At 46.4% G+C, this 142,260-nt stretch overlaps 3 protein-coding genes across 3 annotated transcripts; 2 read left to right on the forward strand and 1 right to left on the reverse strand.

The window, feature by feature from the left end:
- Nucleotides 1-2,855: 2,855 nt before the first annotated feature.
- LOC144108300 (uncharacterized) lies at nt 2,856-109,839 on the reverse strand. The gene is made up of 21 exons (XM_077641565.1): nt 109,740-109,839; nt 76,423-76,633; nt 71,501-71,756; nt 70,582-70,717; nt 70,169-70,336; nt 67,698-67,850; nt 65,395-65,674; nt 62,497-62,657; nt 59,551-59,897; nt 56,025-56,370; nt 53,489-53,812; nt 43,154-43,280; nt 34,246-34,501; nt 31,159-31,294; nt 30,823-30,993; nt 26,837-26,989; nt 23,711-23,972; nt 20,745-20,905; nt 10,099-10,445; nt 6,719-7,064; nt 2,856-3,439 (listed from the first exon to the last, which is right to left on the reverse strand). The coding sequence occupies exons 2-21, from the start codon at nt 76,628-76,630 to the stop codon at nt 3,113-3,115; spliced, it is 4,665 nt and encodes a 1,554-aa protein (XP_077497691.1). The 5' UTR covers nt 76,631-76,633; nt 109,740-109,839; the 3' UTR covers nt 2,856-3,112.
- LOC144107677 (XK-related protein 6-like) lies at nt 90,525-112,846 on the forward strand. Its single transcript, XM_077640791.1, has 7 exons — nt 90,525-90,798; nt 96,001-96,184; nt 99,528-99,718; nt 103,982-104,191; nt 105,875-106,195; nt 109,745-109,845; nt 112,622-112,846. Exons 1-7 carry the CDS (start codon nt 90,525-90,527, stop codon nt 112,739-112,741), a joined length of 1,401 nt encoding a protein of 466 aa, XP_077496917.1. The 3' UTR covers nt 112,742-112,846.
- Nucleotides 112,847-120,677: 7,831 nt separating this feature from the next.
- Nucleotides 120,678-139,156, forward strand: LOC144106392 (XK-related protein 4-like). The gene is made up of 9 exons (XM_077639190.1): nt 120,678-120,863; nt 121,392-121,575; nt 123,799-123,989; nt 125,857-126,066; nt 128,401-128,685; nt 129,566-129,675; nt 132,267-134,388; nt 135,001-135,197; nt 136,975-139,156. Exons 1-7 carry the CDS (start codon nt 120,707-120,709, stop codon nt 133,125-133,127), a joined length of 1,998 nt encoding a protein of 665 aa, XP_077495316.1. The 5' UTR covers nt 120,678-120,706; the 3' UTR covers nt 133,128-134,388; nt 135,001-135,197; nt 136,975-139,156.
- Nucleotides 139,157-142,260: the final 3,104 nt, after the last annotated feature.

Consider the following 142,260-nt stretch of genomic DNA (forward strand, 5'->3'; position numbering starts at 1 on the left):
ACCACATCCTTCCATTCCGTAGCCGAGCGTGCCAACGACTACGCTACTTCCTACCAACGCGTATGTAGTTCTCCTTGTCTAGGACGCTGGAGAGTGTTTGCAGAAAGTCGTCGAATCAGACGGATGCCTCCCAAACGCCCTCCAGTGTGTGTAGAATTTAAAATTCACAAAAATTGCGGACTTAATCAACATCTTAACCACACATCAGAGACACAAGCAGCAACACCGTGCTAAAGGCTTTCGCCTCACCACACTTTAAGTAAAAAAAGTGTCCCTCTGAATTTTTTTTTTTTTTTGCGGCGATGTTCATCAGTAACGTAAAAAAATCCTTTTTCTTTACCATGGCGGCGGAGTCTCCGAGCAGTTTAGCAGTTAGTGAAATCGGAAGGCCTCACTTTGTAAGTTACATGTACTCAAAAACTGGTTCACTGTGTGAGTTGAGTGGCAGCTTGTTTCGAAATAACATATGAATCGCCTGTTTTCTAACATTGCAGCTGTTATACCGGCCAATAGTAATGAAAACGCCAAGGCGACTCACGCTGTAACCTACAATATAGAGGTCATCACTGCTTTGTAACTTTTATAGAGGCAGCCTTGTAGGTTACAAGTATGCGAGTAGCTAGAGCCAGACGTTCCGACATCTCAGATTCTTCCTGGTCCTCGAGCACACGCCACAATTTCCCAAGGTCAATTGACGACATTGAACAGACTCGAACTTGCACTCAAGGATTACACTCCTCCGGCGGTGACATCGACGGGCTTCAGAGAAGCAGCCATTTGTTGTGCCCCTGCTATCTTCCCTTTCCTCAGCTTCGCCGGGACCCAAAATATGGAAGTATTTTCCGTGCCCATCGCTACTTAATATATCCTACAGCGGTGATTAAATATTTTTCCTGGCGCACTTGCTCTGCGCGTGCCTTCTGTGGCTGCTAACATGTACGCTGCCAAGGGAGACCCGGCATGGTAAGCGCACACTCAAAAGGCGCTGCCTGATACTAACTGCACCACTGATCGGGTAACACCGCAGTTTGCCACAGACGAGCTACATATTGCCCCCTTGCGATGCTGGCACTTCTTGTACGCGCTACGCGGTGCAGGCGCGTGGCCAGGAAAGGATGCAGCCTATTAAGCATATTTATGCTCGGCTTGCATGTTTTCTTTTGGCTAGGTCACTGGTTTCGTCCAGCGCGCTGCGAGTAATGTGATTTAGCGTGCCGTGTTCATCCGCACTGTGATCGCTAGCCCGAATCAAAAACGGTACCACGCTAGCAGAGCAAGGCGGAAACTTGGGCGAATTGGTAAGTATTTGTCAATTTGCTCACTGCACAACAAGAACGGAACAGGAGACGAAAGACTAACAAAAACAAATGCTGACTATCAGCTTGTTTTTATTGAAGAACGAAAGGCGTATATAGATATATAGACAATGAAAGACATATCAAGACGACAAAAGTTATCGGGAAGGTACGCGGGAGGTCAGATAACTCAATTCCCTCTCGGATAATGCAATGAAAGGGCTGCTGATACAATCATAGCCTTGTGGTTGTACCCTTGTGGTGGCGTGGTTAGTTTATCGCTGTGTCCGAACAAGATGCGCGTGTTCCTGTAATCAGGAACGCATTTGCACTCCTTGCATCAAAAAGTCGTCCGGGCTAGAGGGTAACCTTTTGCTCTCCTTTCTGCGCAATCTTTCTCATACTTTCATTGGCATTTCCTGCAGTGGGCGCCTGTGTGTAAAAAGAAAAGGGATCATTTTTTCTTGTGTTCTCATGCTCCATTAGACGTTTGTTGAGACACCTGCCAGTCTGGCCAATGCTCGCCAATAAAAAACCAGTTGATAGCCAGCACTTGCTTGTGCTAGTCTTTCGCCTCGTGTCCCGTTTTTGTAGCGCTGTGGGCAAAATGATGAGGAGAGCAATCACAGCCATTTGCCTTCAAAGCTGAAATTGCAAAATGCAAAGAGTGATTTCGTCGTTTCTGGGCCTCTTACAGCTGTTTCCGTGGAGCTTCGTGCTCTTGGATGCGCCGTAATAGCGCAAGTCACAAAACTGAATTCTGATGTGTGATGTGGATACTAAAATATTGTGAGATTAAGTACAAGGCAAGCACAAGCAACAGGATGGAATTTATTTACCCAAAGAAGCTACATACCATAAAGCCTGCATAAGTGTTCGCCGAGCCACATACACATGTCAGAGGTTAATACTGGTCTCGTGGCAACGTAACAAATGCAGCTATGAGATGGCTGCAGCTTGACAATTTGACGCGTTTGTTCAAATGTACACATGACGCTAACCGTGCACTATAATATACAGATAAAATGCTCGCCTCCGGTCACCACTGTCAGTTGAGTTAGGGCCGTGGAAATTCATTTCGTTGCAAGAGCAGTGATAGGAATTATGCAATTAAAAACAACCATGCCCCAAACTACACAATACGCTGCGTCACATCACAACGTTAGCTTTAAAAAGTAAAATAGAGATATCTAGAAATGTATGGTACAAATGATCATGAGGAACGCAATTCAGAAAATTTAATGTACTGCAGATATCAGTAAAATCTAAAATGACGAGGTATTTACAATACCAGTGTATCCAAGCTTATGAGCTGCAAAAAATAGCTACACATTGAGGATACCAACAATCCAGTGAATACAATTGTTGACAAATGCATTTCGACCATGCATGCGAAGTGTGAAAAACAACCTTATGTACATATCTACCAGACAGCATTTATTCTTCCTGAAATTGGTTTTTTTTTAGTTTATACCTAAAATCTTATCAAAAAAAAATTGGCGACTAATGAACGCAGCGATGTACAAGTTAAAAAAACATGAGAAGTGAAGTGGTCCCTAATACAAAAGCCGGTAAGACTGACGGTAATTTTATGATGTGTTAAAAGCTTCTAGAATACTCACAGATAATGAAGTAGCATGAAAATAAACGAGATGCAAAAATCGTGTTCATGGGGTGATGGTGTTTCCAGGTGGTCAATTATGACAAGATGGCTTGACATTAGCCCTTGTGGAGGTGGAAGTTTGCATCAGGTTCTACAGCTGTTAAGCTGTACTATCTGTCGCGAAGAGCATGTCTCCGTGGAAGATGCCGGCACTTTAAATGTCCAGAACATCTGTCAGGCTGAGGTAAGAACAAATTAGAGCCAGCAGATTTTTGCCCAGCTCGTCGAGCCTTGGCTTTCCTTTCGGGTGCCGGCGGCAGACTATCTTGGCTTTGACGATGCCTGTGAAAATGAAGTAGTTGACAGCAAGCCTCCTGCGAGCCTCATTGATGTTCTCATTGGCAGAAGCCTCGTCACATTCCGCGCCACCCTCGATCAGATCCTTCACAACAGCACGAGAGTACTGCAAGGTCTCGAAAGCCAGAACGTCTTGTCTATTGTGGGATCCCAGGACGAAGTGTACAGCTTGATTGACCAGAGCCTGCGTTTTGAAGAAAGTGGAGTTAGTCAAGTTACGTCTTCAAGGGACTAGGAACATCCGTGCGCAAAAGCCGAAAATCATTGACTTGCTTCAAGTAGTCTAATCAAAAATTGCATAATCAACTTAACCGACAACCCAAAGACTTTTCTGGCAGGCGACCCGACAGCCCATCACTTAACAGAATTTCATCGACACGTCCGCTAGCATGCGTGTATGCAGTGAATAATAAACTCTGAAATGTTTAGTTCTCCTTCCGTATGAAGACTTGACAGCCAAAAAAGCGCCCCTATATCATCCCATTCACTAAGTTAATCTCATCATTTAATATAAACAGCACATATTATATTCCTGAAACTGCATGTGCCGAAACTGCATGTCGACAATGATGCATGTCTTATCCTACCAGTTATGAAATGAATGTTCAGAATTGAGCGATAATCTATGGCTCGTTTCTGCAGGTTAGCTACTCACGGTGCAGCTTCCGAGCTTATCAAGCACTTGTTGACGGTATATTCCAACTTTTGTTTCCTTACCACAACGATTTAAAGTTTGAGGTCTTACGCTTAAATCTAGGGTCTTCACAGGTCTTACGGGGTTTTAAGACTTTAAAATCAAAGGTCAGCTCTGTCCTGCCTGATAGGCACAATTGACTGCAGAACATCTGAGATTGCAGGTATCAAACACGCAGCCCGTATTGTTCCTTCCTTCATCGCGAAGCGCAAGCAGTGACTTGGTTTCTTTTCCATTCCTACTGGATCTCCTCATCCTAGTTCAGCTCGACACCGAGAGGCTCCTTGCCGAGTCTTTACTAGTAAATCAAAGAAGAAAACCGAGAGAAGTAATCATCCCAGTCATTGTTTGACTTCGGCTGCAACCTTGATGGCGGGAAAATTAATCGTGTTTCACATGATGGCTTCGCTATTTTTTGTCCCTCGCTTTCCTCACCTACATTTCCTAGATACTGGCCATGGAAGAGAAACGTTTCCCCATGCAGCCTGCCTGGCGAGCTCAGTAAAACAGCTATCCTAGGCGATATGACTAAATGTGGTAGATTCTTAACAGCTTCCGTTCCTAGGTTCCCATTGCCCTTGAGGATCAGGTTGGCCCACAAAGCACAGCACCCATGTCTTATTTCGATGATAGATAAAAAATAAGTCTCGTTATAGGCTGAACAAATAACCAGAGGCTCTAGGTTAGCCATGCAATCCAGACGTGCAAAGAAGAAGAGTAAAAAGGAAGATAGCCGTGAAAAAATATTAGCAGGCGAGCTTAAAATGTGATGCGGGATTTCGGCACCACAAGTATGATTCTTATTTCGTCATTCCTATTTCCCGCCTCCATATACGGACACTATTCCGACGGACCTCCTCCTTTCGTTCTCGCACTCCTTAGCCTACTAGTTCTCTACGACGGTGGCGGGTTCGATGTGAGAGCTAGGTCCTCTCGTTAACGTTGCTAGGGGCGCTGTTGCACTGCACTCCCTTCACTCCCTTTCTTCTCCCTCTCGCCTCCATAGCGAGGCCGTGATCCCTGCCTCGGGGTAGAGCACCAGCCTCGGCTTTAGAAGCGTATAGATTCCACTCCCGTGGCCGACCGTTTAGGCACCGGTTTTCTCCTAAGTGTACAAACCGTGGCCTGGCCTGGTGCTCGGCTTTCAAGTGTGATAGACTTGGAATTTGAGGCCGCGCCTTCTAATCTCGCTACTGTCGACACGTTTCCTAGCTTTATCCTCTTGCCCTCTTTCATTCCGCCCTCTTCTCAGAGAACCCAATGGTCGCAAATCTCACAACGAGTTTTGAGGAAACGGAACCCATAGTGCTAACTCGTCATCGAATGCATGAGCCTTTGTACCAGCTCCCGTGAGTAGAATAATAGAGGGAAGTCGGGGTAATCCGACGTGTCTGCCATCTTCTAGGGGTGCAAGAAAAGCATAAGCCGCGTTCAGTCTGGGCTGCTGGGAAAGATGAATATTGAATTCGGTGGCATCCAGGAACATTTGAAAAACAAATGACGAAGAACTGCAGGATAGCCTTATAAAGTGCACGGGGAGAGACGTACGGGAAGTAGTGTTAAGTGCAGGTGTTTAAAGAAGAGAGGAAAGGAGCACAAGAGAAATTAGGAAAAGAAAGGAGGCAGGCTGATACGGGAGGCACAAAGGAGCGACCCAAATTAATCCTCACCACCTCGGTATGTTTTAAATTTCGCCTCCATCGAAATTCAACCGCCGCGGCCGGGATCGAACCAGCGTCTTTCGGACCAGCAGCCGAGAGCCATAACCACTCAGCCACCGCGGCTGCTTTGAGGCCATATAAAGTGTTAGGCTCAAAGACGAATGCTTGTGCAATGTACAAAACAGACTACGAACGGTCATAGTGGTGTAAAAATACAAATCTACAAAAAAATTAATAAATTCTCCTGTTTTTCAAGTGAGACACGCCTTTAGACCTTTATCTGTACTACAGGACATAAGTCTACGCAACGCCCCGGCATTCCTCCAGGAGCGCTCTAACGTCCCCCTCGTCTGTTCAGAAGTTTAGCATTGTCCCCGTCTTCAGACAGTTGCGGCTTTTGAAATGAATGATCCTCACATTAAAACTACGGAGCGCGATGACGGTGCTCATGTGGTGGTTAAGTGTAACAGTAACTGACTGCAGCCTTCAGACCTGCCGCATGGTGACTCGCGTCGAAAGGAACCATGAAAAACTGGCCTATTGAGGAGGGGTCTCTAATTAAGCGCTGGCGCATGCGGCGACACGAGATAGCCGGCGGCCTGATTTCGTCGGACATGAGTGGCACCTCAAATATTCTAAGACAACAAAGCACTGCAATACGTTCGCTGTTTGCTTTTTGTTGCGTGTAGTGCCCCTACCCCCGCAGTGGCCAACCCTGTAGCTCTCCTTCCACTGAAAATTTATCCTCTACTCTGTTTCTCTGTTTCTCCTCGAGAATATTTTAGTTCCGAAGAACAAAATGATACAGCTTTCGAGGACTGCTTAATTTAGTTTATGCGGGTTTAATGTCCCAAAGCGACTCAGGCTATGAGGGACGCTGTAGTGAAGGCCTCCGGAAATTTCGACCAACGGCGGTTCTTTAACGTGCACTGACATCTCACGGTACACGGGCCTCTAATTTCGCCTCCATCGAAATGAGACCGCCGTGGCAGGAATCAAAGCCGCGTCGTTCGGGCCAGCAGCCGAATACCATAGCCACTCGTCCACCACGGCGGCAGCTCTAGAGGGCAGCGTTCCATCATTTTCTGTAGCATTACTATGCACCCACCTTGTTTCTTCTGAGGGCGGCTTTGACGACTAAATCTGATGCACGGTTGCTGTCTTCCCAAATTACTTCCAGGCTGGTCAGGAAGTGGTTACGAGGTATGGCCTCCTTGAGTTCTCGGCAGACGACGCGAACATCCGGCAGTTCGCAGCAATCGTCCTCGTCCAGATCCACGCAAATCTTGTTAAGCATGCGGTTCTGCGCCACCAGCCGAGCCAGAGCCTTAGCCGACTTCCTTCTGAACGTGGTCCTGCTAATCTCGAGTTCCGAGACGCTACAGTTCTGTTCCAGTGACCGCAGTACGCTGACGATGTAGTTTTCAGGCCAGTCGAGTAGCAGGTTCAAATCCCTGCATGTACAAAATGCGAGCTGCTTCAACACGAACACGGCAAGCTAAGACCAGTAACTGCATGGAGCAGCGTAGCTTCCTCTAGAGAATAATGGCAGACAGCAGAACATTGACGAGATCAGGACGAAAAGAAGCAACCGTTCACATTACCTGTCATCCACTCAAGAAGAAAAGCTCTTTACTTCCTCCGTCGTGGGGCATGAGGTAAATTTTACCTAAAGTGACGCTTCAAAGTGCAGAAAAGATCCCGTGCTTGTCTCATTTCCCAATTATCACTTCATTCAGAGCCAACATCGCCGTACACGCGATGAATCTTCTCTCGTGCATCAGTCCGCGATCCTTGCAGGACCAAAGGTGCACAGTCTTTACCAAGAGTTACCAGCGTTCATTGTTTGCTTCTCGCTTGTACAATGAAGCCCCTTATGGCTTCCCTAAAGATCAAAAGGTCTCCAAAGACAAAAGAAAAGGGTCTCTTTAATTTACTGGAACTTAAAGCTTGGATCGGCATTAGTCCTCCACTATATGACTAACAAGGAGATCATGAAGCCTGGTTACATTTGGCAAAGACAGTGCGCACCAACGAGCTCACCTTCAAGCGCTAACTAATCATACTAGAGCTCGAAAGAGAAATTTCAAGTACTGTTCAGTTAATATGACGCGAGCTCCAGCGTCAGGTGTTAATAGAGTCACATTGTTCAAGGCTCCCATGGACGCCAAGTAAGCATAACAGCACAGCACGCGACGCTGACCAGCGACTGGCGACGGTTGGTCTGGCCACTACGGTGTTCGATGAAACCGTCTATTATCTCAACGGTGGCACAGTGTCCTTCACATTCGGTTCCTGACGCCAATGTCGCAAAACCAAACCGCTGCCGCGAAGACCGTATTCGATAGATACGAAGTTAAATAACAACCATATGCTAGCAAAGCTATTACCGGGGCCAGTTGGTTGATCATTATGTGAAGGAATGCGCTAAAAGCAGCACAAGAAGACACACACACAAACGACACAAGCGCTTGTGTCGTGTTTGTGTGTGTGTGTCTTCTTGTGCCGCTTTTAGCGCATTCCTTCGCATAATGACCATATACTGTGCGACGTCAGTGCCTGGTAAAGAGCGGCAGGTGCTGAAAATTATACCGGAGCCCTCAGTTAGGGCGTACCTAACTCATATCCCGAGTGCATTTTCGGAGCATTGAACCTAGCATACAAGACGACATTTCTCTGGTAGGTGACGGTGACGGAGTCTGAGGGAGTCCGGCGTTTGCTTTGGCGATGGTTTTCAGGAATGTCTCGTGCGTAATTACGAACTCCCAGACTGCATGTCGTCACAATACCAGAAGAAGGACTGGTAAATAAGCAAACAGGATGCTCAGAACTGAGGAAGATAGACATTAAATCCACAGTCGTGTGTACGTACTCCGAACAACTCTGCGGATTTTGGAAACAAAGGCGCTCACGCCCCGCTGCCCGCGTGCTATCACCCCGGGTCCCCCAACGCTCGCAGGAGCATAATTATTCTGAGCCACTATTAAGCTATACGGATTTACTCCAACATTTGAGATTAACGAGGACAGTACACGCCGAACCGCACAAAAATCTAAACAGGGAGCAAGGGGTTATTTTAGAGAAATTGCAATCGAATACATATATACATCCTGTCAAATTCAACTATATGCTTCCAAATTCGTATGATCCGCCCTGCGCCTTCTGCGGTGAAGTGGCTGACATACTATATGGTATGGGCATGCCAGAAAAACTCAGCTATACCAAGAATTAATAATTAATAATAATAATAATAATAATAATAATAATAATAATAATAATAATTGGTTTGGGGGGAAAGGAAATGACGCAGTATCTGTCTCATATAACGTTGGACACCTGAACCGCGCCATAAGGGAAGGGATAAAGGAGGGAGTGAAAGAAGAAAGGAAGAAAGAGGTGCCGTAGTGGAGGGCTCCGGAATAATTTCGACCACCTGGGGACCTTTAACGTGCACTGACATCGCACAGCACAAGGGCGCCTTAGCGTTTTTCCTCCATAAAAACGCAGCCGCCGCGGTTGGGTTCGAGCCCGGGAACTCCGGATCAGTAGCCGAGCGCCCTAACCACTGAGCCACCGCGGCGGGTAAGAATCAATAACCCAATAACTGAGTACTGGGCGGCGGCGCTTTCCAGCTCACATTTGTACGACCAGCTGTGGCTGGTGAGCCGGGAAAAAGCGGCGGCAAAAGTCAATGGGCTCCTGGAATGAGGGCCCACCGAAACATTCTATGCGTTAAACGTTTCTCTCTCTCTCTCTCTCTCTCTGACTCTGGGTGACAAAGAGCTGACGCTCCAAAAACTCACCCCCCCCCCCCCACCCAACGACGACCAACGGGAGCTGCAGCCCTGTCGTCTCTTCCAATCCCCATCATAGCGCACCCACTCTAATGCGTATCTGAATGACGCGATCAAATCTCCCACATATTCCTTAATCAGCTGGTTCCTTGACCAAATTAACCTCGCAGTCCAGGTTCACCTGGTGAACACTGAACGCTATTTAAAACGCGTTTCCCGCCAAGACATACGACGGTGGTGCCACTGCTAGCATCCAGCTTCAAGACTCCCACTGCTAAATCCGCCAATCAAAATGCCAACCGCTTTAGCCGCAGCCACCCGATAGCCATAATTAGGAGCCAGTCTTTACCTTTTAGCCATTTTTCCTACGAGCAGGAACCTTTTAGAACGCCCTTCCAAATGACACCTTACTTTTATGCAACGACTGCAAATCATTACGCACCCAACCCTGCCTCATTTATGAAACATCGCTAAAAGAGAACAGCACCAACACAACTGCGAGAGCTCCAATGTGGATAACGCTCGAGCATAACTCATCTGTTCCAGTTACCCACACTGCCGAGTCCGAGTGATGCAAGTCCAATGCGGCTCGGGCTAATAGACATCCGAGAGACGTGTTGCCGCGCTGGTGTCGTGTCAAAGCCTATGGGGTTGAAAGGGTCTGAAAAAAAAAAGAAATGCATGGGGTGCCCACCTGATGGCCTTTGCCTTGCCGAGTACATCGACCAGTGTTTGAACGACCGTGTGTTCCACGTGGTCGCCGCACTGAATGCCCGCTGAAATCCCGTTGGTGGCGGAGGTCAGCGCTTCGAAGAGGCTCTTCGCATCTTCTGCCCTGCAGATGTCCAGGTCTAGGGAGAGGGTAGAGACTCTGCACAACGCCCTGGATTGCGCGACGTGCGATGGGTGCGGGTTCCACCAGTCTACGTCAATGCGCGACGAGGCGTCGACCTCTCGAATGGTGTTGAACAATGTCAGCAGCTCGAGGTCTTCCATAAACCCGCACAGGGTGCAGGCCATCGTCTTCAGGGTAGAATTCACCTGTTGTTGTAAAGCATTTATCACTGGACGGCACGGTATAAAGGGTGTCAACTGGTGCACTCATTGTGTCGCGGTAGAATAATTATTATTTTGCCCCGGTTGATGATTATGATGAGTTTTTGTGGCGCAAGGCAACTTTGGCAAAAGAACGTCATGGCACAAAGTATATTTCTGCTACTCAAGGTGGGGTCAAAGACCCATTTCCCAAGCATTTCACCCTAAATAAGCCTAGCACCAGACCAGGGGAATGCTTGTACTCATTGTATCCCGGGTGGGTGCCCGGTGGCTATGGGGACCGAACCCCGCTCCTACCGCATACGAGGCGAATGGCAAAACACCTAGGTCACCACTGCGGTGCTTTTTTTTTTGCCCCGGTTGCTCACAGACGCATAGGAAGCATAACTCATCAATATGGCAAGTCCAGGAGAGATTGTTATGGTACGGGTATGCAATAAACGAATGAAATATGGATGAAATAGTTATGCAATGCAAACTAAAAGAGAAATAAAAAAGGCTGAGGTTCAACCTGGCTGAACCTAGTAGACGAGCGAAAGCAAAGCCGGCTGTATTTATTGCGAAGAATGGTGTGACGTCATTGATACGTCATCACATGATGTCACATCATCCGATGCGAATCTCAGCTTTTAAAGTCATGGTCAAGGTCCAAAGTAAAGTGACCACTGGTCACCAGTCACGTGGTTGCTGGCCAATAGCTATTATCATGCCATTAGGCATATCACGGCTATGCGCAGCAAGGCATACACTATTAATCATGATGATGCGTATTTAGTTTGGCCTTTGTCGGGATTCAAAGTCAAACTCGCAAAGACAGGCGAAACTGAGTTGTACCTCGAGCAGCTGAGCTTGCTGTGAAAAAGATTCTAAATGATCACACAGTGTGGCATGCCAAGTCTGCGTTAGCAACTGCCGACGTCATCCTCGTCGATGCTAATGGCGCTAAGACGCTGTTGTGCCAGGCGCCGAGAGCGGAGGACTAACGCCACGTCTTCCGCATTCGCTTATACGGTAGGAGAACACGTCGATGTATGTGCACGTGTTTGGAACGCAGTAACATAGGTGACCGACCACTGGCTAGCAGCGCTTCAGGGGCGCTTGTCGGCGCGCAGTGCGCAATTCTCGTGCGCTCTCTGCGGGAAGAGCATCCGCCAGCGGGGAATTTTCCCTCGAGCCTTGAACACTAGTTCCTCTCCCTTCCAGTAAGGACGGTTATCGCACTGGCAGCAGTGATGATTGACTGACAGTGGCTACCCCGCGACCTTCAAAACTGATCGTACACCTCCCAATGCTGTACGCCTTCCCTGTGCGTCTCACTGATCTCACTGTCTGGCGCGTTGAGGTTTCCGGAGGGAGGTGCAGATGGATGGGATGTGTTACCGGGTTGTGGTTGGAAGTTTTAATGAGTGGACGGAAAATAATGATGGTCGGAGGGCCGCTAATACAAAGTGCATCCAACTCATAGTGGGAGAATCTTTGGACACCGGACTGTCCGTTGTGTTGAGAAATATTCGCCGTAATACTGCTAACGTGGTAATAATAAAGTCAGATTCATGCGTTATAAGTAAACGTGAGAATGCTACGTTTTTTTAGAAGGCCACAGCTGATGTAAGATATATTTTGTCTTTGCAGCTAGTTGTCGCACATGGAGAGGCTCATGTGTGTTATCAAGTAAAGAGCACTTGTAACAGCCACCGCTATAACGAACTCTGGCTCATTACGAACGAGAGCGGTGCAATCGTCAAACTATGCATTAGGGCGACGGAACTCTGCCTCAGATAAAACGAACAACCATTGCGGTGTAACTCGGTTAGAACGAACGAGAGGGCAAAGTCGAAAAACTCGCGCAGAGATGGAAGGGCTTTTCCGAGCGCGCGTGACACTCTCCGACGAAAATAACATGGAAATAACATGGGTACCCAGAAACGCAATAAGAAGCGAAACACTGTCGACAAAATGGCACAGTTTTACAAAATGCTGCCGCAGGAAATGCATGCCTTGAAAGGCGGCACCTGCACTGGTGAAAAACTCGGCAGCCACCTGCGACGGCCCGTTGTCATCGGCAAGTCATGCGCACTGCGGTACTTTTTGGGAGCTACGTTTTCGCAAGCTGCAGGCCCAATCAAAAAGCTTAGATAAGTTTTTTTTTCGTGCAACTAGCATACAAACAGGCGGAAGTTCTAATGACGTATTGGGCATTGCGCACGATTTTCTCGCCGAGTGTATTGTTGAGTTCCACCACGACACAGCGAAAAAATTACGAGCGCCAACTCGTGCTTGATAACTCTACAACGCACCATGTGTTGCCTTCTCTTCCTGTAGAGAGAACGTCCTTCTCGCCACTAATTGCCAAATGCAATATTCAGCCTGCAGACATGGTCGCTGAAGGTGCGGACATGGACTCTCTACCGACTTGTTTGTGAACTTCTGTTTAAGTTGGTTCGTCGCAGTCAGCCCTTATGTTCGTACATTTTTCGTTATTTGTAGCCACGTACCGACTAGCTCGAATCACCACTCTGCACCAGATATGGATGCACAGTTCCGCAGTCTCTCCATTTTCGCATTTGCCGTGTACTATAGCACTCCCAACGTATTTTGCTGCTTTTGAGTCATCTGTGTAAAATCTAATTTTCATATTTTCCTTTAGGAGCCAGGTATCCTCTTAGTATGCGATCATGCGGTGTTTTCTTTTTACGATAGTGCGTTAATGTGAAGTGCCTTAATGTGGATCGAGCATGTAATCATGGTCAATTTCTTTCTGCGTAGAGGCAATTTACAGGATAGGTTCATAATACACCAGCTGAGAGATTTTAACTTAGGGTATGCACTGGGTCCAATTGTAGATTGATGGTCTTCCAGACCCATACGCTCTGCACCCATAATCAAGGCAATAGCGTACAACTGAGAGGTAAATGTGTAAGAGATTGGTTTATAGCTTATGGGGGTTTAACGTCCCAAAGTGACTCAGGCTATGAGGGACGCCATAGTGAAGGCCTCCGGAAGTTTCGACCACCTGGGCTTCTTTAACGTGCACTGACATCGCACAGCACACGGGCCTCTAGAATTTCACCTCCATCGAAATTGAACCACCGCGCCGGGGTCGAACCCACGTCTTTCGGGTCAGCAGCCAAGCGCCATAACCACTGAGTCACCGTGGAGGCGGAAAATGCATAAAAGATATCCTATCAGACCTTAAGCGCTTCCGCGAAACGACTGAGTATGTTCAGAGATTTGAAGTTTTTTGTCAAAAGTTATCGCTAAAAATTTTTGCTCGCCTTTCACTGGTAGTGTGAATTCATTCAGATAAAGGACGGGATCAATGTGCAGTCCTCTTCTAAACGACAGCAGAACAGACCCTGTCTTAAGTGCGGAAAACTTGAACCCATTTCTATCTGCCCATGTCATTCGTTTATTTAATTTGTATTGTAATTGTATGTTGCATCATGACACGTTAGAGGACGTGCAGGCAATCTGGAGGTCGTCGACATAGAGTAAATACATGATGGAGTTCGGAATTATTTTCGCTACGGAATTAATTTTTACTATGAATAGTGCAATACTTAAAACGCGTCCCTAATGCACATGTTGTCTTCAGGGAAATTCTTGGAAAGGGTGGCACCGAGAGGCACTTTAAATGAATGCTTTGAGAAAAAACCGCTGAACACTTCAGCATCCTGCCGCGAATGCCAAATTTACCACAAGACAGTGTTGTCTCTGTATAAATGCTTCACGGACTGTGCTTTCAATGCGGACAAGACGTTCAATTGTTTAGCACTCTTTTTTAGAATCGACACTGATGGATGACGAGTTCACAGGATCCAAGTACAAACATTAACCTAAAGTTCAGGACGCTTTCAAAAGAAATAGCAAAGAAGGTTGTTAGGGCTATGAACCTGTAACTGACAAGCGAGATAAGCACTTTTCCCCGCTTCAACAGTGGTCCAGTAAAGGCTTTTTTCTAAGTTATATTTAGTTCAAAAATTTCATAAGTGCCTTTACCGGAGTTTGAAAGGGCGGACAGGCATTTAGAAATGAATTTAATCTGGGCCTGGTGCTGTCCGTTTACCGGAAAAAATACTATTGTAATGCAAATTCTTGTAATGCAATTAAAGTATTGTATAGTTTGTGAGCACTGCCCGCTGTCCGCAGTTTTAGTTTTTCGGTTGTGCTATTTAAACTGAATCTCTAAAGCGAGAAAAGCTAGATACAGTGAGAAAATGTTCGCCCAATATGTCTGCTTGTTATTCTATATTTGTCTGTATGCCAGGAATTGTCAGAAGGACCGTGAGCAAGAAATATCGGCCTTTTAGTATGTGAACCTCTTGCCGCTTTTGTAGCGATAGCTACATTAAGGTAGAATTTCGAGCCTTCAGCGTGGCGGTGGCACGTGACCATGGCGGCGCAGCCACGGCGTGGCGGCGCCGCCACCGCCACGTGGTTGGTCATGGGACCAGCTACGTGGTGCGGAGCAGCTGCTGCTGCCGGCGGCGCGGCGCTCCGGCGAAACCGAGCTGCAAAAGCTGTGCGCATGCGCCGTGTCAAGTGGGACGAAGATGAACAAGGTACGCTCAACGAAACAGAGCGGCGAAAGACTGACTCATTTCGCTGTTTCTTTTTGTTTTCTTCCTTCCTCAGCATTCATTTCATTTTCGTCAAGGAAATATTTATCTGAAAAACTCTTTGTGCCCCTCTATTCCCGACCAAACCCCCTGTGTGGGCATGTGCCATTGTATGAGGGTAACAACGACAACAAAGACTGACTCTGCATTTCAACTGAGCAAGTTCCACTCGGCCAGCTGTAGCTATCGCGTCACTCCAGGTTTAAGCAGAACTAAACCACCGCCAATTTTTTTTGATGCGATTTTGCTGTTTATGGATGAAACGTAACTCTGCCATAAAGCTTCACCACTTGCTTTTTTTTAGTTTACGAGTCTGCATGTAGTATATGCGAAGTAGACCCCAAGCATTATTTTCTTGCTTTTTCGCTCCTTTGCAATCTCTTGCCCACCACATTTTATGGTTCTGTTCTGTCGTACCACTCCTGAAGTCTCAGGGATAGCTAAGTGCGCGGTAGCAAGAATACTGTTTGTGAACTGTTCGTTTATTTCATCGACATTAAGGTTTTCTAAAACTAGTTGTTATAAAACGACTTCTGCTCAAAACAATGAAGGTTGCAGCGGCGTCATTTTTTCTAGGTGACTGATGGTTGGAATACCAGGCTGATTACGACAGAAGGATATTTGCATCCATAGGGGTTGTCTATAACATCCCATTTAAAATGGGACGGAGGACTAAAAGAGAAATCTAAAACGTTCGTTTTTCTTGAGCTCTAAGAGCAGTAAGTAGGTTTACCGGTGGTCATTATTGCATAAAATAAAATCCATAATGATCTGACCTCTGCTATCTGTTTTTCCAATCCCTCAAGAAGAGGAACGTCCGTTAAATCGCCAACTATCATAAGGCTCTGGTTGCTGCTCTAAACGGCCCTGTAAATCATGGAGGGTTATATTTTGGTTAGCTTCAAGATATACTCAATATACTGCAATTGTTTTCAACTCAACCACAGTGGCTGCTACGGCTTCGAATCTAGTTCTTAGTTTCAGCTCACAAGCTGTTAGACTAGGTTTCATTATGATGGCAATGCCTCCCGAGAACCTCCTCGCCCCATCTCGGTCATGGCCGAAAGCTGTGTATTTCTTAAGCACATTCGTGTGTTGAGGGCCTAGATTTGTCACTTGTAGACATAAACCAGCAGGAACGATTGAGTTTAAGATGTCTTTTATGTCACTATAGTTATTTAAAAGTCCTCTGAAGTTCCACTATGCTACGAAAGTCATCGTAATGTCATGTACCTATAAAAAAAATTGGCTGTGTTTAGCTCTGGTTAAACCTGGTTGAATTGCGAAAGCTCGCTTAGCTGCTTCGGCTTCTTATCGTTTTCGCAATCGTTCTTCTCGTTGTTCCTCTGTTTCCTGGGCACGTTGCAACCTCTTTCTCTCATTCTTCCTAGCTTGCTTAGCTTTCGCCTTAGAATTTAACTGTTCCGAAGCAGTAGAGCAACTGGATTCAGATATAGACTCTTCGTCCGTAACTTCCATGGGGAGACTGATCAACCAACGAGTAGCGCACCGCTACATATATCAGTGAAGCCGCCGCGGAGCGAGCGCAAGGCGAGGAGGTCGTCATATCAACGGAGAGACCACATGTTAGGCGCAGCGCCGGCTCAGGGGCCACGGCACACGCGATAAGCGGCTCCCTTCTAGGTTCGGCGGGGAGAAAAGTTGTAGATAAGGACAGTTGGAAAACTTGCCTATAACTTGCACCCACGAATCGGCGCCACTTCCGTTGCCGTTTTCATCTCAAAGAGACGCGCGCCGTCTCTAGGGTTTTGACAGTGCCACGTTAGTTCTTTTTGTTTTATCCAACGTTATCGAAAAACATTGCTCCACTTTTTTATATAAGGGAAACAGGGCGCAGAGCGGGCCTAAAACGGGTTCCGCCTCGGTTGTGGCGCTGCAGTCGCTTTGGGATGGGCGCGTCGTCTGCTACCTCCAGCTTGAGGAGCGTCAGCAGACGGTGACTCGCGTGCGTACAGAAACGTATTGATAATGAATACAAACGTAGGTTGCGCCTTCGTCTTTTTTGTATTAATGAAACAAGACGGCTTAGTAGCTTTTATAACTATAACCTTAGCCGGGCACGTTGAAAACGCGTTGGCAAACAGCTTATCATATGCGTATTAGATGCGCATTCAAAAAGTAAAGCTACCGTGCTTCCAGTATCGATCAGTTTACTTATAGAAAATGCCTCAACCTCCAGGACGATCATATTTTCATCACGACTCACTAAAACAGGGAAAGTGGCTGAAGAAAAAATTAAAAGTGTGTATGCCGCCAGAAAAAGGAAAGAAAAAGCATGTAGTGTCTCTTTAAGCTTTTGTCAAGTTTCGTTTACAGACACTCAACTTTTAGTGATCTAATCAATAGAGGGATAGTTACAGTCCACTTTGCACAACCGCATATTACGCACGGGAGAAACCCAAACTACGAGGGGGTCAGCGGCACGTCGGTTTCTCTGATTTTGCCGCGTGGAACCGCGGAAAGAAGAGCTTTAAGTTTCAGCCGAGATCTACAGCCAAAAGCTCAACCTCGAGCACCCATTGCCTCTCGTACCGCAGACGTAGAGCGCACGTGAACTTTGTAGTACGTGAAGGAGCGCGGCTTGAAACAGCCGCACCCGGCGCACAGGATGCGAAGCGCGAGCCAGCGTACACCAGTTATGGAGCAAACTCTCCACGTGATCAAGCGCAGCCAATGGGCGTAGCGGTGGCGAAGATAAAACAAGGAAAACTAACGTGGTACTGCCAAGGCCCTAAAGATGGCGCTGGCGTCTCTTTGAGATGAAAGCGGCAACGGAAGTCAGGCCGATTCCCGGAGGCATGTTTTCCAACTGTCCTTACTAAAAACGTTGGCGTGGAGCAAGCTGACGTCACGCGTCGTCATAGCAGCGGAGAGAGCTGACGTCACACCACCTGCTAAGCGCAGCGCCGGCCGGGGGGGGGGGGGGGGGGGGGGGCACGGCATACGCGACGAGCGGTTAGACCTGGCGTACTATTGATTTCGCAATAAAAAGGGAACATGATTAAGTTTGTTTTGACCCCGCGACTCGGAGCCTCTTTTTTTGACCGATCGAAAGAATCCCGCCATCCGTCCGACGTGGACGGCACAGGGATGCCTTGGGTCGTGTCGATCTTCTCTGTAGAGCTGCTGGACACAGTGTAGCAGGCACGTGGACATTCGATTAAGACCTCGGCCTGTGGGAAGAGGCCTTGAGGCCCACCATTCCGGGAGGGTCTGCTCAGCCTAGAGTGTGGTTGGCGTAGTAGTGGTAGCTACTTCACCCGGGGGTGCGAATGGCCTGGCCGCAGGCTCACTGTGTGTGGCCTGGACAGGTGTCGAAGCCTGGTGTGGTGTGCCTCGCACACTCACCGCATCGGCGAAGTTGTATTTTGACGTGAGGGAGAATGTCTGTCAGATCAAATCGCCTTCTCGGTTTTTAAATGCGTTGTTTTCTTTCGCCTTTAGAGTGATTATTTGTTAGAGGGATTATTTGTTTTTCATTCTTCTAGGACGTGCCTACCCTGGAGTATGCACCGTGGTCTCCTTAACAGTTTGCGCAGCGTGGTGAAGCGTTGCATTCCTCTGAAGGGTGATCTTTTTAAGCGCATTTCGTGGACGTTTTTCCATCGCGGCAACTCTAAGCCGTGGACACACCTCTGGTGATTGAAACACCTGCCAGGGTTGGGTATGTATGGTCCTACATTTATTTTCAAATAACACACTTCTATTGCGTCGGGCAATGTGCAGGTGTTCAACGTTAGGATCAGATGTTTTGTGTATTTTCCTGCTATTCTTCCGGATCAAGATCCGTTGAACTTCTATGACATCTTGGCCGGCGTGCCCTTCAAGCATTTCTTATTCTGAGATGTGGACAAAGTAAGTTTCTGAGTTTACGCCTCGTACAGTGTTCAGAGATCGGTGGGAAGTAACGAAGACAGGACTTCCCCTGTGGACACTATGTTTGCGACGTTTGAATACACTGTCACGCGGTTAAAGCATTAAGTCACCGTTGGCCATTTTTGATGTCTTGCACCCAAGGCACAAGGCATATGTCAAGCACTTTGATAATTAGAACGCGGATATGATTCTTGCTTGTTTTTCTTCTACTTCGCCATGGATTACGTGCAGTTTAGGAAATGCTTCCTTGCTTTTGTGAAAACAGGCCATGGTGCCAGCCGTCCGCCATGGAGCCTAACTAGGGGACGGGACAGGAACTTGCAAGCAACTCATGACCACACCAGGTGTGGACCCTAACTATGGTCACATGTGGCGCAACTCAGGGTAGTGACTCCACGCCAGGTTGAGCCTAGCCACCAGGAAAAAAATAGCAATCAAGGAGGAGGAGACAGGAAAGCATTGGGATAGAAGATATGAAGTGAAAGACGAGGAGGACAGGAAAATAGATTGCCGATTTTCGCCGGTAGGGTGAGGCTGGAGATGCCTTCTGCAGGAAGCTGAGGCTAAAGTGGTGTGTTGCCTCCACCGAGGAGTCTTAGAGGACCAAGCACTCCGCATTGGCTCAACCCCCAGGATGCCCGGACACGGCACTGCCACACATGGCTATGTGTGGGGGCTCGGGGTCCGTGGTGCCACACAGTACACACGAACATCTGCTCTAACAGATGGCCCCGCTTGGCATTTTTATATGACTGTTTACTTCGATTCTCTACCTGGGTCGCTGTCTACAAATTAATCTGCTCATAACCAGGTGGGCAGGTTATGATGACATCACAAGATCACGTGACCTCCCACTGCCAATGATTACTTTACTTGTCACCCGCCACGAAGAGCAAGGTGTTCCTAATCCCGTGTCCAGGTCGACGCCGGTCATCATGTGCAGTTCTTGATCGCGTCGCAAGTTCACGTGACTTTTCTCAAGCAAGTGCAGCTTCCGGTTGCAAAGTTTATCACGGCGCCTTGAAATGCTAGAGGCTCAGGAGGGTACGGGAAAATTTTAACCGCCCGGGGGTTTCAGAAACTGTCCATAACCACGGAGTTTGTTGTCAGGACGGCCAACACTGCGACGTAGCAGAGCGAGGTGCGTCTGCTAGTCGCATACCCCAGTTCTTACGTCACGAGTGTCACGGCAAATCGCAGGCAGCAGCCGGTGCGGTTGGGCGGCTTACGTTCCAGCGAAAATTAGCCAATATTAAAACTTTTTTTGCGTGTTGTTTTGCTTAGTTCGTGTTTGATAATCGTTTCCTAGGCAAAAGTTACAGCAAACAGTAGTTTTAATTCGATTGTCCTGAAAATCAGTTTAGCACGACTCTAAGCGATGCCAAAGACAATTATTTGAGAAAAGGAAAATATGAAGCGCAAAGAAAGCGCATGGACGACAGAAGAAAGACAAACACAGCTCTGACGTACCTGTAGCGAACTCATGAAGGGTGGTAATTTGGGCCTGTTGGTTCATCACAGAAAAGGAAAATATACAGCGCAAAAAAACGCCTGGAGATGAAAATTATTAGAGGCTCTGAGGCTCTTTTCACGCTTTACGCGTGTCTTAAATGGACGTCATTCAACAGTCCAATCAATTATCGTTCTTTCCACACTTCATTTACTCTGCTATATTTCTTCACCGCACAACCCACTGACACAAAGAAAGTGCTAAGCGTAGTGGCTCTAAATACTATGCATTTAAATAACAATTGTGTAGCGAACTCACTTCGAGGGCCCGGACCAGGGAACAGATGGAGGAGGCGGCGAGGTCGTTATCCCTTACGTCGAGCACGCGTAGTCGAGAGTCCACACGCAGTCGGGAGGCGGCGTTGAACGTGAACACATGGTCCAGGTTGCACGCTTTGATCTTCAGCTCCAGCAGGACGCCTGCACGGGGGCAGAGACGCACGCACAATGATGTCACGCACATAGAAGTCCAGATATTGAATGCAAAAAAGGAGAATATAAATGCATGAAAAAAAATGATGGATATACAAATGAGTGCACTTCTACGACGACTAAGGCTTTTAATTGGGCTAGTTGGTTGTCGTAATCACGCATGTTACTAGCGCATATAAACATGCACGGATATAGAGAGGGAACAGGACGCAGGAAGGCTACGACCGAGTAACATCTAATATAAATAGGTACAGGTAAAAGATAGGTTTATGGGGGTTGACGTCCCAATGCGACTCAGGCTATGAGGGACGCTGTAGTGAAGGGCTCCGGAAATTTCACCAACTGGGGTTCTTTAACGTGCACTGAAGTCGCATAGTACACAGGCCTCCAGTACCTCGCCTCCTCCGAAATTCGACCACCACGGCCGGGGTCGAGTCCGCGTCTTTCGGGCCAGCAGCCGAGCGCCATAACAACTGGGCCACCTCGGTGGCGCAGGAAAAAGATAGCCAGACTATATTCTAGGCACTATAACGAGACATAAAAAACGAACTGTAAGTGAAGACAAGCAAGTATGCTAAATGAAAAAAAAATTAATACAAAGCAGGGTTTGAGATACAGCTGGAATCAGGTAAGAAAACATTTTAGAGGTATCAGAACAACAGGTTCAGGAATGTCACCTCGAACCTATATTCACGCTGTTAAGTTCAACTCGACACGCGATTCGAATTTTTCTCTTCGATGCGGCTCCTTTCATTGCATTAGAGGACGCTACACTGCTTCTGGACGTCGATGGAACGAGGTGTTTGGCCACTGCTGCCGGATTACTATCAAGTGCATGTAGCGACTGCTTCTTAAGTGCTACTGGAGGGTACCTTATTAATCTGCGATTCGCTGATGACATTGCCTCGCTGAGTCAATCAGGATATGAACTGCAAATCATGATCAATGATTTAGATAGGCAGAGCAAAACGGTGGGTCCGAAAATTAACATGCAGAAAACCAAAGTTATGTTCAACAGTCTATCAAGAGAACAGCAGTTCACGATTGTCAGCGAGGTGCTGGAAGTGGTAAAGGAATACTTAGGGCAGGTAGTGACAGCTGATCCGGATCATGAGAGGGAAATAACTAGAAGGATAATAATGAGGTGGAGCGCATATGGCAGGTTCTCTCAGATCGTGAATAGTAGGTTATCAATATCCCTCAAGAGAAAAGCATACAACCGCTGTATCTTACCGGTACTCACCTACGGAGCAGGAATGTGGCGGCTAACGAAAAGGGTTCAGCTTAAGTTAAGCACAGCACAGCGAGTCATGGAAAGGGAAATGATAGGCGTATCGTTAAGAGACCGGAAGCGGGCAGAATGGGTGAGGAAAAAAAACGCATGTTAACGACATCCTTGTCGAAATCAAGAGGAAGAGATGGGCTTGGGCAGGGCATGTGATGCGAAGGAGGCAAGACAACCGCTGGTCCTTAAGGGTAACGGAGTGGATCCCAAGAAAAGGCAAGCGTAGCAGCGGGTGGCAGAAAGTTAGGTGGGCGGAAGAGATTAAGAAGTTTGCAGTCAAATGGTGGATGCAGCTGGCAAAGGACAGGGTTAATTGGAGAGACATGGGAGAGGCCTTTGCCCTGCAGTGGGCGTAGTCGGGCTGATGATGATGATGATGGCTTTCTTTACACTCAAGTTTATGACATACTGGGAAAGGCGTAAAGAGACGTACAGTCTTGGTAAAAAGTTTTAAAGTCAAAGGCTTTTCGCACCGGCCCCATAGCACAGCCGTTATGGCACTATTAAAGATCGAAAGAGCTTGAAATGCTAGCAGAAGGTTTCTTCTGCATGTAGCGAAGCTTCATGCTTGACTTGTGTTTTGGATGATCCGCTGCACGGAGCATAAATGTTTAGGCATTCTATATGTATGTTGCGGTGCCAAAAGGTACAAATAACAACAAGTAGAGAACATTATTCGTGTTTGTCCCCTATTTGTTCCTTTTACCCTATTCGCTTTGTTCTTTGTCCTTTTTATTTATTCATTGCTGCAGGCCTTGCGGCCCTAGCCTGAGGGGCATAGCAGTTATACAAATAAAATTGACAAATAAAAATTGCAAATACAAATGGCAAATACAATTGTTACGGGGACAGAATGAAGAGAAAACAGCAACACAATTCTGGTCGTATCTGAGCAAACGACGTGGAGAATGCTTGAAAAACCAATTGCAAACGTACGCAACAGCCACACCTAGAGTATTACCACAAAAAAACATAGAAAATGAGAAGTAATAAAATGCAAAAGGTGCGTGATGTTATCATTTTAAACCTTTAATTGCATCAATGCTGCTTAGTAGTGATTGGGGTAGGTTTTTCCATACGCTTATTGTGCGCGGTAAAAAAGAATATTTAAAAACGATTGTTCTGGTGTTATATGGAGTGAGAGAGTCATGGTGCTGATTACGCATTCTGCGTGCAGTAAGTGGTGTTATATACGGTCGAGGAGTTAGAGCGAGAACGTTAGTCTTACGAAGGAAGATAAAATTTGGACGCTGTATTTTTCTTCTCATTTCAAGTGTCTGGATTCTAAGTTGCCTCATTAGAGCTGTTGGCGAGTCAATTGCACGGTAATTCTAAAAATAAACCTAACTGCCCCACGCTGTATTTTTTTCAAGGGCGTCGATGTTAGCTTTAGTGTAGGGGTCCCATACAATGGATGCATGTTTGAGCATTGGCCTAATTATTGGTGTACAAGCTTAAGTTTTGCCACCTGTTCTTGAACCATGCGACAATGAAAACGCAGTTCTTACCTCCGATTAGGGTGGCATAAGCCCGCTGCAGACGCGGAGTGTCCGTGGCACAGCCCAAGAATGTCAGGCTTTCCAGGCGACTTGTGGATGTCGGTGTCGGCCTTGAAGCGCACGCAGACGGGGGCCGCGTCAAGGCGGCGGCCATGGCCTCTACTTCCTCGGCGAGGATGGTGAAGGACCGCACCGTGAAGGATTTGAGGCTCGAGCTCTGCACCGCCGCCCGAAGCACGGTCGATGGAGTGAGCACGTCCATGCCGTTGATCTGCAGCCGGAAGGAAGAAATGAGTGCACTAAATTTTCCGGAAGGTGTTCGACGATATTTAATGTTAGCAAGAATAAAACCCGCGGAAAGCTAGACGCACAGAAGCGTATAATGTTCTTCCAAATATGTACAAACTCGTACAGCTCTCTACTCTACCGAATATTTATTGCGTCGATGCAGCACATGAAAATTTATCAGCGAGGCACCTAACAGCGACCAGAAAAATCTCTGAGGTCTAGTAGACACCACAAAGAAAACTAACACTGAGCCTAACATTCACTCTTACAGCAAACGATTTAAAGAAACAAAGAAAGGAATTCAGGGGCGAACAATTAATTTGACGCGGAGAAAATGCGGGAGCAATTCTCTTTCTCTCGGCAATCTATTGCAATTAACTTTCTATTTCAATTTCGATTTTATTGTCTTTCATGTGCCGGTGCACACCTATAGGGCAGAAATTTGGAGACTGACGAAAAAGGTGCTGCTTAAATTGGGCGCACACAACGAGCTACGGAAAAGAAAACGTTAAAAAACTGCAACAAACGAGAGTGGGTTGGGGAACGCATGCGAGTTAACTACATCCAAAAAACAGCAATAACTTACGCCCCAACCCGCGACAAAGAGACCGCGATAGCGGCATCGCATCGTTTACGCGGTCACCGAACGTTTAAACCATGGCAAAGAATGTCTCATGCAAAAGCAGCTATTCCCGGGAATAGCTGCCCATGACAATGGGCCGTGTGCGCGAACCCATGTACGACCAGCTGGATAACGTCTTCAGTGGAGAGGGTTGTGATTTTAGCTGTGTTCTTTTACGACATATTACGAGAGCAAAGCGATTGCTATGTCTCGGAAAGACACACACTAACCTTCAGCTTATGATGAATTATTACAACAAATTGGTGGTGGTTTAGCTCTGGCTAAACAGGAGTGACGCAATAGCTACAGCTGGCCGGGTGGAACTCGCTCACTCGAATTTCAAAGTCAGACTTTCGCCACTGTGTTTCGCTGGGCGTTCCTTCTTCATCTTCGTCCATGGAAGTGATTCACTTTCTCCCCCTTTCCACTCTTCACTCCCCTCCTACTCAGTTTCGCCGGCGCGCCACGCCGCCGTCAGCTGCCCCACACCACGTGACCAACCGCGTGACCACGTGGCGGCGCTACCACGCTGAAGGCTTGAAATGCTAGCGTAGTGTAGCTATCGCTACAAAAGAAGCAACGGTTTGTAACCTGCACAGGGAAGACAGCACACAAAAGATATTGAAGCACTGGATGTTATGACATGATAGAACTGTTTAAGTAAAGAAGTGACCACAATTCAGGACCACGTGAAGAAGTTTGTTAATAGGACTCAACTGAAGTGCATTTGGGAATTCATTCCATCTCGTGTACCTACGATGAAGCTCAGAATAGCCGCATATAACCCTCCGAAAGACAAAAACCACAGAGGCTAAGTGACGTACTTCGTAACACAAACAATTCAGTGAAAACGTCTTCCCGCGCCACAGTTTCCGCCTGTCCATCATTTTGCCAAGAGTCATCCGTATGCGCACGTTTACGAGGCGGCGGCTCAACTGATTGCACGGGCGCGGCCAAGGGGGCAGCTGGGACGGATGCTTCCCTCTTACGCTTGCGATGCTCCCAAACATACGCTGCGTTCCTCTAGTAATGATGTTGGGATAGCCCGCGAAGCTTAGGGGCTTTGTGTTTTGCCCAACCTATACGGCTGGATTTTGGCACTGCAGTCGCTCCTCGATCTCACGAGTTCACCGAATCCGGGTTGGTGACTGTGGCTGATGCGACGGCACCGCGTCTGCCATGGCGAATGAGCTGCCACCCCGCACGATTTAATATCTGAGCAGCAAAGAGGACGAAGCAATCACGAGTGCGTGAGCAGCGATATTGCCGCATGCTTTGCTGTGACTGATAACGTCATGGTCGCCGCGGGTAATCCGCCTATAACAGCTCTTCGCATTAATGAAGCATGCGACATTCCCATCCTGGCCGCCCTCACGTGTCTATGGTGCCAGATCTTTAATAAAACTTCTTATTTGGCTAATTGCTGCATTTTAAACCTAATAATTAAGGCTTTATTTCAATACGAGCACACCTAACTATCAAAACCTAATTATCAATGAGTCACGTGAGCTGAAAGGGAAGGAAGCACCGTGCATTAGAGGCCAGACTGATTAATGATACAACTCAAATTCAGAGGAGAAAAGAAATGCCATTTTAAGGTTCGTAAAATACTAGAGTAACCGAGTGGACACTGTGGTAGAAAACATAATCGGAGTGCAGATAGTAAGATGGGATTAGCAAATGTGCTGGAATGGGTCGGCAGCGCCAGGCCGCGGACAAAGCTAAAGGGACAGCAATGAGCAAGGCATTGGTTCAGTAGTGCAGTTAACCAGGCTCATCAATACTCCAATGGGTGATCGGCCCATGGTTAACCTTTTCTAGATTTCCTTTCGCGCTTCAGAAAAGCTAGATGCGCTTTGACAGCTTCATATGACGATAACCCTCCATGCGCTTATTATTCATGCGCCCATGATTACCAACCGATACTTTTGTAAACGCCTTGATAAGTGATCATGCCAAGTTTCAACATGACTCTTCAAATTAATTTCCTAGTAGCGACGCTAAAACACGTGGAATGGTAGATAAAACAATGCCGGAAAAGAATGCGTCATTGATATACTACTAAAAATATACATGCAATGTTTCTGCGCCACTTGTATGTCAAACCTGGACCACAGCATTGCATACTGAACGCCGGTGCAGTGCTGTATATCGAGGGCCTATTAGTGCCACATGAAAGGAACAAATACTCACGAAACAAAATCAAATTCTGCCGTGCTCCTTACCTCTAGGCTTTCAAGACAGGGGTGGCTTCGCATGATACGTGCAAGAAGTCGGCCTCCCAGTGCAGTCACGAGCAATTCTGACAGTATGAGGCTCGTAACTGTCTTGTTGTAAGCCAGGTACTCCAGGAAAGTTATAGCGTCTGCAGTTGCGGGCTGCGCAAACATAAATTCCAGTCAGCTGGCCATTAGGCCTACATTTTCCAAGGTAGAGGATGCGGAATTGGGACAGAAAAACTTTTGCTTCTTAACGTGCCAAGAGGTTGCATGCATCACCCGTCCCTGCAAACAGGACTGCAAGTGGTCCAGGGTGCAGCTCTATCGCCCGCTTTCTTCAGAGGATCGCACCCGTAAAACAGATTCTCATGTCCACGTCTTTCTGTTGGCAGAGCCCTTCCTCCCCTCCATAGTAGGGTGGAACATCTCTATGGATGTTCCACTCTACTAGAGTAGAAACTTATTCCTCACATATGCAGAAAGCTTCAGCGTTCTGCTCCATACTGCTGCTTTTCTTAGAACGTAGCATTATCGACACAATTAGAGTTTTCAACAAATGCTTCAGCGAGAACATAGTGACCTGCGTTGCACATTCCAACGCTGTAGTTCGGACTGCTTTATCTGAATGCGCTCTGAGAATAGAAAAGTTCGGCATACAAAAAATACGCCTATTTGGTTTTTATTTGAACTAATGTAGAGCAAAATGAGGCGCTCACAGTTTTCAACATAGGTTGAAGTGCTTATGATTATATATTTTCTTGCCGCAAGGGCATCTGCGGCCAAAAAGCGGCAAACAAGGTCACTGGCCAACTCGGGACAATAAGATATTCTGTGGGTCAAGTTTTTTGAAGACGCGGACAACAGAACGATGTTGTATGGGGCCTGAGTATAATCCGCAGTGTATATTGATAGTAAATGCGATGAAATTAATAAAATTGCATGGTATACGCTTTAAATCAGCCAGACACCCTCGACGCCAGTCCTACTCTGGGGAAAAGCGGCAGCCGTCTAAAAGGCAAGATAAAAATTTAGGAGCGATCATTAGGATTGATACGGAAGAAATGCGATAGCATACTTCATTCACCCGCCAACCTATTCAAGCTGTGATTCTATTCCAATTCCAGCTATACAATAACAGAAAATGTGCCACATTCGCAGATCGCGGTGAAGCCTCACACCACCACTGGCGCCGAGACGCATCGTTTAAGCGATGCACGAGTGCACTGGCAGGCGACTGATTCCAGCTCAGCCAACGGTTGGGGTTTCTGAGACCAAGGTTCCAGAGCAATGCGAGAGGAACCAAGGCCCCACAAACCTCGTTTTTGCATAGATAGTTCTTTCGGAGTCTATATTTTGCACCTTCGCCGCAGCCGGAGTCGTTTTTTTTATAGCCATTTTCATTTTTGCTGTGTCATTCTTCGTTCGGTCTCTTCCTTCTCTCCACTGCAAATGGACGGGGAGAGGGGGATGGTTGACGGGTGGCAGGTGGAGAGAGGCGAACCCTTCTAACCACCACCTAGCATGTGGAGGCTTCACACACAGACGATGACCCCTTAGGGACAGTTCCCGCCTTCCTTGCCGTCCTAGTGCTATCGCATTAAAAAAAAGTTGCAGGATGGATATATGAGAGCGACTTCATATTTGTATAGTTGGAGAACATCATTTTCAGTCTTCTACGCGCTCGTTTTTTTTTACTACCACTCCACTCCAGTCGGCCGCTTTAGGAGCGTGGCCCCAGCGATGACCCTCTTCAAAGGCGGCGCGTTTCTCAGCACCCATCGCATATGGTCCGTGCTACATTCCCCTGCTCTCGCCGTACAATTTCGCTCCTTCTCCGACGCCGTTAACCGCCCTCTGGTCAGGGTTTCCTATGCTTTCTCAATACCTCCTCCTTCCCCGGTTACTACATTCCGGGTGGCCCCCTTGGAAAGCTCCCACCGGTTGCGCCTTCTTACGATCTCGCCATACCCTTCTTCTACATTAACCATACTCACAATAACCTCTTTATTTCACTCTAACCATCCTACGGATGGGTTCTGGCGGTAACCAGGACCCCTGTTACGCATTTTGCCGCCCTCGTCATACCCTGCTTCCAAGGTAACCACTACACTACTAGGAGCACTACTAGGAGTACTACGACTGCTAAGGAACACTTGGACGCATTCGTACGGAACTTCACGCACCAACAATTTGCCTGCAAATACATGAAGTGCGGCTTTATATAAATCGGTAACCCGTATTTACCCCCCCCCCCCTGAAAGGAACGACGCGTCGCAATAATAAGACGCATTTTCCCAAACGCAGTGACATCTTTAAACGAGATAGCTGAAAATTGGAAAGCGGTATGTTCGGGTTTTGAATATGGTTTATAGGGGCTCAAGGTCCCTGTTGACGCCAGGCACCATCACCCTGTACATCAAGGTACCTCTGCGGGAGGTCAAGCCGAGTTGCTTAAAGCCCAGAGAAGTTCCGTTTTTTCATATTTTTCAGCCTAAAAGTGATATGAATTTCAAATCGTAAGATATCAAAATGTGACAAAGCTCCACACCATACATACAATCCTATTTATAAAGAAATACTACATTATAAAACGGGTGGTCGAGAGGAACGGAGCAAGGGTCAATCCTTTGCAACTTGGCAAACTGTCAGCAGATATACAAGGACTCCTGAGCAACGTGAAAAAACTGTCAGTGTAGTGAAATCTGCCGTAGCTGACATGAAATTGACAGCGGTTTATTTCTTTTGTAGCCAATGCTGGAGCGACAGCTATTCTTGCTTCCACTATGATTCTGCTGTTTCTTATGTCTTGGCTTAACTTGCATCCGAAATCAAATTCTTGGGGTAAGGAGGGCCAAACTTTGGGATCGACCCGGGTCAAATTTGGAGGTCACCATAGTATTGGCACATTCAAACTATGTTAGATATTCGTTTTGTTCCAAATCCAAGATCAAATTTCAGTGGGTTGGGGTGGTCAATATTTATTGGGGTGGGCGAAATGATCTTAGCCACGACCAACCCCATGTTTTGAGACACCATTGGATTGGCCCTAGTTAAAGTAAACTTCGGCATCTGACTTAGAGCTGTTGCTATGGTATCGCCAAGTCCGAAGGTAAAGTCAAATCTACATGCTGAGTGAAACTCGAGTTTCTGCACTGAATAGAGCTCTCGCTCTAAAACGTCAAGCCTGGGAGCGTGAGGCACACTTTATCATCATCGCTTCATTTATGAACCACCGATTCATCTAGATTTCCCGACCATAGCATCGTACAACGATATTTCAGAGCAAAATAATGAAGGCAGAGAGGCAAGAATCATGACTACGACAGGGCTGCTCGCATCGCACACAAAACTACAAGTGTCTTGCCGTATTCGCGATGAATAAATAATAAGGATCATTTTAACGGGTACGCGTTTCATAAAAATCCGCAACATCAAACGAGTCTGAAAAGTATCCTCTCCTCCTCAGCTATGAGGCACCTGAATTGTAGGGAGAAGTAAGTAAGCTGCTTAACGTTCAGAACGATTTCCGAGCACAACAGCGGGCAACAAAGTGGTACAGAACCAGGTGGTGCTGTGGAAGGAACAAGGACAGCGCTGTCGTTCCTCGACAGTATCGGGTGGTCCTGTCTTCTCTAGTCGTGCTCCGTAAATTTGAAGTTAATTTCTAGCGCCGAGGACTCTCCAGCTAGAGCACGGCCTTTCCATCTCCGCGCTAACGCAGTTGATGTTACCACGCAAGAGATGTTCTTAAGGCAGACCACTTCACATCCACCTACAACACTATGAATGAGCGAAGCGAGCGGCGGACATTTAGACCGCATGTGCAACGCCAAACTTTTGTTCCAAAGAACGTCATGTGCGCGTCTATCTTTGTGAAAAAAACACAAAAGTGAGCGAAACAGACGTGCTGGTTCCTTGCTTGAACTTGTGGACTGTGGGAAACAAGACCGTTGATCGTAGAGAACGGAAATGATTAGGAGTTGGGTGCTTACCGATACGTCGTTCAAGGCGATGCCCTTGAGAGTGGTGGTGCGTGCCACGTAGCTGCCCAGCGTATGCGCCACGTCATCGTCGAAGGTGACACCGCTTACGTTCAGGGAGTGGAGGGCAGGGAGGCGGACTGCCGAGTGGGACCACATCCGCATGTCGAAGCCCCTCCGGTGCTAGAAGCGGAGACATCAAGGCAGGGTGGGAAAAACGCCCTCTGTCCTTGCTAAGGATAGGGTTTAAGCATAGCGTTATAATATGGCAAATTCCCTGATGGTATAAGCAGCATACTGCAACGCTATGCTAGTAACCCTGTTGACAGCGACCGCAATAGAGCTCACCGCGGGGTATTGGTTGCTCATTGAGCTAGTGAACTCGAGGTAGCGAACTTCAGCGCACCCATTCTGCAAGCCATGCCAGAACATATTCATCTCGACGAACGGGACATTTTGGTCCACCTGAACCCGGGTCACGCACCTGCATCATTACGAAAAATCATAAAAAACATTACACCTCAAAGAAGGCTGGTTGTTCGGCTAGCTGATTGGAATTCGCGTTAGTCAACAGGTGCGAGACAGAGAAAAAGACACAGAAAGGAGGACACATCCACACCGTTCGTCCTATACGTCAGTGGCGCAGGCAGGGGTTTATTATTTTTCAATCTTTTTTAGGTTGCCCCAACCTAATATATGTTCTCCGCCCAATGTTTCCCCTAATCCTGGCTCCCTTCAACGGACGTTATACCCCTATTTCCCGATTTATCGAAGGTACTTTTCATTTACAAAGCCATAACGTAAAATTTCTGCTGACAAGTGTTTTAGAGCATTGAGGAAACTCACATCGTATTTATTTTCTTATCTCATAACATTGAAATTATCTGCGTTTGAGGCTGCAGAATACACGGCCACCCCTAAGCTCCCGCCCCCTAGCAGATTCACTCGAGTTAATTTTAGCATACGCATTGTGCATGTCCTCAAACGTCGTGGTGTGCTGTTTGAACAGAAGCTGTCATGTAATGCTCATCTCGATAAACCAAGAACTTGTTTGCGTTAAATCGTTATTGTTTCATTAAACCAGCGTTGTCAGTGAAGGTTGTCCACAATATGTAAGATTACTCATTCTGAGATGTCAAGGTGGACTCTTCGGCGTTTTATTACCAGTCTTGGCGGCCATCAGAAAACAGGTGACTCTCGTTAACTGTTAAGCTGGTCAGCTGATATCTAATAGTTAACTGTTTACCTCTTGCAGTTAGGCGCCTGTTTGTAATTGGAAGTTTGTAGCCTGGCATTAGTGATAGCTGCATCACTCTAGAATTTCTGAAACGCTACTGCCTGAGTGCCATGGCACAACAAACTTTCGCCACTGCATATCACTACACGTCACTCCTGACAGAGAAGATCACGTGGCCTATGCGGGACAAGGTGACGCGTACTGACGGCCGGCGCTTCGCGGTGCACTCTTCTAAAATGGCGCGCGGCAGCCGAATATTGTTGAACCACAGCGCCGAGAGAAGTCACCTGATCGAGATCCTAAAAGGTAACGTGGTCATTGCGAACGGCCGGCTTCAAGTGCCCAGATGAAATCAAGCACTAAACTGGAATAGTTGGCATGCTGATTATTAAAAATTAGTTAAGCGGTGTACTAGCTATTATGTAGAGAGTGTTTTCCGATGTTCGCCAATACGCGTTTTAGAATGCCACTAAAGTCGTATCAGTACCTCAAAAAGCCTTTTTTTTAGATATTTTGGTTGACTATCGCTTACGCATCCAGTATAATTCCTTTTTTTCTATCATGTACTATAGGGCACAGAATTGCCTGGGAGGCGCGTCTGGCGATTTTAGCCTATAGGCGCACCGTGCACCAACAATAATCTGATTTCTCTAGCACACTACTGGGAATTAAGAAAGATATGTGCTTTTCTTGCAGTTCTGGTTACCTATGAACTTTTCTTCTCGATGCTACTTCCATCTCGTGTGGGGCACAATTACTAACAAAAATCTTGCCAAGCTTTGCACCGTGTAAAAGAGAGGCACTTCGGATAATAATAAATCCTTCTTATGACCGCCACACTGCCGCTTTCTAAGACATAAATGTAACACGTACCCCTCAAAGTTCTAATAACGGTGCTGGTCGTACGGTATCGGAGGGGTAGGTAAGAAGAAGCAACAATGCTTTTAGCACAACCACAAAATCATTTCCAGAAATATACGCACCGAACTTTCCCGAATTTAAACAACGGGTAATTCAACGACTGCGAATAAGTTATAGGAAAGAAAGTCTTAAGCACCTGAAATAAAAGAATTCCCAGAGAAAACACCGTGGTAAATAGTGCCTTTATGAATCTCCACGTTTCTGCATTGCTTTTGAAAATGATGAGCATTAAATCGGAATGTTCAAGTGCTAGCCAATACAGGCACAAAGTGGGGGGACAAAGCGTTGCCCCCCCCCCCCCGTTTATGTATTTGTGTGCTAGCGCTTGAATATTCTACAATGAACGTGTACCAGCTGGCTCAATTTTCTGCCCTGATGAAATAGGGATATAATGGCCTTCACAAAAATTAGTGCTAACGCCGAAGTATTCTCGATTGAAAAAATAACACGAAAAAACATCAATTAAGGTAATATTTTCCTGAACTCACTTTGGATTATAGTGTTTAACGCTCCAAAGCGACTCAGGCTATGAGGGACGCCGTAGTGAAGGGCTCCAGAAATTTCGGCCATCTGAAATTCTTTAGCGTGCACTGGCTTTGCACAGTACACGGGTCTTTGGAATTTCGCCGTCATCGTAATTGGACTGCCGCGGCCGGAATCGTACCCACGTCTTTCGGGTCAGCAGCTGAGAGCCATAACCACTGAGCCACCACAGCAGCTCTTGAACTCAGTTTTTACCACAATGAGAAATCGCACCCGATTTTTACCCACTCACAGAGAGGCCGTTATTACGCATTTCCATTCCGCAAAACCTCCTCCCCCTGATCGATTCACATGATCACGCGTTCGCTACAACTCTGGTAGTAACAGTGCGAGCACAGCTGAACAAAATCATCCCATCTATTTCGCATTAAAAGCGGCTGTCATTAACTACTAAACCAGGAAAGTGTGATTAGTTTCGGTGGAGGTGAAACGTAAAGACGCCCGTGTGCTGCGAGATGTCAGTGCAAGTTAAAGATTCCCAGGTGGCCGAAATCATTTCGGAGCCCTCCACTACGGCACCTCTTTGTTCATTTCTTCTCCCAGTACCTCCTTTTTCCCTTCCCTTACGGGCGCGGTTCAGGTGTCCGCTGACATGTGAGACAGATACAGCGCCATTTCGCTTCCCTAAAAACCAACCAACCAAGAGTAAATTCACCAAATAACACTCTATGCTAGTCTAATATACAGCGAACCGCAATACACGACTTCCCAAGTCGACCGCGTTCACCACTCGCCTGTGCTGCCGAAAAAGCACGTTAATGAGCAGGGAAGTCCGGAGGCCGTCGCGGACTTGCGGGTTGTTGCTCAAAGGCCAGTAGAGCCCCAACAACGTCAGTTCACCCCACGAGTGTTCCTGCAGCTCGATGCAGTTGCGAGACAGCACCTCGTTCCACGGTTCGAGCTCGGACACGAGCCAACACTGCTTTTCTCCGGGCTCCCACGTGCAGGGCCGGTCGTAGTTCTCGCGGTAGCCGCTGCCATCTTGAAGCACTGTAGTAGAGTTAGGGAAAAAAAAGCGAAAGGGATTACATTCATTTTGTCAGCTTTTCTTGCCAATACGACATCGACTTGACTTTCGCGTTGACTGTCTCATAAATTACACCATACACATGATTCTTTTTCGTATTGATTGTCTCATAGATTCATCACTCAGCAATAGGCTTAAGTACCCATGATTATAGTGTACAGATGCTGCGTTTGACACTTATACGATTTAATGTTCGTGTCGTAAAGAGCTAGTATTGAATCGACCACCCCCGAAATTTGACGTAGGCCGATTTTGAACAAAACCCATTCCGAACCATGATTGAGCATGGCGACCATTAAATTATGCACCGGTCGTTGTCAGAAAGCTATAGCTCGACCTTTGGGTATAACCATGGTTAGTAATAGCCGTATCAGTTTTTAGAATTTTGAAAACGCGTTTACCCTTGCCGCTGCGGCTCGACAAAATTTGGCTGCATCGTGCAAAAATACATGCGCCTTCGAAAGCATGCAGGCAGACCAACCCCTCCAGCGCACATAACTAATCGAAAAATCCAAATTTTATCGAGCCACAGCGCCAAGGGAAATCGTGTTTTCGAAATTCTAAACAGTAATATCGTTGTTACTAACGCCACACTACAAATCTCTAATTGCAGCTAGGCGCCTAACTCTACCAGTTAAAAAGTTAGTTATTAAATATTAATCAACCAGCTTACTTCTTGAGACGACTCACCGGTTTTCTTGTGCGCGCCAACGCTGCGAACACTATGCCAAAAAAAAAGTTTTATCTCAAATAAGCCTATTTTGGAAAATTTTTGAAAGTTTTTGCAGAGGCATCCGGTATACAATCTTTGTCCGTAAAGTTTTGAGACTGATTTTTTCTTCTCTAAAAAGGATTCCCCAAAGCAAATGTTGGTGCGTATGTGTAGCGCCATCTTTTCAGGCTAACCAGAGCTATTTATGGAGCCTTCTCCACGATAACGCAAGGCCACACACTGCTCTCAGCGTGACAAAATTTCTCGCCAAGCACAGCATTACTGTACTTCCCCATCCGCCACAGTTGCCTGACCTCTCCCTGTGCGATTTTACCTGTTTCCTCGTGTGAAGAAAACCCTAAAAGCTATCTGGAGGGGGAGCGTGGAGGCCATTCAAGACGCCACGACAAAGGATCTGACAGCCTTGCCAAAAGAAGCGTTTTCCAACTGTTTCCAAGCCCTCAAGAAGCGTTGGAAGCTGTGTACAGGCTGCAAGGAAGATTATTTCGAAGGCGTGAGGCACAAATGATTTCAATGTTAAAGGCATTTTTTGATGGAATCAGTCTCGGCACTTTGCGTACAAAGGTTGTATGCACATATATAAATATGCATACACATACACGTGGCAAGATGCCTACCGTTCCAGGCGGCAGTTTAATTATTGATTGGTAGCGAAAGGTCGCCCGGGAACAGCGGTACGGGTCTCACAAGCCCCGCCGATATCACCGCCTGTCATCACAGAACAGTGGCGCATCGCTTAGCAGCTACACCACTACGCCAGGCATTGTATACGGACTCCCAGGGATCTATGAGTATGATGATGATTATTATGGATTCTTATGGCGCAAGGGCATCTATGGCCAAAGAGCGCCATGACACAAGGTATTTTCGAGCGCCATGACACAAAGTATGAAAGTGAAGTAGAGATAACCAACTGCCATCGCTAAACAATGCATCCAAACAATGGAACCGAAGTGAAACACCGAAGTGTTAGAGCGCCTATTGCTACGAAAATCGACTGTGATTTTTTTTTCGTAGTTTGTTCTCTGCCAAGTAAGCCGGATAGCGTTGAGAGTGGGAACGCAGTCTCGAAAATCAGGTAGCACTGCATTAAAATTGTTTTAAAATTTTATTGCTTTCAGACAAAAGATTTAAGCGCGTTTCATTTCTATTTCGCATTAGAATGCTTCCTGAGTCAGAGAGTAGAAGGCCTGCATCTCGCTTCAGGAATCGGTTGGCAGTCGAGAAGCATCGGGCTCAATGGCGATTGCATTGCACACATAGAAACGATGGTTCTGCATTGATCCTGATTGTCTGGTTTGATTACGTTCAAAAGTTCCCTGGTGACAGTGGTATTGCATGTCCGCAGTGCATACGTGTCCTCCACGTAAACACATTCTGAAGACACGTTCAGTGAGTTTAGCGTAGAGGTTACTTTAGCTCAAGAGCACGTAACTCCGCATTGTTCGGAAAGAGCCAACTGGGTCTCACAAGCCCCACCGGTGGCTCTGTTTGAAGCCGCCACCATCCGTAGAGGGGCGCAGCGCTTAACCGCTACTGTACTGCGCTGGTAGTGGTATTAGAGTCGCCACGATTTTTCACTGCGACACATTTATGCGTAGTTACCACAGCCGAGGTTAAACAACCGAATGTGACTAAAAGGGGGGATTAAAAAGTTACCACAAGAGGAGAAGATGATTTTCTAGGACAACAGCAGGTCTGCGTGACATATATACATCGTCTCGAAAACCTGTCTCTGCGATTTCCTTATTGGCCTGTTTCCCTTTAAAATAAGTAAATCTCCTTCATAGAATCTTTTTCATAATCACCAGGCCTTCATAGTGCATATGGTGTTCAACGAAAGAAAAAATTCCGTTCATACTTGGCCGCTGAAAGCGTTCCAATTTTTTTCTTCTTTCCTGTTTTGTCCTTTTATTGGGTACAACCGTTTATTGCAATGATTATCAGATGCTGCCTTAGCAAAGATGTTTTTTGGACAGCAACACCTTCAGCGAAAAGCGGAAGCACAGCTCAAGACGCAGAAGTTCAGACTGTGAACGTCAGCCGCCGGCCGAGCACTCCTAAAGAGGTTAGGTTACGACATGGAAGGGCATTTTGATCGATCCGCCGATATACCCGATAACATCCGTAAAACCCTGCAAGTCTGTCCTATACCAAAAAACATGGACCCGAATCTCCACGCGGCTAGAAGACAGGCGCGGGCAGATTATGTGGAACGTCATTTGGCTAAACTAGAGAACACAGTGTACACGGACGCAGCGCTTTATCCGTGGGATAAACGCACAAGAATAATCAATGCCGCCGCAGCAGTCGTGGATTACGCCGGCAAACCGATCACATACGCAACCCTACGGGGCCACACGGTAGCAGAGGTGGAGGAAGTCGCCGTTGCACTAGCGGCGGCCGAAGGCTATCGGAGAAACAAATCACTGATCATATTAACAGACTCGAAATCCACATGCAGGATCTACGCGCAAGGTAGGGTCTGAAAGGCGGCCCTAAGAATCCTCCTCGAAACAGGGCCTCCAAGCCAAAAAGTAACCCACAAGATACTCAATGGATACCGGCACACACGGGGATAGAGGGCAACTCAAGGGTGGACAGATTAGTTCGCGAGATCACGTTCCGAGCTGAGCTGTTGGAGACCCTAGAGAACCCTACCATAATGGAGCCAGTATTTGCGGAGCTGCTAAATTGCTACAGAGGACAAAGGTTCAAGTGCCCTCCACCACACAACTCATTAACACAACAAGAAGCAGTGAACTGGCGGAGACTGCAAACAGGAACATTGTTCAACGTATACATTCTACACAAAATGTACCCTACATAATTCAGGGACACATGCCCGTGGTGCGGGGCAACCCCCACGCTATACCACATTACATGGGAGTGCAAACGCAATTATGCATTCCACAAACTCAAAACCCCGAGTGCGGAGCAATGGGAGGGTCTGCTCACCAGCAGCGAGCGCACAGCCCAAAGGGCCCTTGTGCAGCACGCATGCGAAGCAGCAAGACTCAGCGGAGCCCTGGAATAGGGGCCCGACCTTGCGAAGAGGCCAGACGTCAACGATGAAGACGACGGCCCACCACTAATCTCATTGAGATTTCAATAAATGTTTTTCTCTCTCTCTCTGGACTAGAGGCAACTGTAACTGGTATACCAATTGTAAGACAGATGGTACTGCGGTCATTGTAAATTTTGTTTCCGCGACGGAAGGTTGCTGTAATAGCGATTGTGAGAGGATCATGTGACTGAGTGCCCTGTGTATATTTTAGCCCCGAACTTTCAAATAAACAATTGGTAGTCCAGCCTCCTTCCTATATTCCCCTTCTGAATTTTCCTGTGTGCCTCTTTTTGGCTAGTATAATTTCTTAATTACATCAACTGCAGGCCAAAAGCCTGCATGAATGTAACCAGAATGCAATTGATGTAACTGACTGCGTAACATTTAGAGGAAGACAACTTTAACCTGTCTGTTCCGCACACTAGGCACATATTGATTGTTTTACGTTCTCTCTATCATTTTCGTTTGAACAGCGGGTTGCGCAGTTCTTCATACGTCTTGATGATGATCATTGGGGGTTTTAATTATGCGAAAGCCTTTAACGGCTCATACTCGCGGCCACGAGCCTGTCCGTCCGTCCGTTACGCTCTTCAGCAACTCGATAAGAATAAAAGTCATTCTGCACGATGGGATTCGAACCACCATCCTTCCGTTCTGCATACCCGAGTGTGTTAACGACTACGCTACTTCCTGCCAAGGCATGTGTTGTTCTCCTTGTCTAGGACGCTGGAGAGTGTTTGCAGAAGGGCGTCGAAACAGGCGGATGCCTGCCAAACGCCCTCCAGTGTCTCCAGCATTTATTATTCACAAGCAATTGTGTAATTAATCAACATCTTAACCACACATAAGTGACAGAAGCAGCAACACCATCAAAGGCTTTCGCCTCACCGCACTTTATGTCAACAAAGTGCCCCTTGAATTTTTTTTTATGGCGCAAGGGCATCTATGGGCAAACAGCGCCAAGGCACAAGGTATTTTCAACTTCCCAACGTGGGTTCGAAGACACATTTGCCAAGCATTTGACCCTAAATAAGCCGAGAACCAGGCCAAGGGAAAGCTTGTACCCGTTGCATCACCGGTGGGTACCCGGCGGCACTGGGGATCGAACCCCGCACCTCCCGCATGCGACGTGGATGCTCAACCACTTCACCACCGCTGCGGTGCCTTCATACGTCTCAAAGATTACAGCCGTAGCAACCACTTTGAGTGCCACTCGTACCTACGCTGCAGCTTTCTGGATGGCGCTTTGCACTTTGAAAAGAACTGTCCTTACCGGTGTCACTGCGACGGCTCCTGAGACGACGGGATGACGACGACTTTGAGGCTGAAGCTGTTGAAGCCCCTCTACTGAGGGAGCAGCGTAACTGGTTTAAAGTGTCGATGATGTCATTAACGGTAGCGCCAGTGAACGTGCATAACCCCTGGAGCATGTTGATATCCTTAGCAGTGATGGCATCGATGCGCTGGTCCTTCCTCGGTTCCGTTGCCATGCTCTGCATATCAAGTGGAGAAAGGACGCGCATGGCGAAGGTCATAAGTCGAAAAACGCACATTACAGCTACGGATATCTCCCAGCTACTCACGGAACCGAAGTACTGTACAGTCCGCGTCACCATTGAGTAGAGCGTTCGAGCAGTGCGTATACTTGGTAACAGGAACTGAAATTAGAGAGCAGCCTTTAATTTATGGGCAAAGTGCTCGTGTCTACTTTATTTTGGGGTCTATCTGGCACTATTCCAGTGAAAGTGTTGCCGCTGGACCCTAGAGGCTGCGACAAGTTCTGGATTTGTTTGCAGGAAAGTGGACCGCCCAAGCGCTCTACACAATGGTGACGCAGAGTGTACACACACACATACACATTATATTACACACACACACACACACACACACACACACACACACATATTACACGCACACACACACATATTATATATATATATATATATATATATATATATATATATATATATATATATATATATATATATATATATATATTAACGACAGAAATTTATTAAACAGAGATTTATTAACGTCGTTTCGGCCGGGGTCCGGCCTTCGTCAGGTAATGCACAAAGCATCTGTGCTTGGTCCTTAAATACCTGTTCTATGATAAGACATGTGACCAGCCACTAATAGCTGATGACAATGTAATAAAATGCGCATGACGTCCTAAGTGACGCACAGTGATGAGGCTTACAGGCTTTCGGAGTTGGCACGTGCTCCTCGCAAGTAAAGATAGCATAAAAAAGCATTAAAAAAAGTTTCTCTGGGGCATGCAGAAAACAATAATAAATAACAGGCGTTGCGGCGTTGAAGGCATGGCACAGAAACACGCGGCCAGTCACTTCATCATTGATAAACAATGAGATTAAACACAAAAAAGTACACGGGGCTTAGACGATACAGTACACATGTATTGACACGTGTTGGGCTCGAGTCCTGCGCATTCGAGATTTAAAAAAAAGCAATGGAGGAAGCTTGTACAAACATGCTAAAAAGTACTGCATGGATAGCACTGAAAACAAAAGGCAATCATCAGCACGTGTTGCATTACTCGCTACTTTGAGAGGAAAGATATTTTGCCAGGGTTTTCATTCAAACAAGACGTAAGTGCTCTGAATTTGAAAATTAGGAAAGATTCTCGAACTCCTCTGTCATGGTGAGATTTGAAGCCAGGTTCAAGTATTGTGGCATTAATGTTATTAAATGAGTAGCCGGGAGTCGCGACATGTCTTGAGAGCGGAAGATTTGGAAGGGTATTGGCATGTGATCGGTGATTATTCAATCGCAACCTGAGGGGTAGTTCAGTCTGTCCGATGAACTGAAGCTTACACACACCGCATTCGAGCAGATAGATAACAATGCTGCTGTCGCAAGTGAAATTGCCTTTTATTTTACAGTAAAAGAATTACGCAGTGCTTCCTGCCAATGTGATAGTGGACATATGCGTGCACACCCTACAACGCGGTTTTTTGCAAGGGCGGCAGCCTGTTCGAGAGGGGTTAGTTGTTTTTGATGAAGTTAGCATGTCGCGCAGGTTCCGTGACCTGCGGTATGCTACGCGGGGTGGCTGTGGAAATATTCGTGTCAGGCGGCTGCTCTGCATAAGAATTATGATACATCGTTCTGGCGCACGAAAAACACGGACGAAGGAAGAACAGACACACAATCGCCGGACATCTGTTCTTCCTTCGTCCGTGTTTTTCGTGCGCCAGAACGATGTATCATAATGCGACTGTGAACCAACTAGCCCAGCTGTCTACGCTTAACTGCATAAGAAGATTGCGATGTTTCTTGAGGATGCCCTTAACATTTGGCATTGATGCACAATGGGTTAGCACTAGAGTGGGGTTTGATGGTCGTTCCGCGTGTTTATCTGAACGAAGGATTTCCTTGTGATCCATTGCATCTGCGCGTTTTATTGCTTCGTGAATACCAAAAGAACGCGCAAGGTACCGCAGTGGCCGACCATTAGAAAAATAAAAGGATCGAGATAGGCAAATTACAGGCACACCTTAATTGTGTAGGAAAAGCAATGGCATTAGTACCTGCTGATCCCTTTACCAAAAGTAACATAACTCAGTCTCGTGACGTCAATTTCCTCTAGCTAATGGAAGTGCTCGATACTCGTAGCATAACTTCTCTCTAACCAATGGTATAACTATGACCTACGTCATTTTGGCATCGTGGGGGCTCTAATGCTGTCGCATTCAGAAAGGAAGATATGCTGTGCGCAAAGCAGCGAGCTTTTAAGGCGGGCCACATGAAACCGATTAGCATGTCAGCCACGTCAACCGTCCGAAGGGCTGCTGTGTGGCTGGCTTCGGAAACCTGATCTCCGGCTCTATGAATTCAACAGCATGGCTGACAGCAGCGAGCATGTCTACATTATGCATGGGCCACTGCAGGTTCTGGTGTCTTGCGAACCGGAGCCAGGTGCCATAGCAAATCATTACGGCACGCGTTTTCCGGCTATGCAAAAAAAATCCTCGTTGATCACTGCGGCGAGTTGCCGCCATCTGGTTTTTCAGCGTCACGCTAAACCCCGACAACGTAGGAACATTAGGTAATGATTGCAGCACACATAGGTTCACTCCCATAGATAGCCCATTCGGCAAGGTGCCAAGTCTCCGTGATCCATCTCGTCCTGGAAATATGCTCCATTGGAAGAGGCCGCTCTTTTTTCGACCCGGTGGCCTTGTGGTAGAGCATCCGCCTCTCATTTTGGAAGTGCTTAGTTCGATCTGCACTGTAACCGGCACCCACCTGTTTTCTAATCAGCACACGATTTGTCCAGGCCTGCTTTCCGGCTCTTGTGGGATGATATGCTTAGAAAAAAGGCCTTTGACCAACCTAATCCCCTCAACTAATCATCTATCCTCGAAGGGCCCAAATCAGCCTTGTAGAGTAAATCCTATTGTGGTCCTATCGTAAACCGATAGCTTTAAGGCTACCTTTCAGCGAAAAACTCAACGTCGTCCTGTCGGCGTTGTTCGTTGTTGAGCCGCGAAACTTCCTATTGGTCATTAAGGTTTGACTTCGCACGTGGAGCGGCGGAATGAAAACGTGAATAAAACACGTCACATATTTTGATTACAAGAACGCAGCACGACTCGAACATCATTATTCATGTGCGTATGTAAACTTATTGAATTATGCTGAAATAAAAATTTGAATAATTAGTGGAGAATCGAACGTCTGGCCTTCGTACTGCGAGTCAGACACGCTACTCATAAGCCAGGCAGGCAGTTTTTTTTTCTTTATCGCATGGAAGTAGTGGCGAAAAGAAAAATCTAAGCATGCTTACATCACCAAACACAAGGCCATCATGCATGGTGAACCATGCCACCATGCACCATGCACCAGGCACCAGGCACCAGGCACCAGGCACCAGGCACCAGGCACCAGGCACCAGGCACCAGGCACCAGGCACCAGGCCCTACCACACATTCAGGTTTGTTCGTACGTTTTGGTTACAACAAATTTTTACAAGCACGTCATGTGGTCTTTCACATAGCGTGTTAACTTACTACTTTAGGCTAATTAGCATGTGTGTGTGATTACAGGGCCACTAAAGAGAATAGTGATTAAGCGATGGCAAAGTGCATGTCGGTGAGGTGTGCTTATATACGCGAACGACTGTATACTTGTGTCTAGTTACACAGGTGTCTAATGGAATCCGGTAACATTAGTGGAGCACGTGATCGAGTAATATGCCACTGAGATCAAGTGGTGTCGCTAAGGGGACCTATTGACGCTAACGCTACCGCCTCATATCAATAAGATGTCCACCAAATTCTTGTTTTGCACAAGATGGGGTAAAAGGCACATTTTCCAAGGATTTCACCAGTCCCAGGTGAAACTTGCCCCTACTGTATCAACGCTGGATACCCAACGGCTCTGGGGATCGAACCCTGCATCTCCCGCACGCATGGCGTATGCTCCGGCATCTCAATAATGAAACGCGGAGAATTTTCTGCGTTAAAACAGCACTCAAGCGCTACTTTGTGGGGGATTCGGGTAGATGCGAATAGAGAGCAGCGCAAGAAATATATACTAAAAAATTAAAAGGAGTAAAAATATCCGGTCATTAAATTGGGGTGAAAGTGCAACAAACGAGAATGCGGTAAAGTTTCAAAGTACGTTCACAAGCCCACTACCTTGCAGAACAACCAAAACGATAGCAGAAAAGTTGGTTACACGCTCTCACGTCCATCCTGCGAACGCTCTCCTTGGATAAAAAAAAAACAGTCTAAAAAGTTGTTTCGCTGTTGCCGCCTACGCGTTCACAAAAAAGTGATGCAACTCAAGTATAATTTGGTTTCGCAATGGCAACAATCAATCCACACTGGCTAGGAGAATGTTCCTCAATATGTCTAAGTTTCTGCCTGCGTTTCATCCAATTAGTAATTGTCATTTGGTCCATTAGATATCTATAGTTACATTGCTTTTGACGCTCACAATGCTGGAGCTGATCTAAGCACGTTATTTGGTTTCATTTAAGCAAAGGGTTGTGTAAAGAATGTTTACATTCATTTAAAGCCGCGTAAGTACGATTCGCCATGAATAAATATTACCCCTTCACGCAGGAACAGTTCAAGACGTCAGTGTTAAGAAAGCTGCCAAGTGTGCATTATGGCCCACACCCTGCTCAATCAATCTGTACCTAAGCGTGGAACATGCGGTATCTACCCACGCACTACTTGCAAACAAGTAGGCATTGTTTCGAACTCAGCTAGCTGGTATTACGACCAGTGCAGCAGGCAATTGTGGCATTTTTGGGGCAAGGAAAATGGGCTTCATCGCATTTGCATATTCATCTAAATCCGGGACTTTGAAACGAAATTAAGTCGTGAAACTTAGTTTAGAGGCTGCAACAATTTCCACTGACACACTTTGCGCGCAAAGCACAATCGAAGTTTATTTCTGTAAGTGAGGGAGAGGGGATGGACGGAAGCAATGTGCTCACATAACAAGAGCTCTTGAAATGATCTGCTGATTCCTACAGAAATGGCTGGAACTTGTACGAACGCCTTTGATGGCGAAAGAGCCGCTGATTAACATTGAATACACCTAAAGCCTGGAATTATACAGCAAAATGGCAACGCGCGAGAACCTGTCTTCTGCCTTGTTCCCTTCCCTCAGCTGTCTTCGATTGCAGATCGAACTGCACCAACAGAATCTGGAGAGCTTTAGTTATCATGCTAACCGCTTGCACTGCAACTAGGAGATTCATAGAGAATGTAAAAAAATATTCGCAGAATAAGGCTTACCTCTGCTCTCCTGTGGTGCTCAAACACGCTGCTACGGAGCCCTTTGCCAACGAATGTCTGCCTTATGTATGCATCTAGCGAAAACTCGTTGCTGCCTGCACCGGCAAGCAAAACATCGTCGAATGTGCAGATGGTGACGGTCTTTCAGTGGGCGTGTCCTTTCATAAAGCGGCACTTCGTGCTGTTATGCACACAGATGTGGGAGATTACTCGAGGAAATGTGCATCTTTCGAAGGTGCGACTCATTTGCGCATGCGTATAACAAACGTCGGGGTTCTTTAATGCTTTGTCATCAATATGCAGAGCTTGACGAAACTGAAGATATAGCCAGTACAACTGTTGCGAAACTAGGCAACCTGCAATGTGAAAGCTGAAAAGAACAAAACAGCATAGCATATCTTTCAACGTTGTTTGCTCCTTGTTTGTATGATAAATAGGGTTGGGGAAACGCAAACAGCAAATTGGCAATAGTTAAACTCTGTTCAACCTATTTAGTAAAGCGTTAGTACTGTGGTTATGATTGCTGTTCGTCTTAAATTGAGTTAGCTATTTAACGCTAATTCGGGTCGCTAACAAGCACAGTGCATTCACACTTGACGTTAGCTTTCCAACGGTATATGACTGGATGCTATAGTGCAAAGTTTGGTTTTAATTGCAATTAACTCATTAACGCTAACTCGAGTTGCTAACTAGCACAGAGCACTTTCACTCATCCTAAGGTTTTCAACCGTACATATGACTCAATGCTATAGCGCAAAGTTTAGTTTTGATTGCAATTAACGATATAACGCCAGTTAGTTCGGTCCAGTAATTATTCGACAGAACTGCATACTTAACCAATGGCCCAAAATCACGGTTGAAATCGACGAAGTCCCGCTTTAACCTTGGCTGATCTTGGTCAAAGTACCGGCATGAGGCGTTCTCCGAAATTTTATTCAAGTGAATAGAGCTGCGCACTAAACATTACGTCCCGAAAACCTGAGCGGTACATGATCGATATTCTGGCACGTTGCCTGTTACGGAGTTTAGCCGAAAAAATATTGGGAACACATTCTAACGCAACATTAAATTCGGTGGTCCCGGGTTCGAACCCCTGACCGGCTCGAATTTTTCTTTAACTACAAACTTTCTGAGAAAGCTGATTAGACTTCCTTCGCAGCCATATGGCTGCGTTTGGGTGGATGGCAATGAGTAACTACTCCCTTATTACAAATCTACTCCACTTGGTGGGATTCCCCTAAACGTTTGACCAACGTTATTTCGTAGCTATTGCCCAAAGGCAGTCAGCCAATTGTGCTGGAATCGCGTAACTTCGTTTCACCTAACAGTAACACTTCGGCCGGGCTTGAGCAGTGAGCAGACGCGAGGATCACAGCCCAGGCGGGACTGCGATAGAAACAGGACATATGTACTACGGAGAGACGCGTTTTAGTGCGCGTTGCTCTGCGACTCCCTGGGTGCTTCTCGCGAATGACGACGAGATTTAAACTATCTCTGCTTTTCGACCACAGGTTTCTGTACACATAATGGAATGTATACTATCGCGAAGGAAAGAAACGTGAACAACGCGGTACCTGCGCGCTCCGCTGGTCGATTTGTTTTTATCGCGCTTTTTTCCTGGGTGGTAAAGAAAAACGTTGGAGTCGTCCTAGCATCGCGGGCGACTTAGCGTCTTTTTGCTACCGCCGAAGTAAAGGCTTGATGAAAAGAAATGCCAAGAGTGGAGAGTCTAGGCACCGCTCTGTTCGCGTTTCATTCCATCGCTCCTGTTCGTCTAACCCTAGCCTTTATCCGACTTAGTTGGCACGCTAATTTGGCTAGCTGTGGGTCACACTTTGGCAATTAGTGCTAAGGAACGTCTTGGCGAGCTAAATTTGGGCTTATCCGTGTTGACCTAACATGGGTCCCATATCAAGTTCATCAAGGGGTTCCCCGTCGTTCCGAACCAAAATCTTATCAATACTCTACAGAAAGTATTGATCTCAATACTCTACAGAAATACCCGCCGCGGTGGCTCAGTGGTTAGGGTGCTCGACTACTGATCCGGAGTTCCCGGGTTCGAACCCGACCGCGACGGCTGCGTTTGTATGGAGGAAAAACGCTAAGGCACCCGTGTGCTGTGCGATGTCAGTGCACGTTAAAGATCCCCAGGTGGTCGAAACTATTCCGGAGCCTTCCACTACGGGCACCGCTTTCTTCCTTTCTTCTTTCACTCCCTCCTTTATCCCTTCTCTTACGGCGCGGTTCAGGTGTCCAACGGTATATGAGACAGATACTGCACCATTTCCTTTCTCCAAAAACCAATTATTATTATTATTATTATTATTATTATTATTATTATTATTATTATTATTATTAATATTATTATTATTATTATTATTATTATTATTATTATTATTATTATTATTATTATTATTATTATTATTATTATTATTATTATTATTATTATTATTATTATTATTATTATTATTATTATACAGAAAGAGGCTATTTGTCTGTAAGTGAGACTTTCCGAAACCGGTGTTGTTATAGAGCATAAAGAAAAGCCAAGTGTCGTGGTCAAGTTCGCTGCTAGATCAGACTGGGATATGATGTTGAATGGTGCTAAAGTAACTGAGCTGAACGCGGGGCTTTTGGTTCTCGGAGGAAACGAAACACCATTTTATTTCAGTAAATGAAGCTCTGTTGAAAATAGAATGCTCCTAGCTTAGGCAAAGCAAGTGATTCATGAGCCTAAGCGAAATTTCTTCCCTGGACAAAGGGAATTTTTTTAATGTGCATAACAAAAAAAGCTCTTTGCTGCACGCCACAAGTGAGCAGGATTTGGTGAATGCTGTGTGGTTCTCGTTTTCCCTGTGTTTAGTTGCCTTTGCGTCAACTGTGTGATTATTTTGTCATGACTTTTACATTACGCAACATTTCATCAAGTTGACGAATTGAAGCGCGATACAAACTTGTCTTCAATTTTTCATTCCAATGCGAGAAGTATTCAATACACCTGAACAACCTCTTTGCACACATGTAAACGAACGAATAATCTTTTATGTTTTAAAGCTTCCTTTAGTTTCAAAACCTTCTTCCCTTCCCTCATGGCGCGGTTGAGGTGTCCACCGAGAAGTGACAGTTACCGCGCCTTTCATTTCCTGATATTTTATTAGTACACTATTCCGAAGGTTCAGAGCCTGGCAAAATAATATCTTGTACGCGCACCTCGGGAGCATAAAAGCAAAGAGGAAAAAAATACATCAATATCCGTGACTGGGAGTCGAACCAGCGGCGGCGCGAACAAATCAGCTTCAAATGACGCTGCGCGAGACAACTTGGCCATCCCGCTTTTTTTTAGCAAAGTATTTATTTCAGCGATGCAATGTTCTGTATAAATGAACTATGTACAAACTATGAAGAAAACAATCGCAAATCAAAATAATGCATAATACGCCATACCATAACAGTCAAGGACGAGAAAAGGCAACATTCAAGACACATCACTACTACAACACACCTAAGCAACGATTCACAAAAAAGGGGCAATGAAGAGCCCAGCACTAAATGTGGTGTTCACACACTAAACAATTTCTCACCCTTTAGGGTGTATATCAGCTGTCCCCAGATGAACACCCTTTTCCAATTGTTCGGTGCTATAAAAGGGTGCAGAGATCAGCACCCTTAAAGAAGGGTGCACTTAATGATACCTTAGAGGATCTAATGGTTGCACCCTCATTAAAGGGTACTATTTTTTCATAACTCTACGAAAGCATTTTGTAAGGGTGCTCCACATTGATCCACCCATGAAGCAAAATCCTTGGACTGATGCGCGCCCTCTAAGCTTTCATGCTATGCACCCTTCCTAAAGGGTGCTGATCTCTGCACCCTTTTTAGCACCCAAAAGGGTGTTCGTCTGGGGGCAGCTGATTTGCACCCTTAAGGGTGTGAATTTTTTTTTTAGTGTTTACTGCAGTTCAAACTTGGTCTGGGCATACATTTCCTTTTGAAGACAATCATTCGCTGAAGTGTTCTTTTGCAGAAACAACAGAGTCACAATGTCTGCCCATCATGCGTGTTTTCCACGGGCTGTGCACTCAAAAAGAGCATGTTTAAAGGTTCACCAACTGATGTCAGCGCGGCGATATATCGAACAGCATGCGGTGTCAAATTATTTCTTTTTAATGACCTTTTAAAGATATCCCAAATGAGTATTGCATCTTTGCAATCGATGAAAGAGTGCGTAATCTTTCCTGGAACATCACAAGGCCGTAGCCACACATGCCTCGTGTTATTGTTGCTGTTGTTGGCCTCATACAATGGTGCATACCCGCAAGCGGAATTGGCCATGACCAGGCGGGGACTTGTGCATTGCAGAGCGTCTTCTTCATCAACTTCCATCTGCTCCGTCCCGCGGCACTACCCGCTCATCGTCATCTTTGAAGCAGCACAAATCCGCGCTGATTCTAACGTAGCAAACGTTCTCTGTAATTTTTCTATGTATTTTTGTTTGCCCATCGGGGAAGTATGCTGAGTCGACGGCAATAAATCTTTATTCTCCTACTAATTGATTTAATTCTTATCGACTTTCACTATTAGGTTGCAACAGATGGACTCATTGGTTGTTTCTGAATATATTACTACGTGTTTTTTAAACGGGTCAACAATCCAGGCAAACGAATTCTAGAATGTGCAGTTAGGCATAGATACCCCTCGTATATTCCGTCCATCTTGTGGCACGGAATACGTCTGGCAGAAAGGGCGATGCATCACCAAAAGACTGCAGGAGCACAACGACAAATCTAGTAACTCAGCTGTCCGCTGCCATGAACGCTGACCCTGCATTCGCTGACCTACGGACATCGCGGGCCCAATGGCAAGAAGAAAGAAAAGCAGCTGGTTCATGAAATAATTGGGGCATCCATTATTTGCAACCTAAAATATGGCTTCGTTAGAACGCCATCATTAGCCCTTTTGTGAAAAGAAAAGTCATACCTTTCTGGATCAATACAACTTTTTGGTCTCCTGACCTTGGCCTGGTTTCAGCGCAGTTGTGTGTGCCGTTTTTCCTTCACTGTCCTCTGCAAGCGCTGCTAATATCACGATGTCTGAAAAACGGCTGTCCCAGGCACTTACCCTTTTTAAAAAATTATCCTTGTTTTGAGGCCGGGCTTTTCGGTAAGGTGGCAGTCTGGACATGTTGGTGATTCATGATAAAAATGTAAAGCTCAAATAAAGACGAGGACACAAGGAAGACACATGGAACACACGAACGCTGATACAGTTTATTTCGAAACTCGGACCAGTATATATAGCTGAAAAACCAGGCAATTATCACACATGCGCAGTAGGTGACCCATTCATATGTTTGCGCAAATGTAACAGCTCCTTGCTAGTAAGAGCAATAGATGGCTTGGCCACGCAGGACCCACCCAACCGGTTTATCATTACAGCCTCTATTATCTATCGAGTGAGTTGGCAACGGTTTTTAACGATAACAAAGCATTCTTGGTAAGCAGGATGACACACAAACTCTTCATCTGAATCGCTATCATTTTCATCTACACCGTTTTTCTTACATTTCCTGCAGTGTGCGTCCAAAAACCCTCCTCGCCGTTCAGACACATTATTGTAATGTTCTCGGAGGCGGTAGTTCAATCATCTACCGCTTTGTCCGATATAGCTTTTCCCACATTTCAGCCCTAGTGTGCTCTATGTATCTTCCTTGTGTCCTCGTCTTTATTTGCGCTGTACATTTCCATCAGGGCTTTTCGGGTCCATTTTGTCACCACAAGCGTAGCCCTCTCCGCCCCATATCGTCGCCTGACGCCATCCTCATGCAACTGTTGCACAATGTAGCATCCTATATAGACCTAACAAATTGAAATCGTTGAGTTTGGTAATTCTAACATTAAATGCAAGCAGCGCAGCATTCATTGTTATTTTCGCCTAGTGGAGACTAAGAAGTACATCCACCACAGCGTGGCCCCTCTTAAAATAAAACTCATTTGCGTTTGGATTGTTCCCGTGGAGGCATTCCTTTTTCTTTATCAACAAGTGAACAGCCACGGTCAGTAACAGTAATCTTTACTCAGCCGTGTGCGCTGCTGATTGGAAGAGTTTTGAACAATAATAACTTGCTAAGACGCTCTGCCCGGCGTCTGGCTTCGTTGCCAGGATACAAAGCATCATGGGTAAATATAAGTCAATTTAATTTACACATGAACGCTTCTACGACCACTTTTCTACGCTTAGTTTATTCATCGTAATTATAGAAACAGCGCGAAAAACACGGAAAAGCAAGTGAAATGGACGAGCCCTGACAATGAACTCAGGGAGTTATTCGAGCAATCACAAATACAGAATGTTGCCGCAACCAAATGTAAATGTTTCCAGGTAAGAAACTGAACACAGAAATCAGCTCAGGCTCGTCAAGATCTACATTTCGTGATCAGGAATAAGAAAAGACAGGGCGCCTGCGCACGTGTCACATTTTTTGTGGCCGAGGAATGCTTCCCTTAATTCCTTTAATTGATCTTTCTGCTTGTACAACACAGATGCCTCATTAAACAGGGGGGTGCAGAGGGATTTGTGGAGGCATTTTCATGGTATAGTGCCGAGTTTTAGAATGGGGATGTGCCACAAGAATGATGTTCACTCAGTGTATGTACAATACAGGCTTATTGCTGTTTGTCCTGTGCATTTTCTTGCGCACGTGAAAGGCAATCAGTCTAAGCTTGAAAAAAAACATTCAGCTTGTTTTGTTTACTTGCAGCTTAACATAGATGCACGTCCCGCATAGGTATAAAAGGTGCGCGAGCGGTCATCGCTTAAGTTTCAATACAGGTCATTCTTGGCGCCAAAATACCGTTACCTGCAAATGACCATGACCTCGTTCAGAAAAAGTAAATTTCAAATCACAGAAAGAAAAACTTTTTTTCTGAATTTTCACCGTGCACCCCTCTTCCTCTGAACATTTCGTATAAGCACGAAACGTCAGAGTTTTTGCTTGAAAGAATAGTGGAGCGCTTTGTATCTATTAGAAGAGGTCTCTTACAATATTCAGCCGCCGTCACAGTTTGAAACCAAATGACGTAACTGCATTCGCCCTAAACAAAGGAACTGAATATCTAAACAATCTTGGCCAGAGATGGTGCGGACATGTGGTCTTCCCGCATTACGCACATTCGCCCGAAACCAAGAAAGGGGGCGCTAAGGGCAGAGCAGTCACCGGCAGCTTACTGACAATCCAAACTTTCCGCTCCTAAGAGCGGCCTTCTCTTCACCCGGCCTTATGCAGCTGTTTTCCCTTATAACACTATTCGCATTGAAGACTGCTGTTTAGCGCCGACATTGAAAAGAGGCCCAAAAATTTGCACGCGAAAGCCACAATAGTACACAATTTATTTTCGAAGAAAACAGCGCAATTTCCAACAACAAAGTGCGGCCAAATCGAACACGCATCCTGGAGCTAAACTCTGGCATGTTGGCAGTGCAACGAATACAACTGTGAGATGGCTGTACCCAGAAATTCGGCGCCTGCTTTAAGCTTGACAAGAAAAATGGCTTAGAGATTTAATGACGAAACATTGCACACGGTAACGACGGCCGATATAGAATTCGGGCCAGCGCAGTACATTTCACTGAAATACATGCTATACGAATTATGTCACAAACTACGCAATCAGCTGCGTCAATTACCAAAGTAAAATGATCCTCGAAAATTATTGGAATGTAGAAGCCTGGTACTTAAATGGAATTCTCTAAGGGTGCATTAGGAAAAGGGATTCAGAAAAAATACAGTAGTGAGCGCTTAGGCTCACGGTTGTCAATTAAAAATGTAAAATGATAAGCTAAGATGTTGGCATGTAAAAGCGTGGTACATAAAAATAATTCAAACAGGTATGTGAGAAAAACGAACGCAGGAAATAGCGCAGTGAACGCTTAGGCTCACAGTTCAAAAATGAAGTACTGTAATATAGTACACGCGAAGTAACCCTACAATAGTCAGCAATAAAATATTTGTGCATTCCTCGGTCATAAAATGGAGTCAAGAAATTTCAAGACAAACACGGCTTAGGACCCCGCCGAGAATGCGCGCCAGTCTCGTGAGGCAATATGATTGTAGGGTGTCAAAAAATGAATGCGCCTAAAACCATCCAAATCCTTAAAGCGTACTAAAATTATCGCAGGATGAGTACATCATCAAAGAACCCAGTGAGATGATGATACGCGTATAGGGTATACCTACGGAGTCATGTGGGGCTGTCTTCAATATAGATGAAATAGTTTTTCAAAACTTTTTGGGACGCTTGCAGGTACGCTTCCAGTAGTAGAACGGTTACGAGTTGTTGCGTACTGCAGGGTCTCCCTGAGAAATGCTGGTGCTTTAAATGTCCATGACGTCACTCAGGCTTAAGTAAGAGCAGATATGAGCCTGCACACCTTTGCTGAGCTTGTCAAACGTGGGCTGTCGCTTCGGATGAGGGTGGCAGACAATCTTGGCCTTGACGACGCCAGTGAAAATGAAGTAATTAAGAGCCAGTCTCTTGCAGGCCTCGTCGATCTGCTTTTTGGCAGGAGCCTCGTCGAGATCCTCGTTGTCCGAGCACAGCTCCTCCCGAAAATCCCCAAAGTACTGCAGGGTTTCGAATGCTTGAGCGTGCTTTTTGTCGTTGGAGCCCTTTACGAAGTTCCCCGCTTGATTGCGTAGCACCTGCATTTAGAACAGATTAAGTTGGCAAGTCACGTTGGCAAGTCATATTGGCAAGCAACGCGTCTCGCCTTTGCTGAGAAGGCACTGCAACACTCCTTCAACAAAAAAGTGGCGATCGCTGCTTTGTAAACATTCTGTGCGCACACACGTGTACGCACGATCACGCCCATACTTGCGACCCACCACGGTGGCTCAGTGGTTAGGGCGCTCGGCTACTGATCTGGAGCTCCTGGGTTCGAACCCGACCGCGGCGGCTGCGTTTTCATGGAGGCAAAACACTAAGGCGCCTGTGTGCTGTGTGATGTCAGTGCACGTTAAAGATCCCCAGGTGATCGAAATTATTCCGGAGCCCTCCACTACGGCACCTCTTTCTTCCATTCTTCTTTCATACCCTCCTTTATCCCATCCATTACGGCGCGGTCCAGGTGTCCGCCGAGATGCGAGACAGATACTGCGCCATTTTCTTTCCCTAAAAAACGAATTTTCAGTTTCCTTTTTTCCATACTTGCAAAAAGGAGAAGGCTATAGACCATTAGGTCTTTTTTATAAGTGGATGAGATTTCATTTTATGGGGCTTAACGTCACATATCGACGCAGGCTATAAGGGAAGCCGTAGTGGAGGGTCCCGGGTAATTTCGACTAGCCGGGGTTCTTTAACGTGCACTGACATCGCACAGTACACGGGCCTCTGACATTTCGGCTACATCGAAATGCGACAACCGAGGCCGGGATCGAACCCACGTCTTAAGGGTAAGCAGCCGAGCACCAAACCGCTAAGACACCGTGGCGGCGCCAGCTAATAAAGTAAGTATGAAAGCCAACTGGGGAACTAGCCTTGAAACAGAAAAGTCGGCAGTCGTTGACAGTGGCGCCACCGGAAGGAATGATAAAATATTTTAGAGGAATGTACATACGAGGCCCCCGCGCAGCAACAATGCCGGATGCCGCCATATTGTTGGGGAGGTCGAAACTGACCAGCCCAAGAATGAAGGACCTGTCGTAACTGTACGTAGCTGCGGGTGTTCAGCTTTTGCTGGAGACTGCCACAGTATGCTGTCGGCGAAAGAGGCGCTGGGCCTTCTAATCTTTAAGACATGCACCGCTTTCCCGTATAAAAAAAACACTGAATAAGGTAGTGCACGTGCACGAAAGACACAGGCCACAGCAGACTAATACTGGCAAATTATGATGGTCTGCAGTCGCCACTCTATTTCCCCCTGACCATTCTGCTTCCGTCACTGATCATTCCTATATTGGGGTACTGTTCTGCAGAGAGCCATCCTCCACTCCCGCGCCGCGCCTTCTCCGCAGCTCCGACCATCTGCTGGTCCCGCGCATGTGGGAAAGCAGCGGAATAACTACACCCACTCCTCTCTCTTCCACGGCGCTGTGCGTCCACGTACAAGGTAATTTCCGGCATTCTGACTGGCTCCGCCCTCTTCCGCGGCGGATAACGGGCTACATTTCTCAGCGCAGCAGCACGCAAGGCAAACTTAAGGTATATTACGTGGTAAAGCTGCTGCAGTTCGCCCTGCAAAAGACAAATAGGTGCAGTAGGGGAGGACGCCGGAATAATTTCGACCACCAGGGGATCTTTAAAGGGCTCTGACATCGCACAGTAATCGGGCGCCTTTTGCGTATCGTTTCCATCGAAACGCCGCCGCCAGGACCGGGATTGAGCCCGGTTCCTCGACAAAGGAAATCAGGGGAGAGGGAGCTGCGCACACATGCAGTCGCAAGTGTAATATTAAATATGCCATTCCTCTTATAATGCTGATAGCGTTGGAGCGCGGTAAGGACGCTCATTTTAGTTTGTATGGCAGTGGCATTCAGTGTTGTCTTCAGCTGGATGGCTTATAAAGACACCATAAAAAACTGACCTCCAAGATATCAGTGTACAATGAGTCGTCGTTACCCGCAGTGTCTATCGCTTTGACATAAGTGGCATCCTGCAGATGCTACATCGTTAACAGCGCTTCACGCCACCAACTTCATTCGTTGCTGCGATCTCTCTTTTCTCTTGTTTGGTCTAAATTCGGTTTTTGGGGAAAGGAAGTTGCAGAAACAGGCTCACGTCTAAGTGCGCACCTCACCGGTGCCTTGAGAACAGGGATGAGAAGGGAGGGAAGGAAACATTCCAACCATTTCAATAAAATATTTGTCACGAGGGGACGAACTGAGAGCGCTTACGGCGAGCGAAGCCGGTCCTTACCGAGTTGCGCCTGAAGGCCTCCATGATGTCGAAGTCTGAGGCGTGGTTCACACCTCCCACATTCACGACCACTTTGGTCAGGAAGCGGTTGCGAGGCACGGCCTCTTTCAGCGCTCTGCAGACGGCTCGATGTTGCAAGAACTCGACGGAGTCTTTCTCTTTGAGGCACACAATGAGGGCATCTAACGTGCGGTTCACCTCCACCAGTCTGGCCAGTGCCTTGGATGACCTCTTCGTGAAGGTTGCCTCGATTATACGGAGGGCCCGGACGCTGCGGTTCAGTTCTAATGAGCGCAGCACGTCGACGATGCTGTTTTCAGGCCACTCGAGCCTCAGGCTCAACCTTCTGCAAGAAAAATGTAATGCCATCTGGTCACAGCGTGTGGACGGCGAACTATTAGTAGCCGCGTAGTACATTAATATTTGCTGAGCCAATTTATGACAGGAAAAAAAACAGCAAAGGAGGTCAAGATGCAACGCATGAACTTGTTACCACTGGAAGAAAATAGTCACCAAGGTTGTTTTTCTAATCGAAAACTTCTCGTGTGGCGTATTTCGGAGCTTCTAAGCATATGCTGATCATTCTTCACACCTTTCGTCTTATGGGCGAAGTCAGTTTTTCATAGACAAGTGAAGGAGCCCGAATGCGAACAGAAGATGAGACTGGAAAGCGTGCAGAACTGAAAACTGATTTTTATTGAGCGAGACGTGCGCGATATATAAGAAGGCAGTGGCAGTGGTAATCAAATGCAGTAAACGTCACTTGGTGTAAAGTGCCATAAAGCCGATAAGAGAGAAAGACGAACGGAAAGGCAGAGGGGTTAACTAGGCGATGCCAAGTATGCTGCCCTACACATGGGAAAGATAACAGAGGGAGATATAGAAAGGAAAGAGAGAGAGTATAGGGAGAACTTTTCCATGCGTCCGTAGGCCATTACTATCAGGGCATACAGTGCACACACTGAAAGTTTATAGCCTTGAACTCAATCCTGTGGCCTTCAATAACATGAAAAGCGCCTTCATAGTTTTACTCTGCGATGAAGGTTTAGTCCAGGAACCCAGAATCTTGGCTTCTGTAAGCGGAAGAGGATCTGAGCGGTGGAGAGCTGCAGCCAGGAGGACAAGGTCTGGCTCAAACGGAGGGCAGTCACAAAGTTGGTGCTCAATTCTCTCGTCGCACCCGCAGTTCTCACACGCAGGAGAGTCTGCCGTTGCGATTATATTGGAGTATGCATTTGTAGACGCCACTCCCAGCCCCAGGCGACACAACAGCGTAGCTTCGCAGCGGGAAAGGCCTAACGGAGGATTCAGTTGAAGGAAGGGGTCGAGGCGACGCAGTCGACATGCGGGGTTTCCACGCGAAGACCGTAACGCTAGAATCGCATTTGGGCCAAGCGTTCGCAGATGTCTTACTGCGCCGCCTCTTGTCAGTGGTATCTGGACAATGTTAGTACTGCCGTGGGTCGATCGAGCTGCGGCGTAAGCTGCGCCGTTTCCAACAATGCTACAGTGTCCTCGTAACCACTGGAAGACGAAGTCATGACCTCATGACCTCCTGTGCCAGGTGTTGAAGACGTCTTAATTTAGCTACGAGCTGCTCGTGATCGCCATAGCGTAAAGCAGAATTTATACATTGTAGGGCAGCTTTTAAATCGCCGAACACAGCCCCTGTATGGGGTATTTATGCACCGATGTACAGCAGATCCGCGCGATGAGCAGCCAATTCTGATCCGGTGGAGGCCCTCCGATGTGAAGTTAGCTGGTCAATACTCTCGCAGGAATGACCACAGCGCAAGCTTAACTTGTAGTTCAGACCGAGCAATCGGTATACGCATGAGCACGGTCACTATATTCAGCGTGGAGTAGTTACAATGTCAGCTGTTTAAGGGCCGGCGTCAGTAAGTTCGATTTTTTCGCTATCCCCGGAATTGCAAGGCGCACACATGGCTCCCACAGACAACACAGCACAGAGGATGCCCGTGCCGCTGGTGTGAATTGTGATGGGATGGACGACTGGTGGGCTGCTACTACATTTGAAAACGCTGCGTGTGGTCTTTTTACCGCCACTGACACAAGGTGATGCTGGGGAATCCTTGTTAGCCGGCGTATGTGGATCCGCGGGATATCAAGGGTTGTATATATCGAAAGTGGGTTGTCCTAGTCAATAGAAATGGTTTCGATTGTTGATGCACTGCTAGGGATACCTAGGACTATGCGAAGAGCCTGATTTTTTAGTCTGGAGGACACGCAGATTCGTCTTGCATGCGTTCGAAAGTACGGGTGTACTATACCGCACGACAAGGTGATAGGGATAAAAGACTACGTAATCTCAAAAGGGATGGTACAGGTAAAATTAATGTACACTGGATGACTAAGAGGTAATGCCACGTCACAGAAAGAAGGCTTCCTTCAACGGCACCTGAAGGCAGCGGGTCTTTCTCTGAGTAACCCTGCTTCATATATTGCCTGGACGCAGGGCCATACCATCGCTACTGGACTTGATAAAATCAGTTAACCTTTTTCTATCATTTTAATCGTTACTGAATCCCTTATCATAATTTGGCCCATTGATGCCCCGATGAAATAAATCTCGTTAAAAAATTATTTGCACCTCGGCCACAGATGCATTGCGTACACATATAGCTAGAAATTTACATGCCGCCGATGCTACATATGTGCATACATAGAGAAGAGGCATATAAGCTCTTGGAGTCTTCATGCGATGGATCCTGCCTTTTGGAACATGACAGAAGCAGATGCATATACAGCACGTGGGACAACTAGACTCACCGCGCTGATCTGCCCCGTCGTTCCGATATGCGTAGCCGCCTTCGCGAAGTTTCTGCCATCTTCAAGCGCGAACTTCCTGAAGCTTCCCCTCCACCCCCCCCCCCCCCCCCCGGGCATGTTCCGCCTCGCGTAGTGCATTCTTTTTCAGTGGAAATTAGCCTGAGGCTACTGGGCTAGGATTCATTGCCCGTTTGAGCCACAATCCTAAATATTGAGCGCAATGTCTCAAATGCTATATCCTAGGCTTTGTACGTATCTTGGCTTTTCGGCTAGCTGTGGTTTCATCTGAGTGATGAATGATGGATGATGATTACATAACAGAGAACAGCGCCTGTTGCTACCAGTTCTGAAGATTCGGTGGAGAGAGAAGAAACTATATTCGCAATGGATGACTGCCCTTACCGCGAATGAGTGCGCCCTCGTGTACAGCGCATTTCTCGAAGGCTTATTCTTTGGAAGACACTGATTTTGAAGCGTGTGACCGGCTCTATGATCGGCTGTACGGTCGGCTTTTTCGCTAGAAAACAGTTCATTTTTTTTTTCCAAAGACAGCTAAAGGAATGCTGTGCGCAAGTAGACCGCAATTTCTAATTCCCATCGCAGTGGGAGTTGCCACAGACACACCCGTGCCATCTCCCGCCGCACTGTAAGTGCACATCCAGCTCTCCATTGCCACACACTACAAGCGGAACGGCTCAACGAGGGCAACGAAATAGCGAACGCGAACTTTACATACCTCAAAGATTTGGTCTTGCCGAGTGCATCGACCAGCTGCTGAACGATGACGTCTTCCACAGGGCTGGTGCACCTGATGCAAGCTGAAATCACATTGTTACCGGAGGCCAGCGGTTCCAGAATGGTGGCCACGTCTTCTGCGCTGAACGTCTTCAGTTCCACGAAAAAGCCAGAGATACTGCATAACTGTCCACCTTTCGAGACGTCTGACGGGCGGGGCTCGTACCAGTCGACTTCGATGCGCGAACGGACGCCGATCTCTCGAATGGTGTCGAACATTGTGCCTAGATCAGGTTCTGGCATCAAGCCACTCAAGTTGAAGGCCACCTTCTTCAGCGTAGAGTTCACCTGTTCATACAAAGCGTTCATTACTGGCTTCCACAAACAAAGCGGTAGCGTGCACACCCACCTGTGTGCCTAATTAGAATAATTAATTCCCCAAGGCTGCTCATAGACACATGACTAAGGATAACTCCAGCGTAGCCGGCGAAAGATATATCATATTTTGACAAAAATAAATACATGATAGAATGCTGGTTTATGGCGAGCAACGGCTTCAAAATTTCTTTGCTGCGCCTCTGTCGATAAAACTAACATTGTACAAAACATTAGTGCAGCCAAAACTAGAATATGCATGCGCAGTATGGGATCTCATTCAAATCACACTAATAAACACACTTGAATCCATTGAAAATCACGCAGCACGTTTTATCTTATCTAACTATTCCCGTCACGCTAGCATTACTTCTATGAAAAGCACCCTTGCCCTGCCGGACCTTTCTTCGCGCCGTAAATGCTTTCGACCTTGTCTTTTTCAAAGAATGTATCATCATAACCCTGTGTTAAAGGATCATCTTTTTGCTCGCCCTTCATACATATCCTCCCGTTCTGACTACATGTTTAAAGTTGCTGTCCCATTTTTCAGAACAAATGCGTGTCATAATTCATTTATTCCAAAAACCAGCGCAAACTGGATCGACCTTCCTCCCTCCATCGCTGCCATTTCTGACATTAACAAATTCAAGACCACTGTATTTTCTGCCGCTTTGTAAAATAATATTGTATAATATGCACTGTTTATGTTAAGTACCAATACCACTCCATTCTGTAATGCCTTCAGGCCTGGAAAGTATTCGAAATAAAATAAACAAATAAAAATACGGCTGTCGTCACATATACTCCACACTTGCAGCGAGCTGTCGCAAATCACATAAATAACCTGAAATTTCTTGCGCAAACTTATTAAGGCGTTTCAGGAGTTAAACACGGGGCGCGGAAATCCGAACACAAGCAGGAAATCTTCGCGAAAGTTTTCCGATATGCCACAACAGTCACATGCAGCTTTGTGTGCATCACAACAATGAAGTATGAAAACGCATTTCGAAGCCATTATCTGGCTGCTTTTCGTTGCGGCGTGGTCTCCAAGCCGAAACCAGGATTCTGACTGAATACTGATCGCGAGCTTTAATCTCACCGTTCCTTTTAATACTGCAATCCTAATCATTTCGTCTTGAGATCTTATTTTTTCGCTGCATTCACAGATATGCTGCGGTCGGTGCGTAAAATTCTACACTGAACAAAATCAATTTTATAAATTCGAGTGGGTTCTATTTTGAGTACCTTCCTCAGCATGTGTTTGGAGGGATAGACGGTCCGTTGAAGGTCATACTTGGCAAGAACGTGCCATACGTCGCCTATGTTGGGTGCAACTGATACCACGATGCAACTGGTAAAACATTGGACGCCTTCTGACATACGATGCGATATACGACATACGACAGTGCGATTCACTCTGGAGTCAAAAAGTTAGTAGGCCAGCTCTTAGCGTTGTGCTTTCGGCTCACTCTTCACGTCTCAGTCAACTGTCCTTAGTATCGAAGAATACGCGTGTGATTTGAGTTTCCAGTGAAAGTATGGCCAATTATTAGCGAACGATTGAAGTACACGATAAAAATCCCAGGTAGCGCCTTGTGGGTGGGTATATATGTGCACCGAAAACGAGAGCTTACTCTCGGAATTACTTGCATCAGCAAAGAGCAACTAATTTTAATTTTTCTTGAGCAGCTCAAAAATGTTCAGTGCGTATAAAAGCCGCGGCCCGGCTATTTTTGACCGGACGGAGGGACAGTTGCCCACAGCGAGAAAACATTAAGTGTGAATGTTTCGGGTGTTCCCGTTGTTTGTGGCAGGCCAGATGCTTGACAAAGTTTGCGGTTCAAGTGGCACACTGTCCAAAGATCGCGAACACTGTTGTATGTGTATAAAGGCTCGCGACGAACAGATTGACACAGAGGAGCGCACCTCGGCTTCATCTTGGCCAGGTTTGCAGAGGTTATTTGATATTGCGAAGGTGATTGCTGTGCGTCGGATCTGCCCTGAAATCGAGGCTCCAGACGGTTTTGCAATTCATTGTTCTAATGTTGACAAAAAATCGACGACTAACAATACATGTTGTTTCTTTCACTGTCTATCATTTTGCTCTAGATCATCCTTCCAGGTACGCTTACTGACTGCGAAATTCAGCGCCACTAAAGTTTGAAATCCACAGGTACTGCCATTGACAATGACATCGCAGTTGTATAACCCTATTGTCATTTCGCTTGTTTTACTGAAGAGACGCCCGCACAACGGCGCTTTGCAAAATTGTTAAGATATTTTTGATCATAATTCCTGCCAGAAAAATGTGACATAGCTGTCTCTTCAGCTACAACTATGGCGACTACAAGCCTTCAAAGCGATAAGGCGCAGCAATACCTTCTGAAATAAAAAAAAACGATTTTCTTCTAAACTTCACTCCTGTGTCACGTTTAATAGACAAATACTAATTAGTTTGAAGTTGCAGCCATTATCAAAACAAGACAGCTCTTAAATCTCTCTGCTTGCTGCCAAGGATATAGAAGGGTTTGTCCTGTATGTGAGAAAACCTTCAAGCAACAATTTCCCTCACCTCTAGCGCTTGAACCAGGGCGTGGGTGGCGGAGACGGGGAGCACGTTTTCCTTCACGTCGAGGACGCGTAGCCGAGAGTCAGTGCGCAATTGGCAGGCAGCAACTAGAGCGAACACCTCACCCAAGAAGCACCTTTTAATCTTGAGCTGCACCAGGACGCCTGAGCGGGGACAGACGCGCGCACATAAGGGGGCATGTGAAAATGGCTTCTCTTTATTGCGTTCTGTGCAGAACACGCATCCGAAGAAAAAAATGGCAGTGGCTTAACTTGGCTGACTCTGAAATACAGCGAAATGCAAGCACGCTTGCTAAGCGCCTGAGGCTCATCCATGGCAGCTCCGCTACACGCTCGTGACAGCCGTTCTTATGTACTCACATGACCACGCGGCTATGATGTAGTATCTCATGGTCTTACGACATCCCCATCGGATGTCATCACGTGGCTTCACATCACCCCATCGGATGTTCTTAAGGTCAAAGGTCAGTCCAAAGGTCGCCCAATGTCAAAGGTCAGAGGTCAACTTGAGGTCAAAGGTCAACTAAAGTTCACGAGTCAAGGTCAGGTATCAAAGGTTCGACACCTTAACTGCACCACATATGGTAATACAGGCTAACGTGGTTGGGCTGAAGGTAGTTCAAGGTGATTCTCCGGCTTAACGCGACGACGCCTTTACCAAGCGTGGTGAAGCTTTTCGCTTCAAGATCTCATGCCACAACAATTAAATTTTGTCTAAAAAAACTCCAGGGCTCCCACTGCGTCCGCAGAAAATTCTATCGTCCCTAGTTTTCACCATAAGGGCCACATAAGGGACAAAGTGGTTGCTGTTAATAATGCGGAACATGTGGTCCTCCAATTTGAGTTGCGATATTTTCTGGACATCCAAATCGACGCTTCGCCAGACAACACAGTTTCACTAGGGAAATGAATGAATGAATGAATTAATTAATTAATTAATTAATTAATTAATTAATTAATGGGCTAACGAAGAAAAGTGGCTCACAATGACGGCTCGACCCGTCTATGTCGGCGACGTCAGGAGCGACAGTTGACGCGTTATGAAAGGAGGCAGCCAATTAAAGGAGCGAGAATTTTAATACAGAGGTTGCATAATTATAATATTTAGGAACCCCGTTTAAGGCGGAAGCATTATCATACATAGCTCCAATAATTATAATTAGGTCATATAGAGGTCCAATAATTAGGGACCCCGCAACAGTACGGCTCAGGGGTACCTCAAGGATCTGCTTCAGCCCCCTTCTTTTATTAAGATATGCCAATAGCATTCGTAATCATATCTCAACTTTCAAACTGGCGCGGTCGTTCAGTGCTTATGGTGCTCGGCTGCTGGCGCTAAAGACGCGGGTTCGATTCCGTATCTGAGGAAAAAATTCGTCCTCGTCCGGAAAGCGTATCAGGCGGACGCTGTACCACCTATGCTAACCAGGTCATCGAACATGTAGGCGGTAGGGCGAGACCGAACTGATCAAGCCGAATTGGGAAATATCCGTCTAATGTTTTTAGGAAAATCCCCTAAGCTGGGATATATTTGTTATAAGAGTATTTACTCATTAGCATCCACCCAATTGCCGCCACACGGCTGAAGTAGAAACTTTGTATCGGAAGAAAAATTCGTTTTAGTCCGGGGTACCCGGGACCACTGTCAAACTGGGGAAGTCGCCCTACCAACAAGGCGAACAAAGACTGCTAACTTGGAATAATTTGGTTTCACCCTACCATGTACATGCTTTCCTTCCCGGTTAACTTAGTTTCTACGAGCCGCAGCGGTGGTCACGTAGTTGAGCATCCGCTTCGCATGTGGGAAGTGCGGGGTTCGATCCGCAGTGCCGCCGGGTAACCACCGGCGATACAGTGAGTACAAGTTTTCCCCTGGTCTGGTGCTCGGCTTATTTAGGCCGAAATGCTTGGGAAACAAGTCTTTGACCACACCTTGAGAAGTCGAAAATACCTCATATTTGGTGGTTTGGTTTACGGTGTTTAACGTCCCGAATCGATTCGTGCTATGGGGGACGTCATAGTGGAGGACACCGGATAATTTCGACCACCTCGAGATTTTTTAATGTGCACTGGCATCGCTGAGTGCATGAGCCTTTATCATTTTGCCTCCGTCTAAATGCGATCGCTGCGGCCGGGATCGAACCCACGTCTTTCGGGTCAGCAGGCGAGCACAATAACCTCCCTCGTATTTCGAAACTTTCTTCCCTCGACATTTCTGCTACGCTGGCAACTACAAGAGCGCGCCCGGTGTAACACATCGGAATCAACATGATAATTTCAATCGAAACCAAGGCTGAACGAACGATTGATTCGTTAACCAAATTTGGTTTATGGGGTTTAACGTCCCAAAGCGACTCAGGCTATGAGAGACGCCGTAGTGAAGGGCTCCGGAAATTTCGACCACCCGGGGTTCTTTAACGTGCACTGACATCGCACAGCACACGGGCCTCTAGAATTTCGCCTCCATCCAAATTCGACCACCACAGCCGGGATCGAATCCACGCCCTTCGAACCAGCAGCCGAGCGCCATGACCACTGAGCCACCGCGGTGGTACCAGTCGGGAAAGTGTTTATCCCCATAAATTGCAAGGTTTTGTTAGCGTAGGCTTAACCTACCACCTGCGCGCACGAGCTTCAACGTATGGTCGATCGTTACGCAAGATCTTTAACTCTTTCAGGAGGATCATAGTTTAGGCCTGGTGGTGGTCCAGTAAGGAAGTTTTTTTTAAGCGCTGAACTAAACCACAATTGAAGGCTGTACAGAAGAAGCTGGTACAGCGCAGAACACCTGCTCTGCTTGCGCCCTCTCTGTTTCGTCCCAGGCTCCTTTCGAACTACAACTTTCAATGAAACCATGTCAAGAGGGAAACTCAGTCCTTGCCTCCAATGAGTGTTCCGTAGGCCGCCTGCACATGCGGTTTGCACTCAATGCAGTCGAAGAATGCGAGTCTTTCGAGGCGGCTTGTCTGTGTCCTTGGTGACTTCTCCGCTGCGCCGGGCAAGATCGCGTATGAAGGTGGGCGTCGCGTCAGGGCGGCGGCCATGGCCTCTATGTCCTCGGCACGGATGGCGAACCAATGCACGGAGAGGGACTTTAAAGAGGAGCTCTGCACAGCAGCACGAAGCACAGCCGAGGGAGAGTGGTCCTGTCTGCCGTGGATCTGCCGCCGTAACAGAAAAAAAAACGATATACACTCTCTCACTCTGTGCATTGCACGTCGTCTTCTTCATTAACTAAAGCTACTATCAAAATATCGTCATCGGATGTGCCAATAACCGAGAAAAGTAAAACAATGAGACAACCAGGATAGGCACGTGCTTTCGCACATCTACTCGGTTTAAGTTCTGCTTCAAATAAAAGATATTGCTACCACCTCCACAAACTGACGACGAGGGCTGTAGCACATAATTTACAAGACCTCCCACCCTTCAGCTGTCGTATAGAATGGCTCACGCTCGAAAACTGATATTCCGCAGATAACATGTAACTTGTTATCATTGAACAACTGAAAAGCATCCGCATAGCAGAGGACTTGAACGTGGCTGGGTTCATCTAAGGTATTTTACGATGGCAAAACGACTCGCCAGTAGATAGCCACACACGAACGATCATTGTGAAATAGGTATAAAAATTTAAGCGGCGTTTCCCACACACAAAGAAAAAAACAACATGCAAAAGATGGTGAGTTGCCGGAAGTAGCAGAAAGGTGTATCTATCTAGATGGGGCAGTAACAGCAACGTCTGACCATGAAGAAGAGTAAGTGAATAGGAATGGCGAGGTGTACGTTTGGCAGCTATACCTCCAACCTATATAGACCGTCTATAGGTATCCCGGAGAACGAAAGCGCATACTAGCCATATCCTAGCGGTTCTCATGTGTCTATGCAGCAAGAGCTTTGAGGCTATTGAGAAAGCCGTGTTACAAACGAGAGCGCGCCTAGAGTGGAAAGGTAACTTGTGGCGGCAACGTGAACTAAAATTACGCAGGCTGGCGTAGATTTGATAACAGACGCTGCTGAAATGCAGCCTGAAACGAAAATGAGAGAAATTGACGTTTGTAGCGTTAGTGTACTGTGGACAAAGTGGGTACCAAAGGAAACGAATCGCAGCCCCCAGTGCAAACACTCATGCTTTGGGGTGACATTCCAAAATCTGCTGGCATAGCTTCAACTATTATGGTATACGACAATGGAATGCAGTGTGCGAGGCATTTCTCCTGCACTCAACTAATTTTTCTGATGAATGCAGATGGGATCACGAGTCGCCTCCTCAAGATTCTGTCCCGTGCTTCAGCAAGACTGGTCGCGTTTGGAGAGCTCCGTATGATGATTTCTTCGCCCTCTGTACATTACGCATGTGATTATGAATAATTCCCAACAATGTCCCTAGAATGTTGATCATGGCATAATGGGTCATAGTAACTTGAAAAAAACAGTCACAAACGACAACCAGGCCATGATTGCATTAGCACCACCTCGGTCCGCTTACTCGAGAAAGAATTCGCTTTTTTAGGTCGGTCACGGTGGAGGTGATATCTGGTGTGTCCTACGCGCTGTGATTTGTGATGATGCTGTTGCACATGCTCTGCTGGCCTTGCTGGGACTATGTTATTTCTAAGAAATCTCAGTTGATAGTCCAGCCGTTGTGGCGTGAACACTCCTTCTCTTGTCCTTTGTCTTTTGTGACTGTTTTTTTTTAATTTACAATGTACCAACTGGCCCGCATTTCAACCCTTCTGCATAATGAGTCATGTTTTTGCTTGCAGCCACTGTCAACTAGCGATCTTCAAGCTCGAGGGGTGCTGTATAAGACAAGGTTGGTTTATGGTTTATGGGGGTTTAACGTCCCAAAGCGACTCAGGCTATGAGAGACGCCGTAGTGGAGGGCTCCGGAAATTTCGACCACCTGGGGTTCTTTAACGTGCACTGACATCGCACAGCACACGGGCCTCTAGAATTTCGCCTCCTTAGAAATTCGACTGAATAAAACAAGACAGGAAAGCTAATCAATTGCAAATAGTATTGCAACGCTGAAGTTCCGCCAGTCTGTCTCACTTAGGGTCGGAACATTCGAACGCCTCTCCTATGCGCCAGCAGCGAAGAAACTTGTGGCGTATAGACTGTTTTTGTGTGCGAAATGAGATACACAAACAATCACTCTACAGAAACTAACTTACGCCTTACCTCGAGGTTCTCAAGGGCGGCGTGGTTTTTCAGGACACTAGCAAGTGCTTGGCCCCCTTGCGCCATCACGAAGTGTTCTTGCAGCAAGAGGCTTGTGACTGTCCTGTTTCGAGCCAGGTGGTCGAGGAACACAGTAGCGTTTTTACATTCAGCCTGCGCAAGCAACAAATGGCAGTGAGCACGTCACAAGGACTTTATATTGTAGCGAAATCTACACTACGCTAGCCGGACCGGTTTCGACCGTCTTGACCATCTGCTTTTACTGCGCAAGCATGAGTTTCGCCACAGGTGCGCCACGCGTGACGTCAAAGCGGCGCCGCCGCCTTGACCGCCACCCACTCCGCTGCCCCGTCCCCTCCACCGCTGCGCGTACGTTGCTGCGCATGCGCGCGAGGGTGAACGAATACGGGAGGCGATGCGCTCGGCCGTCAGTTGCCAGCCACGGCAGCAACGTAGGCTTCGAGAAATGAACTCGACGAAGCCCGAAGTCGTTGCCCGGGCTGTTAGGCACTACTAACAGACTCACAGGCTGACATCAGTTCGGCTCCATCAGCTAATGGCTCCCTTCGCTACGTAAACTAGGCGTAGCAGAGCTAAGCCACCGATAATTCTTTTTTCTTGGCGGGCAGTGGATACGGAAGAAATGCACAAAACTTTAGCACTTAAGCACCACTTTACCACCACTTAGCAGCATGGAGATATTACATACACCTCGGCTAGCCTGCAAACGAGACCGCAAACGGCCAGCGGCCTGCACACTTTTAACCTCAGTAGTTGCCTATTGACATTGCTCATAAAGTTACTCAAATTTTATTTCATCATATTTTTTTCATATATCTTTGTTATTCTGAGAACATATTAACACAAAAAAAATGAATGTTGTTTCCACTAAATGCAAGGAAAAGTTGTGAGAACATAAGTTCCGAAATCCAGAGTGTTTGAACAGACGCACCGCAGTCCAATACCAGATGACCGGAAGTCGTTCTGTAATAGCGCAAACAACGTTGCCGCGTAAGCAAACTACCATTTAGGATTACAAAACAATATAAGCCACACTCTCTGGGAAAATTTTATGTTTTCAGCACTTGCACTCTCCGAAATGCTGCAATAAACAGCACGTTTTTAAGCAACATCGCCGCAAGTGCATTGCGAAAATGTGCCGCCATTTTAATGCAGGAATGCATTCTTGGCTTCCACATCAGACTCCTTGCGTTCATGTCCAAATTATGAGCTCCGCCATGAGTCCCTTCCTACTAGGATGAGTTGACGGCTGCGTCGTTTCTAAATATTTCTTTGAGATAAGATTTCAATACCTGGCAGCCGCATCGGAGAGTTTCATGCATGGTAGATGAGAAAACTGCTTCCCTCAAATATGTTTTGCGGTGCTAACTTGAGCCCGTGCCTTAGAATGGCGCTGAATTTAAAACCTTGTTTCCTCTAGATTTTCAGTTGCTTAGGGTTTGAACATAACTTCTTAAAACTGATCACTTTGAAAGGCTCCCAATGTGTTTTAGAGAAGGAACTTGCGCTAATTGGCCTCCTTCTGAGAGATGTTTGCGCTATCAGCGAAGAAACGAATCCTTGGACTGCCTCGTACTTTCTGAGCTGCGGTTACGGATTGATTGAAAACCATTATTGGAAATGCCAAACCTATTGATCGGAGAGCAGGGTTCGGTCCTTTGTCTAGGACTCCACTGTCTTCAGCAGCCTTTTCGACCGTTTCGATCAGCTTAAGCCGTTCGTTGAGGTCAAAGCTGGCCACCAGGTACTGCCACTGCTCTGGACAAGTAGATATGCGTTTTCCTAGACCCGACTTGCCCTCACATTCCCCCGTAGTGTGGGCTGGGGAGGGATGAGAGTCTTCACACTGGGGACAATCGTTCCCATGAGCACCCTGCGCATCTAAGTCCGCTGCGAGTGACGCGCACGTCGCAGCGGAGTTAGATGTGCAGGGTGCCCGCAGGAACTCACATTCCCCCCGTGAATGTGAGGGCAGAAGGGCCAGCCCTCAAGCTTGCCCCGTCTGCCCACGGAAGTCATCGGAGTAGGGGACGCACGCTGAGGTGTGCCGCCCAAATCGGTTGTGAGCTGCTGTGAGCAGCGATTCTTAAGAACAATTTCTAAAATATAAGCTCCACGTAGAGCATTCAAATCTGATTCCAATACCCACAAAGACCACCTCTACACTACTGTTGCACTAGAATACGTCCATTAGCAATTATGTAAGGGCCCTTTAATTTACGCACCCACCAATTACTCAAATTTTACAGCAGCCATTGTAGCTGACCCTCTATCCGCAACTCTGTGCAATTGATAAGGCGTCATATTTTAAAGATGCATCGATATAAATGCACAACTAAATATAAACACAGTTAAGCCGACAAGATGCTTCCTTATTTGACCTTGCGGACTGCAGAATAGCAGACCATCGCATCAACAAAATACAAGCGATTACAACATGCATGCGTTACCTCCACGGTGTGAAAGGCGATGGACTTGAGAGTAGTGGTGCGCTCTAAGTAGCCGCCCAGGGTGCGAGCCACGCCTTCATCGAAAAGGATTCGCGATATGAGCAGAGAGTGGAGTGCCGGGAGGCAGACCGTCGATTGCGCCCAGTATTCCATGCCCAAGTACTCTAGCTATAATGGAAGCAGAGACAAAAGAGAAAGAAGGAAAAAAATCATTACGATTGGTCATTCTCCACCGGAAATCACAGCGTGATCGAGTACTGCCAGCGGCCAAGAGAGCATACTCAGAGGCCACCGAGGGGCCAGGGGTGGTGCACCTGGCGTATCTAAGCTATCTGCGCATGCGCTGTTGGCGGTTGGCTGCCGCCGTATATAGTGACGCTCTGATATATCTATACTGGCACTTCTCGGCTCACCAGGCTGAGTTGAAAGTTCACTGAAGAAGTGAACTCGAAGTAGCGCACCCCCGCACCACCGTTCTGCACGGAATGCCAGAAGATGGGCATCTCGATGTTCGTAAAAGCTGTGTTCATCACGACCTTGGTCACACATCTGAAACATTGGCAAAAAAAAAAGAAACAAACTTGAATGCTTGCTGTTGGGCTGGTTATTAAGCCCAGCTTTTTAAAGATGTCAGTACGAGAAAGAGCAGGAAAGAATGAAGTGTCGACGCGCATTGTTCCGTCGTCGTCTTTTGTCTTATTATGGGTCCCAGTAACCAAACTTAACTTCACTGGTGCGCTACTCATGGGTACGAACAACACTGGACGCTATGTTGCTTGGCGCTATTTTTGCTTTCCCGTCCACTTACTTTATACCCGTCCAACCTATTCAACCGTCCAATGACCTTTGCTTCTAATTAATGAACTAATTACTTCATAACAATGAAATTATTTAATCGTTTACATTTCATTCATGGAACACTTTCTTTTCAATCCATTGCAAACATTATTTTCACTCTTTTGCACGATTTTCACTCTTTTGCACGATTTTCTACTATTTTGCCGTCCACGGCTGTTTTCCAGCCCACTCACTATATCGACTTCCGGGCTATTTGGACGTTTTTTCCCCATTTTTGACTAATAGGTAACTAATCATCCTATTGACATAATTTTTTTGCGCAGCATCCTCACATCATCCCCTATCGATTACAACTATTCGCTTGGTCCTAACTTTTCTGAGAACGTCACCACTGCTGCCTACACGTTTTGATGACACCAATCCGCCGGCATAGCCTAGTAATGCTTTCGCATCAATATCCTCCAGTATGCAACACTGGAAAGCACAGCACGCGAAAGGGATGCCCTCCCCAGGTCGGCCGCATGCGCCACTCGCCTGTGCTGCTGCAGAAGCACGCTCACGAGCAGGGAGGTCCGGAGGACATCACGGAATCCCGGGACATCGCTCTGGAGACATTTGAACCCCTGGAGGACAAGTTCGCCCCACGAGTGTTCGCGCAGCTCCATGAAGCTCTGAGACAGCACCCGGTTCCACGGCTCCAGCTCGGACGCGAGCCAGCACTGCTTCTCGCCTGGCTTACAAGTGCAGGGCCGGTCGAAGTTCTCGCGGTAGCCGCTGCTGCCTTGAATCGCTGCGACGGCATTCGAAGGGAAACCGAAAAGAATTAGGCTGGTTTCAGGAGCCGCTCTCATCAAAGTGATACGTCGGTTCGCATTATTACGCGATAGCGTTTACAGCTCGTTCGGTCGAAAAGCCGTGGGCGTAGTAGTCGCAGTCGGCACCGCGTGTAGGAAATAATCGGTTGCTGCGTAAAAAAAAAATGTATCATAGTAATTCCTGGTTCTAGTGATTGATGATCGATTGGTGTTTGATAAGCGATAACGAGTTCATGAAATCATTGTAATTGAATAATTAATGTATAATTGGTTTTGGGGGGAAAGAAAATGGCGCAGTATCTGTCTCATATATCGTTGGACACCTGAACCGCGCCGTAACGGAAGGGATAAGGAGGAGTGAAAGAAGAAAGGAAGAGAGAGGTGCAGTAGTGGAGGGCCCCGGAATAATTTCGACCACCTGGGGGATCTTTAACGTGCACTGACATCGCACAGCACACGGGCGCCTTAGCGTTTTTCCTCCATAAAAACGCAGCAGCCGCGGTCGGGTTCGAGCCCGGGAACTCCGGATCAGTAGTCGAGCGCCCTAACCACTGAGCCACCGCGGCGGGGAAATTGAATAATTAAAGAAATGAAAAATAAAATTTAGAGAAAGGGGGTTCAAGGGTGTCAAAATGCTCAGAATGAAAAGCCAATGCTTGATGATGGTAATTAAGAAACTCTAGAGTGTGTAATTGATCAATTAATTAAAGCGATTGAAAAAATTTTCATGCGTTCCAAGGTAACAAAACTGATCAGAATGGGAAAGCCTAGCCCACTACGCTATTGCGTCATACCCTTAAGGCGGAGCTTAAGTGTCCGCTCCATTTTTTTTACCCCTATTTGCAAGTCACCACATAATGCTGGAGAGATCGATTCTGCTACACAGAGTGAACGGCCAAGAGGCTGCATTCAGTGCTTGAAAGGTTGAGCAGAGTTCTCGCTCATATAAATTAGTAACGTATCGTGTAAATCCTAGTGTTTGAAACACTACATCAAGATAACAGCGTGACTCTCTGCGTGGGTTGGAAATGGGATAATAGGTGATGGACTAAAACATCAGCCGGCCTCATACATCCGCCTCGCCAACTGACTTTGAATAAGTGTGCCATGCATTCAGCGCAAACCATTGCATTTTCGAAAAGCCATGAACGCTGGGCGTTTAGGGTTACTGCGAGCTTAAACGAGCTGGGTGAATCGCATCGCATACACGTTGAAGTATAGGAGAAGTGGGCGTCTGTCGGCACTGCACCCCTAGCACGATGATTTAAGGGCGCCATAAAGTGTTTTCTAACAACTGCACAGCCAGAGTTCCTCAATAAGCGCCAACACAGGTGACCATAAATGTTTCCGAGCCACTTAAGCACGTAATCTGGGCGTCCTAAACAAGGAATACCTTCCTTCTAGACCCCATCTCTGAAATGCCATAGTAGACGCGGCGCTCATGATCATCCCAAGCGGCATCACTGGAATCTATATCCTGTGATATTCCCGGTGACAACCCAAGATATCGGAGATATCGCCTCGGTGCTATATGGTGATGCGGTTGAGTGAAAGAACCGTCGTCACCAGTAGTTTACTGAGAGAGGTACAGAACCGATCACAAAAAAGGAGAACTCGCAAGCAAATACGCCTAAAACTGGCACGGCTACTTGCTAAACAGCTACTGAACACCAAACAGAAGTTTCAGTCTATCTTGTTTCTGGCAAGGAATTGAAGGAAATTTGTTTTTGGACGCTGACCTTGGATATCCCAAATGGTATTTTTGTTTCATTTGGCGCGTTATGAGAAATACAATAGAAGAAAGCAAGCTGGACATTTTTTTTCATCTTTACCAGCATAGAGATGCAAACCTACCGGAACTATGATGGTGCTCACCTGTGCAGTAGGCATTGGAGAGCTGTATTTTACGAAAGGAGCAAAAATATTGGTTTAGGAAAAAATATCACAAAAGCGTACATATTAAATGCAAATTCAACATTCTATTTCATTTAAACGAAGGGATAATACGGAATAGGATAAAAACGACCCGGAGGAGCCAGCTAGTATAGTGGCTGAGAAAATCGCTCTTATATATTTCTCAAAATGAATAGAAAGTGTAGCGCCTAACCTGTGAACTTAAGCAGTTTCTGCATATCAGCTCTTTCTACCCTGGGTATTTGTCCTGCGCTGGAATCTACAAAGGTCCGCCCAGTGTGGCATGTCGAAATCAATCGCACGTTGATGGGCGAACTCTAATCCCAGCAAGAACTAACTGCTGGACGCTGTCTAATTTTTTCAAGAAGGCTGAAAGAAATACAGGGCACAGCTGGTCCATGGTTCCGTCATCCTTCAGCGTCATATCGCATGGGACCCTCATACCAGAAGAGATTTCTTGGTCTTTTTCGGCCACTTTGAGAGCTATGGCTTCCATATGTCAATCGAATTCAGTGTTACCGGCCCTTAGGTATACGTCATTACTTCGAATATAACCGCGCCTGTTATTTGTAAAATACAGTTAGTCTCTGCAAACCGCGGATTGCGCGAAGTGAAGCGGAATCTTGAAACCTTGGCATAGTGCATTTGGCTGACCGACATTGAAAGCTGCGCCTGACATAGACTATATGTCCTAAGCTACCAACCATTCTGTACTCCCAGCATTGTGTGTATGAATCATGTTGGGTATTTAGCACCTGTCCAACTTGCCTCATCCATGACAAATTCATGCAAACCAATTTCACGCTAGATGGGCAAGTGCCTCTGTATATTACGGAACTTAAGAGTCCTGTGAAGCCACTAAGGTTCTCGAAAGGGAGACTGATAATTCTCCCCCTTCTCCTAAAGGTTTTTAAGTTAGGAGAGGTGCCGTAGGTGCCCCACTATGAAGCTGAACAGCAGACCCTGCGGCCTGAATTCTTTTGACGCACCGTTTGCCGATTGTGGCGTGTATATACAGTGTGCATACTCATTCGCGCTTTATGCTTGTGTCTACTTGTGCATCGCGGTACAGTTCTGTCCAGGCATAACGGCTGTTCGGAGCCACCTCGAGTGTGAATTAAATAACGATAACTCAAATAGTGACTAGAACTGTTTTTATAATCATTTCGTTAGTCAACAAATATAAAATGAAAAAATGACATCGTCAGAGTGGACTGTTCTATACTATTATGCACATGATGTGCTGCATTTCTTTCCCTCCCCTTTTTCCCTCTCATCACTTCTGTAACAGCGCGTTTTTTTTTTTTTAGTCTAGTGCGAGTAATGCATTTACCGCGTCACTCTTTTCTTCATAAATTGCGCCACTTTATTCCACTAGGCGACTCAGTGTGACTTCCAGTGTGACCGACAGGACAAGAACAGACACAAAAACGCGGCGCTACAAACGAAACCTAACGAATACCAACTCAACGGGAAAAAATTGATTCCGCTATCATCTGACGTTTTGCCAGAGTTAAGGCAGAGACTTCGAAGAGTATCTCTTTGACAGCAAGAAGCCAGCACTAAACACAGGAGCAGATAGAAGTGTACGGCACACCACCTGATTGGTTGGCGGCATAAAACAATCAGGCTATCACGGGGTGTGTTCTCCACTAATTCCTGGTCCTGTGTTTTGTGCCGTTTTTTTCTTGTTCTCTGTGACCCGCTACGTACCCTGCAGCTCAAAGACCTCACCCAGAGATTTCCAATTAGCTGCGTGCTGTAGAAGCTGAGATTACTATCCACGCTTGTTCCCTAATCTCGACTTCTGGGCCTCTGTTACTGCTGTCCCGGTTACATTATATCTCGGTTCATAACCATTGCTCTCACCCAGCTGATTACCTGCCATCTCTTCACATAACATGTGCCGCCCAAGTCCATTTCGTCGTTTTCTACGTAGATAGGAAAACATTAACAGTTTTGCTGGAATCCACGTTGTGTTCCGTTTCTTCCCACTCCTTTCATCAATTTCCTCTTCCCCCATTTTGTTACCAAGTCCTTTATATAGTTTAAAGCCATTTGATGGTTTTTGGTTTTGGTTTATGGGTGTTTAAGGTCCCAAAGTGCCTCAGGCTATGAGGGACGCCGTAGTAGAGGGCTCCGGACATTTGGACCACCTGGGGTTCTTTAACGTGCACTGACATCGCACAGTACACGGGCCTCTAGAATTTCGCCTCGATCGAAATTAGACCGCCGCGCCCGAGATCGAACCCACGTCTTTCGGGTCAGCAGCAGAGCGCCATAACCACTGAGTCACCGCGGCGGCTAATAATAATAATAATTGGTTTTTTGGGGAAAGGAAATGGCGCAGTAACTGTCTCATATATCTTTGGACACCTGAACCGCGCCGTAAGGGAAGGGATAAAGGAGGGAGTGAAAGAAGAAAGGAAGAAGAGGAAGAAGAGGTGCCGTAGTGGAGGGCTCCGGAATAATTTCGACCACCTGGGGATCTTTAACGTGCACTGACATCGCACAGCACACGGGCGCCTTAGCGTTTTTCCTCCATAAAAACGCAGCCGCCGCGGTCGGGTTCGAACCCGGGAACTCCGGATCAGTAGTCGAGCGCCCTAACCACTGAGCCACCGCGGCGGCTAAAAAACTGCCATTTGAGGTGACCGGTTGGACGGGAGCTGAAGCCTACTTCTTTTGGTACACAGTCAGGACAAGACCAGAGCGAGCTGTCATTACCGGAGTCACGGGTGCGGCGCTTGCCACCACGAGATGACGATGAAGAAGGCGTCAATGCTCCCTTGCTCAGAAAGCCGTGCAACTCCTTGAAGATGTCGATGATGTCCTTGGCGGTAGGTTGGCCGTATGTGCAGAAGCCTCGAATCGTGTCTATGTACTTTGCAGTCATGAGAGTTGAGCGCTGGTCCTTCTTCGATGAGCTTGCCATGTTCTGCAAAACCAAGCGGAAAAAAAATGGGAGGGGGAGGGAGGGGGAGGTCACAAGTCGTTTAAACGAGCACGGGCGTTTCGGATAGGCACCAGTTATGTCCTTAACTAAAATAACGTGCGCTAAATCTGAGGCAAGGAAGCAGACTGATTGATGTCAAATCCTGAATAGGCACTTGCATACAATACCGACGCGACAATTACGCCTGTGGTGAAAAGTGCTGCGTAGGACATAACTCGCCAAAAACTGTTCACAGGGTGTGAGAGCCAAGAAAACGAGGATATACCCAGGTGTCCATAACACAGCGGAACCGCAGAGTGTCGATGGTTGGTTGTCTTAAGTGATGGCTGAAGTGAAACTAATGCTTGGCTCAGATATCAAAGGTGGAAATGACTCAACGGACGGCCTTGCATTAGTCATGCATTAGGCATGCATTAGTCAGTTAACAAATTTCGAGACACGTGAGCTCCGCCATTAAGGGTATGACGTGATAGCGTTAACGGGTGCCGTAATCTGCTGCACTGGGTCTCATTAGCATATTACCCTATCACGCGCTCTACAAATAAAACCAAATCACATGACACACCACTGTCACGTGACACAGGCACGCAGTCCTTCGCGTACACTCTCCCCTCCCCGATACATTTTGCTACTCGCTTAATCACTACTCCCTCAATTTGTGCCTCCATGATCACAAACATTCATTTGCATACAGTCGTGCGCTAATACATTATGTAAAAGACCAAACAACAGGCATATAAATTCCGCTTTAACCAATCCGTACGAACGTGCCTGTGTGGCCTACAGCAAGCGGTATTAAGATCATCCCAAAACCAAACACTTCGTGGCCACAAAGCGCTAGAAGGCAAGCAAGGCTAAGTATGCCATGAAGGGGAAACGCCACTCTAGTTAGAATTCCGGCCGGTCATACAGTTCTCAAGGCATTTCAAATAGGTCCTGTAAATAGAACATTGTATCACTCCATTGAACGCCATGTTTAAAAAATTGCCTGCATGTAATAGGGTTACGACGTCTGACTCGCAATCCAAGGGATAGGTGTTCGAATATTCGCTAATTACCCGAATTTATTTAATAACTATGACTTTATATTACATAATTTTAAATGATGCAGGAGGCCTGCAGAAAAAGCTGCCGAAAAGCCAGCTTGACAGGGCCGCAGGCCCTCTTAATTGGCAGTTTGCAAAGCTATTCATTCACTTTAGATATTTACATGTTGTAATGCCGTTTGATGTTGCGACCTTGTAATCACAATTTGTGCAATATTTTATTCACTTTCAATGCAACCACTACACGAGTGACGCCAATCTTTTTCGGCCAATGCACAGTTTCGCGATACAGCAACGCCGGACGGGACAACGCCGCATTTTCCGCTGAACGGCACGCTTAACGCTCTCGCGTTAGAACGAAGTATTTGGCGCGATACCTGCATCGGATATAAGCGAGATTCGCAGCACCCTAACACAAAGTTTAGTGACGTCATCGCAGACTGACATCACGCCCCCTAGCCCTGGGGTATTACATGAGGCCAGAAATTACTTAACTACGTCCCTAACATCAATCCAAGAGTACCAGAACCAAAAGCTACAAGCTGTAAAGCCTAGTTGGCTTGGTTGGTCAAGTGAACGGTATCTCCACCATTAAATTTTCTTGCGCCGCGGTTGAGACGCTGCTAAGTCTCCACTCCCTCTATTCCTTCATTGTAAAACGAAAACAAGGATCTTAGTTCCAATTCCATTTCAGTTTTTGTGAGTTTGCTGGGTTTATAGCACATAAAGCACCTGAGGCAACCAGGCACCAAACATAGGGCCAAGACTGTTGTGTTAAAGATTCCAAAATATTGTTTACACATCAGTTTGTTCAGAAATTTAGGTTCTCTTAAAAATAGCTGAAGAAAATTTAACGAGGGCACGTTCTAGCAGCAAGCTGGAGTGGAAGGAATCTGTTCATTATAAAATTGTCTGAAATAATGTTTCATTGTTTCTCTCATTTTGTCTAAGATGCTAGAATGTAGGTAATTGTCAGCTCATCTTCACGTGCTTGACATACAAGCTTTTTTTTATTTCATTAGTACGAAATTTTGTGCCAGGTGTGCCTCGAGGAAAAACATTCATGAAGGTGCGCTAGGTTTTGGACGACCACTACAAATTAGTTAAAGCACCTCGACTCAGGTGGGTTCATCACAGCCCGGGCTCAAAAAAAAGAGCCTTCAGCTGTTTACAGAAAGGGTAAATGAGATAAGTTGACAGCAGACTGGTGTGCGAGGTGTTACACAGCGTTGGGTCTAAGCTTAGCCAAACAAAACCAAGTATTGGTAGGAGTACTAAGGTTGTGTAATTGGCCTCTTGAAGAGCTCCGGAAGCATTATGGTTTTCGACTGTTCTATTTCGCTAGTGTGCGCTTCACAAACTACAGCTACCTCATGCCAGCCCTAGTCAGATGCAGTGTGCGCAATGGTGCGTTTCAATGTATAATGCAAACATTACCTTGCATATCTCGGCGTGTAAACAAGATGCGAAAGCCACATGTGAACATAGATTACCGAAAAGCTGATTTCCTAAATGATTAACAGATGCGCGCAGACTGCAGGGCCTTCACACTTACGGTGAGTAGATATCTCCGGTTGAGTGTGTCATGTTTTGTTATGTCAAACATTAAAATATGGCATACGGTTCTTCTGTAAAATTAATCGCACAGAACCAGACCGGGCAAAGATCGACGCAGTGCACAAAGCGCCATACACCGTCAGGAGAAACGCAACACGGTCTATGCACAGGCCGGGCAGACCAGGGACATACGCTTCGAGAAGCTAATTTACATGCTTACGAGTGATTTTCGGGCCACTTACGATAATCCTAGAAGCGGAAAGGGCATGCGAAAGGACTGCAAGAGGTGCTCTCAAGGGACCAGAGCGTTACGCGCAACGCTGGCACAGTGGCCTTGGCTGTTAAGATGCAGCGCAGGATAGCACGGGTCTGATTCTCACGACTGCAGCGGCCGCATTTAGATAGACGAAGTGCACAGAGACGAAGAGCACAGAGACGAAGAGCAGGAAACAATAGTTCCCCCCGCCCAAGAGGCAAACTCGGGGCCGCCGTTAAACGTCCACTCCAAGTCAACGCAAGGTCCAAGTCAAGGCAAGGCAAGAACAGCACTCGTATATAATATTGTGACGAAGAAGACGAAGTTGGCAATGGCCCGAGACGGAGCGCTCGCGCTAGGCCAGAGGCCAATAAAACCACCTCATTGCCATCAGTCATCTCGTCTCATACTTCGGCTGGCCGTCACGTAACATTTGGTGGAGGTACGGAGTTCATCCCATCCTGGTCCGGGAGCTTCGGCACATGCGGGAGCCGTGGTCGTCGGCCGTGAGTTCTTGGTCTGCGTCGCCCGGCCGTGCCCCAGCCTTTCAGACCCGAACCGATCTCGCCGTTCTTACCCCGCCCCGTCCACCGCCCAGACCACTCGACACGATGAACTGAACCTGACTCAAGCATCCGACCCCATCGACCCGAGACGCTGCCCACACGTGACGACACCGTTCCCCTGCCCATGCCGTTCGGCGCGTCCTGGGGCCCCTGCCGTCGGCTCCTGGTGACCTACGGCCAGGAAGCTTCGCGGGCCAGGTATCATTCAGCCATGTCCTTCATCGTGGCGGCCAGCACCTCACCGCTTTCTGCTTCCTGTCCAACCATCCTCTTAAGCCCGTAACCACTTCGCGCGTCTCTTTGGCACCGATCGGGAAGATCGCTCGGTGGCCCCGGGTGGTGTGGCGAAGACGACGAAGTTGGCAGTTACCCGAGATGGAGCGTTCGCGCTAGGCCAGCGGCCATTAAACCATCTCATTGCTATCAGTCATCTCGTCTAATACTTCGGCTGGCCGTCACGTAACAATATGGAGAGGCCTGTAAATCGGGGACGTTAAACAAAACGACAATTTGCTTTTGCACAGTGTAGAGGTTTGATGCCGTGTGGTCATCCGCTTGCATGCACCGCTACTGCGCGACAGCGCCATGCGATCGACTACTGGCGATGCGCGCTCTTTGGTGCGACCTCAACAAGAGAGTAGCCGAACGGTGCGCTGGAAATATATCAAACGTGAGAAGCACTGCGCGAGAGCGAAGGCAAAGTGCGTCGTCACTCGGGGCACTCCGGCCGTAGATGCTGTGGCCGTGAGCGAGCGGCGTGCGATACCAACGCCTCGGTGCGGTCCCGCAGATGCTCCTGCCTGTGGATCTGAGCTCCATTCACCTTTCCGGTCGACTGTATAGTACGGAATAGGCACTGCATAGTCTGCCATGAAGATCAACGCGACGTGCCCTGGGGCATTTTGTTTTTAATGTTGCGCCAGAGGGAGGCTTGTAAGCGAGGTTCGGAAAAGAACAAGTATGTTCATAAATGGAGTGTTGCTGCCTGCAACGACAATGAAGTTTCGCGGAAACGCTTGTGGTGACGCTACAACAGGTTAGTTATAGCAGATTGGCTTCGGAGAACCACGGTATTCAATTCTGATGCTTCAGGTCTCATATCGAGTAACGAAAGAAAAAAACACTGAGGAGCTTCTTTACTCTCGAAGGTACCCATTTACCCCGGTCGCAAAACAATTGTTTACCATTGCACATTTCGAGGAGTGTTTTTAACAATCAACCTGTAGTAATCATTAATTTTAGTGATAATTTTCTACACTGTTGTGTCTTCTCGTTGTGACAGAAGTACTATCTCGATGAAAAGAAACGCGAACAGCGGAAAGCCTGGCTTCCCCAACAATCAGGGCAGCCTAGCGTCGGCCGGCTCAGTCCGAGGATCAGTGTCCAACTCCGATATGCCTTGGTGTCCCTAGGTAAATAGGCGCTTTCAGTTGGTACCGCCGTAGTGCTATAGAACCTTGTTCCGGCCGGCGCCATCGCACCGCGTGCGTTTTCCGAGTATCGGACTTTACCAGGGGACGAAAAGCTTTCTTTGTCATTATGCCCGGCAAGTAAAATGCGTCATGCTTGCATGCGGTCACGATGATTGCGTGCGTAAGAGAACTGAAGCGTGATGTACGAGCCCGATCGTCGCTGGTTTCTAGGTTTGCATCTAAAATCTAAAAAAATTCAAGAAATAAAAACGATGATTGGAAGTGGTGCTGCACATTCGCATTCTATTCGCCTATGGCGCAGGAGCTAAGCTACCGGCTTGAGTCTCTTCAGCTTGAAAAGAAAGTCATGCCGGGGGTGTCCAAGAAATCAATTTTCCCAGTGAAATTCCCCAGATAACTGCGGAGATTACCGGAAGACCGCTTTCAACAGTCAACAGAGCTTTCAAATTCAGCAAAACTGAAAATATAGACTCCGTGACCTTCCTCACGGTTTGCGGCCACATTCCACGACCGCGGAAGAATACCTACTGATAACTGCAACCGCCGTAGACAACCCCTTTTTTTAACAGCAGAGCAGATCAATAACCAGCTTGGGCTAAACGTTGATATTCAAGTGGTTCGACTGCGTCTGCACGAAGCGGGCCTTCAAAGCAGGACAGCCGCAAGAAAGGCGGATCGCCATGACGCTGCCGTCTGCAACTCGCACAATCGCATAAGGACTGCACTGTGGACTATGGGGCCAAGTGATGTTCCCGGATGATAGCACATTTCCAACGTAGGGACAAGCCAGGCTGAAAGTGTGACGCCAAGACAACCATCGGTAAGCCTTTGCACCACAATGTTCTTGAATTGCGATAGTCTTTATAAAGATGCGGTCCTGAGTCCGTTCAGTTACGGCTTCTGTGGGAGGAGTAGTATCAAAATTTAACTAAAATAACCCGACGATGATTGTTACACGAGAGCGCGACTTCCATGTGATATAATATGTCATTTCATCGTTTTAAAGTCAGAAACTTGTTCTCCAGTTAGCTTGGATACTTTTCGGTTGCTGCATGCCATGAACTAATGGTTCGACGTGCATTCTAAGCGACCGAATAAAGGCCATGCTATAGTAACAGCGCGGTACCTGTTTTATGCCAGGACACTACTGGGTTCAGGCACATCAGCGATTGGGCTGAGAGTATTATACGAATTCGAAGTGAGTAAAGGCGCTCTTAACTAACTTTTCCTTTTACTTTATGCAGCTTTGATCCCACCCGCTTCAAGCGACCAGGCCTCAGCGGGAGCTTCTCCGTGAATGTGTGGAGAGCCATCACAGCCGATGACTTGGGTCCCCTTATACGGCTATATGAACCATTCACAGCAGCCGAATACTGTAATGAAATCGAGTAGGATGTCCTGCCCTGTGCTTTTGATGGACCACTCAAGGATAGGCTGTTTTATTATAAGTGCGACCTTCCTTCAATCCATACTTCACGTTCCGTGGAAACCTTACTAGAGAACCTTGCCATCCGTAAACTTTCGTGCCCAACAAAAGGAGCAGACATAAATCGAATTGAAAATGTCTGGGGGATTATGAAATCACGCTTGTCAGGACTGCAGCTCCACAAAATGAACAAGGACTCCCTCTGGGCTGCTGTTCACGCCGAGTGGGACTGGCTTCGCGGCACTGAGCTAACCACAAATCTGTCCGCCTCTATGGTAAAGCGCATGGAATCCGTCATTCTTGTCGAAGAATAATTTACCAAATAATAATTAATGCAAAGTGTGTTTTGTTGATTAGTTCTTCCTTGTGATAAGATCAAATTTTGTGCCCGCTTCAGCTTTTGTTTGAACTGCTCTTCATATTTTTCTTAGACCAATAAATCTGCAGGACATTCACGCTTCAGTTCTCTTCAGCACACAATCATCGTGACAGCATGAAAGCGTGTCGTATTTTACTCGCCGGGCATGATGACAAGTAAAGCTTCTAGTCATGCCTGACACCCAGAACACACAATCGGGTGAGATAGCGCCGGCCGGAACAAGATTCTAGCTCTACGGCGCTGCCGACTTAAAGCGCCGATTTGCCTAGCGACACCAAGGCATATAGGAGTTCGACACGGATCCTCGGACTAAGCGGGCCGACGCTAGGCGGCGCTGATTGCGCGGAAATCGGCACTAGAAACATACCGGACCTTTAAACAGGAAATTGTCAAAGAAAATATCTATGATAATTGTAGGGGAAGTTCCTTGTTGTTTGAGGCCAGGACTGGAGTTTTGCGGACTAAGAAGTATAGAGTCAGGTACCAGGAGATAGACACTTTGTGCATTGCGTGCGGAGAGGAGGAGGAAACGGCTGAACACTTGATACTTTTCTGTAAAGGGCTTCACCCTACAGTGGAAGGCAGCGGAGCTGACTTACCCAAGGCATTGGGGTTTAGGGATAGTGAAGGGAAAGTGGATTTTAAGAGGTTAGAAGTAACCAAGCGAAGGTTATCTGATTGGTGGCTAAAAGCAAGACAGGAGTAAAATTTCACAAGACATGGCTAGGTGGCTTGAGCCACCGCCCGATGTAAAGGGTTCAGCCGTATCCATCCATCCATCCATCCATCGAGGTTAGAAGTAACCAAGCGAAGGTTATCTGATTGGTGGCTAAAAGCAAGACAGGAGTAAAATTTCACAAGACATGGCTAGGTGGCTTGAGCCACCGCCCGATGTAAAGGGTTCAGCCGTATCCATCCATCCATCCATCCATCCATCCATCCATCCATCCAGCCACGCTTTCCGCTGTTCGCGTTCCTTTTCATCGCGGCGGTACAGTAACATACCGCAGTACTACAGGTAATTACACTGCTACCGAAAAATCTCTTGCCACGAGAAAACGTTCTGTGGAATTTTGGGCACAATTTTGTGTCTTTTTTTTTTCGATTAGGCGGAGGCTTGAGCTACCACGTCTGTCATAAGTAACCAGGCAACGGGTATTGCTGCTCTGCCGTATAATGCAGCCCTTACAACCTCCCCCCTTCCCGCCTTAAATGATCCAAAGGATTCATTAGTGAGAACATGGTTAAGGGGTGCTATAAGTGCTGCTCTGTACGACTAAGAATCAATCCCCGTTGTCTGGTTACTTCTGGTAAAGACGGTGCCTGCACAATATAAAGAATATATTGCGGGAAAGTTTACCTTTGCTGTTTCAGAAGTGCCGTAACCAAGCCCTTTGTACGATGAATGTGCCCCTGATGTAGACGTCTAGCAAAGACGCGCTGCCGAGGTTACGAGAGTGGGTAGCTGCGTCGCCTCAGTTGATGCTGGCTGTCGTTCGGTAGGCTTATCCACTGACGTGAAGGCATGCTGGGGCTTAGTGGACTAAAATTCATATGGGTCACTTCTCGCAGCTTCATGCATCTTTCGAGGGCGTGACTCGCTTGCGCATGTGCAACAAATGTCGTGATAAAGTTTTGCGCTTTCACTGTGACACCACGCCTGTAGGAAGCGAAAAACATCGAGAGCACACGTCGAGTGTGTCAGGCGATGCGCAGGGTGGAAAGGGAGAAACGAGATACTGCTAACTGAAGGCACAGCGCACGAAGGACGGGACTAAGAAAGAGACAAACACAGCACTGACTTAAGAAAAAAAGGTTTTATTGCTCGCACGCCTATTTATTCGCCTATTTATTGCGTGCGAGCAATAAAGCCTTTCAGCCGTAAGTCAGTGCTGTGTTTGTCTCTTTCTTTGTCCCGTCCTTCGTGCGCTGTGTCTTCAGTTAGTATCATGTACCGACTAGCCCAGACAAACACCTTATTGCAGTACAGAGATAGTGTTTTTACTGAAGGTTCGCGCTGTAAAGCATAAATGTAGTAAAGGCTCGAAAAGTCGAGCGCCACGGACGAACGTGGCTAGAATGTGGAAACAAGTCTAATTAGTTCGTGAAAATGCCAGGAATCTTTTCATGTCTAGCGCTAAATTGTTCTTTATTAGTCGAACTTTATCGTGCATTTATGTTGACGTTAGCATTCGCGTAGTGTCAGAATAAATACTGACCTCCAGTGTTATGTGGAGTCATGATATCTTGTCTAAATCAGCAAGACAGACACAATACGGAGGTTCCACAGAAGTGAAGCAAAGTATACCTTAGAGCAAAATCACATGAAACCGCTAATTTAATCCTTTGCAGACATGGAAGCCATCCTCTGAGAGGCCTCATATAGCATGTGATGATGTGCTTCGAAAAAATTACTTGCGCCAAGCGAGCTAATGAAAGTAAAGTTAAAGGATTCAACTTAAATTGAGGACCACGCAGCGAACCATGGAAAGGAAAAGGATAGGTGTAACGTTAAGAGACAGAAAGAGGAGAGAGTGGGTAAGGGAACAAACGCTGGTTAATGTCACCCTAGTCGAAATCAAGAGGCAGAAATGGGCTTGGGCAGGGCACGTAATGCGAAGGCAAGATAACCGCTGGTCCTTGAGGATAACGGAGTGGGTTCCAAGAGAAGGTAAGCGTAGCAGGGGGCGGCAGAAGGTTAGGAGGGCGGATGAGATTAAGAAGTTCGCAGGCATAGGATGGGCGCAGCTGGCAAAGGATAGGGTTAATTGGAGAGAAGTGGAAGAGGCCTTTGCCCTGCAGTGGCTGTAGTCAGGCTGATGACGATTATTATTATTATAATAGAATGCTGGACAAAATACAGTCACGCTACCCGCACACGTCACTGCCGACGGCTGCTGAAGTCGTCGCCAAAATTCAAAGCAGTTTTAGATCGTGCAGCATCGCTTCGCATCCCAAGCTACGGCAATCTTGTCATCGACGCAGAGTAAATATACTGCTTTTGCCAAAAGTGAAAAGCCCAAGCAGCCTGCTTCTAAGCAATGTAGTGGGGCTCTAGTATCATCCGTGAAAGTCCTAACCATCGCACGAGTTAGCATGAGTGCTTCTACGGCCATCAAAAGATTTGGAACGCAGTTGATGCTTAATGAGAAACGCACCACCGCCCAGAAGCGGATTCCTTTGCTTGTGTCCCCTTGACAAAGCCTGTACTAGCTGCTAATAGCCCGACCAAAAATGTTTTGTCGGTCACAACTGTTTTCACTCTACAGTTTCTGTGCAACTTTCCCTCAAGGTGGAGTGTTTTTCTCGTTCTTTCTTGCATTTTTTTCGAACTTAGTTGGAACTCTTTACGACATCATGGCTAGAGGTTTGAGCCTCAGTATATCCCGTGAATTCGTCCCCTCACCTAACACCAAACTTTGGTTCAGTATAGTTTAAGAATGGTTAAAGAGGGCACAGCTTCCTTGCGAGCAAAGTTCTAAGTTTTGCAGCGTAGGATTGGCACCCTTGACTGACAGCGTTTTCTAATAAAAGAGAGCAACTTCAAGAGTAACAAAAATGTGCTAATGCAGGAAATCACATATTGCCACATAGCAACAAGTGGAAATCTATAAGCTGAGAATAGTTTCGATATATTGCGAGACATTAATTTCTATTTCTGAAGCATTTATCTCCGGTCAGAAATCGGGTGAATCAGCTAGTTCCCAGCGATTTTTGAAGGATGTAAACTGTTAACACCAATTACAAGTTTGTGCCAAGTTTGGGATTTTTAACGTGCACTGACATCGCACAGCACATAGTGGAGGTCTCCGGAATAATTTCGACCACCTGGGGATCTTCAACGCGCACTGACATCGCACAGCACACGGGCGCCTTTGCTCTTCGCCCGTGTGCTGTACTATGTCAGTGCGCGTTAGTGATCCCCAGTTGGTCGAAATTATTCCGGAGACCACTACTATATGGTACCTCTTTCTTCATTTCTTCTCTTAGTCCCTCCTTTATCCCTTCCCTTACGGTGCGGTTCAGGTGTCCGCCAAAATATGAGACAGATTCTGCGCATTTCCTTTCCCCAACAACCAATTTACATTTATATATATTACTTTTTGTAACTTAATAACCATCGTAATAGTGGCGGTGTCTCTGACTATTCGTAAAATGCAGTTATTTGTGGCGAAATAATTCTTTCTCGGCGTTCCAGCTTTAATACGTAAAATCAAACACTTACCTTCTTATTCCCTTTTTGCTTAGTGAATTAAAATCACCACCTCGATGCGGGGTCAAAAAAAAATATGCTTAGTTGATTGTTTGATTTAAGCGATGAATTATTTTTCATGCGCAAAAGAAACGCTGTGGGCTATAATAACTGCAGTGGCGAAGGGCACTGGGTTCATTCTGGTCAGTTGAGCATTTTTGACTCGCACTAAAGTCACACTGACCGATGTTTTTCTCTCCAGCCTACTGAAATTAGACTCAGGTGGATTAGTGGGCACATTAAGGTGCGTCGGATTAGCATAATTCCATAAGACAATCCAACAGAAGTAACTCGAACATTGTAGAGGGCGATGACTTATGCATACCATATAAGGTAAATGGGCCCTGTTCCAACCAGAGTTATTGTGGGAAAATCTCAAGAACACCATTAGACACAGATGGTAAACACCACAGAAGGCACCCCAAATGTTATCGTATTTTGTTCTATAATAATGAGGTTAAGAAGGCTCCCAAAGTATTCCTTACATTTACGGGGTACACATGATGGCGTGTAGGTTACTAGTCGAAGGTTTTTTGTCGTTTTTTGGCTTTGTTAATCTGCCCTTAACAGGCATGCTTTTAAAGCGCCCTCAGTTCCCGCCTCTTTCCTAGGTTTCACGGCGTTTTTACCCTCCGCGACAGACCGCCTACCGAATGCGAGCGTACAGCCGAGCTGTGTGATCTCCCCCACTGGCTACTGTCTACAATACATAGCGCCTCAAAGGGGTTATGTCTACTAATACCCAGAAATAAACCCATAGAGCAACTGGTTTCAACGAAGACTGTAAGTAGCTGAATAACAGTATGACAGTAAGTTTTTCTTTTACAGCGATAGCTGTTAGGCCTTGGGCGACCGCCGTCGGCGTTACAGGTAACGTACCCACCGGTCATTAACACATTCACCTTACATCATGGTCAACTTGGTTCGTATAAGCCTAGGGGTGGCTCTGTTCGGAACAGCCGCCTGCCAGCGCAGGGGTGCATCACTTGACCACTGCGACAGTGCGATATGAGGACACTGTATCTCTTCTAGCTTAAAGTATCCCCAAAACTAAACGCCTAAGCAGCTATCACTGGATCTCGCGGTACATAGCCGTAACCGTCATGTGGGTTTTGTCGTGGGATATCTGTCTTCTATCTATGGTAAAACAGCGCGGGAAAACACGAGGACGGAACAAACACGACGACACGAGCGCTGTTTTATTTTCAACTGGTGATTTATTACGCACATGTGTACATATACTATTCCCGCCAAACACTAAACAGAACAAAAATATTGAAGAAGCACTGCGTCATCACTGATCATCTTAAATCTACATTTCTACAAATGCATGCTCCAAAAAGGTGATTTCGCGGTTAGCCAGTGATAATGAGGGCTTGCTAATGCATGCTGCACCCCCCTTCTCAATGTGACACGCCTCTACTAGTTCCCTTACTATCTGATCGTTAAGTTTGAAGATGACGGATGTCTGATGAAGCAATGGGGCGCACGTGTGCTTAAGTTGCCTGCAGTGCAGCGCCAAATTAGAACCGGCTGCCCTGTCCAAAGAATTGTGATGCTCTCTCAGGCTGTCATCCCTTACGTCCACGCATTATCACACCTTCTGAAGAAAGTGGGGCGAAAATTTCAAATTGATATTGTATTTTCGTCTCGCAGAAAATTAAGCAACATTTGCCGAGCTGTGCAGCGGAAGCGAGAGTCCGTACTAGGAAGGAGGATTGGTGGTGCGTGTACCACCGCTCACGTAGAGAGGAGGGTTGAGTGCGTCGAAGGTGTAGTACACAATATCCCCTTTTCATGCGGTGGATGGTATGTCAGCCAAACTGGGCGATGTCTCAACGAACGCCTGAGATGAGCATCACAATTCTTCGGACGGGGCAGCCGGTTCGAATTTGGCGCTGCACTGCAGGCAACCTAAGCACACGTGCGCCCCATTGCTTCATCAGACATCCGTCATCTTCAAACATAAAGATCAGATAGTAAGGGAACTAGTAGAGGCGTATCACATTGACAAGGGGGATGCAGCATGCATTAGCAAGCCCTCATTATCACTGGCTAACAGCGAAATCACCTTTTTGGAGCATGCATTTGTAGAAATGTAGATTTAAGATGTTCAGTGATGAAGCAGTGCCTCTTCAATATTTTTGTTCTGTTTAGTGTTTGGTGGGAATAGTATATGTACCCATGTGCGCAATAAATCACTAGTTGAAAGTCAGCGCTCGTGTCGTCGTGTTTGTTCCGTCCTCGTGTTTTTCCGCGCTATTTTACCATGGATAGTAGTAACCAACTTGCCCAGCTTTCCGTACTCTCTTATATTTATAGTATGAGTTGATTTTGTCATAAATTTTGGAATAAGATACTCCTGAGTAGCTGCGACCTCCATTTTCTTTCCTGTGCTCATGTTCTTCATTGGTCATACAATTCAAGCCTGCAGTTAGAATTCTTCCTTTTCATACTGCAATGCATACATGCGTTTTCACTGTCCCCGCATCTTGTAAAAAAACTGAGCACAAATAACCATTTTCGTGAATAGATAATAAATAAACACACGACTCTAGAGAAGAGGGAAGTTTGTTCACATATCTCCTGCATATGTAAAAGCGTGAGGTCAACTAGCGCAACCCTCTGTAAACGTGACTCATGTGGGGCACCCTGGCTGGCGTATTTTCCGCCTCCGGAGTCTGTCTACCCGGCATTCAAATATGAAGGAGTGTTACATCCGCACACGCAACGATGCGGAACTGCTTTCCCCGTCTTCGAAGTGTAAAAAAAAATGCAACCACTCAGCAAGAGCGGAATTCTTGAGAGGAACGTAAATTACGAAAAGTTAATTTCTTTCAACGCTGCCTTATATGTCCCTGGTTTAAGCAACCAGGACAGGGTTGTGCAGCAAAAGTTGCACAACCGCATAATGTAGTTGTACATCCAGCCGTCACAAGTTAGATTCGAAGCGAGCGGATGCTCCGAGCTTCCGGACGTCGATACCGGTTTCGCTCGTCGCGAGGGTTGTTTTTTCCTTGCATTCGTCAAACTGAGGTTCTCGTACTTCGTCTGGCACTTGCGCCCAGTGGTTCAGGGTGTGCCCGCCCGTCCTCTGTGCTCTTCTTCGTGTGTCTCGCCGCGTACTGCGCAAACAGTTCGATGACGGAAGGCAGGGGGTACCAGTTCACGTGGTGCGACGGCGCCTTCTGCCTGATTTCGATGCTGCTGTCTTTTATCGGCATACTCAGCGGTATGTAGACTCTCCGCTTTATGTTCTATTTATATGGTACAGAATTTTTTCGGTTCCCTGTTGTCAGCTTCGCTTACAGTGGCTTTCGATTTTTACAGTTTGCACTCAGTTTTCTCGCTCACGTATAAACTGATTCTATTTGTGGAGAGGGATGAAAAGATGTGTTTGAAGGCGATTAAACTTGATTCACAATATGACATTTGCAGTAAAAGTTAGATAAATTGGGAGCCTTTTGGCATAATCTCGGCGCCGTTGGACCATGGACCTCGTTTGAATTGTTTTAAAAGCAAATTGGCTGTTATCAACGTTACCGTGGATTACGCTGCAATTTGCAACAATTTGCTTAATTTTAGAGTATTCTTCCGTACTTTATCGCACTTGCATTTCGTCTTCGTCCCGTAGCATGACCGCCATCAAATTCTGGCCAAGAAAGTGGTATTTAATTTATTCATCTACTTGTATATTCATTCATTCATTGTTTTCTTAATGTATTCAAACCTCCATTTATTTGTTCCCTCATTCAATTACAGTCTCGAAGCCCCTTAACTGAGGCATTACATGCAGAGTGGGTATTATTTGCCGAAAAAAAATCATTTACAAAGCGACAGGATGGTCACCACTATGTAACGCGAGATTCAGAGACGCCTGTTTAAGTATTTACATTTTACGATATGTTGAGATAGAGAATAAGAGATCAAAAGCTTCATAATTCCGGAGCACTATTTTCGCTTTTCCACGCGTACTCTATTTTCGACTAGATATCTTCTCTCAAGCTCTCGACACGGTAACCCTTCATCTCCTTCCCGGGTAACCACCCTCCGGATGGTTCCCGGTGGTAACCACCCACCGGCTACGCATTCATCCGCTCACGTCATACTCTCCTCCTCCCACGGTAACCAACCACCGAGTGGTTACCCACCGGTCACGCCGACTAATACTACCACTACTGCTGCTACTGCTCCTACAACTAATACTGCTGGTGCTACTACGACGCGTAACAAGGAACGGCCAGTTAACAGCTGTCGCTGTAAGAGATATCGGTGCACATGCCATTACGGTTAATGCTTAGCTAACTCAGACTTGTTAGTGAGCATTCAATGTGCTACTTTGAAGGCTCTTGCTGAAATGAGAATAGTGCAACTTGTCCCGCTGAATAGCTAACTCAGTTGGCGCATGACTAAAGAAGTGAGCTGTTCCGGAGGTACTTGTCAATTCTCCGCTAGTCTCAGTGCTTACTCCAAAACTGTGTGCACAGAAACTGGTGAAAAAGAGGTGCTGGCACAATTAATACTTTCATTACGCCGAAACTATCGAAAGTCAAGGTGAAAGCAAATTGAGCAGTCGAGCTCAGGAGACATTTACTTTCGATCCCACAATAAAAAAGATGGCCGCTTTTAGTCATAACTGTGATTGCCGTTTAGGTAGCGGGACACCACGCTCAATTGTGAAGAATGTGACAGGGAACAACCTTACCAGCAAAACTTAGTAGGAAGCACTACCTTTTGGCTAATGGCTGATAGGCTACTAATCTGTATTCGAAAACCGTATTTAGAGTTCAACCATTGCGAAGTATGCAATACTATACACTCGCCTAGCGACGGCTTCTTCCTATAAGTAAAGATATAAAAGCAATTAGCACATGACAGTCCATATCCGCGTAGTACTCTCTTAAATAAAAATCGTGCTTTTAACTGCGAAAAATTCTGCATCTTCTTTTCGCATAAGTTATCAGGTTCAACCAATAGCGTTCTTGCGTGGCGTGCTAATTCTGGTATATTCATGAAATGAATAGCCATAAATTTAATGCTATCAGTTTCCCCCCTCCCCAATAATATCTAAAAGCAGTGCGCTTTCTAGAGCACATATAATTAAAACTGAGGCAGGCTGCGAGGCAACAACATTAAGCAAGCAACCCTACACATGACACAAAAAGCTGAAAAAACATGCAAGCGATAAACAGTGTAATCATGCGAAAAACTTACACTGCAAGAGCTATTAGTCCTTTAATCGTCTTACGTACTGGGTTAATCTGGACGTTTGTTAGGGTCAGTTGATCTATGATACTGCTTTTAGTTATGGACCAGCATTATAACTCACTATAAATGCAACTAAGTACAGGACGTTGAAAGTAAATTTGTATACAAGACCGTGTTCAATATTACTTTCTGCGCTATTTCTTTTTATGCCTTTCTCTTTCGGGATTCAAAAAAAGGTTATTGAAGGGTAGGTTACGTAGTATTCCTTAAAACACAGGGAAAGTACGTCTTTTTAAGCATAAACAAAAGTTACCTAACAGAAATGAGACTTGCCTCGGCAAGCTTGCATCACAATTCAGGTACAAATTTCAAAAGTTCAACAGGCATTTGTGAATACCTACGTGGTAACGAAGAGTACCTTGTAATTTAGGAAACAGATACAGAACACCGGAACATCGGACAAACTTCGGCCTTCAACACCTAAGACGCCAAATACTTAAACTTTGAAAACCATTATAAAGGTACAGAAGTATATAAAGTATTTACCTCAGCTGCCACTAAAAGGAAAGCTTTTGCAGCTTTCGTGCCTCTAACGTGATTGTTATTTATAGCTTTTTTTTTCATGCATTCAATCTCTCCCGTTGAATTCGATTTCTTGCAACTCAATATTGATTATAAGCATTGTGATTTCTGTTGATTTTCTTTTTATCATTCTCTGACTCAGCATTTTTCAAGTGTGCGTTTTTTTGTTTGTATTCATGTAAAATAACTGGCAATGTGGTTGGCAATGCGTCTCCCTTCTCTTTTAGTATGCAGCTCATAGTATTACAGCTGGAGAGGGATTTTCAGCGTCTCCTTTTCTATCCGTGTAATTTTTGCGGATAAATGTAAGTAAATAAATGAAAAGTAAAAAGGCAGCAACGAGCAACCACAGTTTGTAAACCTGGCACCTGAATGTCAGAGTACATAGACAGATGCGCTCACTAACTTCGTACTACGTTTTCCCTTTTGACGCGATAGCGTATGCAGCTCGTACGGTCGAAAAGCCGTCGCCGTAGTAGTAGTCGGCACCGCGTTGCGAAAATAATCGGGGGCTGCGTAAAAAGAGATCCTATCATGGTAATTTGTGATTCTAGTGATTGATTATTGATTGGTGTATGATAGGCGATGATGAATTAATGAAACCGATGAAATTGATTATTTAAAGAAGTGAAAAATGGAAAAAAAAATGAGAAAAGAGGAGTTCAAAGGTGTCAAATTAAATGCTCGGAATTAAACGCCAATACTTGATGATAGTAATTAGGAAAATTTAGAGTGTACAATAGATGAAATAATTAATTGATAGAATTTAAAAAAATGCAAAATGTGCTGAAAGCTGTCAAACTGTTCAGAACGGAAAGCCTAACCCAGTACGCTATCGCGCCATACCTTTAAGGCGGAGCTTAAGTGTCCTTTCCAATTTTTTTAGAGCGTAGCTGGCGCTGTCTCGCTCTTTTTGACATCTGCAAAAGAGAACTTCCCAGAACGTGTAATGAATCTGCAAAGTAAGCTCTGAAGAACAAACGAAGCGTTACGCGCAGTCCCTACTACAGAAACATTCTCGTCCAGTCCGCCACTCTACGCGGAGTATTTCAACGGTCAAACGAGCGTCCAGCATTGCTAGTTAAAGCCAATCTGCTTACCAAAAGTACGCAATGACAGATACCCAATATAAGCCGCCTGACAAGCCGCTGTATATCCGTGGTTGGCGAGGTCGGCTTCTCAACCAAAAGTCGCGGGTCCCGCTCAAAACGCGGCGGCCGCGTTCTGATGGAAGTAAAATGCGAGATGTGTGCGTGCTATGCTACGACATTCCAGGTGGTTCAAATTAGTCTGGACCGCCTACTACGGACTCTCTCGAAACCTGTATGTTTCTCATAGCGACGACGTTTTGGGGCGTTATACCCTGTATACCAATACCAATAAGAGCCGCCGATCTGGCATGCGCATATGAATGCTCTTTAGGCATCTACGTTTACTGGGAGAACTATGTTCGGCCATGGCTGCTGTATCTAGACGAAGGGGGTCATGTTATTGTGCGACGACTGCACCACGAACAAGACACTTTCCTTCATGCTGTCCACGTCAGGCTTCGTACTCACAGCCGTCTTCTTTCCTTTAGCGGACAGACAGTAAAAGCGACCGAAATCCGAGGTGTTCACAAAGAAAGCACTGAGTTCAGCCGCATATTTTGATAAATGGTTTACTGGTTAATTTTGTGCTTGTCTGAGACTACGAGTACACTTTCAGGTCTTTGAAGCGAACAGCTTCACTACGCTAGGTAAAGCAGTCGTCGCGTAGGCCGGACAGTGACCTTGAACGAACTTCAGCCCAACCACGTTAGCCGTGTATCATCATATGTGGTACAGTTGGGGTGTCGAACCCTTGACCCATGACCTTTAGTTGACCTTTGACCTGTGACCTTGAGTCGACCTCTGACCTTTGACATTAGGTGACCTTTGGGTTTACCTTTGACCTTAAGAACAACCGATGGGGTGATGTGAAGCCACGTGATGACATCCGATGGGGGTGTCGTAAGACCATGTGATACCACGTCATGGCCACGTGGTCATGTGGGGCTATATAGAACGGCCGTCGCGAGCGTGTAACGGAGCTGCCATGGGCGAGTCTCAGACGCTTAGCAAGCGTGCTTGCTTTTCGCTGAATTCCAGGGTTTTATCTTTCGTTAAAATTTAAGCAGCGCTAACCTTTAGGACGAATACACAGAAGACATGACAGGACGGGCGCTGTCCTGTCATGTCTTCTGTGTATTCGTCCTAAAAGTTAGAATATGCATAACCAACTAGCCCCGCAACGTGTTTTCCAGGGTTTTAAGCCACGGCCAATTTTTTCCCCTGAATATCAATTGCCGACATATTTCGTTTATTCACAAAACTTACTAAAGGCGCATCCTTTGTCAAAAGTTCACAGCCCTTAGGGTTTTGCTTCAAAGTCATGGTGGGTGCGTTTGTAGCCTCCGCGGAAGTCTGAACTTTTTGAGTAGGTCGGACGAGAGCGCCTCTCACCCTCAAAAAATTTGGAACGCTGGCGATGCAAAACAAACCGCACAACATGACCCAGAAGGAAACCCGTTGGGCTCTAAACTTTTGACAAAGGCTGTACGCACAGATAAATAATGACTCACGACGGCACTTTGATTTGGTGGTGTCATTGTCCCCTTCCACAGATGGGTGGCTGGTCTACACCTACGCCCGTAACGAGCTGTGGGTGTACTTCTTCATTACGCTGTTCCTTGCTTTGGTACCTCCAGTCGTGATCAACGCATTTAGCATCAGCTGGCACATTGAAGACAACAGCGCCTCGATATGGAAATGGTTTTTCAGCATAGTTCTGTTCGGCACCATTCAGAGGTGAGTTAACGAACTTCATTACAGCTTACGCCACTGCACAGCCGTTAGGTCCCAGCAGGACAACTACATTAGTTAGCCCACTTTTAAGCAGCCCCACGCCACCAAAAATTTTACTCGTAGTGCATTCTAATGTCAAGCATTGCCCGAAATTAGCCACTACCTGAGTTCCTAGTACAACGAGTTCTAACCGTTCTGAGCCACTAAGCGACCTGCCGTAGTAGCTTAGTGGCTTTAGCCTTTGGTTGCTGATTCACAGGTCGTGAGATCGAATCTCGGCCACAACTGCAGCATTTAGATGCAGGTATACAATGTAAAATCGGCGATGTCAGTACACGTTAGCCCATCAGCCGTGTTGCAAATGGGTCGCAAGCCCCAAGGGTGGCGTTGGCCTGGCGGCCTGGGGCACAGCTGGAAACATCCGAAGGTCCTGGCAAAGGATGAGTCGACTGCCAACAGAACAACTTGTTTATTCTGGCATCGCAAAAGAGCAGCCGGTCAGGGCGACCACGTTACTCGAAGGAAGAAATCGAAGTCTCTTTTTAGCGTCCGGGGCAGCTGCCTTTTATACCCTCGGAGTCGAGGGCAAGAAGGAACGGCTCGGGAAGAGTCGCACGAGACGGCGACGCACGGACATGTTGAGACGTGAAGTGACGCGTCCGCCGGGCCGGCGCCGGTCAGACCTCCTCGCCTCCCAGTTGGGGAGCTCCTCTCCCCGGCTTCCGCGCTTTGACAAGCGTGGGCACCAACATGCACACACACACACACGCACACACGAAGACACGTGGCATTGAAACCTGCCTGGACGCGCTTGGCGGGAGGCGATGCGGCGGCTCTGAACGGGCCAAAATGACCGCCACTTTGAACGAAGCCCCGGCGTCCGTTGCATCCGCGCCGGCTCTACCGCGCGTCGTAGGCGAAACGTAACAGACCGCCCCGCCGGGAGGAGGAGATCCCGATGGTCAGGGGACTGCATCCGCTGTCCGGAGGGATGTCACTCGATGATGCTCGTAATCGAAATCCGTCGTCCCACGGCGTTGCTTGAGCGCAGCGCACAGAGAAGGCCTCGTTCTCAGGTTCAGGTTCACACAGGACACTGCAAAGTGACTTCGGGAGAGTTTCCACTTTTGTTCTCGTTCCCAGCAAGCGTTAGAACTACGCCGAAACGCAACCGCTCAGTCAGCAAGCACGAGACAACCCTCACTGAGCTCTGCCAGGCTCTTTTCCCGTTTTATACTACTGCCTTGTTCAATACAGTAGACAAGCAGCACTCAGAATGCGTCTACAAATTGGAAAATTGCACTAGAAAGCACATCATCACTTTGAAACACTAACAAAAGCAATATGTTAAAAATCCTGCCTCAGGAAGAAAACATCAGTAACAAACAACTTTGAGGCGGATTCCTACGTTAGGGGCCTCGACTTAAGCCATCGGCGTTACCGTTGAGACTCCCCTTTTTGTAACGCACCTCAAAGGAATATTGTTGCAAAGCGAGGCTCCAGCGCAGGAGGCGGCCATTTTTGGGAGAGATGGTCTGCAGCCATTGGAGAGGGCAGTGATCCGTCTCAATGATAAACCTCGAGCCGGCTTGGTAGCATGACCATTTCTGAACGGCCCACACGAGACATGCACACTCTTTCTCGGTGGCGCTGTACGCCTGCTCACGACAGGTCAGCTTACGACTAGCATACAGGACGGGGTGTTCCACTTCTCCATTTTCCCTTTGGCACAGTACAACGCCCATGCCTCGCTCACTAGCATCGCACTGAACAGCGAACCCTTTGGTGTAATCTGGCGATCGTAGCACAGGCTGGCTTGTTAGGGCGCTCTTTAGGTCGCTGAAAGCTCTTTCCTTTGTCTCGCCCCAGACGACTGTTTGGGGCTCTGTTTTTCTTAGAGCATCCGTCAGGGGAGCCGCGATATCGGAGTACCTGGGGATGTACCTCTGATAGTAGCCGGCGACACCTAAGAACGACCGAATATCGGTCTTCGTGCGCGGTTGCGGGAAGTCTCGCACAGCGGCCACCTTTATTTCAGAGGGGCGGCGACGACCCTGTCCAATCACGTGACCGAGGTAGACAACCTCGGCCTGTGCTAATTGGCACTTGGGAGCCTTGACTGTCAAGCCCGCTTCGCGCAGGCGGGTTAGCACTGCCCGCAAGTGTGCCATATGCTCAGACCAGGATGCGGAGAATATCGCTACGTCGTCTAAATACGGTAAAGCAAATTCTTCCTGTCCCCGCAACACTTTGTCCATGAGGCTCGAAAAGCAGTATGGCGCGTTCTTCAAACCAAAACTCAATACTCAACGCGGGAAATATTCAAATATCAATGCGGGTTCGATTCCGGGCGCGGCGGTCGAATTTCGATGGAGGCGAAATTCTAGAGGTCCGTGTACTGTCTGATGTCAGTGCACGTTAAAGAACCCCAGGTGGTCGAAATTCCCGGAGCCCTTCACTACGGCGTCCCTCATAGCCTGAGTCGCTTTGGGACGTTAAACCCCATAAACCCGAAGTTGAGGTTTCGTTAAGCCCGATCTACGACTGAGAGGATGTTCCTAACTGGAAGAGTAATTAATCTCGTATTTAAGAGCAGATTAGACTAAATGTGGCGTTTTATGTCTCCTGAAATCAGAAAAAGCGCAACGTGAATACCAAAGCTTCAAATCCACGGTGTACCTTGCTCTTGATTTCTCAGCATTGCACTGCAGGTTATGTTCGCGAAATTCTCAAGATAGCTACGCCTGAAATTAAGAACGTCGTTATTAGAAAACGAGCATTAATCGACTTTCAGTCCAAATCTATGAACCATTAACTATGGTCAAGGATGCATGTGGTACTGGACGCATGTGGACAACCCTGAAGTAAGAAGAAATAGATTCTCAAAGCTTCGTCAGGTCTGAGATAATAATAATAATAATAATAATAATAATAATAATAATAATAATTGGTTTTTGGGGAAAGGAAATGGCGCAGTATCTGTCTCATATATCGTTGGACACCCGAACCGCGCCGTAAGGGAAGGGATAAAGGAGGGAGTGAAAGAAGAAAGGAAGAAATAGATGCCGTAGTGGAGGGCTCCGGAATAATTTCGACCACCTGGGGATCTTTAACCTACACTGACATCGCACAGCACACGGACGCCTTAGCGTTTCGCGTCCATCGAATCGCTGCCGCCGCGGTCGGATTCGAACCCGGGAACTCCGGATCAGTAACCGAGCGCCCTAACCACTGAGCCACCGCGGCGAATTGAGATATACAGCCAGCTCGTAAATTGAGGAGGTCAGATGCTCACTTTTTCATCGCACCATTAGTCGTGTTGTTCAAGTTCTTTTCTTCCCGCCAGGAACTGGGCGATCTTTCTGGCCGGTTGCAAGGCGCAGAAGACCAAGGACCAGAAAGACTTCCGCGTGCTCTACCGCCACAAGAGGGACCTGTGTGTGCTGGACCTGTACAAATCGTTCCTGAAGTCGGCACCACAGCTGGTGCTACAGCTCTACATCATGCTTGACACCCAAGACTGGCGTGTTCCTACATGTAGGCACTGTAACGTATGCGCAGCATGCACAGCGCCTCGACATCCTCAAACGCCCCGTCATCAGTTTTCAATAGACATCACCACTTGCCAGCCTCTGCGAGGCACGAACGAGTTAGCGCGCTTCCGACCCACCCTGAATTTCACCGGTCGTTTCTTTTCTCACTATCGTGAATTTCCTTCCTGCGGTCGTCCAAGTAAAAACGTGGTGCTGTGAGAAAAGAGTTTGAAGAAGCTGTACGGCACTGGCCCCCACAGTAAACCTCTAGGAAGATATATATCTTAGACGAAGGCGTACCGTAATTAATTTCAGTGCGCAAGCACAAAGACTCCGCCCCCCCCCCCCCTATCTCGCTGATTTCGCCACTGTCTGCCCGGCCACCGGATTGCGAGTAAACTGCCCCCCGTAGCAGGTACAAGAGCTCAGTTAATGATTGGCAGCGAGAGGTTTCTCAGGAAGAGCAACCTGAGTCTAACAAACACCACCGGTGGCTGCAGCTGCAATAGCAGAGCAGCAGCGCATCGCGTAAGCGCTGCACCACTGCGCAGAGTGGTACGAAAACTCCCAGCGATCGATGAATGTAAAGAATGGCCATTTCCGCATATATCAGTATGAACCCAACAAAGGTATCGTGTTTTCGCCGATTTTCCTCTCAAGCCTGCCTGACCTCGAAAACTGATACTGAAACCGAAGTGAAAATCGATGTCCTATAGGGTGGTGGTAGTGGTTTTATTAAAAATAATAGTAAAAAGGAAGGAAAAGATTTTTGCTAGCCCCGGCATCTGCCATCGATACTGAAGCACCTGAGCTGGGGCAGTGGAAATGAAGGATAGCAGGCAGAATGGAGAAGTGAAATGAAAGAGGTGAGGGGACAGGAATAGAGGACAGGGGGAGAAGTAATATGTACAAACTATTTACACAATAAGAAATGTGTCCAGGTTGTGCGTGTGATTAGTTCATTTTAGAGGAATTAAATCACACACGCGCACAGCACTGTGTAGGTTTCCTCCAGGGCGCAAAATTCGCATTTGGCCTAACGACGCTAAATCGTTCTTTTTTTTATTTCTCGTTTGAGACATACACTTGCATAAGGTGCTGCCGCTGTAGCCAGCACATCTGTAGTCATCATCGTCAATTATAATCGCCATCGGCCGGGCTACTTCCACACCCCAATAAACGCACCTCCTGCAAGGACGCCTTTCAGGCAGACCCTACGCGAGCTACGGCAGCCTTTGTCACGAAGTGGGAGCACGCCGCTAATGGGCTCCACAATCTGAGTTACCAATTCTCGGTGAGGAGAGACAAACACCTCCACCCAGGTGCCAGATCTTAAGCAGGGCCAAGTGGTCAACCGGCCATAGGTCCACGCCTGACAAGCCGCTGACCGGAGGCGCGACACAGGAGTCGAGAATAAGAGTTCGCAGAATTTAATTAACAAAGAGAAACAACACACTTACCATGTCATCAAGAATAACAGATCATAGGCACAGGACCGACGGAACGGATTCTAGATTTGACACACAGCGTCTAATACGACAGCCGAGAGGAATTACAGCAACCTTCTGTTGGGCCTACTTGGTGCATGATGAAAATACAGATGATTGATGTGCGCAAAACATAAGACTGAACGACGTAGACGGGAGAAACACAAGGACAAATGCCAAGCACTTTTGAAGGGCAGAATTGAGGATAGAGTTCATAAATGTGGGAGTGGCGGGGGCTTAGCTGTTCGGGTGGTCGAGGTCTTGACCGAGATGGGCGTCGGGCTGTCGATGTCGGGCCCCCGGAGTCGCTGCTCGCTGGACCGGCACTTCGCGACGAGCCGACCACCACTCGGATGACACTTCGCACACACGCGCGGTTAGTCAGCACACCACCACCTCCAAGATCTCCAGCTCGACTACTCTCCGCCGCATTCCACAGTCGCCCCGTAGCGTCCCCCCCCCTCTCTCTCTCACCGTCCTGGACAGCCCGGGACCGACGAATCAGAGGCTGCGACGAATCGTAAACTATCACGCCGAAACGTCCCGCGCCGAGCCCCTGGCTGGCCCCGCTGAAGCCCGAGACGGAATTCCGCGTACAAGAGGTCACTGGCCAGGCAACTGCTTTCTCGCGGTCTGAGACCAGAAAGCAAAAACTGTGTGTGTGTGTGGGGGGGGGGGTGAGGGAGGAGGGGAGGGGTCTCTGTCGCCCGGCTCAACCGCCGCGGGTGAAAATCGCAACCAGCTCGAATTCTGTTTCAGCCTTGCCCCATAAAATGTCGTAATCCTCTGTTCCTATCTAATTCTATGCCAACCCTCGGTATCCAATCCATTGTCCTAGCAGGACATCGCTCATCTGTTCGCCGAAGTACTTGTCCTGCCTAAGTCTATTTTCCTCTCTCCATCTTTCTTAGGATACCATGAACTCGTGTTATTTTCTAATTCTCGCTTCCTACCAAAATTATTCCTTTCGTTTTCGTTTCCATAACTGGCTGCGCTGTTGTTAATCCGTATTTAAGCCGCTGCACACAGTGCTTTATAGCATTATGAAGCCGAGCACCAGGTCTCGGGTCGATTCGCGGCAGCAGCAGCCGCGTTTCGATTAATGCGAGCGGCATAAGACACTCGTGTGCTGTGCGCTGTAAGAGAGTGTTGAAAAAAAAAATCCAACTCCTCCAAACTAATTCAGAGCCCTCCACGACGGTCACACTTGTAATCTCACCGCCTCCTTCATCGTTTCCATCACGGCGTGATTCGAGACCCCACTTTCATCGGGGCAGTTAAAGCACGTTTCCTTTCTCCATATCTAGTTTTCCATTACCATGCAGCAGTAATGCAGATTTATGCTGGCGGAGGATCAGTGGTTAGAGCGTTCGTCTACTGAGCCGGAGTACCTGGTTCGAACCGGGCCGCTGCGGCCGTGTTTAGGGGCGGGGGGGGGGGGGGCAAAACGTTAAAATTATTGGTTGTGATCGGTTACCGGGAAATGGAAGGAGCGGTAACTGTCTCTTCTTGGTGGAGGCCTCAACCGCTCTGTGAGGGAAGAGATGAGGGTGGGAGTGAAAGAAGGGGGGAGAGAGATGAATAAGTGTCGTAGTGGAGGACTCCTGAAAGAATAATCTCGACCATCTGAGGATCTTTGACATACCCGCCGCGGTGGCTCGGTGGACTCCTGAAAGAATAATCTCGACCATCTGAGGATCTTTGACATACCCGCCGCGGTGGCTCGGTGGGTAGAGCGTTCGGCTACTGATCCGGAGTTCCCGGGCTCGAACCTGACCGCGGCGGCTTCGATGAGCCAAAACGCTAAGGCGCCCGTGTGCTGTGCGATGTCAGTGTACGTTAAAGCTCCTCAGGTGGTCGAAACTATTCCGGAGCCCTCCACACTACGGCACCTCTTTCTTCCTTCTTTCACTCCCTCCTTTATTCCTTCCCTTATGGCGCGGTTCAGGTGTCCAACGATATATGAGACAGATACTGCGCCATTTCCGTCCCAAAAAACCAATTATTATTATTATTATTGTTATTATTATTATTATTCACTCCCACCTTCGTCCCTGTCCTCACAGCGTGGTTGGGGTGTCCACAGAGAAGTAAGACAGTTTCTGCGCCTTTCGTTCCCACAAAACCAGTTTTCATTTTCTTTTCTTTAGAAATTGGGGCGCATCTATGTAACACAACCAGACAGCGCACCTCGTTCCTCCCTACATTGCCTGCACGTATGAGGTGTCCATGAAGAGAGAGACAATTTACTGCATCCTTCCTTCGCCCGTAACCAGTTAATTTTATTCTATGGAATTTCAAGGCCCCGCTCCACCTGGATAATCACTGAAAATTGAAAATTTATTGTTTGGGAAAGGATATGGCACATGTAGTATCTGTCCCACATCTGGGCGGACGCCTGAACCACGCCATAAGGGTAGGAACAAAGGTCGGACTGAGAGAAGAAAATAAGAAAGAGGTGCCGTAGTGGAGGGCTCCGGAATAATTTCCACCACCTGGGGATCTTCAACGTGCACTGACATCGCCCAGCACACGGGCGCCTTTGCGTTTCGCCTCCATCGAAACGCGGTCGCCGCGGTCGGGTTCGAACCCGGGTACTACAGATCAGTAGCCGAGCACTCTATCCACTGAGCCACCACGGGGGGTGATAATCATTCCATTGGCAAGATTGTTGAGGATATGGATGAAAGCATAGAAGTTCTTTGTTACGACATCCTGTTCTGACAACGTTAGCCAACCGATAGTGCACTGTAGAGCTGCCTCCGTAACACTCTGCGCAGTGATCTCCTCCTTACGAGCCATAACTGTGCTGCCGTGGTGCATGGCAGCCTACGACAGAACCGAGCGGCGCTGCCGTCCAGAGGAGCCGGAGATTCCGTTGACCGGCACGATCCTGCAGTTTCTGTGGAGATTTGGAACCGTCGGATCTCGGATCGGCGCCATGGTACTTCGCGGAATAGTGGACGACGCGTGGGCAATTTTTATTTTTGGTGAGTATTACGGTGTGTCGGAAACATTTAGTGCAGCAGCGCTTAGAAGGACACTCGGAACCTTGTGTGCCAATCGGCTGTTTCCGAAGAACTCACTCCCATGCTTTCAAGCGCTCTGTTTGCCTTGAGTCCCCATTCTGGCGCCCTTGCGCCCGCTCTCACCGCCGCTGTAGCTCCTGTTGAATGGCGTAATTTACAGGTAACTTTATTCCTCCGGCGCTAAGCACGCACATCCTTTGTCAACTCCGTACCTGAGCCCTGAGCCGCAGGCGGTAGCAGGATGGTAAATACTGAAACAATGTAAATTACGCGAAGGTTGAAGTAATCCAGGGTTTGACGGAACGCCATCTTTTCAGGTAGTAGCATGGTTGAACAAATCTTGGGTCACTGACCAATTGTCAAGAAACAGTTGACGTTCCGGAACCCCTACGGGTTCCTTGTTCACAATGAAGAACCGACCTAGTTAGTTGACGTTTCGGAACCCCTACAAGTTCCTTGTTCTCAATGAAGAACCGGCCTAGTTAGCTGACGTTTCGGAACCCCTACGGGTTCCTTGTTCACAATGAAGAACCGACCTAGTTGGTTGACGTTTCGGAACCCCTACAAGTTCCTTGTTCACAATGATGAACCGGCCTAGTTAGCTGACGTTTCAGAACCCCTACGGGTTCCTTGTTCACAATGAAGAACCGACCTAGTTAGTTGACGTTTCGGAACCCCTACAAGTTCCTTGTTCACAATGAAGAACCGGCCTAGTTAGTTGACGTTTCGGAACCCCTACGGGTTCCTTGTTCACAATGAAGAACCGACCTAGTTAGTTGACGTTTCGGAACCCCTACAAGTTCCTTGTTCACAATGAAGAACCGGCCTAGTTAGCTGACGTTTCGGAACCCCTACGGGTTCCTTGTTCACAATGAAGAACCGGCCAAGTTAGTTGACGTTTCGGAACCCCTACGGGTTCTTAACTGTAAACAAGTAACCCGTAGGGGTTCCAAAACGTCAGCTGTTTCTTGACAATTGGTCAGTGACCCGACTTGTTTAACAATGTAAACTACATTCATGTGGCCAAAGAGAGTTGCTTGAAATCTCATGACCACCTTCTATCATGACCACCCTGGTCTACCATGGTAGCATGGTCTTTGACCTTCACCTTTGATTTTGACATCGAGCCACCCCCAAAATCTTGCCCCCACCCATTCCCGAAATTTGACCTTCGCTTATTTTGGTCAGAATCGATGTCTAACCATAACTGACAACGCCCAACACGTTGGTGACCTCCAAGTTTGGCCCGGGCCACTCCCGGAATTTTACCTTGGCCGATATGGACCAAAATCTGTGTCCAACCATAATTCAGCGTCCCGACACTATGGCCACCTCCAAATTTGGGCTAGGCCATTGACAAAACTTGACGTTGGTGGTTTGGGAATGCTTTCGTACTCTAACAGGTTTAAACAAAGTTCAAACCTTGACAGTGTTTTTGCTGTCCAAATTCCTGTGACATATTTTTGCACACTTTTCCTCTCTCACGCATACCGAGTGCTGCTAAGAGTTTCTCGTTGGGCGGTCACAGTTTCCTGCAGCGCACGCGTGCTGAATTTGGTCTCATAAAAAAGTAAGCTTGAATGTATGCGGCCACACTCGCTGCCACGTTGACCACTGGTCATTCTTATTCAATTTTTTTAAAAGGTACCCACTTCCTCGTGACAACCTTCTTCGCGATGGTGGTCACTCAACTCATGGTCAAGAAGAAGGTGGCAGCAGACGCGCCGTTTTGGCAGAAACTGGCGCATGGGATTGCCATGGGCGCCGGCTTCACATTCTGCTTCATCAACATCGGTGATTCCCTCAGCAACAACGTGGCGTTGGCTGGTCTCATCCTCATGTACACGTACGCCGGCGAGGAAAACCTGGAGTCAATCCTGACCTACCACAGGGAGTGGACGAACGGCGGCTACCACCTGCACGGAAAGATAGCCATGGCTGCAGTGGGCATAAGCTTCCTCATTGGTGAGTTATGCCATTCGAAGACCCCAAAAAATTAGCTGCGGTTTAACTACTCCTGAACATGGTTAGAGATCGAAAGCTGCGGTGTATCGGGCAAGTAAACGTGGCTTGGCGTCTGTAACGTTGAGCGCGTTGCGCACACTGGATATAGGCAGCGCGCCCACCCTGCCACCCTGGCAGGTGGCAGTTCCATTCATGGTTGATCGCGAGAGGTTGGGCACCCAATGAACGCAGCGGCCTGTTATACCGCCCTGTACCGGCGAATCGAGAGGTCAAATGTCAAGTGGTGCGACACCAAGGTGGACAACATACGGTATAAGGCCTATAGCCACACTTGACCTCTGGCTCACTTGATGGTCAACCGACAACGCATGGTGAAATCGGCTTCACCTAGCGTAGTGAAGCTTTCGCTTGAATAAATACAGTTGATTCGAACCATTGGCTCACTTTCTTGGGACGACTAGGTCGGTCAGTGTTTTCTGGACGAAGTCTTCGAGACGACTGCAGCCGGAGTTTTCAATGCTCGTAATTTTTTCCGCTAAATAAGAAAGAAATCGCATTAATAATCGTTCAGCCTCTGCGACTTTTGATAAGGAGCCTGTTCATCCGTGATATTAGGGAACAGTTATTTTTCTGTGATGAAAAAAATTGAGTATATGTGACAACACCCGGATTGTAGACTAATAAAGGTAGAACTATAGTGGAGATAAAGACAACTAAGCGCACTGACTGCTGCGTATGCTCAAAGGTCTTTGTCCCAAAAAAACTCATTTTAAGTTACGACTACTTCCACTATATATCCGTCGCTATTAAACACCCTGTTCTAATTCGACCTGGAAGCCCTCCGAATCAATTTACTATATTGCCCCATTGTCAATCCTCCTCGTGCTCCTTCATGGGCTGTCCGACAACTTTTGTAAGAAAAACGAATTAGTATTTTTCAACAAATAAGTACGTCAGTGTTAATGTCTCAAAACGTATTCGAATACAGAATAATTCTCTTCGTTTGGCGTAACATTCTACTCGTACGTAGCTATTTTCTTAGTGACTCCGTGATAAAAGCAGTTAATACGTAAAAATACTATAGGGGCTCTTATTACTGAAACATGATCTTGCGCTCCCTGTATTGTCACATCATTTCCGGCGCGAGCCCGTCTCTTGAACGCCACAAACTATGCCAAAACTCTCTCCCGCAAAGATCAAATAATTCCCGTAACCATTACCAAAAAAATGGCGTTCGCGGATCCCGACACGAGCGTGTTTGACCTGTGTGCGTCGTGATGGCAATCGGTTACCAAAGACAACACACCACATCTGCCGACGAGAATGTCCCCACTCAGCTCCGCTTTCCTTTTCAAGAAACCAAAAATCTTTACCGTAAAACTTTTTGTTCACAAAAATGAGGAAGCAGAGTTTCCACAAAAGGCTGAAGTGACTGATTTTTCTTTCACCTTAGCCTTCAGCTCTTCTGGATATTCTTATTTGCTATGTACTCACATACTGCGTATGTGTCACAATATGTCGACGTCTGCGCTGTCGTATATAGTGAGGAGCGTTCGTAAGGACCGTAGCCACTTTCCCTATTGAACACGGCAATAATATCAAGTATGGTGGACACGAATTCAGACGAAAGAAAAGAGCGAAAAGTGCAGTCGATGTATTTTTGCCCAATGTCAATCAAAAAGTGCAAACTACTAACGCAAAAAGGCTTAAGCCGTATCTTGTGATCGCAATGAAGCTGTGTCTGTTCTCTATTTCTGCCGTTAGAATGCCGTTATCACTTAAAACCGGCAGCAGAGAAAAACCAGGCACAAGGAAGAAACACGCAGACGTGGACGAGGCTGCACTGACAAGTGAAGTTCTATTAGGAACGCCGCATAATATACACTGAAGAGTCAACACATGATTATCTGTTTGAACCACTGCGCAGGTTGCGCAGGAAATCCACTTCATGCGTCAGCTCGCCTTCAGAGTGCATATCGAAGTAAGAAGTGGATTTCCTGCGCAGTGATGCAAACAGGTAATGATAATAACTCATGTGTTGACTCTTCCAGTGTATATTATGCGGCGTTCCTAATAGATCTTCAGCATGCAGCCTCGTCCACGTTTGATGGTTTATGGTTTATGGGGGATTTAACGTGCCAAAGCGACTCAGGCTATGAGGGGCGCCGTAGTGAAGGGCTCTGGAAGTTTCGACCACCTGGGGTTCTTTTACGTGCACTGACATCGCACAGCACACGGGCCTCTAGAATTTCGCCTCCATCGAAATTCGACCGCCGCGGCCGGGATCAAACCCGCGTCTTTCGGGCCGGCAGCCGAGCGCCATAACCACTCAGCCACCGCGGCGGCTCGTCCACGTTTGAGTGTTTCTTCCTAATTGTGTCTGGTTTGTTCTCTGCTGCCGGTTTTAAGCGATCATGCACCAACTAGCTCAACAATCCACCATATTAACGTTTAAATGCCGTTATGGCGCTAAAAATTTTAAACAGAATATATGTTTTATGATGCGGCATTTACGATGCCCGACTTAAAATTTTGAAAGCAACAGAACTGTTCAATTCGGTTTACCTGCACAGACTATACTGATCCTTCAGAAGTGCTACTTAATTTGAAAAAAAAAGATACTACTTTCTCGATTTTTCTTAATCACAGTGAAACTGCCATGCCCAATTTCACGGAACTTTTTTACATATTAGCCTAGAGCACATAGACACCATGCAGCATTCTCGTTTTTCTTGCGGCAGTAAACGCAACTGAGAATTTCATACCCTCGCCGAAATACTGAGACATCCTTTATAAAAATTCTCTATAGACTTTCTATAGACTTTTATAGACTTTATAGCCATCCTTTAGACTTTAACTCTTGCTTATAGATAGCCTATAGACTATCTATAGACAAAGGTCTACTAAAAGTGCATGGTCATAAATCTATAGATTTTCTATAGACTAGTCTATATGATTTGTCTGTAGAAAGTCTATCGACTTCATAGACTGAAGCATATAGACAGTATATGCACTGCGTAAAGAAATTTTTGTAGGGGATTCCCGCTCTTATTCTCTGCATGGACAGCGAAAGACTCGAACGAACTTCTGAAGATATTCTTCATAGCACTACCTTAGAACGGCTCACAGAAAAAACAGAGCCACGGAAACATAGCGCTTTACTTGTGCAGAATTTCTTTTAGGTGTCTACAGCTTTTAGTCTATTACTTCCTTATTTGAATAGCATTTTCCATTATATGTCGTCACGTTATTCTTTGGTTTTTCCCATTTTTTATTTATGTGCATCTTTTTCCTCTGCGGATGATTAGTATTCTTTCCTTGTACAGTATACCGTAATTTGGTGCGCTCATTGCATTTTAACGCTGCTGCCAATATCTGTAATTTCGTTTGTTATAAGTGTCTTTCATTCTTCATAATTCCAAATTCAGCTTCCAGCATATTTTATTCTGGAACCTGATGTATCCCACCCCTCATGTAATGTCCCACCTTTGATATGTCTTAAACATTCCAATGCTCCAAAATAATGTAAAATAATGTATCTCACCGCAGGCGTGGGCTGTATGTGCTGGTACCGCAACAGCTACCACCCAGCGTGCGAAGTCTCCTTGTTCCCCAGCAGGACCCCGCTTGGTGAGGACGTCGACAAGCAGGTAATACCAGCGAGGGAAAGCGAAAACAGACTAAGTGAACCTGCGCTGCCAAGGTGGCACTGCATTTGTTCCATTCGGTGACTCAAAACTGCTTTTGTCAGCCGCTTGGGCCGCTGCAAACGCGAGAACACAGTCTGCGCGATTAGATACCCGCGTTTGGCTGACAGCATTCATTGCCTAGCTTCTCTCGACGTAGCCCAGATAGCTGACGCACGGCACGTGCGCCTTCGACCGAGCGCGGAGGCTCACGCCAATAAGCGCCTGAAGGTGGCGCGGAAAAGTACTAAGAGTACTACCCAAAACTGCTTGCTCTTCTCGCTAGGCAGTGTGTTATGGCGCTGCAATCGGCACCCCAAACTTCAGCGCAAGTTCCCCATTGTCACTTTTACCGGGGAAAAAGTGATAACGAGAGCTGCACCCTCTGAACGCAACCCTCCACCACAGCGTGTGCACCCGCAAAGTTACCACGTGGCTAAGTAACACGGTAATACATAATGGGACATAATGGTAGTACATAGTGGTAATACATAACGGGACAAGCGATTAAACACAGGACCGCCAGTAGAAGACGTACCCAGGACAGCGCTGGACTGATAACTCATGTTTTATTGAAAGCTGGTCAAGCCAGTAAGCCAAACTACGCATGCGTAGCAGGCGCGGAAACAACCCACGTGCAGAGTCACCTAAACCCGAGTAAACTTCAGGCACCCAAAACTGTAGACATTTTCATCGTTGTCTGACTACGCCCTCTGCAGGGCAAATGTCTCTCCAGCGTAAATACCCCAGGCAGTGTAGCTTAACATGGCACATGTCGGCTTGGCAAGCTTTGGTCCCCAAAGAAGTGGTAAATGGCTGCACGTAATAGGGGACCTGAAGCGTCTCTCTTCCATCACAATGTAACACTATGTTTTTCCTAATATCTTTTTTTTACGTTAGACCCGGAGCAATGAAATATCCAGTATCTTTGATTTGCGTTTGGTTTAACTAACGCCTTTAGACCGCAGCACAGAATTATGTGAACAATTTTGAACAAGCCAGAAATAATGAGAGCTGCCTCCAGTTGGAGGTGTGCTCCCAGTTTGGCTCATTTGAATGTATTATAAAAATATCACGAAGACAGAGTATTCTTGGAAAGCTTTGTAAGCCGTTGCGCAGCATTCATGCGCCTGGCATCCCAAATGCTGCCTCGCTCTCAAATCGCTTCGCTACTCCCTGCTTATGCCCGTGGCTGTAAGGTGACTGTATCTTCCTCATATAAAAACATTAGGAAACGAATTACAGTAAAACTGTAAGCGCTTTATTCTAGATACAGCTATTCGTCCTGACTGAGCGCAAATGGACTGTGACTTTGGTAAAGAATTTTTAGAAGGTGTTGTGGTTGGAGACGTCCATCCAGTAACTGACACTACTCTCTTGAGGCCGCAGTAAGTAATGCGTAATGGTAAGGACAGGATTAATTGGGGAGACATCGGAAATGCCTTAGCCCTGCAGTGGGCGTAGTAACGGTGACGATGATACTGATTGGTTCCTAAGCTACCAGTCAGCAGTCTGAAGCTATTTCCCCTTTAACTGTCATTACTTTCATAGCATCACATCGGAAGATCAGCGATTCGTTTCACTATTGACCAACGTAAATCTTCAGTACGCACTTGCAACTTATATTCTCTTCACCTGTAACTGTGGCTTGGGGGAAATCATTACCGGATTACCGGCTGCAACAAATTAACAAAATATTGTTGTGTGTGTTGAAGTGCCTTAATTGGTTGATGGCTGGTTTTGTGAAAGAGGCTCGTGTTAGTTTCTTGCAGTTAAGCACTTTTGGCTTCACATTTCTTATTGTGTAAATAGTTTGTGTATATTACTTCTCCCCCTATCCTCTCATCCTGTCCCCTCACCTCTTTCATTTCATTTCTCCATTCTGCCTGCTATCCTTTATTTCCGCTGCCCCAGCTCAGGTGCTTCAGTATCGATGGCACATGCCGGGGCTAGAAAAAATATTTTCCTCCTTTTTACTATTATTTTAATGAAATAAACCACTACCACCAGCTGTGCACATTTAAACAGTTTTTTTAATCATACGATCTAAGTTCGGTACTTCCCACGTTTATTTCACAATATTAAATCTAAAATCTTGGTGCACCGGTTTTGTCGAGATCTTTACTTCACTAAGAGAGAAAAAAAACGTAATCGTAATCGCTATTGCAAGGTTTTCCTCATTTCCACAGAGTAATTAACCCGAATCACGGTACTATACCTGCATCTCTCCCGATTTTCAAACTATTGCGGTAATCTTCCCGCCTTTTGCTCGATTCATCCAAGGCCTAACCGCGTAAATTAAATGTTGAAGCGTGTGGTCTAGTATGCCACGTGATGCATTTGGCCCCTGCAGAACCTGAGCCGCAGGCCATGGGCTCTTCAGCCTTTGAGGAAACGGTTTAGTTCCAGCCCTCACCGTCAATGTGACCCCAACCGCATGCATACCATGGTGCCGCTATGTCATTAAGCCACTGCTGCACTCCTAACGCTTTAAATCCTTTAACCGTCAAAGCTAGCCCTCTTTGCGGGTGCACAGCAGGAGCCTCATGACACGGCTTTGTGACTGCTATGATAACTAGTGATGTCACCCGGAAATTTCTGGAATCGATTGCGCCGCAATATTCACAGCAGCCTGGAAAGTCAAAGTTTTTCTCATACGACCACAAAAGCAAGTGATTTTACCAAATAACATATTTTGCACGCGATTTTATGACCAAAGGTCTCTCTCTCTTTCCTCCAGGCTGCTGGAAACCCCCATCGTGATGATGGTGAGGCACGCAGCGACGAGACTCCTGCGGACGAACGCACCCGTATACTTTCGACGTTTGCACAGTGCGAAAACATTGCAGTTCGGCGCTGACGACGATTCAGCAATAGCCTTACGCAGCACGGTTGTGTAAGGCACGCCTGAAAGATGCGTTTCATCTTATTAATTCATCCGATAATAAATGCGAAATATCTGTGACTCTTGCCTTTTTTTCAAGCTCCATTCACGCGCGACAAATACAAAACAACTGTGGTTGTCCACGCATAGTCTAAGTAACTGTGCAAGATATTCGCCACATTTTGGAAACAGCTTCAATGGATGAGGTACAGGGTTGGTAAAAAGTTCCCAGGACGCAGGGTATATCCTGGCACTTAAGATGCCAACGGAGCTATCAAGGCAGGCAGATACTTCTTTTACCCTATGCAGATATGTTTAGCTTCGGGAGTGTCGTAACTACTTGACTACAAAAGCAGACCTTGTGGCCTGGGAATTTTTGACCGATCTTGTAGGCGTTTTATAAAGGTCCAGCGCCTGTCTGGGGAATGTGTGCAAATAGAGATTACAAACATATTGCAAAGGAATGTCCTGAAGCAGTCACAATATGACAGCGTTACACCAAGGAAAAGCTAAACGGCCCTCAATGCATCTGCCACGCATGCGCAACAGTTGTCCGTACATCCTATCGTTGTTACTCATGCTGCAGTCTCCCTCAACACCTATGTGCTGGTGCATTTGCGGTCTGGTGCACGTGGAGCAATTAATTTGAATTGGTTCGTGCTGCCGTGAGGAACGCCGAGCCTTGCTACCAACCTGGAAAGGCAGTGTGTACCGACGACCATCATCATCATCATCATCATCGTCATCATCATCATCATCATCATCATCATCACCATCAGCCTTACTACACCCACTGCAGGGCAAAGGCCTCTCCCATGTCTCTCCAATTAAGCCTATCTTTTGCCAGCTGCATCCACCTTTTGCCTGCAAACTTCTTAATCTCATCCGCCCACCTAACCTTCTGCCGCCCCCTGCTACGCGTACTTTCTACCGACGACCAGTGTTGTTTAATTTGTGTTCTCTGATGGCTCACGAAATCAGAGACGGGCGGCAGTTCAGCTGCATCTCCTAAAGCTTTCAGAGGAAGATAACATCTTATGCTGTAGCAGAAGCGACTGTGAATCCCATCTGTCAGCACAAAATGCAGGCGAAGCAAATGCCTACAATATTTTAGTAGAAGCGACGCCGCCGGCGCAGTATCACTGCAACCGCCAACACTGCCGTTTAAAGTAACGTTGTGACAAACGGCCCTTAGCAGATGCTGAAGCTGTAGGTACTGTGAACGCACATATTGTAAACACGAAGACAGGGGTTAGCTCGGGTGATATAAATTCTCAAAACTTTTGTAAAAAGAAGGATGCCTCATTTTAAAACCGTTGAAGGCATTGAATTGGCTTAATGTGTGGAACATTCTTGAAAAAAAAAATTGTTTGACTAGTGTAATATTCCAAGGTACTGCTTTGGCGATCTTAAAAGTAATGAATAATGATCCAATGTATCTAAAAACCTTTTTTATATTTTCTTTGCACAGAATAGAACTGAGACAGCGTAGAAAGAAGTTGAGTTTTGGGGACCTTTTATATAAGTCTAATTATGCTCCACACGAAGGCAATGTCTGAGGGCTGTTGAGGTCGTGGTAATAAATACGAATAGATACTTTATCTGTATTTTGAATTTCAAGGTTGGCCTCTTCAAATCCAAGCATGTCTGCCTTCTTGGCAAATGCTAGCAACATTTTTATATCCTCGCAAAAAACACTGGTAAGGCATAATAATTTGGCCCTATTTCGATGAAGGAGAACTTGAAAAACGCCCGCGTGATGTTCGATGTTAGCGCTCGTCGAAGAAACCCAGATCGTATAAATTACTTCGGAACCCTCCACTACGGCTTCCCTCACAGACCATTTGTCGCTTCAGGACATAAACCCCAAAATTTACTTGCAACTTTCCCTTTTACCCAAGCACAAACACGCATTGTTACGATAACTGCTGCACGGCGTTGTTCAAGACAATGAGGAACTTTTAGCAGAATAATATATTTCAAGGGTTTTCGTAGCTATCGACATTTCGTTATCAACGGACGTAATGCTTAGTGCAAATTAAAGCAAGCACAGTCAAGAATAGGAGCACGAAACAGTGCAGCTTTGCAAATTTGGCTGCATCGCGCGAAAATGCATGCGCTTTCGAAAGCATGCAGGCAAAGCAACCCCTTCAGTGCACGTAGCGAGCCGTAAAAGCCAATTTTTGTCGAGCCATAGCGGCGAGCGAAGGTAATCGCGTTTTAGAAATTCCAAAAACTGACATGGCTATTACAAACGACCGGCTACAAGTTTCCAATTGCAACCAGTAGCCTAAGTAATAGTTCAAAAGGTAATCATCATAAATTAGTTAAGAGGATAAGTAGTTAACATCATTTACATGTTTTACGATGTCTTCTAACGCAGGTATTATTGTACCGCAGAAGCCGCCTTCATATCTGAAAAAGACTATTTAAAAAAAATGGTTCACTTAAGTTGAATCATCAATGGCAAAAAAAGGGCATTACTTGGATGCCAATGGGACGGTTATATTGTGGCTTTAGAGAACTGATGGAAAGCCGCCTTAGACTGGTAAATATAAGTAGTTATGTGTAATTAGCTTGTACGTACCCACAACGGTTCTTGAGATAAACAGGATCACCGAGGAGACAGTCCCGCATGCGTTCAGGAATGTGAATCTGCAACCCATCATTTCTGGCGTGGACAAAAAAAAAAGTAGCCTCTAAAGCTTGACTCCAAGAAACATGCTTCTCCCGTGAGCGCAGTCGAATCTGGGCTCGAGGCCAGGGGTGTAGCAAAGTGACTGCAAAGTGACGTGATGCCGCGTGCAGAAATCGCGGGCAGGAAACGCCACGGTTCCGGTCGACTTCTCTGCACAAAGCTTCCTGGTGCACCCGGCTTTGTGCGCTCAAATAGAAGCTTCTGAAAACATAAGCCGGGGGTGGACTTCCCGGTTTTCATGTTTTTAAATTAAGTGGTATTTTTTTAGTGTTTATTTCAGGACTGAGAGTCATTGCGGTAACTTGTTCCTCACATCGGCAAAGCGGAAATCTGACTTTGCATCTTTGCACCACGCGCGCGTATCCCACATTTCGGCCATCTTTCACCACTCCTTCGGATGTGAATCACTAGATAGCAGGTAAGAGGTAAACCTTATCATTTTACGTAAGCTTACAAACCAGAAAAAGCACTCTACGCTAATGGCGTAATGCGTAAAAAACGTTCGAGGACTCCTATGCTGCGCTTATTAGTTGACGCGATAGCGTACGCCGTTTGGTGCGTCATCTGATGCTGATGCGACTCTCTAGAACTTTTTTGACGAGATTCTTTTATTAGGACGACGATATACACCGATACTTAGCATCAGCAAATATTGTCTTTCCATTCTCACCAGACCCGCCGCGGTGGCTCAGTGGTTAGGGCGCTCGACTACTGATCCGGAGTTCCCGGGTTCGAACCCGACCGCGGCGGCTGCGTTTTTATGAAGGCAAAACGCTAAGGCGCCCGTGTGCTGTGCGATTTCAGTGCACGTTAAAGATCCCCAGGTGGTCGAAATTATTCTAGAGCCCTCCACTACGGCACCTCTTCTTCCTTTCTTCTTTCACTCCCTCCTTTATCATTTCCCTTACGGCGTGGTTCAGGTTTCCAACGATATATGAGACAGATACTGCGCCATTTCATTTCCCCAAAAACCAGTTATTATTATTATTCTCAACAGTTTGGCACCTTTCAACTGATTTTTTTAAACTGTGTTGATTAATTAAGTGATGAAGTACCGGTTGCGGCAGGTATTTGAGAACAAAGTTATGTCCACGCGCAAACGGACACAGATACTGGGGAGCGATAGTTTAGGACCAGTTAACATTGTCTACAGGTAGCTATGCATGCAATGAATTTTATTATTCAATGAAACCGCCAAGAGCAGCAACCACGGACTCCACATGCGGTCGAAGCCGACCACAGGCAGTGATGAGGTGAATCTTCGGAACATTCGCCATTGCATCAACAACAGCGCCTCTTAGGGCCGCAATGGTGTTGTGTGGGTGTCTATTGGACTCCCTCTCAAACACGCCCCATACGTAATAGTCCATTGGGTTAAGATCTGGGAAGCTGGGAGGCCACATGTTTGAAGCGACTTGGTCGTGGAGGTTTTCAGCCATCCATTCTTGGGTTGTATATGGGCTGTGTGGGATGGCTGCTGATGCAGCTGATGCTGCTGTTGTGGTGGACCTGCTGCCTGGTGACTGCGGGGAGCCAGCTGCCCCCAAGAGTCCCGGAATACGTGAAGCTGCAGTGACGACGGAGACAGAAACTCCCCATTCCCTTCCCCCTGGACGCCAAGAGTGCTCCCACAAACTTGGGCTACATAATCCGCGTCCAGTATCCCCTCTCCAGAATATCACAAAGTATCAACCACCACCACCTACCGCGGTGCGGCTACCGCCGCTTCGCCAGATTTGCTCATGTGATTATGCACGTGACTCTGAAACACCTCCCGAGCATGCCTTGTAAACTAACTTGCTAGATGTTGTTGCGATGAACATTCGAGCAAAGTAACACACATCTACGTGCAGGAGAGAGCCCACAATCACATTCTAAAGTTGGTGGGCTCTTTCCTGCGACTTTTTCAGGCTCGCTCCCTCCTTTGTGCAAATCTACGTAAATACGGTTTCGAATGGCTATTGGACAGCTGCTACTAGACGTCACAGAGCCGCTACTGGACACTTATTTCAGATTACATGTAATATTATTAGCTTATAGTGATTACAACTGAAAATTGTGGATTTTCAGTGCGTGATAATGTTTTTTACAAGATTTTCATTTTGCGCTTCCGGTCTGGTGCGGGCGGTCCTCGCAGCCGCGGTGGTCGCAGCCCCAGCGCATGGTCCCCTACTGTGGCAGCCTCTGCGGCGGCCGCGTTTCTGGTGCGCGTTTCGTGTAGCTGTGTATCATGTGTTCTTGTTTCTTGCGTTTCCCTCACGACATGTGTTTCGAAGTTCGCTTGCTGGTCCACAGGATTAAGACTGGTGCCTCTGTAACCGCATGCCGACGTGCCGTACGTGCAGAAATTTTCGGTTTGCACCGTCGTCACTAACCAAGTCACGCCGACAACTTGCGCTGGTAAGTAATATATCCTCGACGCTCAACACAGTGGCGGATAAAATAAGATTTCAAGTGTGTATTGTGTTTAATTCATATGCGAGCATACACCCCTGTTATGCATCATGAACGTACACGGTTTTTAAAATCTGCCCACGTCTACCACTGGTTAGTTTGCGGTGAACCTGCGCACGGAGCTTGCATATTGCGGTAACTTTAGGCTGGTAGTAAGCTTGGCAACGGTACTTATCTGGTTCGGGCGCGCATCGCAAATGAGCCGGCGGTTGAGGCGGGAAGATTTCTAAAAGTCGCTACAGTAAAGATGCATAGCACATGAAATCTAACGTACAGCGACAGCGAAACTGAAGAAAACAACTATATTTAGGGCATCTCTCTCAACTGCATGCGTCATGGTATTGCATGCTGTTTTCTCCCTTGCAAGGTTTCACATGATGTGCAGTGATAACGAAACATAGAAGGAAAGAAAGAAGGAAAACAACTTTATTTGAGGCCAGTAGAAGAGCTTTTCTCTCCGCGTCGGCTCGCCGTGCTTCCAAAGTTCTGCATGAGCTATGGAAAAAGTGTGTTGGCAAGAATAAAGCAAAGGTTTTCAAGCGCAATAAATACTGCATTCGTTGGTGCATAATCTTATGGTCTGCTTTATGCTGTTATCTTGTCAGTGCAGAGTAATTGATGGGTAGCAGCGTTCTTGTGAACAGAAAGACTCATTAGTCATGTGCAGAGTTTGCTCATTTTACTATCATATATAGTGGTGCTTGTATATGCGGTTTCCAGGAGCCACTGCTTCTTGCCAAAAGATGATTCATCCTATGGAGCAGCAGCATAGGTTTGTGCGAATTTTTTCGTTACATGATTTATTGACCTTTTTTTTGCCCTTCTTATTTCCCCCAGAAGATTTTGGTGTGAAGCTTTTTTTTAAAGCTATGCTTAACGTTTGTGCCAAACTGTATGCGGGGCAAGAGCCATCGTCAGGCGTTTCGCCTTTTGCTCTTGCTCCTCTTTCTGCATCAGAAAGAAACAAATAAATCAAAATCAAAAATCAAAAAACAATATCAATATTTATCCACGAGCAACGTGTAATTCTATCATTTGGCACTAAGAGCTGCCGGTAATAAAATGCCTTACATGACCGTAAATATTACCTGCAGGCAAGTGGTTACTTGTGTGTAGAAAGGCCATATTGACCTTTGAGTTGAGGCCAGCTGCACTTGTCACCAATGAAAACATACCATTCTGAACCATTGTTCACAATCGCATATCGCTTTGCCTTTTGCTATTTGTCCCTAACCTGCTTTAATCTCTCTGCAGCTTTGAGGACTACCTACATAAAATAATCTTCCTATCGAGAAGTGCGTGCTAACAGTTGTGTTTTAGGCGGCGCGCGCTCTCGCATGCAGTTTCGCCATGAATGAGAGTGCGGCTTGAAACCCCTGCGAGACGTTTGAAGCGTCTAACAAAGCGTAGCCAAGTGTAATGAAGCTTTCGCTATTTCTAACTACGTTTAACAGAGTTAAACCAATGCCATTTTTTTTTCTGCGTCCCTCCGAAGAGCGACCGACTACTGTCGCCCATTTGGCCGATAAGCTCTAAAACAGCTTCTCTTCAAACACATTCGCTTTCTCGGCCGCTACATAAACATAAAAAAATGGAAGCGTGGTAATTTAAATTGCTCTAAAATTCTTGTTGCTGAGTGTGAGCAGTGCGCAGCGCTGCTTTGAGTGCACATTTAGCTAATACTTATTGTCACTTGTGCTTGACAGAGGGCACTGCAGGTTGTGAAGCCAAATAAAGCCACCAACAACGACACAGCGGCGACTGTGCCAGTTCAACGCATTACGTCGCTCTACACAAGCGAACGCCACAAAAGTTGTTTCAGGGAAGCCCGCTACTGAAGTTTAAAAATAGGGTTTTCGAGGTAAATAAAAGCTTTTTCGGCGTAGTAATACTATTGTTAGTGGACGTCAAAAAACAGGCGAATCATGTTAATTATACAATTGGTTCACTAAATTATAATAGTGAACTTTTTCAACTATTATCGATATGTACCTGATTGCAGTCAAAGATTTATAGCCGGCCGTTAGTAATAGCCATATCAGTTTTTCATTTTAGAATTCCGAAAACGCGATTATCCTCGCCGCTGTGGCTCAACAAATTTGAGCCATTTCTCGCGTCTTCGAAAACCGCGCGGCTGCGGGAAGCGCCGGCCATCAATCGACACTCCGTGGCAAGCTCTGTGACGCCGTACCACGTGATAACGCTGCTCCGCCCGCGGTGCGTTGATCCTCGCCACTTCGCTGCTCCATTGCGGGCGGAGCAGCGATTGTCCAAGGAGGTATGATTTGCACTGCCGCGGCCACACCAATACAATGTGGCTCTTTACGCCAGCCTGCACCAACAGCCAGAATTACAACCAATAAAGAAGCAGCAGTAATTGCCCTTAGGCGATATATGAAAATTGGTTTTGGGGGGAAGGAAATGACGCAGTATCTGTCTCCCATATCAGCGGACACCTGAACCGCGCCGTAAGGGAGGGGATAAAAGAGGGAGTGAGCTGAACTGAGCGGACACGCGCATTGAAAGAGGTGCCGTAGTGGAGAACTCCGGAATAATTTCAACCACCTGGGGATCTTTAACGTGCACTGACATCGTATATACTCCAATTAGACTTTGAGCATTTACGTCATAAGGATCGGGAAATGTCAGCGGAATGCACCAGTCACGATTCATACAATTCATACTTGGCGGGAGATCAAGTTTTTTTGTGTAGTCGTTTACCGCGTCACCCGCATCGCGGCGTCAGTGTCGTTAGCGAGGCGTTCGTGCGTGAACTTTCTTTTGCAACAATGACCGCGCGTGTTTTGAACGAAATCTTCTTCAAAAACTTTGTCTACGTGTGTTCCGTATCGGCGCCAGAGGCCAAGAAGGGGCCTAGGTTCACCAAGCTTGATGTGTTCTTTACCTTCCTGTCGGTCGTGACTTTCTTCTCGGACATCGCGACCGGTACGTAAACAACCGTTCTCCGCCCAAGTGATCGTTATGGCACCTCCGCGACACTTTCAAAACTCGCTTTTACCTGAAGCTCGTTCGCGACAAGCGGATTTGCTGTCGCGGTTGTGAGGCCGTTAGGATGCGTTTCAATGTGCGTGTCCGCTCAGTCCAGCGTTTCCTATTGTCCACGGAGATCCCATGGAAGGCTGCCCCAACTTTTCATGTCGCATGGTTTAAGGAATTCGGAAAGATCTGCCGGAGGTTTTTTCGTAAAGAACACATTTTGTTGATTACTGAAGAACATTTGTTTATATTTAGGCACGCCACAACTGCACATATCATAACGGCGCAGTGTCAGCGGTGTTTTGATCAAAACTACGAGTGTTGTGTCTATGCGGCTAAACTGTCAACGAAACGCGGCGCACGAAACACAGTACCTGCACACATTGAAAGGGCGTTTACGTTGCATTCGTTGTGCTGATCTGCACCGCTGATGGTTTTCTGAGTCCCGCTCTCTTTGTTTTTTTTTTCCTTTTGTAGATGTAATCGTGGTGACACAGTACGCACTGGGCAAGCTATGGGTGTACGCTGGCATGACCTTGTTCTTCGTGCTGATGCCATCTGTGGTGGTGAACATTTGTAGTCTCCGGTGGCACATTCACGACCAGCGTGTCTCCAAGATAATCTGGGTGGCCAACGTGCTACAGTTCGGCGTGTTGCACAGGTGAGGTGGGGTCGCTGTCTCCGAATGAGTGTGGTCGTCCTGGGAACAACATGGGCAAATCGCATTGTGCGAACGGCTCTCACGGAATGCTAAGTGCCTCTTGTTCCTTATCGGCTAAAAAGAGAGATGCCTCCACCGGCGCCGGCGAAGACGCGGGAGTGATAAGATAAGGAGTCTTCTGTTGTGGGTCCTAAAATGTAGAACTGAGACCTAAACACGACTGCTGAATGGGGACGCGGGGCAGTTTGTGTCGAGTTTGACAGTGCCACAGACCGAAGGTCTTGTACAGAACAAAAAAACTATATGTGTGTGCTCGCCCTAAGATGTCTCTCATATGGGACATCCCAAACTGCAGCCTGCAAACACAATCACCGTCAAACTTCTTGTGAAAGCTCATGTAGATTCCGACATATTAGAGAATGCCTAAATGTTTTATACTTGTCGTGAATTTTTATTTAAGAGCAAGAAATTGATTCGCAGGTCTAAGCAGTTGTCATTTAGAATTACAAAACAATATGGGTTGTATTCACCGGTGTAATATGAAAGACCTTCCACAGAAAAAAAATTGGAGGGGACAGTTAAGCTCTACTTTAAGTATATGATGCAATAGCACAATGGGTTAATTCCCATATATCCAGAAGGTCATTCTCTACTTTGCATTCATAGATCTCTGGGAGTCCTCATACCCCTCCTGGCGCAGTGGTGCAGCGGTTAAGCGATGTGCCACTGCCCTGCGATGGCAGGTGCTCCCACCGGTATGGGCCTTGTGCGACCCAGGTTGCTCTTCCGAGCGACCAATCATTAATTTAACTGCCACCTGCCACGGTGGGCAGTTTGCTCACTATCTGGGGGGCAGGTTATGATGATGCCGCAAGGTCACGTGGCCTAGGTGGCCCACCTGCCTCCTAGGTTGCTTGTCTGGGCACCACCGGCCGTGATGCTATGCCCGTGATTTTTCACGCACATCGCCCACACCTTGATTTTCTGGAGAATGGGGCCTTTAACGCCATCACGTCAAAATTTTCATCCCTGCTGATCTGAGTAGCTCACATAGCGGATGGTTAAGTCTTCATGACAGTAGTTGCATATGAGGGCTGGAAGGTTAGCCCGTGCTTGTGCGTGGTTTGTTTCACTCCTTGCACATTTTCTTGACAGCTGTGATCTTTATATCCACTGACTAATTCAGTGCCGATTTATACTAGCCTTTTCCTTTGCACAAATAATGGAGCGACCAGTCAGCTCTGGAAGTAGATTGGCAGAGACTGCAGTTTAACTGCAAAAAATATCAAAAGGCTGCTCAGCTCTCTTTCTGTGACATGTTGTGCTCAGGTGATCGTGCATATCGGCAACAGCGCCAGGACATTTGTGGTGAAGTGGCGCGGCAAAGTAAAAGGGGAGAGGTGGGTAGAATGTGAAAAATTTTGGTAGGCATGATGCCTTTGTGGCATTGCTCTTCATAAAAATAAAATAAGTTAAACTGCAGTGGACTCCTGTTGAGGGGCCCAATATGGGCTGGAATGTCATACTCCCCATTAGGTGTCTCAAGTTCTTCTTTCTGCGTTGTTGTGCCCTTCCAGTTATTACAGAGGTAATGTCAGTGAACCAATTAACTCACTTTCAGCTACTTGTTATTGCCTCATTTGGGTCTGAATGAAACACTCGGCAAATATTTCTATGGCCCAGCAAACTTTTGCTCTTGCCCCCTTTTGGTGCTTTCAGTGATGCTTATCAAGATCATGCAAGGGACCCCAAAACATTGTCATCATACCTTTCCTGAATTTCTTTTAATCTGTGTCCATCAACCCTGTTAATCTTTTAAGGCCCGTGCTGCATCAGAGTGACTTAAATTTTGCTAGTGGACACGCAGTCCACAGTGTTTTGTACACCGCAGAACAGGATGATGAAAAAGATGTGGATTGCCGACATATAAATAGGTATTATGCTTCTGTAAGCACTGCTACGTTAAAATTTGTATCTGTATGCTCCCACCTGCTTGGTCTTCCGAGACTGCAGTATCTCCCAAATAAATAAACATGTGCTCTGCAGCACCTTCAAGTGCTGCACAGTCCTACACATGTGCATGGCAGCTCACTAGGAGCATGAAAAGGGAAAGGTCTGAAGAGAAAAGAAATGCAGAATCTTTGGTGAAGAGGTATTCAGGGCCCGCTAAATCATGTAGGGCGTGTTGTAACCGTCTTGCGTTCATCCGTCCTCTTCCATCAGGTACTGGCTGTGCCTGCGTGCTGGGCTCAAGGCAGACCGGACACGGGACGCCGACGATTTCCGTGAGCTCTACCAGCACCAGAGCGACCTGTGCATGCTGCGCCTGTTTGACTCATTCCTCGAGTCGGCACCCCAGCTAGTGTTGCAGCTGTACATTATGGTCAACCAGGAAGACTGGAACCCCTGGACAGGTGGGTTTACCATTGCCCTTGCCAGCCGAAAGAATGTAAGACCCGTTCAATAATATCCTCACCTTTGTCTGCGTTGCTGCGTTGTCATTTCTTGCACAATGAAACACATACAAAAAAGTTAATCTTTTGTACGTATCATAATGAGCCCTTGTCTCCCCTGTTCTTGTCTGCACAATGCAACAAAGTCATAGAAGCTAATCGTCTGCTCGCTGTGGCTGAATGCAAGTGAGTGTCGTGCTGTAACAGTTCACTCCAACCAATATGTGCATTAGTTAAGAAGTTGGCATTGGCCTTGGTTTTTTTACGAGATCTGTGGGAGCCTAAACAAAGGTTCCTGATCTGTTAGTTCATTAGAGATTTTCAGCTCAACGAAGTTTCATCAAGAAGGGAGTCTACTGTACAGTTGAGCTTGTTAATACTGCATTACTGGCATGAATACATTGCAGCACAGGATAAAGGCCACTGTGTAGTGTTTTCCTCACCTTTTTATGCTGCATTGTGCTATATTCAAGTCAACCTTGATGTCTGCCTTTAAATTCTGGATATCAGTAAGGTCCTCATGCTGTGTGATGGGTCAGTTTATCGCTGTTGTCTTCCAGTGTTTACAGTTCTACAGAGTATACCTAAATTGAAAATACAGCCAACTTGCCAAGCATTGGGCTTTGGCAGTCTCTTCCTGCAGTGTGTTATTACCACAATTTAGTTACAAATGGCAAGATCTGTGCAGGATTTCTGATTTAGTGGTCAGTAAGTAAGTTAAGCTAGATTTATTTATAAATCATCACTCCGTTGTCGGTTTGTCACTGGCAGGATTTAACAGTGTTGCACTAGACTTGTGAAGGATGAATACTAATGCAAATGAATCTGGAAAGGTATGATTTTAATTGCGTGTTGGACATGAACAACCACATGCATTTCATCAGGCCTTTTTGTGCAGCCTACAGAAAATGAAAAGCTTCACCTAATAAACACTTGGCAGACCTCAGAATTGACTTAGCAAAAGCTTTGTGATGCCTGCAGACTCCATTTGAAAAGTACATGTTGAGGTGCCAGTCAATGGAAAGCGCCGAGCAGTGTTCTTTGTCTTTATGAAAACCAATTCCAGAGGCATGAAAATTCGCTTCTGCAGAGGCTCTCAGTTGCATATGTGTAATTATAAAATCCTATGCCGAAAACGGAACTCCAGCTCACATTACAATGCCTGCACTCTGTGGCTAAACGTCTGTGTTGACCTTGTGTTCTTCTTATCCCTCGCATTTTTTTTTTTCTCATTAAAGCCCTCTGCAGAGATATGTTAAGCCTCCCAGCATGTCCTGTGTATACTGAGCTTTTCTTGGTTCTGAAGGGAAGGCTACAGGGACCAAATGTCCGTAACTGTCATTCCGCCACAGTAGCTTCATTCCTTTGCTGATGTAGCTGGCGCCATCTATGAAAAGTTTTTGTAACGAGACTTGCCTAGCAATTTCGTTGTAATCAAGGAAACTACTTTTTCCCTTCACTTCCTGACATTGAAAGTCGGCAGTTGTGTTAGAAATATACTGTACCTTAAATAAGGAATATTGACACTATACTGCGTTTTGAGAGAAAACTCTGCACGCAATGACTATATTCTGCTTTGTAAGAAGAGAGGGTGCATTTTGGCTCCATAGCTTCTGCTGCATTGCCAGAAAAAGTTGTCGCGGAGCATAATAGCGCTGAAAACTGATGAAAGCTGATTGGCCTGTCTAAAGAGAGTGGCAAAGAAAGTAGTTCTTAGACTGTCTTCTCCATTGTCTTGTGCTCTGCATGTGTCTCGGCACTGCTGAAAAAGAGGTGAACTGAGGATTGGCTTGTCTTTGAAGTGGCTTTGGCTTGTGCATCATGGCAGGCGTCTCCGCACTGCTGTCCCTGCTGTCCCTTGGCTGGGGCATTGCGGCCTATGGCAAGGCCATGCGGTTGCACCGTGCCGAGAAGCAGCAGCTCTCCTGGACGGGCCTGGTCCTGCAGACCCTGTGGCGGTTCGGCACCATGACGTCACGCGTCACCGCCATGGTGTTGCTGGCTTGTGTCTGCGGTGCCTGGACTCTGGCCATACTGGGTAGGTACTCCTAGAGGGGCTACAGTTAGCAAAAGTGGGGGACTCATAAGCTTGTGTGCTTGGCGTATGATGGCCTTAGATGCTAATGTGCCATAAAGCCCAACACAGCACAACGCAGCATAAGCTTCACTGAAGTTGAAATTGTACTTATCCTTGCATCTATGTGTGAAGAACAGAGAGGCCTTGAAGAGCTGCCAGGTTTGCTTATTTTGCACCAACGGCGTCAGTTGTGGAGCCCCTCGGCTTCAGGTATTTCAGCTTATCTTTGAAATCATGTCTGAATAAGATAATGCTTCCTTAGGTCTTTTATGACACCATTCTTTTTGCCGTTTGCCACTACCTCAAGTGATGCTTCAATGATATTGAAGAAATGCTCCGTCCGCATCGTATGAAACTTTTGTATTGGCATCATGGAAGCATGCAGTTTGAAAGGATTTTTTGGCTACTTGTAAGATGCAACATTCTATTATGTGGGGTATTCCAGCAGTGCAAAGTGTTCCAATTGGCAAACAACACCTTTTGAGGACAGAGCTGAGTGTCCATGTTGTGCTGGTTAGGGTGTTTTGATCACCAGTGGTAAGTTATTGTGGCTAACTGCAGTTACATTCCTCATATTTAAAAAAAGCCAAAAAGAGAGACAAACACGAAAGCAATACAGGTATGAGCCTCAACCTGCACTTTTTTGTACACAGCAGTAGAGTCATCCTGCCAGATTGATTATGTCATTGACAATGACACTGTCTTTTAGGTGTCCTGTCTGAACACTTGAAGAATATATATTGACATTTCCTTGCTGTCCTTGTTAATGGATGCTCTCTGTCAGTCTGTCAGTATCATTGAGTTGCATACTGAACGCACCTTTTGTACGATCGAGCTGCTGAAGCTACTGGATGGAATAGTGTCTGCATCGTAGTTTAACTTTCTTTGCTTAAAACTGATTACTTGATTCTGAAGAAAAGATCTGATCATTCACAAAAAAGAGTAATGACCCTGTCAATTTACTTTTCTACTATTGAATGTCTTGTGCATCCCATTGTCAGTAATGTTTCGGTTTGTCAAAATTAATTTAAATATTTATATTTTCCTTCGAATAGCTGTTGAAGCTTTCTTCACTGTTATCCTGCATTCTTCATGAACTGAAGCATATGCTTAAGCATAATTCTTTCATTTTGTAAGCTTTTTAGTGCTGCTTTGGGTACAATTCTTACTTTTCAGAACTGGAAACCATAATGCCTATTGTGACAGTAGGGGGTACATGTTGTAGCTAAAATAGAGGAACCAGAATGATAGCACTAACAGCTGGCATCTGATCAGAGGGCAAATGCAATCTATGTGAAAACCCCGCTACATTCAACCACAGTCTTGATTTATCCTAGAATACACACATCATGTTGTTACTGTGAAAAGACCTTGTGCCCCAGTTTAAAGAATTGAATCTCTGCCCCAAAATACAAAATAGTTGTTTCGCAGGTTTCAGCACCCAAGGTAATAAAAATTGGGGTATTTTAACTAGTTCACAGAGTCGGTACAAGCAGCCGCCACGATGGCTCAGTGGTTGTGGCACTCAGCTGCTGACCCGAAAGACGCGGATGGAATCCCGGCCATGGCGGTCACATTTCAATGGAGGCGAAATTCTAGAGGCCCATGTACTGTGTGATGTCAGAGCACATTAAAGAACCCCAGGTGGTCGAAATTTCCGGAGCCCTTCACTACAGCACCCCTCATAGCCTTCGTTGCTTTGGGATGTTAAATCCCCATAAATCATAAACTAGAGTCGGTATAGGTGTAAAAAATAAGGTAATTGTCATAAGTGGGTTTAATTAAATGTACAGCCTTTGTCAAAAGTACAGAGCCCAAGGCATTTGCTTCTGAGCCGTGCTGCTTGGCTCATAATGTGTCTTCAGTGTTCGAAATCTCTTGCAGGTAAGAGGAACCTTTGTCCTCACTCCTTTGAGGGTTAGTTCCATGAACAGTACTAGAGATCCACTGCAAGGCTTAGAAGCAGAGCCCTTGCGTTCCTTTCTCACGTAAGTACGGGTACACATAGCTCCAATATAAAAGGGAACGCGCTACCCACATGACCAACTCCACAATTATATGAGTGAAAGACTCGCTTTTCTCTTTCCTCTAAACAGTTTTCCTCTGGGCAGATATACAGCCCCCGAGACAATTTTAACTTCAGTGTGGAAATAACAGTAGACTTCGTTCTTGTGTGCACACCCACCGTTTCCTTTCATAATGGAGCTAAATGCACATGACACACAGGCATTTGCATTGCAGAAAGTGTTGATTAGTTACATCTCAGTCTTTTTTATTTCTCTTGGCTCCGTATAGGCGCCCACTGGGCGCTGATGACCAGCTGGCTGGTGTGGCAGAAGACCGACTTCTGCCCGTCACGCTGCGAGGAGCTCGCGTACAACGCTGTCGTGGGTGCCATCTACACCTTCTGCTTCTTCAACGTGCGCGAGGGTCGCTCCCGCGGCCGTGTGGTCAGCTTCTACACGCTCATTGGTGTGCAGAATGTCGCATTCCTCATTGCCTACTGCATCGCGTGGGGCGAGGCCGACGACCTGCACGCCATCACGGCCACGGCCGTGGTGCTGGGCAGCTTTGGCATCGGTGAGTTTACGCATCTCCTTCACAAAAGCATCACGCGTGCTTTGGTTTACCTTTCATATATATCAAAGTGCATAGTATTGCTATGTAATGTTGCCAACGGGGCTTGGGCTTCATTCAATACCTTGCATAGGGAACACAATGCAATTGCAAACAAGATGAGGCTGAATTTCTTGGGAGGTGTTTTTAGTGACTTGAATAGTTTGAAAGATTTTTCATATCATGCTGACACTATGAACATGAAAACTAGCACAAATTAGAAAGTAGGAGATGAACAACCTAGTTAAGAAAGACCACTTAAGGCTGGCCATAACACAGTTGGAACTAGTTGTTCTTTATTTAATAGGAAGGTAAAAAATGAAAGTAATTATTCCGGAGCCCTCCATTACAGCACCTCTTTCTTCCTTTCTTCTTTCACTCCCTCCTTTATCCCTTCCCTTAGGATGACGCTGCCAGGTGGCCAACCATATATAAGACAGATACTGTGCCATTTCCTTTCCCCTAAAACCAATTATTATTATTATGAGCATGTAGCGTGTCATTTGATCCCAACTTGTGCCCTATTTCTTGAGGTTGACGAAATAAACTGCACAGGTTCTTCTGGGCTTCACTTCATTGCAAAAAAAAAGTGTGTTAGAAGTCAACACAGTCAAGATTTATACTACCTCAGGGAAAAATGCATTCAGATTACAAACAAATGCATATACATGCACACTTAAAACACCAATGCTGTGCACTATGTCTGTTTCTTCATCTTTTCATGTTTGTTGTGCACGGTCTGAAGGACTAGCCTGAGTTCAGTCAGTTCTGGGAAGTGCCTCCAAGCCTGAACTATGCACATACATGCTATTCCCACACGCACTTTGCCTTGTTGTCCCTGCAGGCATGTACTGCATGGCCCTGTACTACCGGTTCTTCCACCCCAGTGGCCCCATCTACCTGTGTGCTCCTGACAGCAGGAGTTCCCACAGTGCGGAGCAGCTTGAAACGCAGGTGAGGTGGCGAGCACACACAAAAAAAAATAAGAATGGGCGGTAGCATGTTTTACCCACCGCGGTGGCTCAGTGGTTAGGGCGCTCGACTACTGATCCGGAGTTCCCGGGTTCGAACCCGACCGCGGCGGCTGCGTTTTTATGGAGGAAAAACGCTAAGGCGCCCGTGTGCTGTGCGATGTCAGTGCACGTTAAAGATCCCCAGGTGGCCGAAATTATTCCGGAGGGCTACGGCACCTCTTTCTTCCTCTCTTCTTTCACTTCCTCCTTTATCTCTTCCCTTACGGCGCAGTTCAGGTGTCCAACGATATATGAGACAGATACTGCGCCATTTCCTTCCCCAAAAGCCAATTATTATTATAATTATTATTAACATGTTTTATGATAAATTTCCATCTCACAAGCGAATAATGGCACATTTTAAGCAGGTCCAATAAAGTCTTCTCCAAACAGGAGGTCTGACATCTATGGTCTAGAAATTTTAAATAAAGTCAGTGACCAATGGGAAGGAAAATGTTGAGTGCACCATTGAGACACAGATGTGGATTAATGAAAAAATGCAAAATCATAATCTCTTAGGTGAAAGTAAGATGAAGAAATCGGCTTGGGGAAGATACCTGTAATGTGCAGAACAGGTTATTGATGGTCTCTTTTTGAGTGACAGGGCAGGTACTGAAGGGTGGAAGATTTACTTGAAAGCAGCAGGTGCTCTTATAGAGTTGCGAGGGTATAGTTAGATGCAACTTAAAAAACAGACAGGATTTGGCAACAATGTACCAAGGACTGCAAGTCGTTGCTTTACTCCGCTGACCAATATCAACAGCAAACGAATTTGGCTTTTAATGTAATATTTCACAGTGTAATATTTCAATAATAATGTAATATTTCACTAGCCACAGGCACCAAAATTCTTGCATACATATTTTTGTCTTGCAGTCAGCCTTCTGTATAGGTAGCAAGAAAAGATTTAACAACAGACTGTTTGCTTGTCATGTAGAAATTCTGTGTGGCAGTCATGAATGTGAGCGGCGCTTTACTGCATAAGTTGTATCCGACCGTAGGAACTTCACTGGGATAGATGGTGGAAGGGATGATAATTAAACATCAATGGGAGAGGTCTTTGTTGTGACATAAATTTAGCATTTTCATTGACATATGTTGCACAGGCATTCCAAGAAAAACGCCTCTGTGACGCTCTCTGCACCCCAGATGTTCATTTTGTTTCTGAGCTACGGATGATAGTATATCATCTTTGCACCGCAAAATTCTACTTGTTTCGGTTGTTCAGACTTGAGGACAGCATCTTTCGAGTCGCACCAGTCGCAACATGCCTTTGGAGGTACGACCACCTTCTGTTCCTGCTCCCACCAGCCAGTAATTCGAATCTTGAGCAAGTAATTTGTCTAGCAGGTCCAGTGTGTCAGGCTATCCCTTGCAGGCCAATTATCCCACCTGACTATTTACTATAATCAACACAGTGTGGTAGCGAATCATCATGAATTTAACTTTGGACGGAGTTTCTTGAAAATAATTGGTTTAAAACAGTGCTGCAAAGGTAACTGCAAAGAAAACATAGACATGGAATTAAGATATCCACAAGTGTTTCAGACATATTGCAGAGTAACTCGATCAGGAACGCTTATTGCTTGAATACTGCTTTTTGCTTGTGTATACAGTAAAACCTCGTTAATTTGACCCCTGTTAATTTGGAAATCTGGATAATTCGAACTGCCAGCTCTGTCCCGGCTAATGCCCAAGTAAGTCTATAAAGTCACACGCTCGCTAATTTGGACGTTGCGGGCCTTGCAGTGGGCTCCCGAAAGGAGATCATATCCAGGTGTTGCCTGTACGGTAAGAGATCATCAAAATAGCCCTACTCAAAACCTGAATTATGCTGCAGAGTCGCTCACGCACCTCTGACATGCGCGTAACAGCAGGCGTGGCGACGAACAGACGACTCCATCTCCAAGAAGCCCAACCGCATAGTTGTGATTTCGCTTTTCTGTGCTTTGCGCCAGCCAAGTGAGCCCAACTGCATGCCACTTTTGAGACAGATTGGCATGTTGCTGGTGTTTCCTTCCCCCTTACTTTTCCTTGCGCTTCGGCACCGCAGAGTGTTTCCTTTACTTCCATCTGCATGGTTCTATTTTATTCAGTGCGCCGAAGCTGCACACTCCTCACGTGCTGTCTGCCACTTGTGCAGTGAAGCCTCCTTAAATGCAATGGTGCCGCTGGTGAGGGGTGTGACGCGTTAGCAGTGGAGCTGCACATCTTTACACCTTGAGAGATGGTAGGGAGGCCATTATAATTTTGCAGCAGTTTTGCTTCGTCATTCCCGACAGTATGCACATAATGAAACATTGATGGAAACATAAAAAAATAGTCTTTGCCATGCTGTTCTGATGTCAAAAGCAAGCAGCCATTGCCCTGTCTCCCACCGCATAAATTTTCTGTGATGCAAGCAGTTCTTGAAAGTTTTTCTGGGGTCATTCAGTGATTCAAACTTTCCAATAATTCAAAAAATTTTTTCCGATCTCTGGCAGCATGAAACAAGCAGGTCCAAACTAAAGTTCTGCATGCACTTTCTTGCAGGAACCGAGCGTTGCACTGGGCGACGTTGCTACTCCACACAGCAAGCCGAGACCAGCAGCAACTGCAGTCAGCGCATCACACTCATTTCGAACCCTCAAGTATGTAAACTGCACCCACCAGATGACGTCCACACCACGCCAATTAGACGCCAGAGCAGCATCGCCGTCCCTGAGCGACGACAGTACAATTTCACCGTGTGACAACGATGTGCACCTTGACACAGGCGAGGCATGTGGCGAAGGAAGGCTCTTCAGCAGAAAAATCCGAGACAAAAATGTAGCAGATGAAGTAAGGCACAGTGAAATGTGCCATCTCAGTGCCATGCAAAGCCACCTGGGGACTATCACAAGTCCCAGGGAAGCTTGCAGGGTGAGGTTCGACTTGAGAGACTGTTCGCTCGAAGAAAGTCACCATCGGTGGCGATCAGAAGAGTGCAGCTTCGCTGACTGCGGGTCCGACTCATACTACAGCAAGGTTGAGGCTTTTGGCGTCACAAAGGACCGCATCGCCAGCCGCCACCATGTTGTCAATTACAACTTCCGTCCGTTTGTGGCCGACGCTGCGCTGGGCCATTTCTTCAGGAGGCACTGTTCCTGTCTCGTGCTCTTCGAATGCCTGCCAGATCGCAGTGGTTTCGAATCTTCACTTTTTCCAATGGACAGTGCAGGTGACTCACCAAAGAAGGCGCTGCAGAATGTGAAGTCAACGCCAAATATGAGACTAGGCCAGCAGCAAGACGGGAGTGGCAGCAGGGATTCGGCAGCTTCCTGGTCAATGCAAAATTTCCTGGCGGCAACCCCGGCCTTTTCCAAAAGCATGGCCAGCGAACTTGCGAGTGGGTCGGCGACACTGCTTATCTGAGTTGCTGATTGTATTGGACACAAGTCGTGACAATCAGTGTCATGGGACTGACAAATGTGTTCTGCGCCAGCCGCGTCAGCATGTCCACGGCACACACACGCAGTGCACGATCACATACAGTGCTCTGGTTTAACATGGCACCCCCATCTGCCCTCCCCATTAAGCTTGGAGCTGGTGAGTAATCAAGTTCATCAAGACTGCACTGCTGTCAACATTCCAGTTGAGTCACATGCAATGCACGGTGCTCACAGACTGTGAGAACGGGGTCCGTCTTCCTTTCTCACGGGCCCTTTATCGCATTTTCATGATGTAATACTCAGTGTGGCTGGTGTAGCTGGCATTGGGAAATGGTGGGGAGGTCAGTGCCTGCCCTAACTAGTGTCAGTTAGTAGTTAAAGGCAGGTTTCGATGAAAAATGCCACTGAGCATTATGAAAATGCCGTGCTTATAGAAGCGCAAGTTGAGAGTGGAGAAAAATGGCAACTTGTTAATTTGATAGAATAATGTTTGCTTATTCGCAGTGGAATACAGGCCAGAAATGTGCCGTGATGGCTTCCACGAACATGCCATATGTTTGCAAGCAAACCACGCAGGTCACTGTCACTTCATGCTCATAGCATCTGCTTGAATGCAGTTAAGTTGAATACGTACTGTACAGCTAATTTCTTTGCCCGTGTTGCATGTTTATGAAAAATGCTTTCTCGACAGCATGTTCCTAAGGTGATCAAAGTGTCAAAGGGACTTTCCTTTAAGCACAGGCTCACTGTGCGAATTTAGTAGCAGACATGAATGTGCAACACCTGCGCGTTGCAAGCTCTGTTTCAGTAACTGACTTGCTGCGATGGCTGAGGCATCTTTGGCCTTTTCAAGCATTTCTGCTTTTTTTTTTCCTCCAGTTAGTAGTGGTGATTTCATTTCATTTTATGTGTTCTGTTTTCATCAGAAATGACAAGGGAAGGCCGAGGCAAAAAGTGGAATCAATCTCCACTTGAGACAGCCTGACTTCCCCGCATATTGGCATACAGTGTTAGAGGACCCATATAAAAAAAAAAAGGAAGCCATCATATGACCCTTGTGGGAAAAAGCACAAAACATTTGGCGTTTAGGATGCATGTTCTGCTCAGTGCCCAGCATATAAGAGTTATCACGCAACATGGTTGTAAAGCTTAAAAATCACTGTTACAGAAGTGCTATACAAGAAAAAAAGAGTGTCGAGCAATAAAACACCATCCGAAGAATAATACAAACAAATAAGATTACAGTGATAAAAAAAATTGGCTGAAGGCTTAGCTTGGTTAAGCCTGGAAGATTGCGAAAGCAATACCCTTGGCTGCGCCTTGGTTCGGTTGATGGTGTGGACATGGTTGCCCTTTGTTAAACTTATGACTATACATTGTTTTGCTTTGTTTCTGCTATTGATATCCTTGGTACACTTATGACTTATCTATGTTATGTCGCTTGGCCGCAGCAGATCGTTCCAGCCTCGCCTTGGCGAGAGGAGCGGAGCTGTTTTATACAGCTGGTGTGACGTCACTCTGACCGTAGCGCCCCTGGTGAGAGGAGCGGGAGTTAGGCCGCCGTTGGTGGCTACCGCCTCGCCTCGCGACGGCGTGAGATGGGGCCCCGTTTTTACACAGCTGGTGTGACGTCACACCGACCGTAGCGCCCCTGGTGAGAGGAGCGGGAGTTAGGCCACCGTTGGTGGCTACCGCCTCGCCTCGCGACGGCGTGAGATGGGGCCCCGTTTTTACACAGCTGGTGTGACGTCACTCTAGGTCACGTGGTGTGACGTCACGCAGCGAGGTCACGCTAAAGGTCAATGGTGCCTACCACCACCTCGCCACGGAACGGGCTGAAGTGCGACCTAAAGTAGTATTGCTTCGCAATAAAACATGAAACACTGTGGTGCTCCACTTGATGGGCACATTTAGTGCGAGAAAAAGAGGATGCACCAAAGCTCAGGATTTCTAAAAGTATATATACGGCATTACTTGTGTTCAGACAGCATAAATCGAAAAATCCTCTGGTTATGACATAACTTTTTAATGCGATACTGTTAAGCCTCCCGTTGTGCAGAAAATCCAGTGGCGGCGTTGTAAGAAAAAAATTCCTGCAAAAGCTACCTAGGTGGGCCATCTAGATCACGTTAGCTTGTGGCCTCATCACAAGTGCAACAACAAATGCTCCTTCATTGCACAAAGGTCACAAGATGCAGCTTAGCGACAAAGCAGGAACATCTGCAATTTGAGTATGCCCACACCTGGACCCCATTGTAAGAGACACGGGTGCAACAGACGGTCGGGAATAAGAGGCATTTTTCGCTCATTTGGTTGCCCGCCCTATCTCCTCCATTATGCATGCCTGTTTTTTATCAGATGGTTATAGTAGATGTTCAGTAATTAAAGACAACCAGCCTTCGAATTTTAATGAAGAGCCTCGCTTATAAGAAACATTTTAGCTTAACTTGCGGGATTGCGTCCATGCGCCAGGAAGAAGGCAGGGCAATATCACTCACGGGATATTTATTACAACTGAAACTAACATAGAATAGGCCGGCTAGATGCAAAACATCCAAGAGGGCACATTAACTCCAAGTGCTGCGTGAAGAAGAGCTTCCAAGCTACCGGCGGGGGTACAGGTGCAAGCGTACGGGCACCAAGAATTGCAGGAGCCTGTGAAGGAGGAGTTACCCGGGAAGGAGGAGGGAGGGCATGGTCCCGTCTCTGGCAGCTGCTTCGAACCGTGCCACCCGAGAAGAGGGTCATCGGTGGCCCTGCACGCCTAGAGCGTGGAACGGAGAAAAGAGCTAGTCGAAAAACGGGTATGTGTGGAAAACTAAAAAGAGCGCTCTGCAGATGTAAATGTATGGAGTCGCTTTCATATCCTCTATCTGAACATATCGTAAAATCTAAATGCCTTAACAGCTGTTGCTGAATCTTGCAGTCACTGCGTAACCGTCCTGCAAGTTTTTTTTCTTTCACTCCCACCTTCCGCCCTCCCTCGTGGTGCAGTTGGGCAGGGTGCAGTTAATGTGCCCACTGTGCAGTTGATGTGCCCACCCAGAAGTGAGACAATTAATACGCCTTAATTTCCTCAAAACCAATTTAGTTATTTTTTTGCACACTGAAAGCAGCTGAGGTGCACACCGAGAAGTGAGACAGTTAATGCGCCTTAATTTCCTTAAAACCAATTTAATTATTTTTTTGCACACTGAAAGCAGATGCCCTCTTCGTCAGCCTAGTGCACTGCAGTTGCGCAACACGGGTCTCCTTTTATTATAGTTAAGTCCCCGGTTTGCCTAACGAAGTTTGCTCTTAGTCTGCTGTACACAATAACGCTGGGCAGAAGGCTTAAATTTTTACAGTTCATGATAAGTAAACTAAAAAAATTCCAGTACTTTTCTTATCTCGAAATATTTATCTTGGTTTTACGACTTTGGGTTACTGAGGGCTAAGTGTGAAAAAAACTTGCCAACAGCTGAAGCTGCAGAGCAGTGGAAAGCATATGGCGTCTTGACATTATGTCAAGCAGACGGAAGTAAACACCTACTTTCGCAGCTAATAAGCTTAATTAACAAGCTAAAGACTTTTTTTTTTATGAAACTCCTAGTCTTTGAGTGACAAAATGGATACAGTGCAACATCGACTTGTGAAAACACGAAACCCTACTTTTAAGAAACCTCTTTTATAACAGATAAAAATTCTCCAGTACTTGTCTGTTATAAAGGGGCTCAACTGTACTGCAATTACAAAGTTCTGTCTTGCATATAAATGTGCCTCCTTCTATGATGCATGAAGATGGGAACAAGGTTCCCTGAAACTTGGCTGTCATACCCATTTTTTTTTAGCTACAGCCAAGAAGTGTTGCCTGTAGACTTAGATGAGTCATAGCTTTTTGTTTGAATTTGCATTATCTACTGTTGCAGCTGCAGTGAAAGTTTCACTAGAGAGAAATCTATATACTATACATTTTAGAGTAGGTGCTTCACTAACCATTCACATCATATCACTAAGCAGCCTTTCTGATAAGTGCATACCTTGGTGCCTGCGCCATTTGTGCAAGAGTGTAAACCGTTATTAAAGTTCTTGTTTTACTCTCTTTGTGTAGTATGCCATAGATGGTACAGGTGCCCCTTGAAACAGAATCTTTGCTCATGTATTGTGTGTCAAACACTTCGACAATATGATACTCTTCACTCGGGAACAACTTATGTGGAAGCTCTGTGACAAGTGCACTTATAGAAGGGAAAGAGAGAAAATCGGTTTATTTGTAACGCATTATTAAGCGCTGAGTAAGTTCGTGGGTTGTCAAATTTATGCCAGCTGATCATCCAGTTGGGAATTTACCCCAAGATACAGACCGTCACTAAAGAATGCCAGTGTAAGCATTGTTTCCAGATTCCCAAAATTGTGTTATGCAGCTGAATCTCGACAATATGAACTTGAAGGAGACTGGAAATGTGTTTCAATAACGAGGAGTCCGAAAAATAAAAACTTGATCAGGCTCCCCTTCAAAAAATAAAGACACCAAATTTTAGTTCTGTGCTCCATTTTTGGAGTGATGCACAGCACACTAGAGAACACAGACAGCCACGAGGTTTCGGTTTCAATGTTTGAACGACGTCTGTGACGTAACAGACAATTTGAATTCATGTGAAGCGTACAGAAACTGCAGTATGTTGCTGGTTTCTTCGTTTTAACTCACACCAACTCTTATGCCTGCCCAAGAATGGAATAAGAAAAATGAGCAAGCAGCAATTATATTTCAGTTTCTGCATGGCTCACATGACTTAAACATTAATGTCACAACCGTCGTTCTACCATTGAAACCAAAACGGCACAACATTTTGACTAACGTGGAAGTTTAGGCGATTGGTACACATCTCGGCGCATGTACACTGTTTTGTCTTGCGCCCTATTCCAAAGAGAAAAACACGCATACAAAAATTTAGTCTCTCTACTGCTTTAATAGACACGACTTTGGTGGGGCCAGGTATTGATTTGAATAAAGAGGAAGTCCTAATTAACATGGTTTGGGTGCACTGGTAAGCAGTGCTGTGCTTATATCCCTCATAGTACACCACAAATATTCTAAGCATGTGCTTTGAAAAGGCGCACTTATCTTGCACAGTAGTTAAAAGGCAGGATTTACCTCTAGTTTTAACTAAAGAACGAGCCTGTTCCTTGTCGTTATACATATTAGTATGACAGTGGTCAAGATTTGACTTTAACGGTATGTCCCACTTTAAGCGAGGCTATTTATTTTTGAGGTTTGCATTGCAGGAGACACAACCTAACGGGTACTCAACAAAATGTTTCAGGAGTGAATACAGATGCCTTAGATGTTCATCATGCATGCTCCTTCCAAACTGCATTATGAAATAAATACTTCTTTGCTTCGAGATTATTTCCAAAATTGTAGGTTAGTTGGGCTATGTGAAAATTCCAAAACTTCGAAGCATCTGCAGCATTCTTTTGTTGGTGCTACAAAAACCATGAATCGTTTGGTTAGGAGGATGCGTAGGACTGCAGAGGTGCAGCTATTCTAGAGCATGTGTTGTGTACTGGATGATTGACTTCACTGGTTGCCATTACTCTTCAAGTTGCTCCCAAGAAAAACCAAAAAGTGCGACTACTCTCTCCCGGTTGCGCTTCGTCGCCTTTGTTATCCCTACTTTGCCAACAGGCTGTACAGATTTTTAACCACTATTTGCGCCGGTAATCTTCCGTGGTGAGTTTGAGGTTCAATCTCTAACAAGTGCTGCACCATCATATTACAATGAGCACTTGTGTATATATCTGTATATATGTGTACATTAGATATATTTCAGCACTATATTTTGGAGCATAACAAGATTTACTCATTGCATGATTGATGTTGTCTTGCTTGCATTTTTAGAGATACTTGTTTAGCGCTACCAAGTCTCTTAGGTTATCATGGCAGACTGTATCTGCCTCTGCATTTATTTTGCATACAGTTTTATCTGTGATGATATGCATATCAAATGTGCTAATAAATGGAGTATATACAAAATTTTATGAAAGGTTCACGTTCATCTACAGTCTCTTTTTGGTGTGATACACATTGCAATTCTCATCAACCACTTGATTAAATGCATGATCTGTCACAATCTGTGTAATAGGTCAACTTGAACATGAACACGCTTAACTAGACCTGAAAGCAAATACACTTTGTACACATATAATTGGCCAATCACAGAAAAAAAATGTGAGTTCAACAGCAAATGCACACCACAATAGCTCTAAAAAAATAGATATTAAATCAGACAATCAACTTCAGTTACATTATTTAGCACGCTGTCATTCACTGTTGCACTTGTACTCGCAAATGATCCACCTTGGTATAAATCTTTTTTTTTGTTCCAGCAGCTTTGTGCAAAATAAACCGTCTGCTATAGAGCTACAACAGATTAAAAAGGAAAAGTGGCCCCAACAAGGCTATAGTGTGCAATGTGCTTTATCATTCGTTCAGTTGTTTAGTTGTCTGAAGAGGAAAATGACAAACCTGTATGGTGATATTCACTGCACACATGCTAGTCTGAAAATATTTCTTTAGTGGAACATATTTTATTGCTTAACTGCAAAAAAAGAGAACAGTGCTTAAAGGGGTAATAATAATAATAATTGATTTTGGGGGAAAAGGAAATGGCACAGTATCTGTCTCATATATCGTTGGACACCTGAACAGTGCCTAAGGGAAGGGATGAAGGAGGGAGTGAAAGAAGAAAGGAAGAAGAGGTGCCGTAGTGGAGGGCTCCGGAAAAATTTCGACCACCTGGGGATCTTTAACGTGCACTGACATCGCTCAGTACATGGGCGCCTTAGCGTTTTTCCTCCATAAAAACGCAGCCGCCGCGGTCGGGTTCGAACCCGGGAACTCCGGATCAGTAGTTGAGCGCCCTAACCACTGAGCCACCGCGGGGTGCCGATGTCAAATTTAAGTGAAGTAGGCCTGTATTGAAAAATGACACGTTAAAACTACGAAAGCGAACGCTTTCCCTGAAAACAGCTTTAACAACTATAGAAGACCAGAAAATAAAACACGGGTATCGCCCTCATTGACCATTTTCACAAGTAAACTGGTGCGTGGACAGTTTTTGTGGAAAAGATCTCGCATATATTTGCACCACAGAGAAAGGCAATAGTCCTTCAAATATTTGGGCACCGTTGAGACTATTTTTCAAGCAATTGTTGCGCAAATTGAAAAGATAGTTCAGGATGGTGTTTTGAAAGTATAGCAAGCATTTCATTCACTGGTTAAATTTACAGAGAAAGTTCGCACAAACTCGGTATTGTGGAGGATTGCTGCGAAAAAGTGCACAGTCATTCGTAAACATGGCATCCGCTGTCTCTCCTGCACACAGCAGCTGCACATTAGTGCTCTTTCCTCCCCAGGGATGGCGCTACCAGTCGCAAGGTGAGAGGCGCAGAGGAATACGTTTTGATTGGCTTAGATCACCGCAGCTTTCACAGTGCTGCAAATGACTTGCAAGGTGGGAGTACATGCAATACCTCCATTGACTTCAAAGCAGCAATAACGAGTCTCTTTCGGTGTAGATACAAGTTTGAATAGAGTGGCAAGAAAAATTTGAAATGCAATTTTCTCAGCAACAAATGTGCATCCTTTGCTGCTGAAAAAGCACCAACTTACCCCGAAAGTACTTTTAAAACAAAAACGGGGTGAAGTTGTCCTCGTGTCCTTTTAACATTAACTGTTTTAATTAGAAAAATAACCGCTCAAAAGCTGAAGATCTCATCGTTACATTACGGAATTGATTTCCTAATTATTTCAAGTAATAAGCAGATTTTGGCCAACAAATTGCAAAATAAACCCAAAAATGAAAAGTCATTTCTAAATACTTGGAATACGCACTTCAGGACCAAACATTACTATATGCAAAATCGGTGAGCTAAAGGCGGAAAACGTCGAGGAACTCCTCCTCCAAGCAGCTTCTCAAATTTCTGCTTGTCTACAAGTAGAAACAAAGTGAAAACATTGTGCTGGAATCTTATAGTACCTACACAAACTGCATGTATTAGTTTAAAACAGTGGCACAAAAATGTTCCCCATTGTTTACAGAATGCCATCTGATTGCTTCATAATTTCCTGCACACAACCAAGAAAACAGTGTAGTAAGTGATTAGTCGGTGATATTTATTGTCTGGATAATTTTGTGTTTAAAGGAGATCTTATAAAGATTGTTCCAGTGTGACAGATGCAGTCATGGACAAGCTAACCAACCTTAAATGATGTAGCAATGACTAAAAATATTGGCGGCAAAACGCAGCTAAGAAAACATCAACCAATAACAACACCAGCATGAGTGTGCATACACACCTGAACAAGCATAATTAACAGCATCAGCTGTTAATGCGAAGGTTCCTTGACAAAACGTATTTGTCAGTCGGGGTGGAAAGGACGAAAGGCACAACAACTGTCTCACTTCTCATTGGATGCCTAAAACTGCACCATGAGGGAAGGAAGGAGGGAGCGAAAGAGAAAGGTAGGGTGTGAAGGGGAAGGGCTCGGTAATAATTTCCACCACCTGATGATCTTTAACACGCACTGACATCACCTTTGGGTTTATGGGGGTTTAACATTCCAAAGCGACTCAGACTATGAGAGACGCCTAGTGAAGGGCTCCGAAAATTTCGACAACCTGGGGTTCCTTAATGTGCACTGTCATCACAGAGTACACGGGCCTCTAGCATTTCTCCTCCATGGCGAAAATCGAAATGCAACTGCCATGGCTGGGATTGAACCCGCGTCTTACGGGTCAGCAGCCAAGCACTATAACCACTAAGCCACCGCAGCGACCCAACAATCGCACAGCACGCAGGCGTCTCTTGCGTATCGCCTCTTTTGAAATCCAGCTGCCGCAGCCGGGTTCAGGAAGAGAGTGCGTGCAGCCAAGAATGACAGGGAGAGGGGCACTGAGCACAGGTGCAATTACGTGACCAACCTGTGCACATAGCAGCTGGAGACCCCCCACATGGACAGCATTTTTGTGCATAAATATTACATACCAATGATGCATATTTTCCACATTTGCAGTTGTGTAATCACTATTTTGTTGTTTCATTTTGCATGCAACTGTTGGTAGTCAGTTCAT

The sequence above is a fragment of the Amblyomma americanum genome, chromosome 10 (assembly GCF_052857255.1).
Source record: "Amblyomma americanum isolate KBUSLIRL-KWMA chromosome 10, ASM5285725v1, whole genome shotgun sequence".
Lineage (NCBI taxonomy): Eukaryota > Metazoa > Arthropoda > Arachnida > Ixodida > Ixodidae > Amblyomma > Amblyomma americanum.

Bases quoted from the DNA above. Each gene is read 5' to 3' on its own strand.
- LOC144108300 (XM_077641565.1), bottom strand. From the start codon at position 76,630: ATGGCAAGCTCATCGAAGAAGGACCAGCGCTCAACTCTCATGACTGCA. The intron at 71,757-76,422 runs GTAATGACAGCT...ATGCCGTCGCAG, and splicing joins GCGCCGCACCCGTGACTCCG to CGATTCAAGGCAGCAGCGGC. The intron at 20,906-23,710 runs GTAAGAACTGCG...GCCCCCGTGCAG, and splicing joins TTATGCCACCCTAATCGGAG to GCGTCCTGCTGGAGCTGAAG.
- LOC144106392 (XM_077639190.1), top strand. From the start codon at position 120,707: ATGACCGCGCGTGTTTTGAACGAAATCTTCTTCAAAAACTTTGTCTAC. The intron at 121,576-123,798 runs GTGAGGTGGGGT...CTCTTCCATCAG, and splicing joins CAGTTCGGCGTGTTGCACAG to GTACTGGCTGTGCCTGCGTG. The intron at 123,990-125,856 runs GTGGGTTTACCA...GCATCATGGCAG, and splicing joins AGACTGGAACCCCTGGACAG to GCGTCTCCGCACTGCTGTCC.
- LOC144107677 (XM_077640791.1), top strand. From the start codon at position 90,525: ATGCTCCGAGCTTCCGGACGTCGATACCGGTTTCGCTCGTCGCGAGGG. The intron at 90,799-96,000 runs GTATGTAGACTC...CCCCTTCCACAG, and splicing joins TTTTATCGGCATACTCAGCG to ATGGGTGGCTGGTCTACACC. The intron at 109,846-112,621 runs GTAATACCAGCG...TCTTTCCTCCAG, and splicing joins GTGAGGACGTCGACAAGCAG to GCTGCTGGAAACCCCCATCG.